This window comes from Coenobita brevimanus, chromosome 62, assembly GCF_032717465.1.
Source record: "Coenobita brevimanus isolate Jiangsu-jjx chromosome 62, ASM3271746v2, whole genome shotgun sequence".
In the NCBI taxonomy this organism is placed as follows: Eukaryota; Metazoa; Arthropoda; class Malacostraca; order Decapoda; family Coenobitidae; genus Coenobita; species Coenobita brevimanus.
Window position 1 is genome coordinate 5,547,451 of NC_137015.1, and position 107,500 is coordinate 5,654,950.

The 107,500-nt window shown below is 41.6% G+C and overlaps 2 protein-coding genes and 1 long non-coding RNA gene across 3 annotated transcripts; 2 read left to right on the forward strand and 1 right to left on the reverse strand.

Moving 5' to 3' along the window:
- Positions 1-8,443: 8,443 nt before the first annotated feature.
- LOC145404102 (uncharacterized) lies at positions 8,444-36,229 on the forward strand. Its single transcript, XR_013898110.1, has 3 exons — positions 8,444-8,609; positions 19,320-19,532; positions 36,140-36,229. It is a non-coding gene; the product is annotated as an uncharacterized LOC145404102 (long non-coding RNA).
- A 123-nt stretch (positions 36,230-36,352) lies between these two features.
- On the forward strand, positions 36,353-81,288 carry Axn (protein axin). Its single transcript, XM_080275554.1, has 16 exons — positions 36,353-36,402; positions 42,210-42,475; positions 43,458-43,861; positions 46,111-46,415; positions 47,184-47,345; positions 54,347-54,641; positions 60,175-60,301; positions 61,079-61,230; positions 61,834-62,010; positions 63,271-63,400; positions 63,921-64,074; positions 65,875-66,021; positions 67,376-67,648; positions 68,575-68,789; positions 76,426-76,660; positions 76,846-81,288. Exons 1-16 carry the CDS (start codon positions 36,353-36,355, stop codon positions 76,964-76,966), a joined length of 3,213 nt encoding a protein of 1,070 aa, XP_080131680.1. The 3' UTR covers positions 76,967-81,288.
- Positions 81,289-86,979: 5,691 nt separating this feature from the next.
- On the reverse strand, positions 86,980-98,138 carry mtSSB (mitochondrial single stranded DNA-binding protein). The gene is made up of 5 exons (XM_080275716.1): positions 98,119-98,138; positions 95,871-95,974; positions 94,513-94,684; positions 92,706-92,825; positions 86,980-88,556 (listed from the first exon to the last, which is right to left on the reverse strand). The coding sequence occupies exons 2-5, from the start codon at positions 95,883-95,885 to the stop codon at positions 88,336-88,338; spliced, it is 528 nt and encodes a 175-aa protein (XP_080131842.1). The 5' UTR covers positions 95,886-95,974; positions 98,119-98,138; the 3' UTR covers positions 86,980-88,335.
- Positions 98,139-107,500: the final 9,362 nt, after the last annotated feature.

Below are 107,500 nucleotides of genomic sequence, written 5' to 3' on the forward strand. Positions count from 1 at the left end.
CGAATCTTAGTCGCGTCCACACCAAATGCTTGCTGGTGGGGACGGGAGTTCTGAGTCACTGTAACAGTTTCACCCGCACATACCCGCTTCCAGTGGGGCCACTTGTGCAGGTTTCAGTAATGGGAAACCCCCGCCTGCCCGCGACCGCCCGCACCAACAAGCATTCGGTGTGGATGTCGCAGCCCTAGCTACGAGTGAATGAGTATCATAAATTATTCTATACTGCAACAAGGATCAGGCGAGGAGAGTTATGTTCCTGGAGAAAACAACAAACATTATGGGATTAACTGTAACTTTAGCTGTATCACCCTCTCCTATGTTGCCCGCAGGAAACTAAAGACCCAGGGTTAGGCTACTTAGGTCCTTCACTAAAGTTTCTTCCCTAAGTGGCATTATGTGAGCAGTAACTCCAAGCGACCCCCGGATATAAACCCTTATGAGCCACATTCGGTTGGTGCGTCTTAACCTACAAAAACACCAGATCTCGGTTGGGTTATATGCCTACTACCCGACGTAGTGAATCCTTGCCTGTTTTTACAAGAAATCATTTTGCTAGCCACTCAGTGACCGTACCTGTAGAGTAGCCTGAAGGTGGCACTACTTCAGTTGAGTGGGTGGTGGGGCATCCCCACCTGCCACTTATACGAACTGTTCACCAGGCAGAAGTGCTGAAGAGGAACGTCTTCACGGGGTTGCACCGAGGTAGCCCGGCGGTGGAGCTGCCCGGGCTTCGTATCTTCCTGAGAGGAGGGGGATGGAGGATGGGCTGTAGCCCTGTATGTGAGCAGATTCAGTCTGCAGTCCACTGAATTCACATTCACATGAACCTGAGGCTACAACAACAGTATCAGCTACTACTACTGCTGCGGCTGCGGCGGCTGCTACACGCGACAAAATATGTGGGCGAACACTTTTAAGGTATTGAATTATGGCACAACGAACGAAACATGAAAATAAACGGTTTTCATACGAACGAAAACAAAAACTTACGGTGTTTTGGTTGTAAGTAAGGTAACAGCAAGGTCCTATGGGAAGAGTATCTCATTAGACCCTGGGCAACACGGATACCACCAGGATGTGAAGGGATGCACCTCACCCCCACACACCAACCTTGCACACATGACCAAAAGCATACAAGTCATCCACAGATCCACGTATCCGGCTACTTAGATAATATTTTTGCTGAGTGAACACAAGGACCTTCATGGACGAACCACAACCGTTTTACCCTCCACGAGTGACGTACAAGGTTGGTGTACATAAATAACGTACATGGTTGGTGTACGGGAGGAAAGTACATGCTTATGTTCAGAGATGACGCACAGGACTAGTTTGTACAAGTGATGCTCACGAATTGTGCATCCAACTGATGCACACTGCTGGTGCACACAAGTGATGTACAATGCTGATGCACACAATAAAGTGATCCACACTGCTGGTGCACACAAGTGACGCACACTGCTGGTGTACACAAGTGATGCACACTGCTGGTGCACACTGGTGACACATACGGTTAATGTACTTACACAGCTAGTATACACAAGATGTGCATACGGCTGGTGTACACAGGATACGCACACGGCCGGTGTACACAAGATACGCACACGGCTGGAGTTGGTGGCACCTTTGATGTGGCCGACCCGGGTATTATATTTAGCGAGTCAAAAGTTTAGCTAGAGTATTATTAGAGTGTTAATATTAGCGATATGGCTGGCCTCACCGCTAAGGTTACGACTCGTACTGTGATTGTCTGTGGTGGTGCAGCAAGTGTGGTGATAAAGTGGTTGTGGTAGGTCAAGAGAGAGAGAGAGAGAGAGAGAGAGAGAGAGAGGCGCGTTGAAGGGAATCTGTGAGGAATGTTCATACTTGTCTTTGATCCCACCGCCCCATAACCGTCGCCTTACCCACCACCACAATTACACCACCACAACTGTCTCCACTACCGCGGTTATTCCTACCACCACACTTACCACAACTACCACTCTTCCTGTCTTTGCTATCTTCATTACCTTATTACCACAATCGTACCACGGTTATTCATACCCCTAAGTTTAACACATATCACGACTACCATGGTTATTCGTACCACCACGCTTTTCTTTAATGTTTCCGACTCTGGACATAGACTTGACGGCCCGTTCCCTGAGGCCCAGCAGTCCTCCCACACACTGCCATGTTTTACCCTAACATAAGATCGAACTCGCGTCCTTCCAACCAGCAGACCACTTCTCTAACCACCTAAGCATTGTCATTCCTACCACTCTTTCTGCATCACGTGAAAATTTACAGTCAGACCACGTATTGCTCATCTAGAACTAAATTTACTAACATAGATCTTCAGTAACATCAATAAACATAGAACATGAACAATATAACACATGGAGGTATCTGAGAAGTATTATAGAAGAGGCTTCGTAACACCCTTTTCTGATAAATTTATTCGGCATATTACGCCTTAACATTCTGTCAAGTCGTACGTCCTTCCAATGGCGACATAGTTTGCATCACCCACATGCAAGAGAATACTGAGGGGTAAGTGCAGAATAAATCGCTAAGAAAGAGGTGTTACGATATCTCCAGGACCAGTAAGAATTTCGCTGCTGTGGCTTCATGTCAGGGAAATTCAAGCAAGTGTAATTGCAAAATAAATTGCTAAGGAAAAGGTGTTTCAGTAAGCATGGCAAGGATTAACTAAGGACAATTTTCTTCCCTCTGACTACTACTTTTTTATTTTATTTAAAGGCATCGTCTTGGTGGGCCTAAATAAATAAATATGTAAATAAATGAAAATAAAGGGTTCTTGGAAGACGAAGGGGTTAGCTATAATCTTGGTAACCTGCATCAATTTTAGGTAATACTGGACGAAAGTTGAAAGACGTGATAAGAGAACGACTTCTGCTGGCACTGTTGCATCTCTCTCTCTCTCTCTCTCTCTCTCTCTCTCTCACACACACACACACACACACTGCAAAATTGAAAGTGTTATGTCATGCTTGCGAGAACTCCGCTGAAATCTGGCTACATTAAGAAATTTTTCAGATAATATTTTAATGAGAGTTAAAATTCATATTATCACATCATGCTTGTGGCCTCCCCCACTATAAGCAAAACCCTCTAGATTACAGAAGTTAATTTTGTAGCCGTTAGGCACAGAGAAATTGGAAATGTAGATATAATTTTGACTGCTTTGGCGTATATTATTTAAAAATTGTAAGGACTCGTGGGTGAGGAGTTTGGGCGGGTAATTTGGCAGGTGTCATACCGTATTCTTGTCGGGTAAGGAAGCTTCCTGACACCTCTTCGTAATTGATTTATATTGCTTATTGCACCTCTTCTGTGTTAAATAAGTCCTTCTAACATTGCCGTATTCCGGATAAATAACGTACAAGCTGATAGTGACCAGCCATATCAAAAAATAAATCGCCAGGGAACAGGTGGTTGGGAGCCTCCTTAACCGACAAGAATACGTGCCATAGAGTGTGGTGTGACGGTTTCAAGGGATGAAATTCAGAAACTTTCATTCAGTTTCAGCTGTAAGTAGGATTTTTTTTTCTTTTTTTTTTGGCAGAAGAAAACTTGTGAAGGTTCTACTGTCCCCCGTCTTTATCCTGCCCGTGAAACAGATCTCATAGTTGTTGTTGTTACTCCAGACTTATCTTAACGTGAACCCAGTCGACTGCACGCGGAGACTGCCCTTTCCCTGCCGCCCACCAACCTCACCTTTCGGGTAACAGGGAGAGAGTTGAGGAATATTTGTATGGCCGGGCAGCAGGATCGCCCGGGTATATCAGTGCCACCACATGAAGGTTTAACTCCACTGATTCATGTCTTTATCAAGACACGTTCAGCTTCGGATAGTGACCCATCTGATCCACAGGCCTTACACGCACCTCTTTACTAAAACAACTATCAATCAAGCCAGACGATTATTTACCGCTGTGAGTGAACCTGGGAGTGTTAATACTGGTATCAGCCTCTCATGATCGGATCAGTATTCTCACTAAACGCCAGACAATTGTATTCATCTGAGAGTGTGTTATGGGAGGATGGTAGGGACAGTTCTGCATGGTATTCCTCTTTTCATGGTAGGGACAATTCTAGTCTTCTTCCTCTCATGGTAGGGACAATTCTGGTATTCTTTTCCGCGATTTTATTCATCTGAAAGTGAGTCACGGGAGGCTCCTGGTGTGAAGGGTGTCGTGGAGTCAGGCAGTGCACCATTAACCTAATAGCAAATGTAAAATGATACGGGCCCCGCGCTTTGAGGGGACCCGCCACCAGCATTCCAGTAGTAGTAGTAGTAGTAGTAGTAGTAGTAGTCGTAAGAGTAATAGTAGTAGTAGTAGTAGTAGTAGTAAGAGTAATAGTAGTAGTAGTAGTCGTAAGAGTAATAGTAGTAGTAGTGGAAGTAGTAAAAATTGTAACTCTCAGGCCCATATGATTCGCTTTCGACTGAATGAAATTGTTTTGCGTAAGATGGGATAAAATACAAGAGGCGTTCCGTTCCGTAAGAAGGTTATAGCATTTCAAGAGCTGCTATACATTGGTTTCTCTGTCTCTCTGTCTGTCTGTCTGTCTCTCTCTCTCTCTCTCTCTTTCTTATTCAGTTAACTGTGAGTCACGTCCATTAACCTTCTCTTGATCGGGATAACTTTATTGTACTGTATTTTATGACGCTGAGATGAGTCATACAAGCCTGATCGTAAAATCTTGTTTAATGGATATAGTAATACAAAGCATGTCTGTATCAAAAAGTTCTCAAAATACATAACAGATAATGAAGGCATGATTTAGAAAAGATACAAAGGAAGATGTGCTAAAAAGCCTCCAAACGCCGTGAGAATGTGACCCTTATTGAGTTAATAAAGGTAGACGAAGAGGTCAGAACAATAGCTGACTTCCCCACATTGGCTTCATTACAGAGACCCGACTTACTCCCAAAGGCTTGATTACGAGGCGTCTCTCCTCAGCTCAGTAGAATCGTCTGGCGGTAAAGAGAAGAAAGTAAAAAGGGCGCAGTCGTACCGAAAGGATTAAAGAATTAAGCCTGCCCGTAGAACCACCATGCAACCTAAAATTTCAGTACTTCCCCCACTATGTACAGGCTGTGTACAGGTATATTCTCGTACAGTATAAGAGAATTGTAATAATATCAGGTGCTTTCTTCATAAAGAATCGTAGCCAGGTTCTACGATATCAAGCCTCCATGGCAGTCAAGTGTTCTTGATTCATTTTGACAAATGGATAGGAATGTGGGGGAGGGAAAAATAAGGAAGAACGTAAGTTCTTTATTCCTCTAACATTTTGGACTACACAGAATCCATCCTCAGAGAGACTGTACAAATGTGAGGGTATGATAGATATTTCATACACAGGACATGCCTAAGACCTTTGTTGTATTTATTGCTGATTACCTGCCCTCCTCTATTGTGTTGACGTATGATCAGTACGTATACGTACAAAGCAAGTCACTAATCATAGAGATGGCTTTTGTGTTGGTCAGCCACTGCGGCAGGTGTGGCATTGACCTCACCAAATGGGAGGGGAAGGGGGAGAGATTAACCATAGGGACGAGCTGAGGTCAGGTCACGATAAGGCCACCAGGTCAGGTCAACACAATAGAGGAGGGCAGCTAATCAGCAGTAAGTACAACAAAGGTCCTACGTCCCGTGTATAAATGTCTGATTTCCTCACTTTTGTAGTCTCTCTGAGGTGGACTAGAGAACTAAGCTCTTTCTTGTTTTTCCCTCCCACACATTCAGCAGTCAGGTGTGATGTGGATTTTAGTCGTCTTTTTCACGTTATTCTTCCACCTGGTTTGGCTCCGAAGTGTTTCGGTGGCCGCATAAGTTACGGAAGAATTATATACAAACGTTGTCCTATCTGAAGAAAGTTTACCAATAAGTTTCCTGCTGGGCAAATCTTGAGAAGACATATTGTTGACATGTTTGCTGAATTTGTATACTTTTCAAACATTTAACTCCACTGACGTTGTGAAGTGTTGAAGAAGCACAATACAGTGTCACCTGGAATGCCTCGATCAGATATGGAGAACCGTCCACTTGAGGTAGTTTTCTTTTTACTCCAGTGACCTTGACCTTTGACTTCGGACAGGGTACAGACCGACGAATAGCCAGGCACCGATAGAGACCTACAAATAGCCAGGCACCGACAGAGACCGACGAATAGTCAGGCACCGACAGAGACCGACGAACAGACAGACAGACAGACAGACAGACAGAAAGGCAGCCAAAAAAACAACAACAACCAACATACAGGCACACAGATGGACAGACGCCGAGGAACAGACAGGCACACAGATAGACGGACGGACGGAAGGGGGAAACAGACAGACAGACCGATCAAGAAACACAGACAGAAAGACAACGGTGGCGATGTTATTATTATTATTATTTTTTTCACGAGTATACCATAAATCTTTGTGAAGCTGTTATCAGTTATGGCCCCACTGTTGCTATGTAGTACCACTGACTGCACGATTACTACAGTCATTGCGAAAGTGGTGGCTATGGTGTGTGTGTGTGTGTGTGTGTGTGTGTGTGTGTGTGTGTGTGTGTGTGTGTGCATAAAGATCTGACACTGGTAAGAACTGAGGTGGGCGGTGAGGGGGAGGGTTATGGGCGAGCGAGACCCCCCCCCCATAGCAGTGCTGGATACGCCCTCTTCCCCTCACCCTAACCCCTTTACTACGAGAGGTGTCCCCAAAGGCAGTATGTTCGTTCTTTTTTTGTTTGTTTGCTCATGTTACTGAACTTGGGGTTAAAGAAGATTACGCCTAACAGGAGATAGATAAACATATAGATAGATAAACAGATAGTTGGATAGAAACAGATGTTCTGTATGTGTGTATGCATGTAGGTACGGATGGATGGATGGATGGATGAGTGGGCAGACAGATAAACAGATAGATAGACAGGTGGATAGTGAGATACGGATGTATGCATGTAAGTATGTATGTATTGATGGATGGATGGATGAATGGATGGATGAATGGATGGATGGATGGATTGATGAATGGATGGAGAGAAAAATAGATAGCTAGGTAAATAGATAAATGGTGGATAGACAGCACAGATAGACATGATGGATAGACAGCACAAATAGATAGATGATGAATAGGCAGCACAGATAGATGGTGGATAGACAGACAAGTAGATAGACTGGTGCATGATAAATAAAGACAAATGCATGGATACATACATACAGAGAGAGAGAGAGAGAGAGAGAGAGAGAGAGAGAGAGAGAGAGAGGGAGAGAGAGTATTTTATGCAGTACTTTTTACTCTTCTCATTGTTGGTCTACTGTATTGGAAGAGATATTATTCTTCTTTAACTAATACGTCTTATTTAATATCTTTTTTGTATTATTATTTCGTGATTTTTCTTAACATCTTTTTTATATTATTCCAATTTTAGCTCCTGCAGAACACCGATGTCACAGTTTGATTCTACTGTAGTTACCGCCAGGCGAATTAACCCAGCTTAGCAAAGATTTCTCGGATATCTAGGGGTCCACCGTAACTTTGCTAGGTAATCCTCTTTCTCTTTCTCTTAGACCCACCTAGCATCCTTCCCCTCCCTTCCTCCCTCCCTGTGTGTGTGTGTGTGTGTGTGTGTGTGTGTGTGTGTGTGTGTGTGTGTGTGCGCGCGCGCGCGCGCGCTCTTCTGCACTGAGGTCTTGCTTGTTCATTGGAGTATCAATATATAGGATAGGCCTAACACAGGAACAGGAATTAAGAACAAACAAAATATGAAGTAAATATTAGTTATATTTTTCTCAATAAATTTTGCTCGTAATGTTCCATGCCCATTCAGGTAGCTCATTCTGGTTGACGCCGAATTATAATTAGATTTCGGAATCAAGCACCTGACAGCTGGAATCTCAAATAAGCACACATTCATCATTGTTAACAACTTGGAATGAAATTAAGAAAAAATGAGACTTCCCCATTCCTAAGCTTCAGTACAACCGACGTATTATGTATATTAGTTATGTTTTATGTACAAAGAAATCCTGGCAGAAAATTGCTCGAAACTCCGTGAAACCGCCATACAAAAGCGCGAACATAAATAATAGTACAATGCAGTCAAGAAATGCAGATAATAGTTACCGGAGGATGGCAGGTGAATACGCCCTTTAAATTCAGCGGGTCTCCAAAGAGCCACCTCGCGGGCAAAATTGGAACTCCCGGAATGCTCGCCATCCCAACCTCGGACATACATCTTGCCAAAAACGTTATTAAGTTTCGCAGTTTTGACATCGTTCGAGTGGATATTTAACCTAGTGACCCGCTAGATGTTTGCAGAACATGACTTGATACTTAATGTAGGTGAGATGATCCTCCATTGGGAATTTAAAGGCAGTTATTGTTGTTTATTTGGAGGTTTTGTGAAGGTGTTGTGGTTGGTTGTTGAGAGTGAATGCCTGTGGACCCAGTGAAGGACGGGGCTATTTTCCCACTAATCGTGCCTGGAATTTACCATTAAACCATCTGGTTTGCGTTGAAAGGTGACGGAAGTGTTATGGCTGTAGTGAAAGTGCACGCTTGTCCATAGATAGCGAGGAAAGTTGCTAATTAAGAAGTTAAGGTGAGAGCCTGCTGAGTTTGTTTACAGATTATTGCAGATTAATTTAGCCCTACCTTTAATATTTACAGGTGAAATGAATGAGCTCCTTCCTTGTGATATAGGTGGTAATTACATTAGAATCAGTTATTAGTATTGTTTCACAATTATTGCATGTTTCTTATTGCTGATTATGATCATACAAATTGTTATTTGTAAGGTTGAATAAACCAGTACCGAATTTTCTGCAGATTCATTATTAGATGTCAGATTAAAGTGGGTACTTCGTATTAAATGCATGACAGATTGTTGGTTAGAAGGTTGAATAGAACAGTTTATATTTTCAGTCACAGAGTGCCATGAAACATGGGATGATATTCATGGATGTCTTCAGTAGAACATCCACTGACTGAATTTTGTGTTGCTTGTCCTGGTGCAGTGCACTGATGCATTAGAATCCTCAGTTTAGAAAATATGTATGTATAGACTTCAGGTTTACATTCATTGTGTTGTTGGAAGGGTATCAATAGATATTATTTACTGGTATACTGTACTTGGCTTAGTTAGGAGGTTACCCTACAGGTCAGTTACATTTTAGGACCCAGAAACCCAATCTCAAACGGGTATAGGCCAAGGGACAGTGGCTTACTAAGAGTCAGTTATAGCTATATGTCTCTATAATTCATTCATTCATTAATCTCAGATCAGTATCAATAAGCCCCGCCCACTTTCTTAGCACTGGAGCCTGTGGTTGCTTCACTGATAATTAACATAGAGTTAAACTACGGTACTATCATCCCCATTTTAGTTTAAACGACACGGGTGTGGTTCTGGTTCGTAACAGACATTACAAGTACCAAAAACAACCTAGTTTTTACTTCAACTTGATGAATCATGTATAACTTTTAAGTGAAGAATAGAAGTTAATTCATCAGCAGTTTAATAATGCAATAACTCGGAAGTAACTTTAAAAAAGAACAAACTGTATTGTACTTCATATTTCAGATTATGAGTATATACAGTATACTTCAGCAATAACAACAGTAGCCTTAAGTTTGCAGAAAGGGTGCACATAATGAAATGTATTAAACGTACCAGCTGTATTAGTATACAGTAATGTGATATATATATATATATATAGGGTGGTCCATAAATAGTGCTCCACTGGAAAGGTTTCTTTGGTACTGTATGTTACATGTGGGGACAGTGCAATCTACCGGTGTGTGTATGACAGTGGGAGTAGGAATGAATGAATAAATGATGCAGGGTAGACATTGATAATGCTGACTGAGCTATTTATGCAACACACAAGAAATTTCCCAGCAGAGTAGAAGTGCTAATATTTGAGGTGTCCCTTGAAACAAGGACGTATCAGCCAAAGTTATGAAATTGAGCTTCAGGCACCAATGTGTTCCCTTGGCATAGATCTCACTTTTTAGCTTCCAAATAAATGCTTTCTTGGATTACCGGTACAGTTGAAGCTCCATTGTTCAACTCTTCAGCATTCACTCTTATGTTGTTGTGTAAGCCTAATGGGCTGTGCCTTAAAACGGTAGTGGTTTGGGTGTATGATCCCCCGCCTCACAGCTGATAAGGTGCGTTTATTTGGCCAAGCCCTTGGCCTTGACCAGTCAGTGCACGCACCTCCCCCTGCTCCCTTACCACCTCAGTAAGCTGGGATTTATTGAGGCATACACATTGTTTGTCATTCCTTTGGATTTTTTTTTACATTGCTCTGATGTAGGATTCAGTTACATCATCCTCCTGCTCTGAGAGGCCCTCACATGTAAGGAAATGATCTCATGATTCATGTAAGTGAAAAAGAGAAAAATAGAGGCAAAGAGTATGTTAGTGAAAAGACTGGTAATGCTGTGGAGGCCTGGACTATGGGCTGTATGACATCTCATCCTTTAAACTTACCATAATTCAGTATAATACTGTTAACAACTGTAGTGATGCATCAACATCTTCAGTTTGGGGAGAAGAAATATTGATATGTACTGTGAAGCCTGGATATGTTCGGCTGGCAACACTGTTAATGACTATTTTCCATATTATCACATTGAAACCTTTTTTAGTCAAGGTATTTGTTTCACTAAGAAAATAGGCAATCATGGTCACACAACCCCTCATTTAACCCAGTTTATGGTAATATTATAGTATTTAACATGATTTATTTTATGTAAACCATTAATAGTTTGAAAATCAATGAACTTGCCCATTTTGGAGGTGGGGTTACAAACAAAATTGACACAGGCATTGTGGAATTATTAATGTTCAGACCTTGAAATGCGTTTATTGCAAAATTGTCATGGTTGATACCAGTACCGGTACTTCTTTGTTCCATGGGATACCTCATATGGATCACCTAGTACAGTAAGATACCTTTATATTGTATCATTTTTACCTACTGGCAAATGGCTGTATTCAGCTATGAAAGAGTGTCTTTGTAAAGAAATCAGAAACCATTAATTACATCAGTACACTGACATCACATATCTTCTCTTGGGGCAAAGTTTTACTCTTTTTTGAGTGTGGTAGGGAAGGTATATGGAAGAATTATTGTAAAGAAAGTAAGAGAGATATCAGAAGTCCTAGTGAGTGATGAACAGGGTGGCTTTAGGAGTGGCAGAGGATGTGTGGATCAACTATTTGCAGTTAGACAGCAGAGAAGGCTTGTGAGAAGGACCATAAGGTGTTTATGGCATTCATGGATCTGGAAAAACCTTTCGACAAAGTAGACAGAGAGGGATTGTGGAAAGTTTTGCACATGTAAGGTGTAGATGGTAAGCTGCTAGGTGCTGTCAAGAGTTTTTATGATGGTAGCGAAGCATATGTAAGGATTAATGGGCATCTAAATGAATGGTTCACGATCGGTGTGGGCGTGCGACAAGGTTGTGTGATGTCCTCGTGGTTGTTCAATATATATATGGATGGGGTGATGAGAGAAGTGAAAACACAAGTAATGGAGAGAGGGATGTCATTGGTAATGAATGGTGATGGGTGGAACATTCAAATTTGTTGTATGCTGATGATGCAGTACTGCTTGCAAATACGGGACAGGAACTTGGTAGGCTTGTGCAGAGTTTTGTTGATGTATGTGAGCATCATGCCTTCAGAGTAAATGTAGAGAAGAGTAAAGTGATGGTTATTGAGAGAGAAGGTGACTCCCAGTATGATGTCATAGTGAATGGAGAGGGACTAGAATTGGTGAGAGAGTTCAAATACTTGGGTACAGTGATAGAAAAGAGAGAAAAATGTGCATAAGAAGTTGAAAGTAGAGTGACACAAGGAAGAAAAGTAGCTGGTGCAATGAAGGCCTTGATAAGAAACAGAGGCTTGAGTGTTGCAGCTGCATGAGGCTTACATGAAGGAGTGTTAGTGCCAGCTCTAACTTATGGGTGTGAGACTATGGTGTGGCATGAAAATGAAAAGTCAAGAGTAAGAGCAGTGGAGATGGGACTGTTGAGGAATGTATGTGGAGTACAGAGGGTGGATAGGATACGAAATAGTGTAATTCGTGAAAGGTATGGAGTGAGGAAGTTGGTGGACACCAGAATCGAAGAGAGTGTCCTGAGATGGTATGATCATGTGGAAAGAATGGATAACAATAGAGTGGTGAAAAAGGTCTACCTGAGCGAATTTGAAGGAAGGAGGAGACGAGGTAGGCCAAGAAGGTGGAGAGATATGAGGCATGAATGTGTGAGGAAGAGAGGTTTGGAAGTTGGTGAGGCTAGGGAGCTGACAAGACATCGAGCTGGCTGGATGCATGTTTTGAGGAGAAATGCATGATCAGGGATTTTGGCACCCCTTGTGAGCATGGCAGCGTCCGGATTGACTCAATCAGATACTTTTGTGTGAAGTTGCAGAATGTGGTGAATGTTTTTTGGCGTATCCAGTAGAGCCAGGATTACGGGGGCTTGAATGATGCGTGAATGGAAGTGTGGCCTATTTGGATTGAGCAAGTTTGTGCTGTCTGGACATTGCTACTCCTCACCCTGCCCTTGGGTGGGAAAGGAGGTCCGGATGATGATGATGATGATGATGAAAGAATATACCAGTATCTTGGGATTTTGAAACCATTTCCAGTAACCAGTTCAGTACAAGATGCCTATTTAATTCTTTCTATTTAGGCAGTATTATTACACTTAGGAAGGACTATAGAAATCATCTCCATTAATCCTATTAGGGTGAAACTGCATTACCATTTTGGGTGATTTTAACATACACAATGTTGAATGGTTATTGCATTCTGCCCGGACTGACGACGCTGGTCTAGAATGCGAGCTGTTTGCAGAATCGTTTAATCTCACCCAGTTGGTAAAGCAACCAACCAGAATACCTGATAATCCTGACCATAATGCCCATCTCTTGGATTTATTCTTGACAAATAATCCAGATCAATACAGGATAGAGGTACTGTCACCACTTGGATCCTCTGACCACAATCTCATCAAAGCCTCATTAGTTAACCCTCCTACACCTCCCCATTCCGAACCTGTCAGGGTGACCCGATGGCACTTTGACAGGGCAGACTGGGATGGATTTAGAAATTATCTTGCTGATGTTCCATGGCAGTCTTTCTTCTCTAGTGATCCCAATTCTACCCAGTCCCACATTTGTGACATAATACTAGCTGGTATGGATTTATTCATACCAAGTCAACAATTCACTAAAAGATCAAACTCTCCAAAATGGTTTGATGGCAATTGTGCCAGAGCAACAGCCCAAAAGTCATTAGCATATAACTCTTACTTAAAATCAAAAACACCTGAATCACTCTCCCAATTTAAAATTGCTAGAAATCATGCAAAAGCTGTATTAAATCTATCTAAATCAAACTTTCTTCAAAAGCAAGCATCAAAACTACTTAACAACCCTAATGACAATCGAATATTCTGGTCAACTCTTCATTCTTTCAATAATAACTTTAACAAGTCATCTTCCATTCCCCCACTAAAATCTTCTGATGGCAATATTACAAATGACCCACGTGGGAAAGCAGATATCTTTGCTCGTACCTTTGCAAGAAACTCTACCATAGATGATACCAGCCAGAATGTCTCAGTACTGGAACTTGATTCTCCCGAAATTGCCCCACTTAAAATACAGACAAGATTTGTAAAATCCATCCTAGACAATTTACCTACCAACAAAGCTCCAGGTCCAGATGGAATTCCGCCAATTGTTTTGAAAAAGTGTTCCCCTGAACTTGCCTCTGTCCTTGCTAAATTATTCAGACTATGCATACGTACTTCTTTATTCCCAAATTCACGGAAAGAAGCCAATATCCACCCAGTTCCGAAGAAAGGAAGTTCGTCTGACCCCTCCAATTACAGACCAATAGCTATCACATCTTCTCTTGGTAAGGTATTTGAAACTTTAGTTAATAAGCATATTGTTAAACATCTTGAATCCAACAACTTAATTAATGATAGACAATACGGTTTTCGCCACAAAAGATCCACCATTGACATACTCAATCTCTTAACTCATACCATCCATCAATCAATTGATCTTTTTGGAGAAACTCATGCAGTAGCTCTTGATATCTCTAAAGCTTTCGACAGAGTATGGCACCGTTCCCTGCTGTCCAAACTCCCTTCCTATGGACTAACGTCTTTTGTTCCTTTGATTTCTTCTTATCTTAATGACAGGAAAATAAGAGTAAAAGTAGATGATGTATATTCGAATTTCCACTCAATCAACGCCGGCGTGCCGCAGGGATCAGTTCTGGCGCCAACCCTATTTCTGGTTCATATTAATGATCTCTTATCTGTCACTCACAATCCCATTCACTCATATGCAGATGACTCAACACTACATAGTTCATTCACACTCAGACATCCATTTACAAAGTCTAATATCTCTACCTCTCAACTCAATACAGCCATCTCCATAAATCAAGATCTATCTACAATCAGTGAATGGGGACAAAACAACCTTGTCTCTTTTAATGCTAGTAAAACTAAATATATACAGTTTACTAATAGACAGATATTGCCAGATTCGTACATTACCTTCAGTGCTACTAGTATTCCCATCTCCAAAAGTATTGAAATTCTTGGTGTCTCACTTAACAGTGCCCTCAGCTGGACCTCTCATGTCAGATCACTTGCTAAAACCGCCTCAAAGAAACTTGGATTATTGTACAGAGTCCGTAACTTCTTCGCCGATGAGCAGTTAGCTATAATTTATAAGAGTCATGTACGCTCTCAGCTTGAATATTGCTCACCCTTGTGGAATGGTTGTGGAGAGGTTGCATTAAGACAACTAGACAAAATTCAGAATAAAGCTGTTAGAATCATTAACAACCCTGCCATTACATATAAACTACCTCCCCTGCAAGTAAGAAGGAATGTTGCCTCCCTTGCATTATTTTACAGATATTTTTTTGGCAAATGCTCAGACGAAGTTGCGTCCATGGTGCCACCTCTCCATGCCTTCCCTCGTGCTACACGGGCATCTGGTAGCGCTCATGACTGGAATGTCACTCAACCATATTGCAGAACTTCTGCCTGTCAGAATTCTTTCATTCCCCGAACTGCATCTCTCTGGAACTTGCTTCCCCAGAGTTGTTTTCCTCCAAATTTTAACCTACAACTGTTCAAGTCTAACTGTCACAGATATTTTATGAACAGAGGACACCAGTAATCTGGTGTATGGATTATTTTTTTTCTCCATTTGTTTTTCCTTCCTCCGTTCTGTTATTAAAAAAAAAAAAAAAAAATTAGGGCCCCCATGCATAAAGTTTACAATTGTATTATTTTTTTTTTTAATGAACTAATGTAATCTCATTGTGAGAGCTTTAAAAAGTGTGGAAGTTTGTAATTTTGGAGATATCATTTATAAATCCGCCAGTTTTACACACAAACCATAGCAAGTGGCCACCTGCCATGTCAGACTTTTTGTTGTTGCAGCTCTAAAGTCAATCCGATACTAATCGTTCGTCCCTACTAACCTAACCAAATAGCTACAGTACGATGTAATTGAATTTAACCTATTCTAACCCAATGAAACGAGACCCAACTTAATTTAACCTAGTCTAACAAACCTGAATGATTTGGAGACAAATGAGTTTTGTGTCCATATCAGTACAGTACACTTCCCTCTGTCGGATGCAACTACCGATATCAGCAAGCTTAACTTCGTGCCCTTGAGTAACATGTTATTTTCACAGAATTTGAGTGTCATGAATGACATATACAGTCGTCTGTAACAGAAATGATATTTCTGCAGGGTTCAAGTGTCATAAGTGAATTTACACTCAGGAAAGATAGTCGCTGTCGTAAAATTCTCATCATTTGTTAATGTGAGCTCTCCTGCATTTTATATCCCTTCAGTAAGGGATATTTGTTGTTATTTAATTCTGGCCGTGATCAGTATATTTGGCTGTTTTTAGGAAGAATCTCATATAATGAGTATGAAACGATTCTTTAAGGTTTTGGATTTGTTAGTTAACTGTAGTTTTATGTAGCTACTTTGTTTTTTTCAGTTTGATTTTGCAGCAGTTCAGTAAAATGATTGACTGTGTCGTACGGTACATAAAATTAGATTAGGATAGCATATAGTGACTGCTTATGATGCAGTACCAGTAGTTTTTTTATAATGAATCGAGACAAATTGCAGTACCAGTAGTTTTTTATAATGAATAGAGACAATCTGAAATATCAGCTGTATTGGAAGATCTTCTGCTAATGCTACTGTAATAGTCATGAGAAGTATTCAAGAGATGACTGGAAACTCGGTAGACTTGTCATTATGATTTAAAATGTACGGTAGGTTACTGGACTTCAGTTACATTGTCTTAGGATTTACACCTGATATGGAATATTTTGTGATTGGCTCATATAATTTTACCGTAATTATATTCTGTATAGGAAGATCTATCTGTAAGCAACTTCAGTTGTTAACATTGTTATATGAAATCAAAAATTTAAACTACTATACTGTAGTTAACATCTTTGGCTCTTAACCCCTGGGTTGTGCCTTCAGCCCTTTACCCCTATTGGTCATGCATTGCCAGTTTGTGATGTTGGAGAATTGGGATAAATTGATCTTTTTCACTTCAAGATTATTCATAGAAATGCTTACTGTTAATAAAAATAAATTTCATACACAGTAAAATTTGTCTTTCAACTTAGAATTGAAGCAGCCTAGAAGACTATAGGTACCACAATTCACATATACAGTAGTGACAAACTAAAGACACTTTGTTTTTGACTATTAGAGCATGATTTTTTTGCCAACTAGCTCCCAGATGGATGGGAAGTAGCCACCACAGACCATCACCTCAGACAAGGTTGTGTCACCCAGTGTCTGGCCATTCATCAAGTGTACTGTATACATGTGCTTTATGTCATAAGGAAACTGGAAAATTAGGCAAGATTCTAAAAGGCACACTACAGGCAACTGGAAGTGCCATTGGAAGAGCATGTCACAGCCAAGGGGTTAAGGTTTTCTTCTAAGCTGAGTAGAATTATCTGGGATGGACCAGAATAAAGGAAAAAATATCTTTTGGTGGAAAGAGTGAAAGTGCCAGGCATTTACCTTGTACTATATCAGAATCAGATTTGAATTTTACTAAAGTTTAATATGATGCACTAATTTGTAGTTTGTAATGTTTATTCTTCATGTTTTATTTTCAACCTAAAGGATCTCTTCAGAGCTAGTATAGATAATCTGTCATCAGCCAAACCTACAGGTTATGGTAACGCACCACCATTCCAGCCCATCCCACCTACTTCATTTCCCATCCCACCATTTTCTGCTACTCTTTCATCAAACTTCCAAGAGAAGACCAAGATGTCGTCATCTGAAAAAGCAAATATAAAATGAAACATGCCATTGAATTGATGAGGTTAAGTAAGCACAAAAAAAATTTAATGTTTATTACAGTGCCACCAAGTGATTGAGCTGTGAAAGTACAGTATTTGACAAAAGGGGGGGAGAAAACATAAATGATATTGATAGATTGGCAAGAGGTTTAGAAAATATAAAAGAGAAAAGGAAGATGTGATAAAAGTGTTGGAAGAGAGAGAAACAAGAACAAAATACAAAGAAGGACTGTTTGGGAGGAAAAAAGGAAGAGGAAATGAAAGGAAAAGCAGGAATGGCATTAACAGGAAGTACTGTAAAGGTAAGAATAAAATGGGAAAGTGATGATATAATGTCAGAGAGAAGAGAGATGGGATTGAAAGTAAGGCAAGAGAGATGCTGGAAAGTATTAGGTTATTAAAAGGAAGAAGGGAATGGTAAAATAAATGTAAATGAATGGGAGGAAAAAGGAGAAAGAAGGAAGAAAACATGAGTGATCAAGGAGGATAGGAAAGATGCTTCCTAAGAAAGAAAAAGAGAGAGAGAGAGAGAGAGAGAGAGAGAGAGAGGTAAGATGGTGAGGAGGATGTACCCAGGATGAATGGTTGTCATGTCTATCATAAAACTTACCTGGGGATTTTACCCTCCACTGCACCTTTGGGAAACATCCAGTTATCTTCTTTAATGAGCTTAGGGGAGAGTACATTATTTTTTCAGTGTAGCTGTTCTTTCTCTGGTGTTACTTGACTTTTTTAACATTTTAGTCTTTTTTGAAGTAGCATGTGCAGCTTTTGAAATGTGTGGTTTTTTCAAGAACTTTGAGAGGAAAAGCTGTGATGGTTAAGATTAATTATATTGAAGGGTATGTATTTTATGTTGTTTGAACAGTGTCAGATGATGTATGGAACTTTCCATATAATTAAGCCCAAACACTGGAAGGGAAATACTGTATTGTTCTGAAGCTCTGAATGGGTTTAACATGCAGTGTGTGATGTGCAGGAACTACTAGGACAGTTAATGTGCTCGTCAACCCTTTGGTCAGAGGATTGCTTTATTTTATTTTATTTTTATTTTTCTGTACTAGAAACCAGATTAATTTATGGTATTCAGCATAGAAAGCATCTCTGATGGAGGAGGGTGTAATAATAATGCAGCACGTAGTGCAGCGTGTATTGCAGTATGGGATATAGCCTTTGAGCAGTATTGCAGTGGAAGGTGCAGTCTTATGTTAAGTTTAATGGTCGCGTGGGTATTATATGCTCGTCACGCCAGTAATGCACCAGTTTTCGCTTGGCCCCGGGAGTTATAATGGACGTGTTGAGTGGGGACGCCATGAAAGACCTTCTCTGAATGGAGCGACAAAACTCACTCGGGTTTGAAGGGTGGTGGCCTGCCCATCTGGTGGGCGTAAGGCTCACCCGCAGGCACAGAGACCTCGGTTTTGATCTTTAAGGTCTATGAGGCCCCTGGGGAGAACAGCTGCTGACTTGAACAGGGTCTGATGGTTTGCCACACTTGAGGCTCAGGTTTGTTTATATTCAAAGTGTTTATGTACTGGAAGGTTTATGATGCCTAGTAGGAGAATTGTTCTTATCAGTTTTCTTGATCAGGCAGTGTATAGTGAGAGGTTTATGGTGCTAAGCAGGAGAAATTATAAATCATCATCAGTTATATTAATTAAGCAAGATATGTTGACAGTATTGTATAAAAAAACAAGAAATGTTGACAGTATTGTATAAAAACACTAAGTTCAAATGAACCTTCATTTTTTGTAATGATGTGTCCTTGCAAGGTAAACACAGTATTACAGTATTTTAATTTTGTACCTGGTAATTAACTAGTACTGTAGGCTATTAAGTACAGTACTGTATATGAAACCTTTCTGTTTCTCGTTTAATTCTGGCTTTTCATTTTCAGATGTAAATTTAGTGCATGTGAGGGTGAAAATCCAAGGCAGCTGAACAACTGTGATTGATCGAGCCCAAGCTGCCTGGGGTGTGAGGGTGGAATCAGCTGCCTCCATCAGCCACCACAGACCTGGAACAATGGACAAGGGAGAGATTGGGACTGACAGCACCTTGATCCCGTTGTGATCGGTGGAACTCAGTGCATCAGGAGCAGCAGGCTCTTGTGAGTTTTTATGCTTTGCTTCATGATTAAACAGTAACTGTATAGTGTACAGTATTTGCCATTCTACTCTAACTACAGTATTCTGTCCATCATCTTGGGTCTTACATTCCCTCATAAACTTCATGTTCTTTATTCCTGATGTGTATTCCGTAGGAGCAGCAGAGCTTAGTTTTTATGCAGCCTCTCTCTTAGTTCTTATACAGCCCCCCCCCCCCATCTCTCTCTCTCTCTCTCTCTATCTCTATCTCTATCTCTGTCTAATACTGTTCCCACCATTTCATAATCCTTCTTCACTTTCTCGTTCAACAGGAGCAGCAGACCTTGCGAGTATTGGTACTTTGTTTCATCATTATTTTTGTCGTTTTGCTTTTACTGTTCTCACCATTGCATATGACACATCCTCTCTTCACCCTTGTTTTTCTGTCTCTGCCATTACTCTTGGCATAATCCTTCTTCTTCCTCATAGCGTAACAGGACTTCTGAATCTTGCTGCATTTCACTGCATGTTTCTCTTCCCTATGTGTAGAGTGTGCAATAATTGATTGTTACTTTGAGTGAAATGGCTTGAATAATTGCTAATTTCTGACTTCAGAGCAACCTTATTGCGAATCTTGAATATCTTAAGTGAAAGTAGGTGCTTATTCATTGGCAGCTTTATAGCAAAAATAAATGTAAATTAAGAATACTTAAAGATAATTGTTTTGTTACTCATCTCTCACTGTCTTCAGTATTATTCCAGAAAAGTCCCCTTTCATTTCCTTGCTTTTAGTTACACAACCATTCCCATTGTCCTCATACTCACACTACTTTAAAATTGCTTCCCCTCCTTGGTCTGCCATACCTCCTCTTTCTTCTGCCAACTCCACTGTTGTTTAACCTTTGTGGACCAGTCTGTCACGTATTTCATACTTTGTTTTCCTAATCTTCTGTTATCTCCCTCTTTGTCTGTCTTGCATCCTCTCCTCCCTTACTATATTGTGGCTTCTCCCTCCCTTGTCAGTTTGGCAACTCACCTCCATGGAACAATAGAGTAGCTCAGTTCTCCCTTTCTTCACAAATTTTATACTTACACTTTTTTTTTCTTGTACTTTATGTATCCCACCCACTCACTTGATATAGTGCCGCTCTCAGGTGTCAGCCCTTTCTTCTCTTCCTTCCATCCTCTTCCTTCATTCTTTCCTTCATTCTTTCCTCTTCCATCGGCCTGTGGGTGACTTTACACTCCCTATTCTTTTTTTTCTTTCTTTCATTCTTACCTCTTCCTTCTGCCTATGGATGACTGTACACTGAGTGACAAGCCAAATGGTTTCCTGTACACCAGGAAACCATTTACTGTGCTGGGTGGTAACCATATAACCAAATTATGGTGCCTGGTGGTTTTGTGGGTAATTAAGACGCTGCAGTCGGATTGAGTCTGTGTAGATTTATATCCAAGGGGTGGTTGGGATTTATTGCTCACGTAATGCCACTCAGGGATGAGCGAGGCTGGTCACTCCCATCTTGAATGTTAGGACCAACTTGCCTAGTCCCGGGCTTCTATGCTCCTCATGGGGCAACATAGGATTGGATGATGGATGGATGAATTATTATTATTATTATTATAAAGGAGCGTTGTGGTGTGGATATGGATGTGATAGGAAGCGTTATGAGGAACACACTGAGGTGGTTTGGGCATGTGGAGAGGATGGAGGGTGAAAGACTGACGAAGAGAGTGTATGTGAGTGAGGTGGAGGGGGGAAGAGGGAGGGGGAGGCCGAGGATGAGATGGAGGGATGGGGTGGAGAGGTATATGAGAGAGGGGGGTGTGAGTTGGGAGCAGGGCAGTGAAATGGCGGGGGACAGGGCGACTTGGAGGCGATTTGTTTGTGGCCACCCCAGACGGGATTGAGGCGTCTGGCAATAGATAGATAGATTATTATTATTATTATTATTATTGTTATTATTGTTATTATTATTATTTACTATTATTATTATTATTGCTGTTATTATTATTATTATTATTATTATTATTATTATTATTATTATTCCTCTTCCCTGCCAGCCTTCCAGGCCAAGGATATTTCATCGTTCTTCCTCCAAGCGTTAAAACGCTGCTACTATCCATCTCCTCACTTCTGCCACCCCCTCCCTCCACTCACCCTCGTCTCCCGCTGTGTCATTCCCCTGCCTCCACCCTTCCCATGGCACTCCCCCTCCAACAGTGTCATTCCTCCTCCCTTCTACCCACTATATCCCTCCTTCTCCTTCCTATCAGTATGCACCCTTGCTTTTCCTTCTGCTATGTCACTTCATCTTACTATGCACCTCTCCCTTCTCCTTCCTTCCACTATGCCTCCCATCCACCTTCCACCTTCCCACCTTCTGCATCTCATATCACCCTCTCATAGAATATCCCACCTATCCTGTCCCACTTCCTACCTCTCCCTGCCCCTGTACACCTCTTCCTCCATCTCCCGCAATACTCAGTTCTTTCTTTCCTACCTTGCCTCCTACCATAAGGCTACACTAACCTCACATCCCAGTTCTCTTCTTGTATGCCCCACTGCACCCCCACCCCCACCAAGTATACCCCTCCCCTCTGTCTCTCCCCACCTTCCCCTGGGCCCTCATATTTGTATACTTGCATTTATCCCTGTTATCCCCCCCTCCCTCTGTCCACCCTCTCTCCTCCCACATTCGTTCACTCCTCTCCCTCCCTCTGAGAGTCACTCCTCGAGCAATATCATTTTTGAATTGGACTTGGCTTCCCCCTCATTTCCACCCCTCCTTCCCTCCCTCTTATGTGCTCTTTCCTTCTCTCTCTCTCTCTCCCTTCGTTCGTCCTTTTCATGTGCTCCCTCCATCTCTTCTACTTCCCTTAGTTGTATGTGTTGCTTGCATCTCTCCTTTCCCTTTCTTTGCTCCCTCCATGTGGCTATCCTTGCCTCCCACCTATGTGCCTCCTCCATCTCTCCCTCCTTCCCTCTCCACTGTGTGTTTTCTCCATGTCTTCCTCCTTCCCTTATTATGTGCATCCTTCATCTGTCCCTCATTCATATGTGCTCCCTCCATCTCACCCTCCTTCCCTCACTCTTATATGCTCCCTCCATTTCTCTCCTTTCTTCCCTTTTCTTTGCTCTCTCTCTCTCTCTCTCTCTCTCTCTCTCGCTGGCGGGCTGGTTGCTCCCCTCCCAACTTCTTTTCTTTCCTTCACTACCCCCTCCCCCCATCTTACCTTCATTTTCCTTTTAATTTTGTGATGAATTAATGCTTATTTCCATATATATTCTGTCAAATACACAAATTGGTATCATATATACATGTTCATCTATGGCTCCATCCATCCATCCATCCATCCTTCCTACCTTTTTATGTTGTACATTCAGTTATTTACATATTTAATTTCTCATTCAGCAATGTATCTTATATCAGTATCTCCCCATTAATTAATGAAAAGTGCTAATTAGTTTTTATGTACATAGAATTTGAAAAATATTAACAGGGGAAAACCAGTAACTGGAGCCAGGAATGAACAGAGGAGGAGGAAAAAACAGAGGGAAGTGAAGGAAGATAAAACTCAAGAGAGATGCAAAAAGGTTGCGAGATGCTACAATGGAGAAAGAAAGAAATGATAGGACAGGGAAAGGGTAGAAATCAATGAAATGGAAGAAGGAAGGGAGGGGAAGGAAAAGCTCATGAGAGTGAGAAGAAAGTTGTTAGAGATGAGCTCATAAGAGTGAGAGGAAAGTTGTTAGAGATGAACAAAGAATATAGGGAAGAATGATGAGAAAACTGAGTAGGAGAGAGCAAGTTTGTGGGTAAAATAATGGAGGGAAGGGAGGTAGTAGGTAAAAAAGATGGACTTGTAGGCATGGAGGAAAGTATGAAGGAAAGAAAAGAGAGGAAGAAGGGGGAGGGGCAGGTAGGCCTAGTGGGGTAGGGGGTCAAAATATGGACCTATTGTCATGGTTAATAACAGGTAAGAGTAGGGGGTTGGGGGTAAGGGGAGGGGGTGAGGGGAAGGTAGTCTTTTTAGCAGTGTTTACAAATTTGTTGTCCTTTGTTATCCTGTTTATCCTGGGCTGGGTATGTTTGGCCCCTCTGATACCCAGCATAAAAGAGGAGGGTAGGACTGAGGTCCATATTCTCATCAGCCAAGATTCCCTAGAACTGTTCCTTTTCAGTAGCATATTTTGGATGTTACATGTTAATACTTTTCTGTGTGTAATTTGTTGCTTTTTAATTTGAACATAGAGTGCTTAAGTAGCGCAGGAGTTTTCTAACAGTGTTCTGAAATAAGCTGTTTAGAAAGAGGTGCAAGAAAGCCTCCTAAAGTGACAAGAATACGATTCTGAGATGCAAGGACCCAGGGAGGGGAGAGGGGGAGAGAGAGAGAGAGATGGGTGAGGGGTTTTGGGGGGAGGGAGAAGGCTAGGCTGACAGTGGCACAGGTGCATTATCCACTTGGGCACACTCCAGCCAGCCCCATTGTTGTCATAATAACCTGAAAAATGAAAGTACTATGTGTGTGCTGAGAGAGGGCATAAATAATTAATCTGCTTCAGTCATTCCAAGCACGGAGGCTTGTTTGTGCTTGAGTGAGTGGACTCGGTGTTACCTGTTGCTCCTCTTTTAGAACCATGTGAGCCTGCCAGTCTGTTTATTTTCTTCATAATTATCCGGCTTGTGCTACCTCATTACCCAGGTCCTGTTTCCTTAGGATGGATCAAGAGGTGAAAATATTCTGAGCCCAACAATGGTCACACCCTCTTCCCTCCCTTACCTATGCCTTGTCGTACCAAAGTAGCTATGGCCTTGGTGTTTTGTGGTTAAATGTCCTCAAGTTTAAAGGTTAATGGTAGATAATTGGAGGGTGAGAGAAGAGGCTGCGTACTGTCACACGCTCACTCTCGCTTTCAGCATCCCAGGAACTATTGTGCTGGGGCGCACCCTCTTGTGTCCCCCTAACCTTCCACCACTCCCTCCTGCTGTTGCCATATTTAAAAACTTTGGTACTGGTTATTCTTCGGAAACATTGTTGTTCAGATATAATAATTTCTGTACTGGTCATTGGTTGAGTCTGTTAAAGGTGAAACTTTGATTCTCTTGAATAGTAGGAGGCAGGAGCTACAGCAGCTGCGGCAGCAGTGGGATCGATATGCCATATGTCCGGAGCCGCCGCAGGAAGCTGGGGGGAGACGCTCTCTGACCACCGCTGATACTGGCCGCATCGATCGGGGGTTTACATGCGCACTTAGATGCGGGGGGGATTGGGAGGAGGGGCAAGGGAAAAGCGTTTGTTGTTGTTAGGAGAAGGAGGGGATGGGGGGTGAAAGGGGGCTGGGCTGCTGCTCCCCTCAGCCGGGCGTCCACAGTGCTAGGGTGACGCACACAAGTGACGCACATAGGGTGTCCCCGGACCAGACAGGATCACTGCTGTGCTGGAGGAAGGTAAACAAGGGAGTCTGGAAAGAGGAGGCTGAACCTGGCTGGCAGGTTGACCACTCTACCATCACCCTTCCTGCCCCTGGCCCCTACATTGTTATTGTACAGGCCCAACCAAGCTTGACCACAGCAGCTGCTCTATAATGGGTAAGAGGATGGGTTACGCATTGTTCCGCCCTTTCTGCTCAAACTGCCTGGCCTCGCCCAGTTGCCCATCGATCGCCCGGCCATCGCAGAATGGCGTAGCTTCCCTCGCCCGCCCCACCCGATCATCAGCTTTGACCCTTTCTTTGTCCGTTCCATAGAAGGGTTAAAAAAAAAAAAAATGCCTTTTTACAGTGAATATATGATGGTGTTGTAAGGTTTTTTAGCACTGAACCTCCCATAATGTTTATCATCAGGTGCGAATCAAAAGGGAACGGCCGAATGGTTTGCGAGATACCAGTAGGGAGGTGTGGCGTGTGTGGCGTCATAGCTGTATCTTGCTTGTATTCGAATTGTTACGATACATATAAATATCTAAATACGATGGTCAGTTTAAGCAATTGTGAATTGAGTCATATGTCCAGCGTTTAACTGTATTGTGATAAACTTTCCAATACACAGTTAAAAAAGGTTTTACTGAAAGTGTCTGGATTTGTAGGTAAGAGGTTTTTGAGAATTTTGCATTCTGATGAACTATATTAGTTTGATTTGCAAGCATTTTCTTTTTTTCTTTTTTTTTTAATATTTAATTAAAAAAAGGCGACTAAAAGGGGCGGGGTGAGGGGACTAGGGACCCCCTCCTCTGTTTTTTAGTTCCTAAAAAGAGACAGGCCAGAGAAAGGGATGGGGGATGGAGTTATCCCCGTACCCTGAAGATTGGGTCTATGAATGTGCGTGGATGTAGTACAATTGAGGCTAAAAGGGAGGAGATTGGGAGAATGTTTGTGAGAAGAAAGTTGGATGTGTTAGCTTTGAGTGAAACGAAGATGAAAGGGAAGGGGGAATCTATGTTTGGAAGTGTGAATGGAAGATTGTCAGGTGTTGATAGAGGAAGGGCAAGAGAAGGTGTGGCCTTGTTAGTGAGTCCGGAAGTACAGCAGTGTGTGATTGAATGGAAGGAGGTGTCATCGAGACTGATGTGGGTGAAAGCGAAATTTGAACGTGAGTTGTGGGTGTTTGTGAGTGCATATGGGCCTGGTAGTGAAAGGGATGAACAAGAGGGAGTCTTTCTGGAATGATGTTGATGAGTGTCTGCAGAGTTTTGGAGCGAATGTGAATGTGGTAATGATGGGAGATCTGAATGCTAGAGTGGGAAATGTAGCAGTTGAAGGCGTAGTTGGTATGCATGGTGTGCCTGGAAGAAATGAAAATGGGGAACGAATGATAGCGATGTGTGTTGAGCGAGAGATGGTGATTGGGAATACGCTGTTTGAGAAGAAAGATATTTATAAGTATACATGGGTGAGACAGGAGGGTGGAAGGGTTGTTGATAGAGCCTTGATGGACTATGTGGTTGTGTCTAGGAATGTAATAGGAAGATTGTTGGATGTGAGAGTTCTGAGGGGAGGGTGGAGGTATGTCTGACCACTACTTGGTGGAGGGAAAGTTAAGAGTAGGTAAGAGATGGGTGAGAGCTAGGAGGGTTAGGTGTGGCAGGGAGGTTTTGAAAGTGAGTGAGTTGGATAAAAGAGAGAAAAAGATAGAGTATCAGGAGAAATTGAAAGATGAGTGGAACGCAGTGAAAGATCGGGAAAATGGCAGCGTGGAGGAGGAATGGCAGTTGTTTAAGAGTGCTGTGGTGGGGCATGCAGAAGAGGTGTGTGGTGTGAGACGTGTGGGTGGTGGTGTAAGAAAAGGAAGTGAATGGTGGTGCGAGGAAGTAAGTATGGCTGTGGCTGAGAAGAGACGGGCATATGAAGTGTGGCTGCAGAGAAAGGATGAGATGTCATATGAAAGGTATAAGGAAAAGAGGAATAGAGCGAGAAGGGCTGTGCGTGATGCTAAAGTGGCAGCAGATGAGAGGTGGGGTAGGCGGCTGACAGAGAATTTTCAACAGAATAAGAAAATGTTTTGGAAGGAGGTGAAAAGGGTGCGAAAGGGAGAATCTGGGAAGGAAGAACGAGTAAAAGCAGAGGATGGAAGGATGTTAATTGAGATGGATGCAGTAAGGAAGAGATGGGCAGAGTATTTTGAAAGATTGTTAAATGTAGAGGAGGAAAGGGTGGCTGAGATTGTGGCGGATGGAAGGGTGCAAGGAATAAATGTGTTGGGAGAGTTGAATGATTCTTTGATCACGAAGGAAGAAGTGGAGAAGGCAGTAAAGGATATGAAAACAGGGAAAGCTGCAGGTATGGATGGGTGTGCTGTGGAATGCCTGAAGGGTGGTGGAGTGACTATTGTTGACTGGTTATTAAGATTGTTGAATGTGTGCTTTGAGAAAGGTATGGTGCCAATTGACTGGGCAAGTGCTTGTGTGGTCCCGTTGTATAAAGGCAAGGGTGATAAGTATGAATGTACTAGCTTTAGGGGTATAAGTCTGTTGAGTGTTGTAGGTAAAGTGTATGGTAGAGTGTTAATTATGAGAGTTAGAGAGGGTACAGAGGGAGTAATTAGTGATGAGCAGTGTGGCTTTAGGAGAGGGAGGGGATGCGTTGATCAGGTGTTTGCTGTGAGACAAGTGTGTGAAAAGTATTTAGCGAAAGGCAAGGATGTGTTCTGGGCATTTATGGATTTAGAGAAAGCGTATGATAGAATTGATAGGGAGGCTTTGTGGACTGTTTTAAGATTGTATGGACTTGATGGTAGGTTACTAAAAGGGGTGAAAAGTTTTTATATAAATAGTAGAGCGTGTGTAAGAGTGGGAAATGCTGTGAGTGATTGGTTTCCCGTGAGAGTGGGGCTGCGACAGGGATGTGTGATGTCGCCTTGGTTGTTTAATATTTACATGGATGGTGTTGTAAGGGAGGTGAATGCAAGAGTTTTAGGTGGTCTGAGTCTGGTAAATGTTGATGGAGAAGAGTGGAATCTGAAGCAGCTGCTGTTTGCAGATGATACTGCACTGGTGACTGATTCAGAGGAGAGATTGAGACAGTTGGTAGAGGAGTTTGGAAGGGTGTGTGAAAGAAGGAAATTGAAAGTAAATGAGAATAAGAGTAAAGTGATGAAGTGTACGAGGTTGATAGATGGTAGGGGGATGAATATAGTTTTGAATGGTGAGTTGCTTGAGGAGGTAGATTGTTTTAAATATCTAGGGTCACATGTTGCTGTGGATGGAAGAATAGATGCAGAAGTGAAGTTTAGAATAAATGAAGTAGGAAAGGTGCTGGGAGGAATGAAAAAAGTGTTTAAATGTCGTTCGCTTAGAATGGATGTAAAAGAGAAGGCTGTATGAGGGTGTTGTGGTACCGACTGCGTTATATGGGGCTGAAACATGGAATGTGGGTGTAGCAGAGAGGAAAAGTTTGAATGTAATGGAGATGAGATGTCTGAGGAGTATGTGTGGAGTGACGCGTATGGATCGAGTGCGAAATGATGAAGTGCGAAGGAGAACTGGAGTTGTTCGGGAGATGGCTGGTAGAGTTGAGCAGAGGGTGTTGCAATGGTTTGGGCATATGGAGAGAATGGATAATGAACGATTGGTGAAAAAGATAACGAGATCTGATGTGAGAGGAGTAAGGCTGAGAGGAGACCACGAATAGGATGGATGGACAGTGTGAAGAGAGCGCTGGATGCGAGAGGGATGTCTGTTGAGCAAGGAAGAGTGGCTGTGCGTGACAGAAATAAATGGAGAGAAATTGTGAATGAATAAGTGATGACGCAGCCCTGAGGGGATATTCTCCCGCATTTGGTCTGATCAGCTAGTCAGGTCAGGTGCGGGTAAGGGGATGGGTCTGTTATGATGTGGCAGGGGTAAACCAGTTCTGCTGTCGGGCCCTGCTGCGGATGTCACTGATTGCATTGCGCAGTTGACCCTTGTGCGGTGTGATGCGGTGAGGATCTGTCCGTTCTCCCCTTTGGGGCTAAGATGCGAATGAATGTGTTTGAATGGATGAGTAAATGGAGAGTGAGTCGTCCTGTCTCGGCTACCTCCCTTTCCTTGGGGGAAGCAGCCTAGGTATATAGATAGATAGATAGAGATTTTTCCGACTCTTGGCAAAGGCATCTTAGCCTATCACAAGGCTCATTAGTCCTTGTACACACACCTCCACATTTCACCACTTTGGGTCTAACACCCATTGTCCATATTGAGTACATGCTGGGGCTGTCTCGTACAGGACTGGTGTGCTGGTATTAGCAGGGGTATTTTTACAACATGTCGGCGGGTCTTCTGGTAGATCACTAAAGTCTGCTTTTATGAAATTCAGATCCTTAAACTGTTCCCTGCCTTAGCCGGGATTCAATCCTGGATCCATTAAGACTGCAGGCCGCCTCTCTCCTGATTCAGCTACCACCTCTGCTGGCAAAAATCTTCAGATATTAGTTTATTATTGGAAAACATTGTCAGTTTTTTCATCATTCTAACCCACTTTTACAAGAATTATATTTTTTGGATAGGATCCAGAAATAAGAAAAGGAAAGCCTAATGTAAAACAATACATAATTTTTTGTGAGCAGTGTGACACAGCATTGTTTCTTTAGCTATGTACAGTATTAACAAATAAGAATAGATGTTGGTACTGTCATTTCTTTTTGTAAATACGGTGGACTTGGCTATTTAAATGTTTCCATAAACATTCTATCCTCCTGAGTAGATTATGCAGGAGCCAGAGAAAAATAATTGTCATTTATTCAGGAAAGTTGAAATTCATTTTATAATCGTGTTTCATGAAAAAAAAAAGGAAAGAAAGAAGAGAAAACGAAAGTAAAAAGTCCATAGCAGGGTGTTCAAAAGGTTATGGTTTAATCCTGTGGCTGAAGTATATTAATTTTACATTTGTTTTTGTTTACTGTCCAGTGATTTCTGCCCAGATATGAAAAAAAAAAAAAAAAAAAAAAAAAAAAATTGGGTTCAGTTTTTGACAATATTCATGCATGCATCAGCCATGGTCACCTAATGGCAGCTGTCCACACTGCTTGATCTCTGGTAGCCTTCCTATGCAGTCCTTTATCTGAGGTCACACTGTATGACCTCATTTGAGGTCTTTTTTTTTGGTCTGCCTTCCACAATCCTACCATTGACATTCACACTTTTCACTTTCCGCAGCCAGTTGTCTCTCCACCCCCCCCCCCTTTTTTTTTCTGTGTCTGACTCTGGACATGACTTCACTGCCTGTTCTCAAGGCCCAGTATTCCTACTACATACCATATACATCCACATGTCACCACTTTGGCATTAACACCCACTGTGCAGATTGAGTATATGCCAGGGCTGTCTCATACAGGACTGATTTATTGGTATCGGTGGGGGTATTTTTACAACATGGCAGGTCTTCTGGTTGATCAGTAAAGTCAGCTTTATGAAATTCAAATCCTTAAACTGTTCCCTGTCCCAGCCATTGGAATCAGCCCCTCCTCATCACAACACCAGTACACTCTAGTCTTATCCTGCCTCAACTCTTCAGTTATAAACCTATCATAGGGTTAAATAATTTTTGGTCATGTGCTGGTTGGTTGGCTTTACATAAGTATTTCATGTGATTTTTAATATGTAATTATAAGTTGGCTTCAGGATGTATTAGCGGCTACCATTGATTTTGTTAGAGTATTTTCACATTATTATTTTTTTTTTATGCACTTCTTTTCTCGAGAAATTTCCAGCCTGATTTCATGGTTAGTAGTTTATGTTGGGATTGCATCCTACAAAGATTTCTGAGTAGAAGAGGTGACATCTCATTACTGTCACTCAGTCCCAGGAGAGAGAGAGAGAGACTTACTGCAGTAGCACTTCGATATGCTGTGTAGTTCATTGACTAAAAAGGGTGTGAATGAGTGACAATCCATTCCTGCATCATACAGTTTTTTCAGAATACTGTGCTGTACTGTATAAATGTAGGAAGCCTTTTGAATGATGAATGCTTGATGACAGTGTTGGAGGCACAGCAAGTATGGATATACAATGCTGTACAGTATATATATTTTTTTAAGCTGTTGTCTTCTTTTGGTAATGACTGAGGCGATGCCCCTGGGTAGAGGACTTAGGTTTGGAGCATGTAGCACTTTATGACTGGGTCCCCTTCCTGATGTCCACCAATGACCCTTACAGTGGACTCAAACCTCCGACCCTTCAGTCAGAGCAAAAGGCTGTAATCCACTGGGCCGCGACTCAGGTATTAATAGTGTCATTTTTGAAGAAAAAGGTCATCTTGTAGCAAATAAAAATCCAGCAGTTGTTTAAATGTATGGTACCCACCATGTTCATGTGAAATATAAATAGTAGACCCTCGCTTTGTCAAACCTGATATATATAGTGGATTTCAGATTTATCAAACACCTCTGAGCCCACTGAACTTGTTTTGGCTATAATGAACTTAGGTTGATCAGTGGGGTGGATTACACGGGTCTTCTGAACTGCTGGCAATGTGGGGTGGCTCACAATACAGTTGTTAATGCAGTTTTTCCCACCGAATTTGGCTAGGATGGAGATCTCCAGGTATCAGGGGGCTACTTCTGATAATGCTGGGCAGGACCTGGATCTAGGGATGCACTGTATAACGTGTGATCTGCCTCAGTCTAGCCGCTGCTTTCGGTATGTTCTGACTATTATGTTTGCATCTCAGGTCTCTCAGCTTTGCTGAGTGTTTTCCATTTTCTGGTAAGAAGTCTCCCACCACCTCTCCTGGGAAAGCCAAAGGGAGAAAACTTTACTGAGAAGCTCGAGGTGATTGAGGTCCACAAGAAACATAATCAGGACCGAAGCACCTCAGGACTCTCTATAGCAGATGTGACACTTTAGCCACCAGAAGTCATCTTTGCCCAGAGTGACGATGAGTTAAGTTCACTCATTGTACAGCCAACAAGATGAGTGACAGTGTAGGCAGTGTACAGCCATCTATACGGGTGCAGTGTATAATGTACCGGTATGTGTTTCCTTCCCTTTTTACTCCTACGTGGCCAGAAATTGTCCTTTCTCCATTGTGGTTGCTGAGTTGTAATAACAGATTATTGTAATATTGTAGTCATGAAGAAGTGCTATGACAAGGATGTGAAATAGGTGCAAAAGGGTGAAATTATGAACTAAACATAAAATAGGTATAGTTTTCATGTACAGCACTAGAATATGATAATGTAAGTCATTTATTTTCAATCATGTATTTAAAATCCCACTTAGGGGTTTTCCGTGGATATCAAACTTTTGGGATTATTGAACCAGGCTTCCCCCCAATTAGTTTGATATAGCGAGGGAACTAATCGGGGGAGAGCCAAGTTCAGTAAACCTGAAAGTTTGATAAATCCAAGGGAAACCCACATATGGGATTTCAAACTCATGATTGAAGATCAATTATTATCCATCCATCCATCATCCAATCCTACATTGCCCCACGAGGAACGTAGGAGCCCGGGGCTAAGGCAGTTGGTCTCAACATTTAAGATGAGAGTGACCAGCCTCACTTATCCCTGAGTGGCATTACATGAGCAATAAACCCCAACCATCCCTTGGATATAAACCTTCACTGGCTCAATCCGACTGGAGTGCAATAATAACCCACTTAATCACCAAGTGCCAAAATTTGGCTATATGGTTACCACCCAGCATAATAAATGGTTTCCTGGTGTACAGGAAACCATTTGGCTTGTCACTCAGTGTAGAGTCACCCACAGGCAGAAAGAAAAGGAAAGAATGAAGGAAAGAAAGACAGAAGAGGATGGAAGAGAGGAAAGGGCAGACACCTGAGATCATATATTCTAGTGCTGTAAATGAAAACTATACCGTACCCATTTTATTCTTAGTATATGCTGTACACTGTATTCATCATGTTGACCTTTTTTCTCACCTTAGGTTGAAGTAAAGTAGAATCCAGAAAAATAGAAAGGGAAAGTACTGGTATGAAAGTGGGAGGACAGTCAAGAACATGTACAGTGAAATGGGCCAGATACTCATGCACACATCATTCAGGACCTTGGAATCATGCTTCTACTAAACTATCTGTGTATGTTTTTATGTACTGTATTTTTCTCCATAGACATGCTTCACTTAGTAAGTTTGCTGACCATCGCATAAAAAATTTGAAAAACGAATGCCAGACCCTTGTCATTTGATTCTTCCTTCATAATGTATCTAATCAACAACCAGCGTAGTCCTATAATTTCCTTAGCCCCTTCAGTTTTCATATGTTTCTGTTACTCATTTACTAATATCCAACCACCTTTTTCTTGACCTGTCACACCTCTTCCAACTTTTAAACTCATTCACATGTACATCGGAATCCCCCAAATCCAAAATGGCCGCATCAAGAGAGGTTTGGAAAATTTATATATATATATATATATATATATTTGAAAACTAGGGCTGTATCATTACCATCAATTTTGTATACACCCAACTAAATGGTGTTCCCATTATCATTTTTTTGTATCCATGCTCAAATATAATATCCCACAATAATGGTTTTTATGGTTCAGGTGTGAAAACTCAGCAGAAAACAGTTTTTTGAAAATTACTTAAGTATTATTTATTTATTTATTTTATTTTGTCCATGGGGACAGAATCACAGAGCAAAATATTATGAAATCAGTCTTGTGGTTCGAGTCAGCCTTCAGCTAGTTTGGGTTACTATAGCATAATACAGTATGGCACTTTTTGAAGGTAACAGTGAGCCAGGAAACCAAACCAGTTGTTTGTTGGTACAAATTTTCTTTGTTTATTTTATTTATTTGTTTATTTTTTAGTTAGCTGACTTTCAATATTCTTTTGGATTTTTAAAAATCTGAAATTCAAACTTTGGGGGCTTTAGTATGCAGTAAAGTCCCAAGTTTCGCGCCTGATTGATTCAGTGGAAAGTTCCGCAGACCATGAAACTGCTAAAGTTGGGGCATTGATACCATTGGAAATAGGCTAATTGGTTCCAGGCCCCATGCCAACTCCCCCTAAAACTCATTTATGCAATGTAAAATTTACTGATTACACTTGAAAAGAAACTGGTAATTATATAAAATAGATAACAGACAAGGAAGCTCACTTTGCAGGCTGAAGTGAGATGCTTAGTGGAGGCGATGGGGGTGTAATTTCCAAGGCAGGTGGCAAGGCTACTGCTCTCTGCTGCCTCTGGCACCTCAACCCTCCTCTGCCTCTGCTGCCTCCATCTTTCCATGCAACACATCCATCCTTTGCTGCATCTTTTCTGTGGCATTGGCAACTAACAAATGACGATTGGTTTCCATGCACGCGGTTTGTGTACATTTTCTCACTGCTAATGGAGGGGTTTTCATGCAAAACCTGGTGTTTGGGAATATTCGCAGGCCTCTGCTAACCACGAAATCGCGAATTAAGATTTCGAAAACTTGGGGCTTTACTGTACTCTTTTCACCACTATATCAGAACTTCTTCTATCTCCAGTCATTCCATCTAATCACACACTTCTTTTCTATTATCTTCACTTTTTTTTTTTTTTTTTAAATTACCAGTGAAAATATTTAAGAATTACAGTACAGGATTTACAAATTGTTATTGGGAGGTTTAAATTGTTGCCAGTTAGTAGTGTTTTCAATCCTTATGAAATTATAATTTTGCTTGTTACTATTGTGTCTTCATATATGTATACTGTAGTATGTTTGATTATTTTCAATATCGTATTGTTCGTATACCTTAGTTTACAGTCAGCCCCCGCTATTCGCAGGATCGTTATTTGCGAGTTCCTTTATTCACAGATTTTTCTACAAAATTATTTCAAGGTATTTCCCACTTTTCCTGCAGCATCAGCTGTTCCAAATGGTTCATAAGTGTGTGTATGTGTGTGTTTTTTTTTTACATGTTTTCTGTGAGAAATACTGTTCTGTACAGTGAAACTGTGCAGTTACCCTGTACGGTATAGGTATGTGCTGTTCAGCACACTGCAAACTCCTGTTATTATTGTTGCATTGTGAGAACAGTATACAGTAATATACTCAGGAGGGTTTGTGTATCATCGTGTACCGTCAATTTTGGAAGTATTAATGTGTGATAAAATGCATTTACAGGTGTTGTAGTGGGTTTCTAGGTAATAGGAAGACTAAACCATTGATATCAATAACTTTTCAGGTAGGTTTGGTCTATTTGTGAAATTCAGCATTTGCAGGGTGTTCTGGTACATAACCCCTACAGATAAGAGGACTCAACGATAAAGGCTCCAATGTGTTTGCATGTGTCAGCCTTCGTCACTTAATGGTGGCCCTTTACGCGCTTGGTCTCTGGCAGCCTCCTTATTGAGTTCCTTATCCCTGAAGTCACACTCCATGACCTTGTCCCAGGTCTTTTTTGGTCTTTCTCTCACAACCCTGCCCCTGACCTTCACACTTCTCACCTTTTTCTCCCAGTTGTCATCCTCCATCCTCTCCACATGCTTAAGCCATCTCAATCTACCCCGTCTTATCACAACACCAACACACTCCAGTCCCATCCTTCCTCTCAATTCATCAATCGTAAACCTAGACCCCCCGGGCCAGGTTGATATTACTGTATTGTACATCTACATGAGCTGTAATTGTTTTTAAGAAAAGTTACTTCACATTCATTTTCATTCATTCATTCATCATCTAACTCTGTGTTGCCCCATGAGGAGCATAGGAACCTTGGGCTAGGCAAGTTGGTTCTGACATTTAAGTTACGTTACATGAGTTAGAATTCACCTGGAGGTGAGTAACTGGTAACTCTTCCCATAAATGTCAGCACGAGTAGCCTAACTCTGGCCTCCTATACTTTTGGTGTGGCACTCAGTGATTGGACAATGAGACTGGGTGATAAATGTGCAAGGGCCTAGGTTTACCATGGTGTTGTGTTGTGTACAGGTGTGTGGAGTCAGAATGAAGTGTTGGTGGTGTGAAGTGGTTACTTTTATCATGGTGCTGTACGCAGGTGTGTGGTGTCAGAATGATGTACTGATGAAGTGATTATGTTTACTGTGGTGATGTGTTGTGTGCAGATGTATGGCACCAGGATGGTGTGGTGGTAGTGTGAAGTGGTTGCATTAACCATGGTGATGTGTGGTGTGCAGTTATGTGGCATTGGGACAGTGTACTGGTGATGTGAAGTGGTTACATTTACCAGGACGATGTGTTGTATGCAGGTGTGTGGCGTCGGGATGGTGTGCTGGTGGTGTGACCTGGGGTGCAGCAGCAGTAGCAGCAGCACTCAGGTGGCAGCTAGATGAGCAGTGCCACAGCAGAACCCCCCCCAGGACCACACCCGGGGGGGCAGCACACACAGTCCCCCACACCGGACCCTCAGCCCCCAGACCCACACAGGTACTGGGACTCATGCAGGTACTCTTATTTTAATCATGTGGGTGCACATGCCTGCTGGGATACACATTGCTGCCACTGGTTACTGGTGCTGAACTAGGATGCACACAGGTAATGGTACACTAGTTACAGGTATTTCACTGGGATGGACAGAGATAAGGGAAAACTGCTTACTGATGCACTTGCAGGTGCTTTACTGGGATGCACACAGGTAACAACACCTTTTTATGGGTGCTGTAATAACTTCCAACATGCACATGAATATTGATGAGCAGACTGATACACATAAACTTCTGATGTTGGACAGACAGTGAAAATTACAGATGCCAGTGTACACACACACACACACACACACACATATACAATATATATATATCTATCTATCCCCTGCCTGCTGGACTGGTACTTAAGGACTCTAACCCAGCCTAACTTTGAAAGCCGCCTAAATTACTCCCTACCGGACATGCATAACACCTATTTAAACCTATTTAACGCCCTATTCACACCAATACTAGACATAAAGCATGAAATAAATGAAAAGGAACTAGAGAATGAGGAATTAGAAGTGGTTATGGAAAATATTTAACAGTGTACAGGGTACTTACAGCACGTCTGTGGCCGCCTTCTCTAAGGCTTTGGCAGTAGTGAAAATGCTCTTGAAGCATGTACAGTAATTCTTTGCACTGTGAGTTATAATTGTTTAACACCACATTTTGTTCTTAATTGCACCATGCCATTTTCAACCGCCAGTTTGCACTCCACAGTTAATCCTTTGCACTCTAAATTCTGATTTTTTAACACTGCACAACACTGTAAATTCCCATGTGGTATTGTGGCGAGGTATTGCAGTTTATGCACTGTTTATTCACAAAAACGAGCACATGCGGCATCCATTGCGAGAAGCATCTACTCGTGATGACAGTTAGGTGGTAACTGGTGGTGAGGGAGGAGCAGGGTTGCCAGATCGGAACTCGGCCACATTACCAAACTCCTCAACTTTCATTACCAAATTCATAAAGCAAGCATTTATTCTTGACTGACTATATATACAAGTGGAAATAATCACTCTCCTTATAATTAACAGCATGTTGATTATTTTCACGCTATGTACGCTAGCAAATTAACCCCTTAACCGCGGGGCATCACTTTCGTGACGCTCAGGCACAATGGATCATACTGCAGGACGTCACTTTTGTGATTCTGTGTTATTTTGAATTCGCCCGGGCTTTCAAGTGGTGGCTTGTATCATCTGTCAGTACTGCCGATGTCCAGCAATAGTCAGCGCTGCTAATGTCATTTGTACTCCCATCCATTGTTGACAATTTAGCTATTTATCCCCATTTTTGACTCCCCTCCCTACCTCCCCTTCATTACCCTCTCCTCTCGCCTGCCCGGGTGTGCTGCGTTAAGCAAATCTTCCCCGGAATTTTCCACTGATTTCATCCATTGAAATCAGCCATATGCCCTATTCTTAAACAAAATAATATAGACCCCCCAAAAATAAGGTAACTGATGGTACCATACACCTGGAGTTGGCTAATTATCATCGGGCAATTTGTTCGCTAATTTTCCCTGGTAATTTCCCCTTGAAATATGCCGTATAATGTATTCTCATAATAAAAATATATATAAGGAAGGAAGGGAGAAGCCTAAGTGATATTTACATTCACCTGGAACTACCTAATTTCCTGCCAATCATTTCACAGCATATAAATTAGCAGCTGTCACCTCGCTGACGTTGTCAACCCTTGGCGTCCCCATATCCTCCTCGTCATTTAGTTCAGTGTTGTTTCTTGAGATGAAAGCACGTAGCACTCGCGCCTTTCCATTTCTGCCACTTCTAAAGGGCCCTGTGACCTCTACCCCTACTAAACCTCATGTGGGAAGGGGTAAAGGACTAAATGACTGCTGTGGAGCATGAACTGGCTAATTTATCCATGATAATGATGGACAGTGACTACAAATTTTCTGGTGAATCGTGTGATGAGCCAGTGGAGGAAATGGTGATAAACTACTAGTGCTTCAGTGTCCCAAGTTCATCCTGGCTCCAAGGGAAAGGAGCCCTTATATACTGGAAGTGACAGTGTATAACATAGTGTAAATAAAATAGAGATGTAAATAATTACTAATATAAGAATATGAGTACAAGTACTTGGAGTAATGACAGTCAAAGCTCTGCTCTCTAGCTAGTTTACTGAACGAGAAAGTTGCCTGGAGTGAAAATAAACTACTATTACTGAAGGAAACTTATGGATAAATACTGTATATATATATAAGTATAATAAAGTAATAGGAATATAAAGTGTGAGTGTGTTTATGAATAATAAATGACAGAATGCCAGCGGGGAACGAGCGCAAGTGGGAAGCTCGTATGCGCTCGTAATTTTCATTGCTTTCACAGTGTTTTTTTTTTTGGTGTATGGATTCCAAACTACTTGAAAATCATAGAATAGTGTTTCTAGTGATAATATCAGGCTGTGGTAATCATATTACGGGGTGTCGGGAAGTGTAAAGTGGAGAATTCATTACCCAACTTCAGAAGTCTCCACAAGTCGTACGGTACTCGACGAAGGCTCAACAAACATCCCAGGAGAAAGCTCAAGGTATGTGCCATATGCACATGTAATTATAATATTCTAGGACTAATAACTGATTTTTGGCAAATATTTTTAAAAAGTCAGTCGGAGCGCAAATATCCATGCGGGACACACAAGGAGAGCAAAAACACGACCGTGGTGTAGGGGTTAATCAGAGAGAGCAGACAATCCACCATCTCCATCCTGTGTATCGTCATACATGTAAAAATCCATTTGGTAATGCATTACAGTACAATCCCAGTTAACCGGGTGGCTTGGGGAATTTACCTTCCCGGTTACAGATTTTTCCCGTATTTCTGATTTTCAAGTCAAATCTTTACAAAGGCTATCACAGCAGTAAATACAGTTCAGGTACTCACTAGTCACATTAGGGGTTACACTAAGAGATTCCGCCTGAAAAACTGCCTTGTAAACACACACCATGGTCATAACGCACGAGTGCATTGTCTAGCAACTAGCAGTACTGCAAATTACACCAGTCCATTGTTTACTGAATTACTGTATTCATTATACAGTATGTACTGTACTCATAAAAATTGAAAAATAAAATATAGAAATAAAAGCTTGAACATTTATTAGTGAACTGATGATGTGTTAAGACTGCACTGTAGAATTATCACAACACCTGTGCCCCCACGTGAGTTTGTTTACGTTTCCGACTGTTCTTCTTCTTCCCTACCTGACCTCCATCACTCCACCCCTCACCCGCCACTCAGCTGTTTTGCAGAAAATAAAATAAATGATGTACGTATGAAATGCAGGCATATTACCTGTATTTATTTATTTTTCTTCCAACAAAGTAAACTTTTATTCCTATTAACATTTATATTCAGCCATTAGTGTTTTATAATGTTCGCCTTTTTCAAGTCTGTTGCATATGTCCAGCTTCTGTTTCAAGGTAAGCACGATACACTTACGTTTAGTTTGCACTTTAGGCATTTTGGAGTGTACAAATTACCGTCTATCAGAGGAACACAATAGCAAGAGACCTTGTTTACTGTCTGGTGGCAAAATGCAGACTGGTGATTTTTGGAAGGTGTGGAGGATGACTGAATTCAAGTAGGGGAAAGAGGGGGAGAGGAGGGGTGGTTAAGAGGATTTGCTAGGGATTTACATCAGCCGGAAATGCCTTCACCTCGCTTTGTCTGACTTCCCCCAGCCTCGTGTGACACAATCAAACGGCGGTTTGGCGGTCCATTCAAATTGGCGCACAGTTATAACTTACTGACATTTTTACCAGCCCTTGAATTTTCCCGTTGTTCTGAGTATTCCGTTTGTCTGGATACCGGATTGCTGGGATTGTACTGTATTGTGATTCATTACCAAACGAATTTTTCATTACCAAATTGGCTCACATTTGGTAATGAAAAATACCAAATGGCAACCCTGGGGGGGAGGAAGGAAGGGGTGAAAGGGCCGTGGTGTAAACAGCTGTTTGGCACCATGTGGCAATTTCAAATTACGGGTGGGGGAAAATTTGGATTTGGGGGGTTCCGAAGGTCCAGGCCCACAATGTCCGGTAAGTGGGGAGTCCGGATAGTGGGCATCCAGATAGTATAGGGATTACTTTATATATATATATATATATATATATATACAGTATATATATACATATACACATACATATATATATATACATATATATATCTCTCTTTCCAGTAAGACCTCACTATGGCGGACTAATTGGGGCCCAGGCCATTCCGAAAAATGCGAGATTCCGATAAAAGCAACATCCGGACTTCCCCCTGCTAACCCGGACTTTTTCCGATGTATCAGACATTAGTTCGGATTGCGTGAAAGGCTAAACTGTATTGACTACCTATGTGGTACTGTACTGTGTTACAACTTCATTACAGTAATCAAATGGTATAATATATATAATAATACTGTACTGTACACTGATAAACATGTCATTTATTTACCTTATTGTGGTGAATGTAGCTGAAGTGGTCAGGCAGTCCGGACTGCTTCTGGCTTTATCGGACTTTTTCTGACATACAGGAATTTAGTCCAGTAGCTCCTCGAGTCCGATAAAAGTGAATTCCCATATATATATATATATATACACACACACACACACACACACACACACACACACACACACACAACACCGCTCGCTGGTGCAGTGGTAACGTTCTCGTTTACCAACTGGTGGACGGGAGTTCGCGCCTCGCTCAGGTTGCGAAAAGTTTCACTGACGAAGTGGGTGGTTACTGTCCCCCTTGAGCAAGGGGACGGGTGTGTGCGTGTGTGAAGGTCACAGCCTTGCCCTTAGATCGGACTATATGAGCTCTCAGCTCCCTTCCGGGAGGGTAAAAGCTGACGATCACGACCATCAAGTGATCCTGACCGACCCGGTGAATTACACACACACACACACACACAGACACACACACACACACACACACACACCAGTGGCCTATGGTCCATCTTAAATGTCAGGACCAGCTTCTTTCTCATGTTAAATGTCAGGACCAACTTGCTTAGCCCCGGGTTTCTATGCTCCGCTTGGGGCAACACAGGATTAGATGATGGATATATATATATATATATATATATATATATATATATATATATATATTATATAAATATATCATCTAATCCTGTGTTACCCCATGATACACACAGTATATACAAAACAGAATTGAGTTACAGAACACTGACTTGCATGACCAACTTTAGTAGTTAAATTACGTACTAACTGCATGTCTCGCTTGTGTAATTATGCAGTGTAATACCTGCTTTTGTAAAGAAGTACTTTTTAAAAATCTGTTTGTGAGTTGTTCAGGCAGCTTAGTAAAATGTGTCAATTTGTGGTCACTGAGGAGATGGGGATTGGCATCTAGAAATTGCTTATTCTATTCAGCACAAGGATGTTGTATTCATTTTATTCTTATGTCTCCTGACTATTGTTTAACAATATGTAGCTGTAGTGAGATGTGGATGGGAGAAGGCTTGGATCTTCTCATAGCAATCTTCAAGCCAGTCTGAGGTGGCAGAATGAGAAATAGTGTCCATTTACTTTACTATACTTTTGCACTTTAACTTTGCATAAAATTTCCATCTCTTCATCTTGAATGCCAAGCTGTAACAAGAATGATAGAATATGTTGCTAGTCACAGAGTGCTGTGGAAAGGCTGGAAAACCATACTATTATCTCATTCTACCGTTGAGCCAGGGGAAAGCAACTGCAGAATGACAAATATTTTTGCCAGGTTAAGATAGACAAACTGTGGCATTGTAATTCTTGGTTACTGACATTTGACTTTGTCTAATTGTATTTTCCCTTGGTCTTCAGTGAAGGGGATGAGGGTGGTGGGGGTGGAGGAGGGGAAGAGGAGGAGAGGTGTGGAAACAAAGAACAGGGTGATCCAAGACCACCAGTACCAGGTGGAGAGGATACCCATCACCATCCACACCAACACCACCACTACCATCCTCACCACTACCATTACCCCCACCACCACCACCACCACCATTATGATCACCTCGGAGGCAAAGAGTCACCGCTGGGCCTCATGCCTTCTTACCCTCCTTCACATCATCTTTATGCTCATTTTCAAGGTACTACCTTTGACTTTTTTTTTCCCTTCATTTTTTAGGAACACCCTGGTACATAAAGAGGACTGTTTTGAAAACCTGTTTCCTCAGAAATGTTTGTGATAAGTAATAGTAACATTCACACAACTTTGGAAAATTTGATGGGGGGTTATATAAACTAGGATTCTAAAAGTTTTGAGTTTTTAGAAATTTATAATTTATAATTTCTCTGTTAATTTCTGTAGGGATGATCCCACTTTGACATGTACCGGTATTTCATAATCTTGAAATGTTAAAGAATATGGTGTGTAATAACCGTAGGCCGGATTAACAAACAGATTTGTAATTGCTTTTTTTTTTTTTTTTTAAATAACAGAATGGAGGAAGGAAGAACAAATGGGGGAAAAAAAATAACTATGATTTGTTTTCCTAGGAAGACTTAAGGAGAGGAGGATTGAATATTCTTATGTCTCTTGTTCTTCTTACATTAAAATGAATCTAGGTTACAACAGAGAACTGAAGCAAGTTTGTGATTCTGGCATTGATGGTATTGGTATCTGCAGGTGAAAGTGGGTGTGATAGGTCAACACTTGTTTTTGGGGTGACATGGAGTCAGGGTCATTTGGATGATAGAAGATTTGGCCGTATTCTAGTTGATATAGGAGGCTTCATAGCATTGTATCCTTAACAGTTTAATCTGCAAATTACTCCTCAGTATCCTCTTATGTATTATTGATGCAAACATCATCAGTATTAACACAAAAAAATGTGCAAGAGAAATTTGGTATAATATGCATGTTAACTTGTCAAGGAGGAATACTATAAAGCCTTCTATACCACTTAGAATATAACCCATACATAGACTTACAGGAATGTTAAGAATATGGCTTGTAAAAATGAATGGTACTGATATCTGCCAGTGAATGAAGGGGTTCAGAATGCATTGTGGAAATAACCATGGGATGGGAAAGGAGGTCTGGATGATGATGATGTCTGATGTTTCCAGGTGAAGGTGGGGGTGATGGGCCAGCAATGGGCTCCGGGACTGGTGCGGGGTCGGGGTCAGTTGGTTCCCCCTGCTATGGTGGGGGTGAGGGCAGCTCCACCCCACCTCCGGTGCGATGGTCCCAGTCCCTCCAGCACCTGCTTGAGGACCGCCAGGGTGTGCAATTGTTCCAGGATTATCTATTAAAGGAATGCGGTACTTATGAGCCTGTGCTTTTCTGGTTTGCCTGCAATGGACTGCGTGGCGATCAACGGCAGGACCCACACCAGCTTGTACCTATCATTTGGAAGCGCTTCATTAGGAACTATTCAGTCAAGGTCAATGAGGCCACATACAGGATCCTCAGTGAACGTGTCAACAATCGTTCCATCGACCGCAACATCTTTGATGATGCTCAGAGGGAGGTGAGATGTAGGGTTGCATTGTAAGAACGTGAGAGTTTGTAATGACTCCTCCTTTGCAGTTTATATTGCACATTACATGTCAGTATAGTCATGTTATGGTATTGATCCAAATTGTCAGTGCTGAAGTTATGTAAATAACATGAGAGAATTTTAAAATTAATCAAAATAAATCATTATTGAAGAGATGCAGTGAAGCCTCTTGCACCATATAGAACACAGCCCATAGAACCACACTAACTTCATTTACCTCTTATTTTTTCATTTTTATTAGTAGTAGTAGTGGGTGAATGTGCTCACCATCCACTCGATGTAATGCTGCCCTTGGGTTCCCGCCCCTTCCTTTCTTCCTTCCTTCCTCTTCTGTCTTTCTTTCCTTCATTCTTTCCTCTTCCTTCTGTCTACGGGTGACTCTACACTGAGTGACAAAGCAAATGGTTTCCTGTACACCAGGAAACCATATACTCTGCTGGGTGGTAACCACATAACCAAATTATGGCGCCTGGTGGTTTAGTGGGCAATTAAGGCACTCCAATTGGATTGAGCCATTGCCGATTTGTATCCAAGGGGTGGCTGAGGTTTATTGTTCTTGTAATGCCACTCAGGGATGAGTGAGGCTGGTCATTTTCATCTTAAATGTCAGGACCAACTTGCCTAGCCCTGGGCTTCTACTCTCCTCATGGGGCAACACTGAATTAGATGATGAATGAATAAATGATTGAATCTTTTTTTTTTTTAGATACCTTCTTTGGATTTACAGTATTGGGCCTTAGAGCCTCTGCACCTCACAGTAGGTAATATGGGTGAGGCTGTTTTTGGTAATGTTTTAGTATTATTTTCATAATTATAGTGGTAGGTGGGGGTGCTCATCATCCATTCATTCGATGTAGTTCTGCTGTTGGGTGGCGGCCCTTTTCTTTCTTCTTTCCTTCCTTTAATGTCCTTTCCTTCCTTTAATGTCCTTTCCTTCTTTCTTTCCTCTTCCTTCTGTCTATGGGCGACTCTACACTGAGTGACAAGCTAAATTGTTTCCTTCACACCAGGAAACCATTTACTATGCTGGGTGGTAACCATACAACCAAACTGTGGTGCCTGGTGATTTAGTGGGTAATTAAGGCACTCCAACTGGATTTAGCCTGTGCCGGTTTATATCCAGGAGTGGTTGGGGCTTATTGCTCACATAAGGCCACTCAGAGATAAGTGAAGCTGGTCACTCTCATCTTAAATTTCAGGACCAACTTTCCTAGCCCCTGGTTCCTGTGCTTCTCGTGGGGCAGCACAGGATTAGGTGGTGGTGATGATGATGAATAAATTTTCTTCAGTTTATGGATATGATCCTTGTGGGTTTAAGTCCGAATTGTTGTTATTTGATTGGGGTTAGTTGGTTACACAATGCTGCCCGGATGAAAGGAACTCGCCCTTATTGTGAATCTTTGCAGTAAATAAGCTAGACTTGAAGCTCGTCTGTACTTAGTAAGATCAGGATAGGTTCAAGTCCCAGAGATGGCCAGAGGTTTTTCTGTCATGTAAGCAGTATGAGAGGCTTAGGTCCTAGGTTGTCTCCCACTCTGAAGGTTTCTGGATTACAGTAGCTTCGCCTCAGTCCTTGTGCTCTGAAGGGACAAAATAGGATTGGGTGTTGCTGAATTATTTTAAATAGTGGTTTGTGTGGGCACTCACCATCCACTTGCTCGGTGTAGTGCTGCTTTCAGGTGCCTGCCCTTTCCTCTCTTCCCTCCTTATTTCCGTCCTTCTTCTTCTGTCTTGCTCTCCTTCATTCTTTCCTCTTTTTTCAGTCTACGGGTGAATTTACACTGAGTGACAAGCCAAGTGGTTTCCATTACTCCAGGATACCATGCACTATGCTGGGTGGTAACCATATGACCAGATTTTGGCACCTGGTGGTTAAGTGAGTAATTAGGCATTCTGGTCGGATTGAGCAGGTGTAGGTTTATATCCAAGGGGTGATTAGGGTTTATTTGCTCACATAATGCCACTCAAGGATGAGTGAGGCTGGTCACTGTCATCTTGAATGTCAGAACCAACTTGCCTAGCTGGGCTCGTATGCCCCTCATGGGGCAACACTGGATTGATGATGATGATGATGATGATGACGATGACGAGTGCAATCCATCCATCTTATATGGGAAGTAGAGTTGGAGTGATAGGGATTTTTATATGCATGGATTGTAGCTTTAGCATTTCCCAGGTATGTAATTTTTCTGTTGACCCTAAGCATTTGTGCTGTGCAGGTGGAGGAGGAAATAGAGCGCAGCACCTATCCGAGTTTCCTCAAAAGTGAAAACTACTTGGCGTACCTGCGATCGTGTACTCAGCAAGGGGTTGGGGCCGGGGCAGACTCTCCCCGCAGCCCCCAGTCCCCAAGCAGTCCTGGTGGCTTGAGCACAGCAGGGGTTCTCCCCACCTTGCATGAGGATTGTGAGTATGAGGGGAGTGCTGGGGCGCCGCCTCACCTCCGCCTCACGCAGGAAGCCCTTGCTGCAACCGTTAAGCGTCGGGCTGTCCCAGATAGAAGACGACCTGAGGCCTTTGCAGGGTAAGTGTAAAAAAGTAATGTCAACTGTGCTGTCTAGGGAGTGCTCTGACTGGCATTGTTTGAGCAACACTGAGTGGAGGTGATAACTGAAGGCTGGTTTACACGATCAGTTTCTAAGCATGGTGATGAGAGATAGCTCGAAAACTGATCGTGTAGACAGGCAGACTGAGCTACCATCCCTTCTTGAGTGGGATAATCAGTGCGCCAAATAAGGTGGTCTAGTTGTGGGACCATACACATTATGGAGGGATTGGCTGTTAACCATATATTTAAATATGGTAATTCTTGTACCCATCTGCCACATAGAAATATGTTCTTCAGCAGTATGCTTCAAAATTGATTGTGCAAACTAGCCTTTATGGATAAAAAGTGGCCTGATCTGGCACAGTAGAAACTCAAAAGGAGAGAGGAACATATATACCATAAAGTGGATTATTTTTTAATTGGAATGACCTATATATTTATTCTGTATTGTAGATTGTACACAAATCTTCCGCCTGTCACATAGTTAGAACTTATTCCACTCCAGAATGAAGCACCCGACCACATTGTTGTCTCCACTTTGTTTTCACAATTTCCTTGAACTTTTTTTTTATGCTTAATATATATATATATATTTTTTAATCCAGGTTAGCTCTTTTACTGCTTTGTAGTAGCTTGCTTTGCTTATTTTATTTAGTTAAATAATTTAATTTTGGCTTTTTTCTTTTTTTTTTCCATTTAAACACTGCTTGTTTTTCTCGACCTGAGTTTTGTTTTGTGTTCTAGGCAATATTTGCATGGAAGGAGCAGGTACGGGGGAAGTGGGGTAAGCCCATACCATGCAGTGTATGGGACTGCCCACCTCTCAAGCAGGCAGGACTCAGAACTCCAAAGTCTGAGTTCTGGCGCTCTCACCGACGACACAATCTCCTGCACTGACTCTTCTGTGTGAGTACTTGTGCACGACCCCACTAACACTACATCGTTGTAACTCACAACACAGTTAACATATTAGTATCCCTACTAATATTCCCTTTGAAGGTACAGTCAGAGACATTGTTCACCTGCTGTTCTACATGTGCTACACACTAAGGGGCATGTCACTTTCCTCCGTGATAAAGTGAATATCAAAGAGCATCACCTATAGGCACAGAAACTTACCAGGCCTCCTTCAGCTTAGGAATACTGCACTGTATTAGCCAGAAGAGGAAGTGAGAAACAGATGTTATGGACTATTAAGTAAACTTGTGTCCCCAACTCTACCTGAACCCTTTCAGCCCAATAATGTCTTTGTGTTTTGTTGTTACTGGGAAAGACCCTGACAGACTGAAGGGACCAGAAACAGTCTCCACTCACTCACTGTACCCAGCATTTTTTTTTTATTATTTTTATTTTTATTTATTTTTTTTTAAATCTGCTAGACAGTTTTATTCAGCTTGTGAGAGAGTCCCATTGGCTAACAGTGTTCATAAATACATTTGTGGTATTTCAGCATCCATTATATGGTTGTCATTTCACTATTTTATAACCCACCATACAGTATTTTCCTACCACACCAGTGTGAACACAGAGCCACTGAGATGTACTGTTATTGCTTTCACCTATACTGAAGTTATAAATTACAGTACCACACGACCACACAAAAAATATCTGACAGTGATTGTCACATCTGCAGGTACTAACAGGCAAGGTCACAGGATATGATAAATACAGTAATTTCTGGTAGTTGGGGACACCTATCATCCACTCAGTCAATAGAGTGCTGCCTATATGGTTTCCTGAAAACAAGGACCATTACTATGCTGGGTGGTAAGAGAATATTGGGAGAAAGAATAGTGCCCCTTATAATTCCCATTGGTCTTGACAGTGAAAAGGGATAAGGTAGCAGAGATTAGCATTCCTTACCCTGTATTCTTATTTGCTGGCAAAGATAAAGAGAGCCTCAGAACTGAATCCTGCACCAGACGTAAGCAGGTTTGTGTAGCTGCCTGGAACGTAAAGAGCATGACTGAAATTCAAGAAGGAGGGTGAAAGTGGTAAATTTATTCAAGAATGCAAGGTATGCCCAAATTGCACTGTGTGAAACAAAGGTGAAATGGTCTGAATTGGAGTGGGAGGGTCTGAAGTGCCGAAGGTCGGTATGAATGCACATGGATGATGTAAAGGTGGAGTTGCATTGTAGGTGAATGATGAATGGCAGAGGAGAATGAATGGTTATGATTTTGTCAGTTCAAGATGTATGCCAGGTTTCAGTTTGACAATTTGAAAGTGATTGTGGTGATTGTTGCATATGCTGCCAATAATGACAGAAATGAGGAAGGAAATGCAGGATTTAGAGACCAACTGGGTGGAGTGATAAGACAGATTCCTAGAAATTACAGAATGCTAATAATGGGTGACATATGAGAGTTGACAAAGGTCCCCTCAGTGATGTAAAGGGTCAGTATGGAGTACATTTTTTTTTTTTAAATTAGATAATGAATGGAGGAAGGAACAACAAAGGACAAAAAAAAATAAGTCCATGTGCCTAAAGGTATCCTCCTTTCATAAAATATTTATAACAAGTGGATTTAAATTGAAGTGGATTAAACGTTTGTGGGAAACAACTCCCAGGAAGTGAATTCCAGAGAGTAGTAGTTCTGGGGATAAATGAATTTTGATAAGTAGAGGTTCTGCATTGCGGGGGAGAGAGTGTGAGTTCATGGGCACTCCCAGCTGCCCTACTATTTCGGGAGAATATGTGAAGGGGAGGCACAATTGAAACCATTTCGTTAGAGCACTTACGGTAAAAATATCGATAAAATAATGCTAAAGAAGCAACATCTCTACGTACTGATAATGGAGGAAGGTCCTGCGTAATGGCAGGATTATTGATTTATCTAATAGCTATATTTTGAATTTTGTCCAGCTGCCTCAATGCAACTACTTCACATCCACTCCACAGTGGTGAACAGTAATCAATCTGAGAATGCACATGACTTTTGTATATTGTGGCCATCTGCTCGTCAGTGAAGAACTCACAAACTCTGTACATAAGTCCCAATTTTTTGGAAGCATTTTTAGCGAGGGATGTAACATAAGCTCTCCAGCTTAGGTTGGGGTTTAGAGTAACACCTAGGATATCAATTGTAGTGGATATGGGAATATTGACATCATTTATAATTATGTGAGAGTCTGAGGGATTCTTTCTGTTGGAGAAATTAATGTATTTAGTTTTCAGAGCAGTAAATGAGACCAGATTTGTTTGTCTGCATTGATTAATTTTAGAAAGGTCCTGGTTCAGAGAAATTGCTGTGTTTATTTGGGAATTTATAATATCAGATTGTGTAAAGGAGACTGATAGTGGGCAACTGAAGGATATGTGTGGAGAAAGGTTATATGTTGGCAATTCATATAGTTAGCACGACAATGTACACAAATATGCCTGATAGACCTGACTGAACTGAACTGAGCATGCAGGAGAGAGAGAGAGAGAGAGTGACAGAAAGTAGAGAAGCTGAGAAATGTAACACCAGCAAATGGATACCATGTGAAGGTAAAAGAGAAGTTAGAGTCAGTGAATTAGGAGGAAATGGATTAGGAAAACTTGTGAATTGCATAAAGGGAATCTTTGGTTAGGTTGGCTAAAGCGCTTTATTTGGTGTTGTGAGATGAGCAGCTAGTAAGAAAGGTACAGCTTGTTGGCATACAGAGGAGGAAGGGAAGTGGAGGAGAAGAGAAAGAAATGGCTAGAATAGAGGCAAGAGGTGTCCAGTTAAAAAAGATGGGATATAATGCGTGAGAAAAAAAACTGTGTCTAGTAAGAGAGAGAGAGAGAGAGAGAACTGGTGATCTTGAAAGAAAAATGATTGTAAACTACTGTATTCTGAAATTAAGATACTGTTTTGGAAGGGTGCAGAAGTGAAGAAGTGTGGGTGAAAGAAGTATGGAAGTATAACTGATGAAAGTAGTAGTAGTAGTAGCAATAGTAGATGTAGTCCCAGGTTCATCTGAAATGTGAACCTGAAGGACTGTAGGCTTAAGTTGTTCTCCTGCAGTCCACCATTTAGAGGAATAAGGAAGTAGTCAAGGTACGTTTCTGTAACCAGGTAGTTGAGCCATCCAGTTATGTTGGTACCACCCTATGATGGGGTCCTCCAGTACCATGAAAGTGGAAGAATACTAACAAGAGAAAGTGAAGTAAGGAACAGATGGCGAGTATATTTTGAAAGGCTGATGAAATGTGAAAGGTGAGAGAGAAAAGTGAACATGATCCAATTTGTTGGGATGCAGAAAAGGAATGAGATGCTATGAAATGTGACGTTGGCAGAAGTGAAATATGCTGTGAAACAGCAAAAAAATAGGTTGGCGTCAGGTGTTGATGAGGTGTATGTAGAGGTGATCATGTGTAGTAGAGAGATTGGAATGGAGTGTATATTAGAAATATGTAACAAGGCATGGACAAGTTGAACTGCACCAGGAGAGTGGAAGAAGACTGTGATTATGCACTCATACAAATATACAGGTGATCAAGTGTGAAAAAATTGTCTTGAATGTTGTAAGAATGGAATGTGGAAAAATTATCATACAGAAATTAGGGAATATTTCAGAAGACCTGGTGAGAGATGAACAAGGTGGCTTTAGGAGTGGTAGAGGATGTGTGGGTGAAATATTTTTAGTGAGACTGATACTGGGGAAAACCTGTGCAAAGTGTTAATGGCATTTATGGATCTGGAAAAAGGATACAGTTAGATAAACTGAGGGATGTAGGCTCTGTGGATGTGTGATATTGATGGATATTTATCTTATGCTGGTAGGTGGGTGTGTAAACCTGTGTTTTAATATCAGTGTTGACTTGAGGCAAGACTATGTCCCCATGGCTGTTCAACAGATATGTGGATAATGTTATAAGAGTGGTAAAAACTTTGTTCTGGAGAGAGAGACGGCATTGGTTTTATGAATTGCGAAGGGTGGAGTATCTCAAAGTTTGATGGATGCAGATGATGGTTTGCTTCATGCTTATGCACGTGGTGAAGAAGAGCTGTGCAGACTGATGCAGAGTTTTTTCGATGTCTGAAAGTTGTGGGCTGAAAGTAAATTATGAGTTAAGTGCTGTTTGTTGAGAGAGAATGTTTCTTAATGTGATGTTCTGTTGAATAGAGAGAGACTTGAATTGGAGAGGGAGTTAAAAGTACCGTAAGTGGATGTTGTGATAGAAAAGAGGTAAATGCGGAAAGGAAGTGGGAAGTAGATTTGCACGGGAAGGAAAGTGCCTGGTTCTATGAAGGCCATGATACGAAGAGGTTTGAGATTGGCAGTTGCAAAAGGATTGCATGGAGTAATAGTGCCCACATTAATACTGTATATGGATGTGAGTGGTGTGATGTAAAGAAAAAATGAAGACTTAGAGCATTGGAAATGGGGTTATTCAGAAATGTATATGAAGTGTAGAGATTGGGTAGGCTAAGAAATACCTGCAGTGTGATTAGTGAAAGATATAGAGTAAAAAGGTCTGAACAGTAGAGATGAAGAGAGAGTGCTGAGATGGTGTGGTCATATGGAAATCTATCTGTCTATCTATCTATTGCCAGATGCCTTAATCCCTTATATGGGGTGGCCACAAACAAATCACCTCCTTGTCACTCTGTCCCCTGCCATTTCACTTCCCTGCTCCCAATTCACACACCCCTCCCTCATATACCTCTCCACTCCATCCCTTCATCTCATCCTTGGCCTTCCCCTCCCTCTCTCCCCTTCCACCTCACTCACACTCTCCTCGTCAGTCTCTCACTCTTCATCCTCTCCACATGGCCAAACCACCTCAGTGTGTTTCTCCTAATGCTTCCTATCACATCCACATCCACACCACAATGCTCCTTCACATCCTCATTTGTCAGTTTGTGTCTCCATGTGACTCCACACGCTCCTCACAAATAACTCATTTTCACCTCTCTCACTCTTGACTTGTGTCCCTCCAACAACGTCCAAGCTTCACTTCCATATGTTAGAGTTGGTATCACAATACTGTCATGTAATAACTTTTTCACTTCCATGCTCACTTCCCTGTTTCTTATCACTGCCTTCAGCCTTCAAGGAACCAGCAACGTTTCTTCCTTGTTGTACCCTTTCAAGCACTTGACACTCCAAACTTCCATCCTTACTCATCATGCTACCCAAGTACCTAAAATACTCACACTTTCCATATCCTCATCATCCAATCTCACTCTACTGTACATTCATTGACTTCACGCCTCTCACGCCTTGCAGCTCCCCTTCGTCTTCTCTTAACAACACAGTATCATCTGCAAACAACAGTACAGGGAGTTTCCAAACACTGCCCTCTCTCACCAGGGCCACTCCAACATCCGCTAGCCTACCTTGTATCTCTTTTATAACCCCATTCATATACAGATTGAACAACCATGGAGACATGACACATCCCTGTTTCAACCCAACCTTTAAATAGAAAAACTCACTCACTTCACTATCCACACACACTGCAGCCTTAGCACCCTCATACATACTCTTCACAGCATTCAGCAACTTCCCATCTACTCCATATATTCTTGATACTTTCCACAATCCTTGTCTATCCACCCTGTCATATTCTCTCTCCAAATCTATGAAGGCCGCATACAACTTCTTGCCCTTCTCTAGACACTTTTCCACTAAAGAACGAATATCTGATCTACACAACCTCTTTTCTTCCTAAAGCCTCCCTGTTCTTCACCAACCAATTCCTCTGTTATTTCCCTTACTCTGTCAATAAGTATCCTGCTGTATACTTTCCTATTACACTAAGAAGACAAATGCCTATATGATTACCACACACCTCTTTTTCCCCTTTGCCTGTGTACCAGGGATAATAGGTATAAACAGGGTGCTGAAAAAGGTACATATGAGTGAGTTTGAAGGTGGAAGACAGTGTAGGCCATGAAGAATGTGGATAGATATGGTAAATGAGTGTGTGAGAAAGTGAGGCATGGGGGTTGAACGCTAGAGAACTTACAAGGGATCAAGCTTGTTGTATGAATTTCAACAAACGATTGCATGATGGGGTTGGCACCCCTTTTTTATATGATATTCACTGGATTGGCTCAATCACTATGAAGCACAGATATGTGGCTTGTTTAAACTGTGTGTTTGAGTCAGGATTCTGGGGCATGGTTGGGTATGCACTTGATTATTTCCCCCTTTTTCATATTTTGCATTTCCTTTTCTATACCTTACCTTACCCCACCTGTGGGTGGGAAAATAGAGCAAATAGTATCTTATGATGGCCTGTCAGATACAGGTAAGTGTAGTAAAGTAATGGTGGTACAAGTGACAGTATAAGGTGCATGTTTGATTATATAAATGTTTGATAATCATGTATTGCCATAATATGGATTTTGAATGGATTTTTTTCTTTAATAGTTAGTAGATTGCACCTTAATATTGCAGCATATTGATATTTGAGAAATCGACCTGTAACCTGTTGATACAGTATTTCCTGTCCAAGCCCTAAATTTGACAGTTTATAGTTCACTAATACGGTAGATATTAATTGAAGTAGTTAATTATTTGACTACTAAAAAATTTGGTGAATGACATAATTTGTATTGATTGAAAAAAACATTTCTGGCATTAGCTAGAATGTTCAACTTGAAGTGTGACAGTATTAGTGAAAAAATCAAGGCAAATGTATTGATAGTCCCATTCCAGAAGGAACCATAACTACCCATGTTAACCCATTCATTAAGATACTATCCCATTTAGCTACTGTACTCTTGCTATATCCATTTGATTTTACAGTTTTCATTGAAGGGTTTATTATAGATGTAAGTGTATGTACTGCATGTATGTCAATGGTAAATAGGGTAAGGATGATATGATAATGATGTGATGTATGTGCAGTTTGATTTATAAGGTTGCCGTCCCCTTTGAATGCCTACAGTAATGATGTTATAAATTTGCTGTGCAATTTTTAGAGATGCCATCTCCATTGGAAACCCAGTCAACCCCAAGTACCTCAAGATGCAGTACAAGACAATGCGGGAGAATGCTCGCCAGAATTGGGAACTAAGTGGGGGTGCACTAGGTGGGGCTGGTTGTGGAGGCCTGCAATTTATCCCACGTACCCATCGCTTCCGTGCCGAATCTATCCCAAATCGACCTAAAGATCCTAAGGAGTTTGCTGCAGACCTGATAGAACGCTTGGAGAAAGTAAAGAGAGAGAGAGAATCACAGGAAAAGGTTCAGGAGTCCTTCAAACGGATTCAGGAGGTGAGACTATGATTAGTTATACAGAGTACATTGTAGTAGTAGTAGAGGTAATAATAATAATAATAGTAATAATCATCATTGTATATCATCCGGACCTCCTTTCCCACTCTAGGACAGGGTGAGGAGTAGTAATGTCCAGATAATAATTATCATCATCATCTGGACCTCCTTTCCCACCCTAGGGCAGGGTGAGGAGTAGCAATGTCCAGACAGCCCAAGTTTGTCCAGCCCACAGGGCCACGCTTCCATTCACTCACCATTCAAGCCCCTGGAATCCTGGCTTTATCTGATGCGCCAAAAACATTCACTACGTTCTGTAGCATCACATTAACATATCTGATAGTGTCAGTCCGGACGCAGTCACGTTAAAAGGGGGTGCCAAATCCCTGATCATGCGCTTCTGCTCACAATATTCATCCAGCCAGCGCGATCTCTTGTCAGTCCCCTAGCCTCACCAAGTTCCAAGCCTATCTTCCTCACACACTCATCCACCATATCTCTCCACCTTCTCCTTGGCCTACCTCACCTCCTCCTCCTCCAAATTTGCTCAGAAATACCTTTTTCACCACACTGTTGTTATCCATGCTCTCCACATGACCATACCATCTCAGTACACCCTCTTCAATTCTGTTGTCCACAGACTTCCTCACTCCACATCTTTCATGAATCACATTACTTCATATCCTATGCACTCCCTGTACTCCACATACATTCCTCAGCAGTCCCATCTCCACTGCTCTCACTCTGAACTTTTCATTTTCATGCCACACCATAGTCTCACATCCATTGGTTAAAGTTGGCACTAACAGTCATTCATGTAAGCCTCGTGCAGCTGCAACACTCAAGTCTCTGTTTCATATCAAGGCCTTCATTGCACCAACTACTTTCCTTCCTTGTGTCACTCCTTTCCACTTCTTCTGCACATTTTCCTCTCTTCTCTATCACTGTACCCAGGTAGTTGAACTCTCTCACCAGTTCCAGTCTCTTTCCTTTCACTTGAACATCACAGGGAGTCACCTTCTCTCCCTATAACCATCACTTTACTCTTTTCTACATTTACTCTTAAGGCATGACGCTCACAGACTTCCGCAAAACTCTGTACTAGTCTACCAAGTTCATGTCCGGTATTTGCAGATAATAACAATCATCATCATCATCATCATCATCTAGACCTCCTTTCCTACCCTAGAGCAGGGTGAGGAGTAGCATGTCCAGACAGCCCAAATTTGCCCAGTCCAGTGGGCCACTCTTCCATTCACTAATCATTCAAGTCCCTGGAGTCCTGGCATTAGCTGATATGCCAAAAACATTCACCACATTCTGTAGCGTCACAGAATCGTTTCCGATAGGGTCAGTAATAATAATAATAACAGTAATGATGAATGGGAGTAGAGAGAGCAGAGCCGCTGTACACATGATTGGTTTTGGGGGTGTGCAGGAAAGGAATGCAGTGCCAGGAAACATGGCACTTGCACCAGTGAATACGCTTGTGAAGCAGCTGAAAAATGGGAAAGTTGGGGTTGATGAGGCGTATGCAGAGATGATTAAGTGTAGTGGAGAGAGCGGAATGATAAGCTTGTTGGAAATATGTAAGAAGGCTTGGATGAGTGAAACTATGTCAGCAGAGTGGAGATAGCCTGTGATTGTACCCTTGTATAAAAATAAAAGTGAGTGAAGTGAGTACGAGAATTATCGTGGAGTAAGTTTACTGAGTGTGGTAGGGAAGGTATATGGAAGAATTATTATAGAGAAAGAAGAGAGATATCAGAAGTCCTAGTGAGTGATGAACAGGGTGGCTTTAGGAGTGGCAGAGGATGTGTGGATCAAGTGTTTGTAGTAAGACATAGTGGAGAAGGCTTGTGAGAAGGACTGTAAGGTATTTATAGCATTCGTGGATCTGGAAAAACCCTTTGACAAAGTAGACAGAGCAGGATTGTGGAAGGTTCTGCGCATGTACGGTGTAGATGGTAAGCTCTTGAAGAGTTTTTATGATGGTAGTGAAGTATGTATAAGAAATAATGGGCATGTAAGTGAATGGTTCGTGATTGGTGTGGGCATGTGACAAGGTTGTGTGATGTCCCCATAGTTCAGTATACCTGTATACATGGATGGGGTGATGAGAGAAGTAAAAACACAAATAATGGAGAGAGAGATGGTGTTGGTAATGAATGGTTATGGATGGAATATCTCAAATTTGTTGTATGCTGATGATGTGGTACTACTTGCAAATACTGGACAAGAACTTGGTAGACCAGTGCAGAGTTTTGTTGATGTCTGTCAGTGTCGCCTTGAGAGTAAATGCAGAAAGGAGTAAAGTGATGGTTATTAAGAGAGAAGGTGACTCCCAGTGTGATGTTACAGTGAATGAAGGGAGACTGGAATTGGTGAGTGAGTTCAAATACCTGGTTACAGTGATACAAAAGAGAGGACAATTTTGCAACAGAAGAGGAAAGTAGAGTGTCACAAGGAAGGAAAGTAGCTGGAGACTGGAATTGTTGAGAGAGTTCAAATACCTGGGTACAGTGATACAAAAGAGAGGAAAATTTTGCAAAAGACGTGGAAAGTAGAGTGTCACAAGGAAGGAAAGTAGCTGGTACTATGAAGCCTTGATAAGGATCAAAGGCTTGAGTGTTGCAGCTGCACGAGGCTTACATGAAGGAGTGTTAGTGCCAACTTTAACATATGGGTGCGAGACTATGGTGTGGTATGAAAATGAAAAGTTCAGAGTGAGAGCAATGGAGATGGGACTGCTGAGGAATGTATGTGGTGTACAGAGAGTGGATAGGATTCGAAACAATGTGGTTCATGAAGGTTGTGGAGTGAGGAAGTCTGTGGACACCAGAATTGAAAAGAGTGTACCGAGATGGTATGGTCATGTGGAGAGAATGGATAACAGTAGAGTGGTGAAAAAAGTATATCTGAACAAATTTGAAGGAGGAGGAGGTGAGGTAGGCCAAGGAGAAGGTGGAGGAATATTGTGGTTGAGTATGTGAGGAAGAGAGAGATGGAAGTTGGTGAGGCTATGGGACTGACAAGAGATCGAGCTGGCTGGATGAATGTTGTGAGAAGTGCGTGATCAGGGATTTGGCACCCCTTTTAACGTGACAGTGTTCGGATTGACTCAATCGGATTCGTTATGTGAAGCTGCAAAATGTGGTGAGAGTTTTTGGCATATGAGGTTGAGCCAGGATTCCGGGGGATTGAATAGTGAGTGAAAGGAAGCATGGCCCATTGAAGTGGGCAAACTTTGGCTGTCTGGACATTGCTACTCCTCACCCTGCCCTAGGGTGGGAAAGGAGGTCCGGATGATGATGATGATGATGATGATGATTACTGGTAATGATAATATTAATAACGATAATGAAAATAATAGGTGGAACTTAACCCTGGAAGTCTGGGACTGGATAAATGCTTCCAACTCCAATTTTATTTTGTGCTGCACAGTTTTGTGGGGGGGGGTAGGGGGGTCATGTTCCCAGTACCTTCATGCTCTGTGATGGTGGTGTAAGGGAAGTTATCCGTCTTGCCCTCCGTGTATTGGTGTTGCTAATATTATGGATTTAGAACAACATTTTCCAGCCCCAGTGGATTGTGTATGGATGTTGCAGTCATCAACTCGTGGATTATCTACAGTGAAAACCGGATTCAGACCCATACCCAGACTCTTATCAGACGCAAGTACATGTCTGAGTTGGCTCTGGCCCTGATAAAGCCTTGGGCACATAACAGGCTTTGCCACCCTTTCCTGCCTGCCAGCCTGCTAATACGCATTGGGGGCATCGCCCCCTCTGCATTGAGAGAACAGTGTGGAGACCTTTCTGTCAGAACCACCCCCCTGATTGGGAGCTCTGTGGTAGAGCAAGGCATTGTAGATAAGAAACATGCCATTTATAAACACTTATGGCGGTAAACAATAAATCCATAAATTATTTTCCACAAATATACATACTCAAAAATAACTTCCTATTTTTGATTGTCTACCCCGATTGGAAATGGTCCCAAATAGTCCAGGGAGAGTCCAGCTGCTGGTCCAGGAACCCAGGGACGCATTGTGGGCGTTGCCAGGCCAGCTGTTTCTCTCATGTCTACACCATTACATTTTTGGTTAACATGTATAGAATTTTTTTTCTGTTTTTACCTTTTTTCTTTGAGCCCTCCTTGAACCATTAAATTTTCTTCTTGCTTTTTTTCTTAGTACTGTATTAGTTTTGTGGGCTGCAGATTCTAGTTCATCACCATGTCTTTGTTTTCAATAAAAAGAAATATTTAGTATTTTTTTTTATTAATAATATAAAATGGGAAACATATTACCCAGCCCCAGTGGATACAAACTATTATCCAGCCCCAGTGGTCTAGGGTTAAAGCAAGAGAGATTGATATTGAAGTAGAATAAAGTTAAGATTATCAAAACTTGTTTGGAGCATATCACCTGAAGAGTCTTTTCTTTCGTTGTTTTACAACATAAATTAATATACAGTGATTTGTAGTAGCTGTACGATATGTGTTGTTTTGGTAGTTTTAAACCATAGTTTCAGTTGGACATGGTGTAGGGAGGAAATATCTCCCACAGGATCAGCCGTGGGACCCCTGATAACGTATCCCTACTGACCTCGTGTTTAAAAGTGTTTGCTTAATGGTAATTCACTTAATCTCTAAACGCGGGATTTATTTTGAGTCCGTCTCCCTCTCCTTGCGGACATATTTCCCAAAATAGCATTTATTCAGACTTTCATATCTGGGAAAGTATAGCAGTTAGGGAAACAAATTAAGACCATATTACTCATCAACTCTTCTTTTTGTGAATGAAAGCATCCCCAGGTCTGCAGGTGGTTGCATCGATGAGTAACTTATGGCGCTTGAATCGGGAGTCTTTGTGCGTGTGTGTGTGGCCCCGACTTGTGATAACACATACTGTACTTTATTAATTATATTTTGTTGAACCTATTCTACTTGTACTTCGTATTACATTTACAGATTATGACATACTGTATATTGCATGATAATTTCATGGCCAAGAAAAATACAGAAGTTCAGCGCAACACATTTTCTACAGGTGCAACTTAGGTTTTTCATTATTGGTAGGGTGACTTAAGATATTTACAAACTCATCTTCACTTATCAGCTTTGAACATTCATTATCAGTTATAAAATACAGACATACAAACGCATGTCTTGCATATCAAGTATCTTTGGGCAGAGGCTCGGCAAGGGGGATGAGGCGGATACATATGGCATCGCTTTACACCTGGCTGAGGCAGAGAGAAGACTGATAGCGCTTGCATGGGGTGGTGGGACTCTTTCCCTACCCTTTGGTGATAGGATCAAATGGTGGCCAATTCAAACTGTGGTGGGATTGCATTTGCAGTTCCTACTGCCTTCTGGCGGAAACCACCCACCCCTTTAGCGTCGGTCCATGCTGACACCTGGCGCGTAGGGGTTAATACGGTTTGGGACAATACAGCTCCATCGTTAACTGATGGATGCCTGTGGTGTTGAGAGAGGAGTTACTAATAATATATATATGGTACTACAGGGTGACAACGTGTCAGATGAGTGTCGAAGGGTACATGCCTTCAATAGCCTTCCGCCCTCCCTCCTCCTCGACAAGCTTGCTCAGAAGATCCAGCTGGATGATGCCGATCCTTGCCAGTCTATCCTTGGTAAGTTCCTCTGAATATGTACAGGCAGTCCTTGTTAAATTTTTTTTTTATTTTATTTTTTTTTTTTAAGTTGTCAGTAAATTAAACTCAGATCGCTAGTAAAGTTCCATTGCTACCTGTCAAGTTGATTTGCTATTTTCCCCTAATTTACAGTACTAGGTTTATTTGAAAAGGTGGAAAATTTTAGGACACATCCCTGACTATTATAAGGATTGCTTGTATCTGAAGATAGATGCCCTAATCCCAGAGGGGGTGACCATGCCCAAATGACCTCCATGTTGCCCTGTCCTTCTATTGGGTTGCCCATCCTCCATCTCACACCACTCTTACTTTTCCACCTGTCCCTCCACATCATCCTCATTCCTCCTTCCTCCTCCCTCCACGTCATCCTCATTCCCCCCCCCCTACTCCCTACACATCATCCTCATTCCTTCCCCCCCCTCCCTTCACCTCATCCTCAGTCCTCCAATTTCCACCTCATCCTCAGTCCTCCCTTTTCTACCTCATCCTCAGTCCTCCCTTTTCTACCTCATCCTCAGTTCCCCTTCAGTGTTCCTCCTTTGATGCCCACCACTGAGTGCATTCACTACTGTTACCAATTAGCATTGCAGTATGTTATCTGATTTATTTTACAGCTTCTGATCAGTAAGTTTTGAAAATTAATCGTGTGTGTGTGTGTGTGTGTGTGCAGGTGTTATCGTTTCATTTCTCCAACACTGTTTACTGATAAGGAACTGAATGATACTTCAACCACCCCCTCACCCCTCCTCATTTCAGACGAGCATGTTTCACGAGTATGGAAAGACAGCAACAATGACACTCCAGCCCGCTCACCCGGCTCCCCTCATGCCAAGTCCCCTAGCACCGGCAGGAGAGGTGGCTCAGCTCAGGCCTCACGCTCTGCCCTGCCTCCCCAACACCCCACCAAGGTAAATGTACATGCAATCCTTGTTAATATCACTTTTTTAAACAAAGTTTGTAGCACTTAAGAGATAGAATGTCTTATAAAGTTCCATTGCCAACTTGTACAGCTGATTTGCCAGATTCCCCCAGTTTATAGTATCGGTTGTATAAAAATATTTTTCGTTATGTCGAGCACACCACAGACACATAGCAAGGACTTACTCAATATACAACACAACCCTGACCACAGTTGAACATGTTATAGGTGAGAGAGTTGGTAGTGCAAAATGAATGTTTGAGAAAGCAAGAAAGATATATAATGACAAAGCAGCCCCTGGGAGGAGGCAAGGCCACAGTGAGATAAAGTACAAGTAAATGTTTAAGCCAATTTTACTTTGACCATTCCAGTGTCAGAATGTCACCTAATGCTTGTCTTTATGAGATTTGTTTGAGGGTATCAGTGGTGAGGCACTTTTTCACTCTGTATTGTTGGTATCCCCCCCCCCCCCTTTTTTTTTTTTTTTTTTTTTTTTATGTTCTGGATCTTATCCATCTCTTTGAAAGAATGAGATTGAGTTGGGTGATGATGGTGATGAAAATGAAAATAATGGTGATGATGATGTACACAGATTGGGGCTCATCCGTCCATGTATGTCTCTGGCAACTACCCGCTATCTGCCCAGCTGGTTCACCCACTTCACCCGCTTCATCTTCCGTCTGGCCACCCCACCCACCTGCCCCCAGCACACATGCCCCACCCCTACCAGGCCTCGAAAAACTGGGGCCATGTGCGACACCGCGATCGGGTTAGTACATTGCTTGGTTTACTGTTGATGCAGTTTTATTAGCACCCAACATAAAATTTTACAAGAGGAAGAATTTAATGAGAGAGACTTACTGATTAGTGTCTGTTAATATGTGCAGGTCATTGGAACATTGTTCATAGTTTATTGCAAGTGTCTGTGTGCTGTGCCAGGGGAGCACAGTTGCCAAAATAAAGTGTGGAGAAAATGCTAGGAACTTTTGTTAAACTGCAGAACCGTGTTACGTTGGAGCTAATATAGATACAGAAGTGAAAAAGTGTTGAAACATAGACCTCAGTGCTGTAACCCAAGCCTTGATACTAACGAACTACTGAAAACTATATTGTTTCCAGCGAACATTGCAGTTACATTGTAGTGTTTTACTAAGATAACAATTTTAGTGGAGTACTGTTCACAGATTGTGTTTTACATAAAAATAATGATGTAAAAAAAAAAAAGTTTATTGACTTGTTTTCAATTAAACAAGCAAAACTAAGGCACATATTACTGTCAGTGTCCATGATCACGATTTGTGGGTGCTTAGAAGGGATGTTTTCCATGTATCAAGAAAATAAAGAATAAAACATCAGCCATAGTGTGCTTGCATACATATCAAATTATTGGGAAATAAACCTTCCAGTTACCTTTTCAAATGTACATGTGGAAAGAGTAAAGATAAATTCTTTTTACTGAGTATACCTGAAGCTTCATACCATATTTGTGATTTGTGTCCTTTAAATGATTCATTGCTGCAGGTCTTGGATTTCTTTGATCAACCTGGAGATTGAATTAGGATGGTGATGAAGATAGCTAATGTGTTGCAGTTCAACAACACACAAAGAAATTACCATATTACAATTTGCAACTTTGTAGCAGTGCCCTTTTATTGAGTGATTATTTATTTGCAATCAGTGCACTGTAGTGGAGTGCCTGTGTTCTTGTTTTTTGGTCTACTATTTTTCCAGTTGTACCATATTTAAAGAATGTTTAAATTTTGTATATAAGCAATTATCCAAGTTAACTCATTCAATCCAGTGATGTATACAGTATTGTATTTTTTCCAGCTTCTGCCAGATGAATGTATTTAACATTATGAAGGATCTCTGTTAGTGTCGGTGAATTCTAGGTCTAAAACATTCATTTTGGAAAATCTCTCCCAAGCTAAGTAATATTTGGTGGTAACAAGAATAAGCTAAAAGTTATTGTTGAATTTATAGTTAAGAGAACTTTGTATTTGGCTTAACATGTATTATTGTTATGCAGGATGTATACTCCACCTTCTCGTCTGACTCTGGCAACGTGGCTGACTATTATGACAGCAGTGACCGGCCTCCACTCCACCACCCCTTGCCCAAGTCGCGCTCTATGCCTGACTATATGGAGAACTATGCAGGTGAGGTACTATAGGCATCAAACATACTTTATTATATGTTTTGTTTCTCAGTACTGTGATACACTCAGACGAAATTAACCTACTTACTGATAGTGTGTTTTAACCTCACAGACACCGTCTCAGAAGGATGGTAGTATTCATTCTTATTTAGCCTCCATAGATGAATATTTTATTATGCTTAGAATCCTCATATTGAGATTGGCCATGGGACAGCTGATGTTTTCTATGGACTGGAAGCTAAAATATTAGTCAGAATGAACTAATTGTTTCACAGTAATTGCTAGGAGCTCTTGGGGGAAAAAGAAGTCTAGGATGTGTAAAAATCTTGAAAAAATGTCCAAATTTCAGTTTGGACTTTGATGCTATTAATATATGGCTGAATGTTTACTGCTTACAAGTGGTCATGTGGCTGAGTTGGTAGTAGCAAGAAAAAAATTAAAAAGTATGTCGCTGAATTCAAGGGGTGAAAGCTATACAGTATTGAAGGGGCATGGATATACTTTCTTTTTCTTTGTGTCAGGTATGAGCAGTGATGGAGGCAGTTCTGGGCGACGACAGGCTTCTGGTCGACGTTCTAGCTCCCGCCGCCCTCCAGCTGACCTCACAGACTCTGGAGTGTCTGTTGTCTCAGACTCAGGACCCTCACTTACACCTTCTGCCTCTTCCACGGACAGGTGGGTGAGAAAGAAAGAAATAGATAGTCACAGGTAAACAGAGAGAGAGAAAGAGAGTGTGAGAGGGGGGGGAGAGAATACAGTTCAATTCATTATGCCAGATCATTCTTTTATTATGAGAAAACTAGTTATTACAGCTAGCCATTCTTATTAGGCCATTACCACCTGGTTAACATGTAAAAGTAACAAATATGTCCATTGCAACATTAATGAAATTTGAAGTAGAAGTGATTGTAACGCTTGTGTTGGAGAAGGAATGAAAATATTTTATTTTGAGCCATTTTATTCGTTCATGTCATTCCATCGGCCAAACACTGTGAAGTACTCTAATATAGTAATGTACTGTTATTTCTTTTATGCAGTGAAATGCAGTTTTGATTAATACTGGTCATAATAAGATGCAGTTTTAGTGTATTTGTAGTGTGAACATTGTATGATGTCAACCTGAGTTGGCTAGTGTGTTGGGAGTGTGCAGTCTGTGAATATGCTTGCTTTTAAATGTTGCTGCTCATTCTGTTTGTTGGTTGTATACAATGTCAGTCCACTACAGGGAATTGCTAGAACAGGAAAAAGCTTGTTCAGGGAGATTTGTTAGTCATGGTACTTTTTTTTTTTTTTTTTATTTTTAAATAACTAACGGACACTGTACAGCTACTTTGGACTTTATACTACTTATGTATGCTGTACCGTATTTTACACTTCTTCTATTTTTCTTTCTTGACCCTTTGCTACTCTTTTTCTGTTTTGTAAAATATGCACTTATATTGCCTTAAAATCTACTGTACTGTGGGGAAGGACACATCCAGTCATACCTCTTCAGGTACAGAGTGTCTTTCGAGTTTGCAAGGAACTTCATGTATTAGTGCTAGATCTCGTAGCCTTGGGTAGCCATTAATTTCATGAGTCAGGCAAGTAATATTAATGGTAACAGTTTCCCATATTATAGCCCGATAGACCAGTAATTACTGTAATATATTAGTAACTTTGAGAATTGCAGGGTGTTCATTTGATCAAGAGATGTCATGGATACTCTTGACCAACACGTATAATATAAACCCTCTGTAGCAAACCTTCGTGTACTGAATTTCAGTTTAGCAATATCTGTGTACCAACTGAATAGTCTTCTTATATACCAGCTTAACAGTGTTCTTATGTAACAAATAAAGCTTGATACATACGGCGGATGCAAATAGTTATACATACGGCAGATGCAAATACTTGGCTGCCTGGCTAAATTAGTTTAGTTATGCCCACTGCGTCTAAACGCGTCTGCTGCTGCTTCACCACTTACATACCGGGTAGCTGAATTTTTTGTTGTACCATTCTGTGAGTGAGGTGGAGGGGGGGGGAAAGGAAGGGGGAGGCCAAGGATGAGATGGAGGGATGGAGTGGAGAGGTATATGCTAGAGGGGGATGTGAGTTAGGAGCAGGGCAGTGAAATGGCAGGGGACAGGGCAGCATGGAGGCGCTTTGTTTGTGGCCACCCCTTACGGGATTTGGGTGTCTAGCGATAGATAAATAGATAGACCATTCTGTAGATTTTTATTGATCCAGATTTTTTTGTGTGTGTGTATTAGTATACTGTACAGTACTAAAATACAGCATAATGTAATGCTTCCAAAGAACATGGGTAAGTATATAACAAAACCTGATTTTATAAGTTCAGATGATGATCGAACTTAAAAGTTAACTGCTTTTTGGATTTCGTGGCCCATTGTTCTCCCAGTTTGTTATAGTGAGGGTTTACTGTACCATATCTCGTGACATACCACCACCTTTGTGAGGGCGTGACCTTTTCAGAGTGACCTCGTGGCTCCTGGAGAACGATAAGTTTTGTGGGAGTATTAGCACGAGCAGTGTTTACCCTGAGACTGAGTGGGACCCCCGGTGGCCTTCCTCCCGTTCTACTCATACGGCGGCGGGCGCCACCTCTCCTGGCATGCTGAGGTGACTCCCGCCTTTTCTTTCTTTATCTGCATTTTTCCCCTTGCCTTTCCCTCCCCTTCTTTCTCTCTGTCTTTTCTCTTCTCACATTTCCCTACCACATTATTCCTGTGGATAATTTTTTACATCTCTATATTAGTGCATCGCATTTTCTTACCCTCCATCTGTACAGTTTGACTGTAAACTAACCCAAAGACAATTTAAACAATAGGATTCCTTTTACTGAGATTTATGAAACCTTTAATTTAAGGGACTTCACAATTTGTCATGTATGAAAGTCACTGAAGCTTATTGTAACTTATATTGTAAGCTTGAGCATTATTGGGCAGCTTAGTGTTTGGTATGTGATTTGTGACAAGTGTGCAATATTATGTGGAATATTACAGGGTGTCCATATATTCATGCTGGTTTCACAAGAATTTATTGTGTGAATTGCTTAATGTATATAGATGCAGTATTTTTCCATACACTGCTGAAAAAAGCTTTTGAGTTACCCTTTATTGTGAAAAAACAACTGCATCTCAGTATGTACCCAATTTACATGCAGTAAATTTTTGTAAACACAGCAGGAGTTTGTGGATGTCATTTATTTGTGTTGGTGTTACTACCTAACTCTTAAACTTTGAGTCCAGTTGTGTTTTTTCTGTTTTCCAATGAAAACTTTGACTTTATAACTAAACAGAGGCTGCAGAACATAGTAAACCCTCAGTGAATTGGACCATACAATATATGGCTTTTGCCCAGCTGATTTATCAGATATTCTGATCTACCGAGGTACATTCCTTCAAGTTGTCTCCCACCCATTCTGATGTACAGAGGCGTTTTCCTTCAAGTTGCCAACGCACAATACTGTAGCTCTTTGTGTAGGCACGATACGACGGAATTATGAGCAATTTTCATTCACAGACTTAGGCGTCATTGTAGTTTGTCATTTTATGGTCTGGTTTGCACTAGCAGTAATCTACCAACTTACTGATGGTTTACTCTTCTTATATACTAATAAAATTTCATGTGGTATGAAAGCAATATTAATCAAGAAATTCAGCCTAGACAGTATTACACAGCTGTTCCAAAGTTATTACTGTATTTCAGTGATTTGGTGGGAAGCTTCGGCATTTAACCCCCTGTACCTTTGTAATGCCTTTATTGTTCTTGTTGACGTACTAGACAGTGTTGTTACACTTAGGAGAGGCATCTTGTAGTGAAGAGATGTTCATTGGCTTTACCTAACCTCTCCAGTTTGAGAAGTTTATACAAAGATGAATAAAATAATCATCCCTGGCCTCATTGGGTTAATGCCGACAGCTGTTCAAGGGTTTAGATGGTGAGGCATGGGTTTGATAGATGTGTTTTATAGGCGTAGCAGCTGCAGTGGGGGACGACGCAGCGGGAGCGGCATGAGTGCAGGCGGGACAGCCACTAGTGGCAGCAATACCAGCGTGGGGGGCAGCAGTCTGGTAGGGGGGCGGTCAGGGTCACAGGAACGGGGCAGCAGTGGGTGGATAGGAGGAGGGCCGGAGCAGAAGGAGTTGATGGGCAGTCACTCTACCCACAGCCATATGATGCATCCACCCCAGCCCATACCACAGCCTCACCTCCCTCACCAGGATGACCCCAGAAGAAGAAGTCGGTAGGGTTACTGTATCTGCCGTTAGATGCCTTAATCCTATAAGGGATGGCCATAAGCAGATTGTGTCCATGTCCTCCTATCCTCTGCAATCCATATTTCATATTTCATGCATCCATTTTTTTTTTTTTTTCCAGATTTGTAGGTTCCAGTATTTCATATTTCATCCATCCATTTTTACTTCTTGTCAGAATTTTAGCTTCCTCAGCTTCTGTACCTTGTTTTCTCACACACCAATTTTCCATATTCATAACAGCATATGGTACTGTAGTGATGATAATTCATCATCATCATCCCACCTCTTTTTCCTGTCCACAAGTGGGTGTTGTAGGGTCCAGAAAGTAAGCATTAGAAAAAACATGGTAATGGGAGAACTGATCAACAGCATACCCCCCAAAATGGGCCACACACTCATTTACTTAACATTCAAGCCCCAGGAATCGTAACTTTACGTCGTGGGCACACAATCCTCTCAATTGATGTACTGCTACCAACAGGAATGTTACACTGAGTGACAAGCCAACTGATTTCTTGAAACCCAGGAAGTCATTTACTGTTTTGGGTGGTAACCATATACTGTATTTCTGGGGTAGGAGAAAAAGAATATTGCCCTCCATAATTTGCGGAACTGAAGGATGAAAGAGAGTGTAGCAGGGATTAGTGTTCCCTCACCATTACATTCCTTTTTGATGGTTATGGCAGAGAGAGGCTCTGATCTGGATCCTGCACCTAATAATAATAACAATAGTAATAATAACCATACTACAGTAACAATGATGATCTGATGATATCCAGTTTCCCATAACAGTAAAAGAACAGTACCATTATGTGATGGGTTAGTAATAAGATAGTAATGTTAAATAGTACAGTACCAGAATGTGTATGGCTTAGTAATAAGATAGTGATGTTACGTGATCTGTTCTTGTCAGTGGTGGAGGAAGTCATGGATCAGGGAGGTCAGGTGGTCACAGTTCTGGCCATAGCTCGGGCCACAGCCGAGGCCACTCTGAGTCTGGCAGCGGGCGAGGAGTGGGCCATGGGGGTGAGATAACCTCCATCCCACCCCCCACCGGGTCTTCAGGCTCCAATGGCTCCACTCTACGGCGGCAGAGGGCACCTAAGCACTCACAGCCTACACCCACAAGTCAGCAACCCAGGGTTATAACCAGTTATTCCTTCCCTCCTTCCTTGCTTTTCATTCCTTTCCCATCCCTCATTTTTCCCATACATTACTTCCCTTTCTCCTCCCTTCTTTTTCCCCTTCCTTTTTTCCTTCCCCTTCCCCTTCTCCCTCTCCATCTCCATCTCCTCCCCTTCTACTCACCCAGTCCCTCCTTCCAACATCATCCTTTTCAGACATGCTCCATTTAATCCAAACACCCATTTTTACCTTCTCATTCATTACATCCTTCCTTTTCCCATTCCTCCCTCTCATGCTTGGTTGTTATTACTTAGAGCTGTATTTTAAATGGTTTGGGAAATTTTATGACACCATTTCATGTATGATTATTATGCATGTTGCAGCGGGGTATACTTTTTGTATGTTATTGATGTCAGTTATTTTTAGTATTAACCCATTCACTGCATCAGTGTTTGTTTGCGTGTACATCCTCTGTGCGGCAGTTTTCAAATATTCAGAAAAAAAATATTAGAAAAAAATACATTGTCAAAAGATGGAGAAAAAAATCCCGAGTTCAATGGTATATAACACACTATAGCAAAAAAATAAATAAATAACCTCTGAAACAGGTCCGTGAAGTAATAAATATTCCCTGTGTGGTGGTGCCAGGCGAACCATGTGTTATGGGTGCACTGTGTCGACCATTGTTGTCACTCTCATTTATATGTAGTCTGTCAGTTAAATCAGCATCTTAACCATCACTGTCGTCATCTGACAACATATCACTATTGTCACTACACTCATCCAGAGATTTCATCCAATATTTGCTTGGGTTACTACTAGCGTCGGCCTCCTGGAGAAGATTTCATACCAGTACCTTTGGCATGTAGGCAACTGAACTCTCCTCCTCGTAAACATGCATAATCTATGTATGGCGATATTCTATAGGGTGCCATGAGTTGCTAGCTGATTCATTTTGCACCATTTCTGAATTTTTGAAAGCAGGAAATCATATATGATACAGCCACAGTCAGAGCTGTTTGGACTCAGATATATATGATACAGCAGCAGTATAAAGTAGCATACTATTAAAATGTAATATGTAAAATAAGCTGCTAAGGATGATGTTAAGAAATATCCTGTTCCATATACAATACAATATTCAGTGATTTTATATATATAATATATATATATATATATACAGTAATCACTCCAATATCCGGATCAATAGAGCCATCGGTAGGTTCGGATATTGGTTTTGTCCGGATATTGGGCCCCAGCTTATGGACTTGTACTTACGGACCCTAACACAGAGAAACACCTATACAACTCCCTCCGGACATGCATAGCACCTATTTAACACCCAAATCACACCAATAAGGCACATAAATGACTGAAATAAATGCAATAGACACATAAAATGTGGGTTTAGAAGTATGTTCATACATTAATAAACATTCTGGTACTTATGGACTCTAACCGAACCTAACCTAACCGAACCTAACCGAACTCTGAAAAACCCATTCCTACTGCACATGCATGAGGTAAGTTTAGTATGGAAAGAAGTACAGTATGACACTTTCTGGTAAGTATAGTATGGGAAAAAATACAATATGAAACATTCTGGTAAATATAGTATGGAAAATAGTACAACATGAAACATTTTGGCTACTTACAGCAAGTCCCTGGCCACCTCGATGAATACCCGCTCCTCTCGGACTCTGACAGTAAGAACGATTTCCTGAAGCACTTGCACTACACTCTTCCTGAAGTCTTGCACTGAACTTAGTCACTAACACACAGAAGTCCGTTCTTTCACAGTGTTCACTTTAGTCCAAATAATGTTCCATTAAATTTAAGTGTTGCACATTAACTTTTCCCAAGTTTTTTTAAGTTTCCAAAGCCAAAACAAAGAAGGTTAGTTACGTTAAATTTCTTTTCTACTTAGTCTTTTCTCCCAACTTGAAAACCTTAACACAACACACCGTTTTTTTCACTGCACAACACTCAAAATTCCCGTGTGGTCTAGTGGAGAAGTTCTTGCTGTTTATTCACTGTCAGAGCCCGAGAGTATCACTGGCAGGCGTCCAAGGGGTGCATCGGTGGGTAGTGGTGATGGCGTACCGACTACAGAAGACTCTGAAGACAGCCGCAAACTCACGTCGAGCGGTGACTCCACTGTAGCTGATGTGCTGGGCTGTGGCTCGGAGCATGAGGGCCTGTCTTGGGGAGGCAACGGAGTGGAACCAGGGCTTGGCACAGCGGGGGTCACGGGCCTGAAAAACTGTCAATCGTTGACTGACGCAAGGACCGACGATTCTGGCGATTGATGATGCGCTGCCGGAAAGCACGCACTTCCTCCACGAGTCCCAAGGGCCCCATCTCCCTGTCGCAGTCCGGGTGTTCCAGGTAGTCTAGGACGAACTCTAGATGTTCCCGGAGTGCGCTCAGCTTGGGGATGGCTGGAGTAGTGTCCTGCTGGGCGGAGTCTGCATCATCATCGCCCTCGTCGTCGGAATCTTCAAGTTCGGGACTGACACCAGCAACCGAAGACGCGATCTCGATATCAGACAACGTCTGATACCCAGGATCGCCCTCGTCGTGCGTCCAACCACTCACGAACATCGTCCACATCAACATCGTCGCCGTGCAGCGTAGCCGTGCATGGAAGTCATCCACGTCAAACCCTAGGAAATCGTACTCCACATCTGTTCCGAGAAGCAGACGAGACCAACCATTTTCAAGAGTTTTCACAGGGACTTCCTTCCATGCACTAGCCCAGTTGTACAGCGCAGACTTGATGTTGTAGCGGCGAAAGGTTTTCCAAAGTCCGCTTGCCTCGAGTGTCACGTCCTTCCCTGCGCTCGTCCTCGTCCTCGAGAACCACCATCACCTCGTCCAGGAACTTCCGACGGTACAGGCGCTTTGTTGCCACGATCACTCCTTGGTCCATTGGTTGAATGAGAGCAGTCGTATTAGGTGGCAAGAAACATGCACCTAATACGGCCATTCTCAGCAACCAAGTCCTTGTCGCACGGGTGGGCAGGTGCATTGTCGAGGAAGGAGAGCCTTTACCTGGTCGCGAGGAATTCCCAGTGTCTTCGTCTGGTAATGTATGACCTCCTTGGCCAAGTGATGGTGAAACCAGTCTTTGAAAATCACAGCTGTGAACCATGCTTTCAAAGAATGGTACCATACGACAGGAAGGACATCCATCACCCCACGAAGGCACCGAGGCTGCTTTGCACGGCCAACAATAACGGGCTTAAGCCGGTGCATGCCGTTAGCATTGGCACAACACAAAGCAGATATCCGTTCCTTAGAAAGCTTGCGGCCAGGTACACGCTTCTCCGTCTCATCGGCGAGAGTGTTCGTTGGCACCCGAGCGATAGAATAGGCCAGTTTCGTCAGCGTTATAGACTTGACCGAGAGTGAGGCCCTCCCTGTCGATCAAGCCTTTCACCTTGTGCCGAAACTCGTCCACTCCATCCTCGTTAGCGTCCAATGCTTCGCCATGTGCTTTACGGTTAGTAAGGCCATGTCGCAACTTGAACGCGAAGAGCCAACCCTCGGATGCCTTGAAGTCTAGGGCGTCGTGAAGCCTTGCAAACTTCTCAGCAGCAGCCTTCAGCTCCGTTCCACGTACCATCACACCAGCTGCACGTTGCTGTCGATGCAAATCACCGTGGAGCGGTCGATCTCTGCATACTTGGGAGTAAACATAACCTTCCTCTCCACGTTGCGTTTGCTTCTCGACGAGAAGTCAGCCGTGTACTGCATGAGCTTGTCTCGGGAACGCTTGATATCAAACAAAGTCGACCGGGCCAGGTTGAACTCGCGGAGAATGCGAGAGGAAGACCAACCCGCATCAACCTTCTCCAATATCTCCCGTTTCTTCTCCAGAGTCAACACCACTCTCTTCCTTTTCTCAGGAGGCGGGGCCATCATCACACACACTAAGAGTAGGGCAGAGAGCAGCAGGAGGCCTTGCAGCAAGTACGGCACCACCACAAAAGCGAGCACGTGGGCAGCCATGACGAAGAGCGCAGGTCCAGTCGCGGTGAGAGACAGGCGGGAAGTGGGGAGGATGCAGCGGCGCTCTATCGGACGTCGGAGGAATGACGAACCAAAACAATGCTCTCACGCGGCGCGCGCGGCAAGTTCAAATTACGGACGGCAAAAAATCGGTTTTTTTTCCAATTTTTTGGATTTTCGGACCATTTTGGGAATGTTTGATCCCAGGACGATAAGGTTCGGTTAGTGGGGATGTTCGGTTATTGGGCGTCCGGATATTAGAGTGATTACTGTATATATATATATATATATATATATATATCTGTCTCTATTGCCAGACGCCTCAATCCCGTTTGGGGTGGCCACAAACAAATCGCCTCCACGTCGTCCTGTCCCCCACCATTTCACTGCCCTGCTCCCAACTCTCACCCCCCTCTCTCATATACCTCTCCACCCCATCCCTCCATCTCATCCTCGGCCTCCCCCTCCCTCTTCCCCCCTCCACCTCACTCACATGCACTCTCTTCATCAGTCTTTCACCCTCCATCCTCTCCACATGGCCAAACCACCTCAGTGTGTTCCTCATAACACTTCCTATCACATCCGCATCCACACCACAACGCTCCTTTATATCCTCATTCGTCAGCCTGTCTCTCCACGTGACTCCACTGGCTCCTCTTAAATAACTCATTTCCACTGCTCTCACTCCTGACTTGTGTCCTTCCAACAATGTCCAAGCTTCACTTCTATACGTTAGAGTTGGTATCACAATACTGTCATGTAGTAACTTTTTCACTTCCATGCTCACTTCCCTGTTTCTTATCACTGCTTTCAAAGAACCAGCAACCCTTCTTCCCTTCTGCACCCATTTAAGCACTTCACCCTCCAAACCTCCATCCTTACTCATCACACTACCCAAGTACTTAAACATACTCACATTTTCCAATTCCTCACCATCCAACCTCACTGTACATTCACTGACTTCACCTCTTTCAGAGACCATCACTTTACTCTACCCTACATTCACCTTTAGATTCCATTTCCTGCACACTCTCCCAAACTCATCCACCAAGCCTTGCAGCTCCCCTTCGTCTTCACTCAACAACACAGTATCATCTGCAAACAACAGTACAGGGAGTTTCCAAACACTATCTTCTCTCACCAGGGCCACTCCAACATCCATTACCCTACCTTGTACCTCTTTTATTACCCCATCCATGAACAGATTGAACAACCATGGAGACATGACACATCCCTGTTTCAACCCAACCTCCAAAGAGAAAAATTCACTTAGTTCACCATCCACACGCACTACAGCCTTAGCACCATCATACATACTCTTCACAGCATTCAACAACTTTCCACCTACTCCATATATTCTTAATACTTTCCACAATCCTTGTCTATCCACCCTGTCATATGGTTTCTCCAAATCCATGAAAGCTGCATACAACTTCTTTCCCTTCTCTAGAAACTTTTCCACTAAAAATCTAAGAATGAATTTCTGATCTACACAGCCTCTTCCCTTCCTAAAGCCTCCCTGTTCTTCTCCAACTAATTCCTCTGTCTGTTCTCTCTCTAACTCTGTCAATAAGTATCCTACCATACACTTTTCCTATTATGCTAAGAAGACAAATGCCCCTATGATTACCACACACTTCTTTTTCCCCTTTTCCTTTGTTTTCATTTTCATTCATTCATTGCCAGATGCCATGTATCCCAGACGGGGTGGCCAAGGGCTTAGAGTTAATTGTTTTACAAGGAGGGGCACTAATCCTCCACAAACCCCACTTGACACGTAGGGATGCCAACAGCATCTGGTGTTCCTAGGTGGTCACCCATCCAAGTACTAACCAGACCCAACGTTGTTTTCCTTTGTACAAGGGAATAATTATACCCGACTTCCAATCCTCCGGGACTCTACCTTCCTCCCAGGCCAATCTGCACATCTTCCACATCCATTCTACTACTATCTCTCCCCCATGCTTCAGCATTTCACCACACACTCCATCAATTCCTGGGGCTTTCCCCAGTTTAACTTTCTTCATTGCTTCCACAGCTTCTATCCTAGTGATTTCTTCCTGTCTTCTCACCTCCCTCCTTCTCCCAGCCATTCCCCAGCCACTTATACTCTACTTGCATCCTGTCTGTTCAACAATTCCTTAAAGTGTTCTCTCCATCTGCTCACTTTTTCTCCCTTCTCCACTAGTAATCTACCATTTTTATCTTTCACTCCCCTGCTAACTTCACTTCCACCCTGTTTTACTATCTTCACCTCTTTCCAGAACATCTTGCAGTCCCTCCACTTTACACTCAATTTCTTCCAAATTCCTCATCCACTTTCTTCTTACTCTCTCCTACTAACCTTTTCACCTCTCTCTTTCTTTCTACATATAACTCTCTCTTCCGCCTCTCAACTTCTTCCACGCCCCTATTTCTCATCCATTCATTGTATGCTTTCTTCTTTTGTGCCACAGCCTGTCTCACCTCTTCAGTGCACCACGCTGTTCCTTGCACCCCCCTCCATCTTCTCTTCCTCCCACACACCACATCACATGCTGCACATATTTCTTCTGAAAATATCCTGCACACACCTTCCATGTCCCTCATCTGCTCCAATTCATATTTGCCCAATCGTTCCTCCACTTCTCTCGTATACTCTGCCTTTTTCTCATCCTCTTGTAACCTTTCTACCCTCCTTGCAACTACTCCAGCCTCTTGTCTTTCCCTTCTTCTGTTCCTCCATCTTACTTGTATCCTAATTCTGGCCACCACCAAGTATATATATATAATATATATATATATATATATATATATATATATATATTACCTATTTCAGTTATTACTTTTTATGAGGTGGACAGCAAATAATCAGAACAAACTAACACAGACAGAAAGAACCGTGTGGATGTGAAAAGAATGTACTGTAATTTGGTTTGAGTGTCGGTGCACAGGTTGACTCTTGAGCTTATACATGTGTCCCATAGTGTGCAGAAATTGACTGTAACAACTCAGTATCAGGAACAGCTTGTATAATGGAGTTAGAATATAGTGTAATAGAAATTTGTACAAGAAAATGCATTTACCTGTAGAATTTACTGCATGTTTACTCACTTCAAAAAGTATCTGATATCAGGTGATGAATGGTTTCATAATGTAATTTTGTTTTTCATGTTTTTGAGGACAAATAATTCGTAATGAATAGTGTATTTTGTATATTTAGGTTCATTCTTTATGCTATGTTGATAAAAAGAGCGGGCATACACATCCATGAAATTTTATCAGAGATTATTTTCAGATTCTTCTTCCACAGTTTAGTTATTTATTTATTTATCTATTTTTGGCCATCTTCACCAAGCGGATTAGTTTAGCAACATCTATTTATTTTGACATTTTTTGCAGATGGTCCATGGGCACTGTACTTTAGTGTGTTCTCCTTAGCAGAAGTGTTAGTCCTTTTGCAGTTTATTTCATTTGCTCAGTGGAATAGCGCTGTCTTGGCCTTTTGTTGTGACTAGCATCATATTCTAGCTGTAATCTGTAGTTACATCTCTGTACTTGAGATGGGGAGATGGCAGTGTTAGGCCAGGTTAAAGTGAAAATGGTATACAGTAGTATTTGTAGTGAAGATGGGTTCTTTGCTCAGGTGTGGCATGTGAGAGCGGTGGCAGCAGCAGCGGTGGTAGTGGTGGTGGAGGTGGCGGTGGTGGTGGTGGTGGCAGTACAGCAGGCAGCAGTTCCACCACCACAGGCAACACTGACATCACCACCATCGTTTACAATTTTCACGATGATGCCGTTCCGTTCGTCACCAGAGTTCCCACGTTTCCAGTCACTTTAAAGCGCTTCAAACAGCATCTCCCTAAGAAAGGAAATTTCAGGTAGGTGTGTGTTTACAGCATTATTTGACCTATATTAAGCATTTTATCGGTGGCAGGGTGGGTTCACAGTGCAATCTGCAAGGTAAGCACTGAATCATGAAGGATAGAAGTAAAGAATAATTAAAGAAAATTGATGAATATTTGCTTTAAGTGATAAACTGTATTGTCAATTCTTGCCATTTCAGATTTTTCTTCAAGAAGCATTGCGAGGAGTTTGGCTTGATTAACGAGGAGATAACAGAGGATTCAGCTGTTCTGCCACTCTTTGAGGGTAAAATATTTGCACAAGTCAGAAAAGCAGATTGAGAAGTAAGGTGGAATATACTGGTGGAGCTTGTTGATAGTGTGGATTTTGTGGTGATGATGGGCTGGTGTGGTTGGTGGTGGCCCCATAGTGGTGATGGTGGTGTTTCCATCAGCACAACAGACACTTGTGGTGCCGCCCCACCGGTGTGCCAGTGTGGCTGGAACTGTCCAGTACACTAGTGACCCTGGTACTGACCTGACCTGCCATGTTGCTGGCCAGCAGTGATGGAGCCTTGCAGCAGCTTAGGCTTAATTTCTTACCTCAGTTTAGAGATATAACGTGTGAAAGTGTGGCTACGAGCAGTGTGTGAGGCCAGTAGGACGCACCTGTGGGTATCAGTCCTGCAGGCACGGTCGGGGCTGCCTTACAGCTTGACTCCATCCTTTTTCTTTAGTCATTACATCTTTAACATTCACATCTGTAACACTGTTATCCTTAGAAAGATAATACCCGGTCAGGCTAGTCAGAGTCCAAGCCCAAGGTTAGGGCTGGTGCCCCAGCTGCCAGCAGCCCCAGTGACCATCCATAAGGACTACTGCCTTCAGACCCTGGCCCATATTCTCATGAGCTTAGGGGGCTTTCTGATACCTCTTCCTTAATTTTATATTTTGCATCTTGCAGCTAATTATTTGTCTTGATGTTACTGATATCCTTTCAATATCAAAATGGTATGTAATGATAACATACAGGAGATTGTTCATGTACTCGGTGCAGAAGTAAACTACACTAGTAGGAAAAAGGTAACAGGGAGCCTCCATGGCCGATGAGAATATGGCCCCCTGTGTCACACTCACACCTGGCCCATACTGGCAACTCTTTATCTTTGGTGCTACTTTTGTGTAGAGGCTGTGAGGGTAGGAGAATATACAATTCTTTTCCTTCACTGTACAACACTACACCCCACCCTACCTTGTTAAATGGTGCAAGTATACACAAGTCTGCTTGTCATCCTTAGAGCAGCTTACCTTGTTGACATTTTTTTGCCCCATTATACACCACCACACAATACATTGCAGTGTTAAGCAGTGCAAATTTACACGAGTCTGCTTATGATTCTTAGAGCAGCATACCTTGTTGACATTTTTCCCCGTTATACAACACCACACAATACACTTCCATGTTAAACAGTGAAAATATACACGAATCTGCTTGTATTGTTTAGAGCAGCTTATCTTGTTGACAGAGAAACAAACATTAGTGTAGAGAAGCTTCCCCACAGCCTCTACTCACCATCCACTAGTAATGGGACTATAATCACTAATAATTCTTATTGTTATTTGAACCTCATATTATTTGGGGGTCATATTTTCCCTAATTTTAATAATAATTAGTTGTATTAAACTTGTGGAATATTGTACAAAGTGAGGCAGTGGTGTGGGAGCCTCACAACATGCTGTTACCACCGGCCCCCCACACTGTTGTCTTTTTTTTTCTTTTTCTTTTTTTTTTTAATTTTGTTGATGTCTCAGGTATGCCTTCTCTCCTTTTTTGCTAGGATATTTACAAACTTATAATAATGTTATATAATTTTTTTTCAATGTAACTAAGTCTCATAACCACTTCACTCTAATGACATGTTCCCATTTTATACTTGTTACCATCAGATGAGTTTACTCAGCTTTGGAGAGAGTTTTTCAAACTGAAGGGGTTAGATGCAGATGCCACTATCCTATTCAGGACAGAAAATCTTTTGCAAGTTAAACAGTTGTATTTTGAAATTCCTTCAAATTATTTTATTCGTATTTGGAGAAACTTTTTGAACTGTAGGGGTTGGATACAAATTTCATTAATCTTTTCAGTATAAGAAATCATTCCCAAGTTGAATAAAATCTTCTGGAGGTAGCAAGAATACAGTTTAAAATGTCACTGGATTTAAGTGGTTATTATGGAACTGTCATTTGTGTTGTGTCTGCCAGGATGAAGGCAACTGCCAGGGGTGGTTACTTTTCATGGGTAACCATCTTCAGCTGGAATACAAAGTCAGTAATACTCCATCATTGAAATACCTCCATCTAAGACAAAGAAATAGGGCCTCATTCTCTGTGGTAACATGATTTGGTACTGTAAATTCTGGTTTAATATCTTTAGCCAAGGTATGTCGTTTTCATTTTGTTCTTTCTGCCTACAGATGACTCTTCTGCAGTTTAAGGGAGATTTATTACAATGTAGGGGTATGTGATTATGTGTGTGTGTGTGTATATATATATATATATATATATATATATATATATATATATATATAAAACACACACACATACAAATTGCTCTTGGAAAAGCATCCTAAGGTGAATAAAATCCTGGTGATAAAGAAAAAAAAACGTACAGAATATGTCAGTGGATTGAAGGAGTTAATTCTTGAATCATGTTAATGTCCTCTTAGTTTACTCCTGCCGCTACCAAATGATATTATTCAGCTTAGGAAAGGCCACTCATATGCAGAGGCTTCATGAGTTATACCTTTTATCTAACTTCTCTGTTTTAAACCAAATAAAATTTTCAGAAGATAATGAGAAAAAATGAAAAAGATCACCTTGTACTCAGTGTATTAAATAATATCCTTCTGAACTGAGTAAAGAACAGTTTATGGGAATGAGGAAGTGGCATAAAGAGTGCCAGTGGTTTATTTCCTTTGAGAGGTTGACGTACTGTAATTTTTAATTTTTGCTACCATATGGGATTTTACTCAATTAAATAGGGAGAAACTTTTCAAACTGGAGAGGCTGAATGTAGCAGTCACATGCCCTATCAGTATAAAAGATCTCACCTAAGCTGACTTGAACTGTCTGGAGGTAGCAGCAAGAATATACCAATAAAAAATGTCGCCTGATTCAGGGGGTGTCAGTATGATGACACATTTTTATATCTTATTTGTGCTACTGCCAGATGACTTCTTCATTGTAGGAAGGGCCTCTTGTTGTGAAGGGATCAGTGTAGATTGTTTTAATCCATGTCAGTGTGATGGGCCTCTATGGAACTGATTGAAATTACAAATTGTAACAGAGGTGATGATAAGAAATCCATGAAAGTAAAGAAGTCCATTCCCTCACCACTCCTCGTAACGTTTTCTGTATTATAACAAATTTTCCATTTTGTTCCTGTAACTGTTTGCTCTAGATGATAAAAGTCATCTCATTTAGTCCCTTCACTGCAAGCAGTCTCTTGCAAGTTGAATAATAATTTGGTGGTAGTAACAATAAAATGTGAATGTCATTGTACTGAATGTTTTAAGTTTTGCTCTATTGTTTAATTACTTATGCTGTTAATCAGAAGTTATATGAACTGTTAAAATGATTTAATTATATTTTTATTCCCATGTAATTTCCTGGTAAAATTGAGTTTAGTCATTTCAGCCCAAGGAGGTAATTTTCATTATATTATTGATACTTTCAGATGAATTTATTAAGCCAAGGGAGAAACTTAAGGTTGGAAGGGATTTATTGAATATTTCTAACCTGTCACTAAAGATGGTCTCTCCAAAGCTCAACAGAATTATCTGGATGTAACAAGTAAATGATGTCATCAAATGCTGAAAGGATTAAAAGGTTTGGTCCATTAGTAGCTTTACTTTTCAGCTTATTGCTCAGGATGTTCATTTCACATCAGTGTATGAAGCTTTCTGGCAGCTCTTCCTTACCAATTTATTTCTTCATATGGTGCATTAATAATCACACACATGTTATTTACACAGTCTGTGTTGATACTAAGACATTAATTACATATAGGTGAATAATAATGTGCAGTATGCAGAATGAATCCTTTGAAGAAGAGGTGAATAAAATCTTCCTGGACTGACCAGCATATGACTCCTTGAGCTGTATAGTGTTGTTCAGTAACACTAGTTTGCCTAGTCATTCTGTTCTTGGGTTGCTTTTGGAGTCTCCAGCCTGATGGTTGCAGTATGTGTTTGAGCTTAACCTGGTAGCTCATTGGTCACCAGGAACAAGCCTACACTACTCAAAGCATGTTGCTACTAGATTAAATTAAGTTGTTTATTAAAATTTGGTTGTCTTTTCTCTTTGGCAAACTAGTGTCCAAATTCTAATAATATTGTCCAGTTATTTAATACCCTGCTCTTACACCAATTGTCCCAGTGACTATTACAGTGGCAGCCTGGCAGCTAGACTTCAGCCTGGGAGATGCACATTGCCAATCTGTTTATTTTCAAGCTGCCATATTGTTTAAGTAGGGGTGTGTCGTACCCCACTATTCTCCTGATTGTGAAGGGTCTTGCACAAGAGCTTTCACAGTGGCAGGATCATAGCAGTGTGAACTGCCTGGCTGTTTGAGCTACATGGCTACCATCTCACACTTAAAGGATATGCCTATGTACATATGATTTTTTAAATAAATTCATTTTGTAATTGTTTATTTTTCATCCTACACCTTAATAACTTCAATTTCTGTAACATAGAGACATGGGCACGATGAGACCAGCAAGAGAAGAGGTAAAGTAAAGGCTCATGATTGCAGCACAGCATGACAAAAATAAAATGACAGGGTATGCAAAATGAACTAGATTTTGGAGGTGAGTGAAGATCTTTACTGCCAGATACCTTGATCCCACAAGTAGCCATAAATGAATCACCTCCATGTCATCCTGTCCTCCACCATAAGGTTGCCCTCCCCAGTTCATACCCTCCCTCTCATATACTGTATACCTATCCACCGCTTTCCTCATCAGTTGCTCATTCTTAATGATCTTTGCAAATCATCTAAAAAAAAATCTATAAATGCTGTGTAGCACGTCGCCACAATGCTCCTTCGCTTCCTTTGTCTGTCTGTCTCTCCATGTAACTCCATGTTACTTTCAAGAGTAAATGAATAAATGAAACCCAAATGCCATATAGCAAAGATCATATGGCACTATGTTATGATCTGAAGATGTAGTAAGGAGTAGGGAGGGCATGGCAGAGGAAGCTACTCACAAGAGAACTCTCATCCATTGCTTTCACTATTCGTTTCTGTCCTTCCAACAGGGTTCAGGTTTCACTTACATATGTCTGAGTGGTCACACTACTTACATCAGTGACTTTTTTACTTTCGTACTCACTTTCAGTAAACCAGCAACCTGTCTTCCCTGCTGAGTGAAGATTCAATGTTCAAAGAACGTGGAATAACTTTTTAAAAATGGCGACAATGCAGTCTGGTAATGGGTTGTCTGGAGTGAGGCAAAAGCACATGATATCCTATGGTTCTTAACTAGATTTCATTTTGTTTTGAAACGATTTGTACAACTGCATTCACTTATGAGTACTACAGGGGATGGTGTTATACTGATTAATGCAGGACCAGTCTTTTACATCATGTCTGAGTTTGAACAACCCTGTTGAAGTAGTCTGACAGACATGACCCTTATATATAATGGCACTAATATATGACTACTTGGAGGTTAAGTAAAACATACATAATGTCAGTGCCTATAATGTGCTTACTTTGGGGTTGGAGTGGATGTGGGTGTAGTGTGACAGGGCATGGGTATTTAGAGCTAAGTTTTGTTTGCTGCTCCAGGTAGCAGTATGCAGTGTGAAAAAGTAAGGTATAATAGTGTGCTGTGTGATACTGTGAGGTGTGGCAGTGCTAGGTGTGCTGGTGTATGGTGTGGTGGTGTGTGGCATGATTGTGAAATGTAGCAACATGAGGGAAGTGGATGATACGAAACAAATGCTGGTAACAATGACTAAACCATCTCCACAATGCATGTAATATGGGTGAGTAATATAAAGATCATCCTGTATTCCATGGTTTGGGTTCTTTCATTTATCTAGCTTCCAAGGATTTTCATTTCCTTCAAGCAGTCCATTGTTTTTCAGTATGACCAGCTCCCCCCGAGGAAAGATGGTGGGGAAAGAATACTTACCCAGTATCCCTGCTTGTTGTAAGGGACAACTAAAAGCAGCCTTTTGTCTCCAATCTTTCTATCCTTACTGTCCTCCTCATTTCTCTTCATCTCTTCTGTACATATCTCTTCTTGCCCTATCCATATTTCTTCCAGCCTTTCTCTCAACGCCAACCAGACTGAACATTTGGTTTCATGGTATGGATAGTTTACAGATCTCCCATTGATGTCGACCCTCTCTCCCTTCCTGGACGGGTCAAGCCTGCCAACTCAATCAACGTTGACTCTACCAATGCCACCTCTGTCAACGCAAAATCTTAACACCATCTCCATCAATGTCAGCTCTGCCACCGCTATACCAATCAACACAGACCATCAACATGCCTCTGCTGACACTGTGTCCATCAACACTTATTTAGTGCCTTGTAGGCAATTTCTGGCGTGGTGTTAGATCTTTTATTATTCCGTCCTTCAGTAAGACCAACCTACTACAGGTACCCCTCCAAATCCCACGCCCATTGCTATCATGAGGAGGCACTGGAGATGGAGGCTGGGGCGGGAACACTTTATTGGTTCTAACCCGCAGACTCGGCTACTATCTCAACCAGTTATACATGGTCTGCCTCTCTTCCTGTCCTTCTACTTTTCTTTCACTACGAGATAAGGGACAGAGCTAGGAGCTGTATTATTATTGTACACTACAAGACAAAACATTTGTAATGGAAAAGTTATAGTGAAGACCCCCCCCCCCTTTAATTCTGACATAATATCCAGAAACACTAACATTTACGCCAGTTTTTGGATTGAAATTTAGCAGATACAATCCTAGTCAGGGTATAGAGCTCTCAGACATCAAGGCTGGACACAAAATTACACCAGCATCCAAACACAACCTATATACAGTAAAACCTCGATATAACAGACTTCAACAGACCGGAATTCGCTTTTATCGGACTTTGGGAGCTACCGGACTAAATTCCTATACAGTATATCGGAAAAAGTCCGATAATGCCAGTAGCAGTCCGGACTGCCTGACCACTTCAGCTATGTTCACCACAATAAGGTACATAAAAGACATGTTTATCAGTGTACAGTACAGTATGTATTATTATATATATTATACCATTTGATTAATGTAGTGAAGTTATAACACAATACGGTACAGCAATGAAGTTATAACACAATACGGTACCTAAATGGTAGTCAAAACAGTTTAAAAACCGTTCATGCAATCCAGACTAATGTCTGATATATCGTAAAAAGTCCGGATTAGCAGAAGGAAGTCCAGATGTTGCTTTTATTGGAATTTCGCATTGTTCAGAATGGTTTGGGCCCCAATTACCGTAGTCCATTATAGTGAGGTCTTACTGTAATCCTATTTTTAAACTGCACAACCCAGGTACAGCAATTCCCAGTTCTATCCAACAACAACAACTAATAATAATAAATAATAATAATAATCTGGCCTTTTGTTTCTCAAAAGGGCCAGTTCTTCCTTTGGGAATTCACTAGCGTTTGACACACATACATTATTTTTACAATTACAAGAATTGTGCCATTTCTCGTATATAATACAAGCTACATCATATACATATATGAAAGTGGCAATAATTAAACCCTATAATCATCTGTCATAGTACCTCTCTCCAGGTCATAGCATTTTGAAAAAAAAAAAAAAAAAAAAAAAAAAAAAAGAGGCTTTCAGCTGTCTCTTAAAGGATTCAACAGAAGAGAGTTGTCTTACGGACAATGGCAATTTGTTATATAACCTAGGGGCTCTATACACAAAAGAACGATCGAAGAAAGATGACTGGTGAATGGCTCCTGGCTCGTCAAAACGCAAGAAATCATCTTCACTGTGCAACATCACACCTGGGTGTGCCAATGAGAGTTTTAACAATTCAGCAAGATACTTCGGTTCACCAAACTTAAGAACCTTGAATGTAATGACACAGTTCAAATTCCATTCTAGCCTTTACTGGTAACCAATGCAACTCAATAAGAAACAGGCTAGTCGAGGTTCTCAGGGGGAAACCAAAGATAAGCCGTGCTGCCCTGTTCAACACAGACTGAACTTTTGTTAGTATATCATTTGGAAGACCAACCCACAGTGAATTACATTAATCAACACGAGACAAGACCACTGCATGGACCAATGTTAAGAGGCACCGTCTACTCAGGAATTTTCTCAGAGTACAGATTTCTGATAAGCAAGTTACACCCTCTGACAACCTGATTAATGTTCTTTGTAATTTAACTCTGAATTAAAATAAACACCCAGATTTCGAACAGAACTGACTGGATGAAGCTGTGACACGCCAATGTTCAAAGCCAGAGCATTATCAGTGTCATCACCCCTTCTGTGGAAAAGTTTCTAGAGAAGGGAAAAAAGCATGTAGCCTTCATGGATTTGGAGAAAGCATATGACAAGGTGGATATACAAGGATTGTGGAAGTATTAAGAATATATGGAGTAAATGGGAAGTTGGCGAATACCATGAAGTGTATGTATGAGGGTGCTAAGGCTGCAGTGCAGGTGGATAGTGAACTGCGTGAAATTTTCTATCTGAATGTTGGATTGAAACAGGGATGTATCATGTTCCACGGTTGTTCAGCTTGTACTGTATATGGATGGGGTTGTAAAAGAGATACAAAGTAGGGCAGTGGATGCTGGAGCAACCCTAATGAGAGGGCAGTGTTTGGAAACTCCCAGTACTGCTGTTTGCAAAAGATACTATAATGTTAAGTGAACACGAAGGGGAACTGCAAGGCTTGGTGAATGAATGTGGGAAAGTGTGTATGAAACGGAATCTAAAGGTGAATGTAGGGAAGAGTGAAGTTATGGTCTTCAAGAGAAATGAAGTCACTGAATGTGCAGTGAGGCTGGATGATGAGGAAATGGAAAATGTGAATGCATTTAAATACGTGGGTAGTGTGATGAGTAATGATGGAAGATTAGAGGATGAAGTGCTTGAAAGGGTACAACATGGAAGAAAGGTTGCTGGTTCTTTGAAAGCAGTAATAAGGAACAGGGAAGTGTGCATGGAAGTCAAAAAAATAAAAAATAAATAAAAAATAAAAATAAAAAGGTCGCTGCATGACAGTATTGTGATACCAACTCTAACATTTGGAAGTGAAGCTTGGACCTTGTTGGAAGGACACAAGTCAAGAGTATGAGCATTGGAATGAGTTATTTGAGAGAAGCATGTGGAGTTACATGGAGAGACAGACAAATAAGGAAGTGAAGGAGCATTGTGGTGTGGATGTGGATGTGACAGAAAGCATTAGAAATACGCTGAGGCGGTCTGACCATGTGAAGATGATGAAGAGTGAGAGCTTAATGAGGAGAGTGTATGAGTGAGGTGGAGGGGGGGAAAGGGAGGAGGAACACAAGGATGAGATGGAGGGGTGGAGTGGAGAGGTATATGAGAGGGGGAGGGGGGGGGGGAGTGAGCTGGGAGCAAGGAACTGAAATGGCATTGGACAGGGCGACAGAGGTTATTTGTTTGTGGCCACCCCTTACAGGATTGAGGCATCTGGCAATAGATAGAGGGAAAATTGTTCCTAACTGAGTGACAGTGACCTGTTCTTAACAACAGGTAAGGAAGGATATTATCAACAATTATCTTTGAGTACATAATCATGGTAAAATGTATACTTTTATCTCAAAAAGTGACAAAAAGATTTATTGAAATGCCTGTTTTATTTTGCCTTGGCTAGTCTTGTTTATATCACCTGCTGGAAGTACAATTGTTCAGGCACACTGGGGAAAAAGAAGTAGGGAGGTAGAAGCAAAAATATAGGCAGAAGCAGTTTTTGCAGCCTTAGTTAGGCAAAATTTTCCTTCATAAAATCGTTCCTATTTGAGCTACAGAGACCGTTTTTTACCAATATGTGTGAAAGGAAATTATCTCTAACTTTCAATACAGTACTGTGAAGCAAGTATATTTCTATCTCAAAAAGCGAAGAAAAGAGTTTGTGAAATAACTATTCAATTTGCCTTAGCTGGTATGTTTATACCACCGACAGGAAGTGCAACATTCTGGAGTACTTGGGAAAAAGGAGTATGGAGATACAAGCAAAACTGTAGGCAGGAGAATAAACAAACGCAATACAGCCACACCTTCTCCATTTTTCAGCTGACTGAACTCATACAAATAATTATGAGACTTTCTTTATTAAAAATGAACATATTTTTCTTAGTCTAAAAACTAAGTTTGGAGTTACAGCCAACCTTTCAGCTCAACCATCAACTAACTGTCTGTACAAAAATAATCACTATGTCAGCTCACCGGTAACAAGTAAAGTGTACTGGTTTAATCCTTTCAGGTCTTCTGGCCACTATCGTGGCTTTCTTGGTAGGGGTCTCCTTGCCACTCCTGTGGCAGCATATTAAGGCATGAATGAAAACTGTTGCGTGCGGCTGGTGAATGAAATAGGGATACGAGCTGCTTCCCAGACCCCTCTGCTTCTACCAGGCATGCGCAGATCACAATATTTTAGTTTACACAGTTTGGGAAGAGCTAATCATGGGAGGGGGGTTGGGTTGCATGTATTGGTTTTATTATACTGTTGATCTGGCAATATTTTTTACTATTTTGGTATCAGACAGTTATGAAAAAAATTCATTTAGCAAAAGAATATTGTTTGCAATATATTTTTACTGCTCTGAAGGATACATAGCATACCCCTCAATTGGCCCCTCTCTTTCTCTCACCTCCCTCCTCCCTTTCATATCCCCCTTCCTCCACCCCTCTACCTCCCACCGATCCCATCTCAAGAATCATTCACAAATAACGTGAGATATAATGTACATATATTAGTGCGCTGTTTTTTATGGAAAAACATGGAAACAAACAATGCAATCATATCACCTACACACCAAGAAATCACTTACCCACCGAGCCAGCAATACTCACCACACTACCACACACCACTTGCTAGGCAACTTCCCATCATTTTTGCAGCACTTGCATGGTGAGTAAAGCTCTAATATTTTATGCGCAGATGTGTATTACTTCCCTATGCATGAATATGATATTTTTTTCTTTATTTGCAAACCCTAAATTAAAAAAAAAAAAAAAAGGGCTGTCAAACATGACATTGGGACCTATGTGAGACCTGAAAGGGTTAAACAGGTAACTTTACACTCCCTCGTCTGTCTTTCTTTCCTTCCTTCTTTCCTCTTCCTTCTGCCTGTGGGTAACTCTACACTGAGTGACATGCCAAATGGTTTCCTGTACACCAGGAAACCATTTCGTACGCCGGGTGGTAACCATATAACCAAATTTTGGAGCCTGGTGGTTTAGTGAGTAATTACGGCACTCTAATTGGACTGAGCCGGTGAAGGTTTATATCGAAGGGGTGGTTGGGGTTTACTGCTCACATAATGCCACTCAGGGCCGAGTGAGGCTGGTCACTCTCATCTTAAATGTCAGGACCAACATGCCTAGCCCCAGTCTCCTATGCTCCTCATGGGGAGCAACCTGTCTGCTACTACTTATTGTAGGTTGCTCCAGTCCATCACAGTTCGCTAATAATCTGAGGAACTCTTATTAAAGAATATCACATCATCAGCAACAATGGTTGCAGTTTTCATAAGCAGCTGGTTACTCTCAGGGTCACGTCGCTCGAGGTACCCAATCCTGCCCTGCACCATGACCCTTTGCCCACGCCCTAAGTACCGGTACACTGACTCCCTCAGATAGGGTTTGAATACTGCAATGCGGTGCCAGTCAGTTTGTTGGATCAGATCTGCAGGTGAAGTGCAAAAACTTTAGTGGAGTGATGGGGGGGGAAGAGGGGAAAGTAAATAAGTAAATATACTGAGTGGTTGGTGGGGGCACTCACCATCCACTCACTCGATGTAGCGCTGCTCTTGGGTGCCTGCCCTGTCCCTTATTCCTTCCTTCTTTCCATCCTTCTTCTTCTGTCTTTCTTTCCTCCATTCTTACTTCAGTCTATGAGTGACTCTACGCTGAGGGACACGCCAAACGGTTTCCTATACACCTGGAAACCATTTACTATGCTGGGTGGTAACCATATAACCAAATTATGGTGCCTGGTGGTTTAGTGAGTAATTATGGCGCTACAATTGGATTGAGCCAGTGTAGGTTTATATCCATGGGGTGGCTGGGGTTTATTGGTCACATAATGCCACTCATGGATGAGTGAGGCTGGTCACTCTCATCTTAAATGTCAGGACCAACTTGCCTAGCCACAGGCTCCTAAGCTCCTCATGGGGCAACACTGGATTAGATGATGAATGAATGAATGAAATATATATACATACAGTCATCCCTTAATATTAGTGGTTTTAACATTCACGGTTTTGAATATCCGCAGATGGCTACAGAAAAAAAATAATAATAATAATCTCATTGAACTCTGCTGACTCTGCAGCATTATCCCAGGCACAGTTCATGGCTGTTTTAGTACAGTAATGGCATTATCCAGTGAATGAAATATACTGCAACACTCTTCCTTCTGGAGGCAGATGGGATGAGCACAGTTGTCAGAAGAGGCCATGCAGGAGTACACTATTCATTATTTTCAACTTTTAGTGTTCTTCTATTAAATAAAGAGAGAAGTGGAGGAACGATTGGGCAAAAATGAATTGGAGCAGATGGGGGACGTGGAAGGTGTGTGCAGGATATTTTCAGAAATATGTGCAGCATGTGATGTGGTGTGTGGGAGGAAGAGAAGACGGAGGGGGGTGCAAGGAACAGCGTGGTGGACTGAAGAGGTGAGACAGGCTGTGGCACAAAAGAAGAAAGCATACAATGAATGGATGAGAAATAGGGGCGTGGAAGAAGTTGAGAAGCGGAAGAGAGAGTTATATGTAGAAAGAAAGAGAGAGGTGAAAAGATTAGTAAGAGAGAGTATGAAGAGAGTGGATGAGGAATTTGGAAGGAATTTGAGTGTAAAGTGGAGGAAATGTAAGAAAATGTTCTGGAAAGAGGTGAAGAGAGGAAGACAGGGTGGAAGTGAGGTTAGCAGGGGAGTGAAAAATGAAAATGGTAGATTACTAGTAGAGAAGGAAGAAAAAGTGAGCAGATGGAGAGAACACTTTAAGGAATTGTTGAACATACAGGATGGAAGAAATGCGAGTATAAGTGGCTGGGGAATGGCTTCGAGAAGGAGGGAGGTGAGAAGACAGGAAGAAATTAGAAGGGTAGAAGTTGTAGAAGCAATGAAGAAAGTTAAATTGGGGAAAGCCCCAGGAATTGATGGAATGTGTGGTGAAATGCTGAAGCATGGGGGAGAGAGAGTAGTAGAATGGATGTGGAAGATGTGCAGATTGGCCTGGGAGGAAGGTCGAGTCCCGGAGGATTGGAAGTCAGGTATAATTATTCCCTTGTACAAAGGAAAAGGGGAAAAAGAAGTGTGTGGTAATCATAGGGGCATTTGTCTTCTTAGTATAACAGGAAAAGTGTATGGTAGGATACTTATTGACAGAGTTAGAGAAAGAACAGAGGAATTAGTTGGAGAAGAACAGGGAGGCTTTAGGAAGGGAAGAGGTTGTGTAGATCAGATATTCATTCTTAGATCTTTAGTGGAAAAGTTTCTTGAGAAGGGAAAGAAGTTGTATGCGGCTTTCATGGATTTGGAGAAACCATATGACAGGATGGATAGACAAGGATTGTGGAAAGTATTAAGAATATATGGAGTAGATGGAAAGTTGTTGAATGCTGTGAAGAGTATGTATGATGGTGTTAAAGCTGCAGTGCGTCTGGATGGTGAACTAAGTGAATTTTTCTCTTTGGAGGTTGGCTTGAAACAGGGATGTGTCATGTCTCCATGGTTGTTCAATCTGTTCATGGATGGGGTAATAAAAGAGGTACAAGGTAGGGTAGTGGATGTTGGAGTGGCCCTGGTGAGAGAGGGTAGTGTTTGGAAACTCCCTGTACTGTTGTTTGCAGATGATACTGTGTTGTTGAATGAAGACGAAGGGGAGCTGCAAGGCTTGGTGGAGGAGTTTGGGAGAGTGTGCAAGAAACGGAATCTAAAGGTGAAAGTGATGGTCTTTGAGAGAGGTGAAGTCAGTGAATGTACAGCGAGGTTGGATGGTAAGGAATTGGAAAATGTGAGTACGTTTAAGTACTTGGGTAGTGTGATGAGTAAGGATGAAGGTTTGGAGGGTGAAGTGCTTGAAAGGGCACAGCAGGGAAGAGAGGTTGCTGGTTCTTTGAAAGCAGTGATAAGAAACAAGGAAGTGAGCATGGAAGTGAAAAAGTTACTACATGACAGTATTGTGATACCAACTCTAACGTATGGAAGTGAAGCCTGGACGTTGCTGGAAGGACACAAGTCAAGAGTGAGAGCAGTGGAAATGAGTTATTTAAGAGGAGCCTGTGGAGTCACATGGAGAGACAGGCTGATGAATGAGGATATAAAGGAGTGTTGTGGTGTGGATGTGGATGTGATAGGAAGTGTTATGAGGAACACACTGAGGTGGTTTGGCCATGTGGAGAGGATGGAGGGTGAAAGACTGACGAAGAGAGTGTATGTGAGTGAGGTGGAGGGGGAAAGAGGGAGGGGGAGGCCGAGGATGAGACGGAGGGATGGGGTGGAGAGGTATATGAGAGAGGGGGGTGTGAGTTGGGAGCAGGGCAGTGAAATGGCGGGGGACAGGACGACGTGGAGGCGATTTGTTTGTGGCCACCCCAAACGGGATTGAGGCGTCCGGCAATAGACAGATAGATAGATAGTATTAAATAAAGTAGTTGTTTAGTGTTCTTGTATTAAATAAAGTGGTTGTAAACATGCACATAGGGTTTTTCTTTAGTTATATAAGGAAATGGGGGGTCCTGAGGTGTTTTTAAGGGGGGGCAGCAGATATCCGCGGATTTTTTACATTCGTGGGTGTCTCTGTTACCTAACCCCGGCGAATGTTAAGGGATGACTGTATGTATATATGTATGTATATATACATATATATATATATATATGTATACCGGGTATATATATATACACACACACACACACACTTAAGTTCAAAAGAGAGTGCAACCTAAAGCTGTCAGTATCACAAATTCAAAGAGGTGGTAGACCAGGGCATGCATTAAAATGGATCTCGACCAACTTACAGGAAAAGCAAACCTCCATAACAGACGTCTTATTATCAAGGAATATTTTTCTTCATTTTTATTTATTTATTTTTTATTTATTTATTTTATTTTATTTTATTTATTTTTTTTTGCCAATTTATCTGTTAATGGTTCTGAAGAGTGGTGTCTTCCAGTGTGGACCGAATATACTTGGATGATTTAACTGTCCAGTTATACAAATACCCTGCAGCACACTCCTTAATCCCCAAGAGGAGGATAGTAGATGGCAGAAAGGAATCTTTAATATTCAGTCCACTTGGTTATGTCTAGATGAACCTATGCCTACAACAACATTAACATCAACCCCTCCATTTTGCAGCTTGATTAACTTCCAAACAGTACCACACTCCATCATACACTCGTTTACCATAACCACTCACCTTCTTCAAGGCCTACCACACCTCCTGTCACAAGAAATCAACACATTGTTGTTGTTGCTCAACCTCAGTCCATCTGACTGAACAGATTCGTCAACTGCAGGTAAGAAGATGCTTTTATGGGGTTATCTGTTGACTGCAGGTAAGCTGCTACCCCTGCAGGGTTGTCCCATAGATTCCTTACACCACTGATTGGGCCAGCATTTTAGTGTGGGATGTGCTATGCAGTGCTCCATGATGTATGTTATAAACTGTGGGCTTATCTACAAGCTGGGCATGTGTCATTTGTGATTGTAATCAACCTCAACCTGGTAAAATACTCATGTGCCTTCCATTCACTGTCTTGGCTTACCAAGACTCCATGCACCTGAAATTAATGTACATTCTGTCAAAAGTCAAGCAACACTACAACATACCTTCATCCCTGCGATAATTAGTATGTGTGGCAAGGGAGAAGGTAACAACAGGACGCTCCTCTGTTCCACGTTTCTCTGGGTTGCCGCCAACACGGCCTAGAAGCACCACCTGGTTCAGCGCTGACACATGCAAACAAAGTAAGACAATATGTTAGCCAAAAATAACAGCAAGTGCCAAACCTTGCTTTAACAGATCTCAACACATGGGATATCAAATTTAATGGACACTATGGAGGCCACTGAACTTCCGTTGGCTTTAACAAACAACGTCCATTAAATGGGGCACATGGGTCTCAATACACGTTTCCTATCCTTTTTATTCTACCCTGGCCTGAAATTGCCTTCTCCCCATCAGGACTGCTGAGTTGTGATACAGTAACAGACTACAGAAATATTGTACAGTGAACTCTCACATTTGGCTAGTAATAGGTGCGAAAAAAACCTCCCCAAACTAGAATTCGCCAAATCTGAACTGAATAACTAATGGGCAAAAAATAAATTGGTTCTGAGCATGCATGACTGGACTGATTTTCCACCTATATTACACTATTACTGAGTGTAAATCATGTGATAAACACACATAACATGATTCAGTTTAATTTATTTTAGCCAAGAAACAATACAAAACAGAAAAACTCACATAAGAAAATAAAATAATGGGCTTGATGTAAGCGTAGTGTATGGTGCGTGGATGCCTTAGTTGGTGGTCTGCCAAGGTCACCCATCCCACATTTCTGTGTTTCATCAGCCATTATGTGTTCACAAGTCCTCAGCACAGGTAGGAATCACAATAAAACACAGACAAAATGCTGTACACGTGAAGGTGGTTGGCTGAGAAGTGTACTGCACGTGACAGTGGCTGGCAGAAAAGTGTAAACAAAGATATCTTGGAACCAGGGTTCCCAGAGTCTTTTGACCAAAAGAAGCGGAAACAGGCCTCACGAGTAGCGAATTTCAGTATAAAGTTGCCCAACATAATTATGTACAGTATATATCTATCTATCTATCTATACTGTATATATATAGCGAAATTCTAAATTTAGTGGCATAGGCTTCCAAAAGTAGCCCAATTCGCTACCTGTGGCACAATCTGGCTACTTCAAGAGGTTTGAGAAGACAAGACGAATTTCACAATACAAAGTAAATTTTGTTTAAATTAATTCAGATTAATAAAAAAAACTGTTGAAATTAATTGGCACAAAATATATTTTTAGCATATTTTTATTATAAACAACTCGCCAAATGTGAGATTTCTTTCGCCAAATTAGAGTGTTGTGTACGATCCCATTCCATCGCCAAAAGTGAATTCACCAAATAAAAACTCACCAAATCTGAGAGTTCACTGTACTGTACTAGTAGTGAAGAGGTACTCTGACAAGGATGTGAAATAAGCTCCAAAAGGACAAAGTTATGTGCGAAGTTAGTGTAAAATTAGTAAAGCTTTCATTTCTAGTACTAGAATATGCAATTATATTCAATTATTTTCAAACATGCTTGAAATCCCACCTTGAGGGGACCATTGGATATAACAGACTATCGGCTTTAACAAACTGGCTTTCCCCCAGTTAGTCCGTTATATAAATGAAACACCATGAAACACATGTCATTCTACTGAAGCAACTGACGGACACTGTTTCTAACCTTTTCACTACAGATCTACCCAAAACTGAATGAAATAATTTATCATAAAAACAAATAAAAATAAAAATAAAAACAAAAGATATACCCAAAGCTGGATGGATTAAAAAAAAAGAAGAAGAAAAAAAAAAAGACAGTTTAATAAGTGTACAACGATAACCTCATTTACTTTTTTCTAGTCTCTCAACTCGGTGTGTCTGCATGCCATCCTCAATCACACTACTTTCTCCCACGTTGTCTGTCACCTCTCTGGACTGAGTGACAGATGTATGCACTGGCCGCCTCCACATCCTAGCTGGCTGCATGCACACACCCCGCACACACACACCCATACTCTGTACCTGCAAGCACCATACGTAATAACATTCCCATCCAGTACTAATGACCATATATTTAACCCCTTCAACCCAAAGACAGCATTCTTACTTTATTCTTGCCAACACCAGATGATTGTATTCACTTGGCAGACTTTTCAAACTGGAGATGTAAGATACAGCATCAAGAATAAGCACAAAAATATGTTGGATTGAAAGAAACTAACCACTTGGACTCTTACAACCAGAATACATTGTCAAGAGATAGTGGGGGAGGGGGAGGGTGAACACACAAGGGGTTAAAATTATTTGGTAGTGGCATGAAAAAATACCGGTATGTAGGATCTCACTGTAATGAGGGAGATAAATCATGGGGGAGATGGGAGACCTCCAGTTTTTGTATGATAATTTCATAAGCATGAGACAAACACAGAATATGCCTGGTCCTTTTACATCACTGCTGACTGATGCTGTAATGTAAGATGTAAGCTAATCACATCTAATAACCATAAACATTCAGTAATAATGTAAAAAAACAAAAAGGGGGGAGGAAGGATGAGGCTTCCTTTTCCCCCTTGGTTACTTTGTTTTGAGTTCTAAGCATATAACCTTAATTTATACAATCCTTCATAAGCTAGACATCTTGGCAAATCTACTCAAATTACTGAACTGTAACCAGTGCTTTAATAAAACTGCTTTTAAATTAAGTAAACAGACATATCAATTTACTGACACTTCAAACATCTTGATTATAAACATGTACTGTATGGCAGCACTCATATAACAATGCAGCTGTCAGTTATGGTATACAGATATCTGCAAGCTCCTTCCATATCCTCAGAAAAGAGGATGGTGGGTTCCAGGAAAAGGGCATCTTCAACCTGCAGTCCACCAGGTGTACATCACATGAGTCTCGAACCAGAAATACAAGCACTGTAAGATACTGCACACTGTTATTTTATAATCACATACACTGTATCTGAAAATTAGCATACACCTTTGCTTAAGAGAATGCTGCCCTAATATTACTGTATATTATGGTACTTCTGAAGCATTGTACAGTACAGAACATGTAAAACTGCCATATAGTGCATGATTTTAAGATGTGAGATCTTACAAATAAGCTAACTGTTGTGCATCAGTCAGTGTACTATAATGTACAGTACAGGACTTGTGCATTACTAAGACTACTGCTTAGTGTACACATACTTACTGCATTTCTTAACATGACTTTAATCACAGTCTAACAAACTTGACTGATGTTTTTGCTTTTACAGTATTAACCACGCTGCTGCTTCTTGCTGAAACACTGAAATTCTGAAAGAAAAGGACACCATTACTTACAAGGATACTGAGAAAGCAATTAGCATTCCATTTCAGTCCCAGCTGCAGTACAGTATGGTCACAGTCCTAAACTGGTGACCTGGAGCCACAACAACAACTGATTTAGGAGTGTTGTGAGTGTTCCAGTAACTGGTATACCAGTAAATCAGTCTTTACATTCAGAGTTAATCCTTGTTGTTTGAAAAATGTTAATCCTTGTTGTCTGCGAAATGTTAATCCTTGTTGTAAGTAAAATGTTGTAAGGCAAAGATGTCTTCTAAATTATCACTTTCTATATGAAATCAATACTGTGAACTGGAAGATAATGGTAAATCAATCTCAAATGTGGCAATGGAACTTTAATAGACAATTACAGTATAAGTATTCCTTAATCTTCTATAGCCCTCCTAGCAAAAAAGGATGGTTGAAGAGGCTACTTATAACGAGGACTGCCAGTGCTGTAACCAGGGCCATATCCATGACTCATGGTGGGCTCGGTATTAGTTGACAATCAGCCACACCAACGGATCAGCCGTTTTTCCACCAGAGGACATAGGGGATGGGGAGAGGGGAATATAACAACAGTGAGTTATCACACCCTATCTGTCCAATGACATCTTTTATTACTTTATTCTTGCTACTTCTAGACAACCTGATTTACCTTTGGAAGGACCTCTGGTAGTGAGGGGGGTAATGAAGCCCATATTTAATCCCTCTAGTTCCAGGAGTCTCCCCTTACTTAAGTAAAATTGTCTACTTGCAGCAAAAATATACTAAAAAAAATACAACACCAGACTGAAACAGGCTGACATCTTTCTTTCTTTGCAGGTGCTGGCAATGGACAGAGTGGCAGATATGACAGGATGGTGGAGCTGCCTGGTTATAGGAACATTCCTCATTTCCCTCCCTATCCCCCAAGAAAAGATGGTGGTCCGCAGAAGACAGGCAACTTCAATCTACAGTCCAGCAAGTTCACATTTCACATGAATTTGAGGCTACAATTACTACTACCAGTACTCTGGCTGCTGCTGTGACAATATTACTATGCTAAAAAAAAAAAGACTTTCATATTGGAGAGGTTTATCTAGGCTACATCTAACCTCTTCAGTTCAAAAGGTTTATCCTAAGCTGAATAAAAGCATTAGGTGACATCTAAGGCCCACTGGATTCAGTCCTATCCACCCATCCTCTTACATTCAGACCAGTACAGTGTCCAAGCACATAAGTCTAATATTTTATATTACAGGACAAGCCCCTATGAATAATTATGTATAAGGTTGAGGGTCTTATTGAAGAACGGCACATTACTGGCACAAGGAAAAATGCAGTATGGTATAATGATCATATTTTCTGGCAAATTTTCCCAGGCAACATGATAGGCTATTAGTGGCAATTTCAAGGCTGCTGATGGAAAAAAAAAAAAAAAACCTGATGGAAAAGCTTGTTATCCATGATGATGGAGTCCTTCTAAAAGCCACCTGGGAGTGTATACCTACAAAGTATTTTAGGTTAGGTTAAAGACAGTTAAGATGAGGTTTTGTTTTGCAAGGCTAATCTTATTAAGAAGTACATTTCATCCGATTCTGGACAGACCAAGAGATAAAATGGATATCTCTGAGCTAAAACTTTACCAAATTCATCTTGAATCAGGACCTGAAGGACCATCTCCCCAACCTGTCTTAAGGCCTAGACATTGGCCTCTCTGAGCCTACTGGTTATACAATATGTGGAAGTAGTGTAATAGGCCTCCCCAGAATGGGGTTTAGGTCCACCCAGGCCTTTGGAGACCTGGCAACACCTTAAACACTTCCCTCACTTGCACTCAACCATACGAGTACACCCTATAGGGTATCATCTCAAATCATTATAGACCCAATGATGCCTGTGTGTGTAGTTTAGGGCTCAGCACCACACATGACGTAAACACTAAATACATGTAAGCCTACGGTACCGGTAGTAAGAGACCAAATAAAAAAATAATAATAATGTAACGGGTATCATATGTTAACCTTCAATAGTGCCTACAATATACATTCACAGCTGCCATCAGAATGAATATTGTGATTCATGCGATATACTAAGTAAATGATAAAGCAAGCTCCTCATGACAGTTCATAATATAAATATCCTGGGCTCACCTACTTGCACCATGAGTTTAGGCAGCTGGCATAATACGCTAAGTTTGCTCTAAAAATCGCTAGAAAGCCGCTGACGACCTTAAACTCCAAAACATCAATGGAAATGATAAAATATCTAGCGAATCGTTAATACTATAAATCACTGGAGTACTATTAGATTTCTTGTAGCTAAATGCTGAAAAGTACCGGTAAACGAAGATCCACCAATCTTGCAGATAAATGCTAAATTAACAATACTAGCAACTTCCGGAACTCCTTCATTGTAGCTTTCGGGATTACGTCTGTTTCGGTTTTTATTGCATAAACTTGTTATTTGGTTGTGTATCTGCCGATATAACTGGCATTTTTCTACAGAGTAACGCATCCGACCCTCGACCGCTTTTACTTTTTAGATGTGGGACCCTCTGTCTGTCAGTCTCACAGACGACTTCCAGACACGTCAAGCTTCATTCCAGCAGGCTAGCAAATCCACACCACACCACACCACCCTTTAACCTCATACCAAAATCACTTTCCCACCTCCCACACCACAACACAGCACTCCAAGGGCTCAGACACCCCAGGATCTGATACTTTTGTACTTGTTTCCTCTTCCCGCTCCGACTACATAAAATCCTCTGTTGGTGAAATTAATTGAGGCTAGTGGAAATGACATAAAGAACATCATCGGCTGCAGAAATGCAGGTGTTTATGCTCCGATTCCTTACGATTTCAACGAGTCTGTTCCGAGCAAGAGATAAACATGTTCCATGCCATCCGTCCACTGAGCTCTGTAGTACATCTGTCCCAGACTGGCGTTGTGTTGTTGCATGTTATATTTTCAAATGTGCACATGTAATAACAACAACAACAAAAACTTCAGTCCTGGAACCAGTCTGATGAAAAGTAGAATAAACAGGCTGCCCAAATAGGAAGGTAAATACTCGTAATAATATCAAACGCAAACAAGACCGAACTTGCTGAAGAAGCTCACTGCGGAGTCTGCGAAGCACGCGTGGTGGTGCGATGGTGCCTGAATCCCGATTAAACCTCTGAAAAAACTTCCATGGGTGATGTGCAAGGTGGTTAGAAGCCCAGTTCACATTAGCAGTCTTAGCGATGATCCGCTGAATATGCTAACCCATTAAACAGAGGAATTCATTAAATGGGAATGGAGTAATTTATGCTCAAGGTGTGCCATCCACAGGCTACCCGTCTGAGATCCATCTCCACAGGCCTGCTGTCACGTCAATGTTGACTGCATCCCGCCCAAAAGTGTACTGTACCAAGGTATGTATCGTGTTTATTCCCTGGAAAAACTTTGGCTTATGTAACCCGGGTTTTAAACTTTAAACCTCTTGGGGCATATTACGGTACGGTAGTCCTTAAGGAGACATAGGACCGCTTCTTAAAGAAGTTACCTGCCTTTCAACTGATCCAGTGACTTCGCAAAGATGTACGGAAGTGGTAAAATTATCGTTTAAGCCCCTAACCTCACTTTTTTTTTTTTTTTTTAAACCTACCTTAACCAAACCAATCCAACTTAACCTGTATGAGGCTGTGCTGTATTAACTGAAGTAACTGGTACTCAAAATTCTTGTCATTGGGAGAATTCTCCATTGGAGAACAGAAAAATAATGAATTCCGGTAGGGGTTGAAACGATAATAGAACCCATTTTTAGTATGAAGAGGATCCATCAATAAACAAGGAAAATATGATTATGTAAGGGATAGGTTAGGTTAGATAAGTGGTTAGCTTAATATAAAATTGGTTAGGTTAAAATACGTTAGGCTAGAATAGGATAATAAAGTTGGGTTGAGTTACGAAAATTTAGGTTAGGATTGGATAAATAGGCTCTGGTAAAGGTGATTGCGTTAAAAAGTGGCGTTAGATGGCGTCCGTCTGTCTTCGCGCACAAAAAAAAGTTCAGATAGGTTATTGCATTTCCGTCTTTATTTTGGTTAGTCAGATACTTTTCTTCAGCTTGTGGAAGTCTCTGCACTTCTCGATAAACGGCAAGTCAGTTTCAGTCCGCTGAGACCTTTTTGAGGGGCATGGTCACTCCATCAAGGGTTATTGAACAGATTTATCGTATGGTATGTGTGCCCGTCACCCACAAGAACAAGCTTTATGTGCATACACAAAGAAGGTGCGTGAACAATAAATGTACAGTATAGCGAAACTTTTTTTTTTTTTTTTTTTTTAATACGTGACTGATTTGCTAGTTATGCATTATGAGAAATTTCCCCAGTATCCTTCATGTCGTTCAGTGTAGTGGCTGCCAAATTCAGCTTTCTTTTTGTATCTTGGGGACTGATTGTAAGCTGGTGTAGGCACAGCTAGCTGAAAGGTTAGATATCCGTACCTGTATACTGTATAACATGGGATAGGCTTTTAATAATTCTACTCATGACAATTCATGTGTTGGTATAGAAAATCCTCATCCACCAGCATCTAATCCAGTGTTGCCACCATGAGGAGCGTAGGAACCCTGGGCTAGGCATGTTGGTCCTGACATTTAAGGTGAGAGTGACCAGCCTCATTCATCCTTGAGAGGCACTGTGAGCAGTAGACCCCAACCACCCCATGGATATAAACCTGCACAGGGTCAATCCGATTGGAGCCCCCAAATTGCCTGCTAAACCACCAGGCGCCAAAAATACTAGATAATTCAATTGTAAAAAAATAATAATACGGTAATAATAATGGGTTGTACTGAAGCCCTTGTGCGATTAAGTGTCCCCCACTCCCTACCCTCCTCTCCTGGGCTTAAATTGGAACCGACCTGAGTTAATGTTATCGGCAATCAGTTTAAAAACCAAAGCATTAAAACATTGCCTTACTCAGAATGGGAATTTAAAATTTTTGGCCGAAACTGAACTTTAATTAAAAAACCCTGCATTTAAAAAGGTAGCATTCAAGAAAATGCTTCATGTACCTTTTGTTACTGTTGTTGATGGATGTTTATGAGGGAAGACAGTCAGATAATAGCGACAGTATTAGGTGTGAAAGTTTCGTTTGTTAAATAAATACTACATCCTTCCATCCAAATAAAGTTAAAATGCTGAGAAACAGTGATTACAGCAGAGTAAGTAGGAGTAAACTTTCGGGGTGGGAAGCGGAGAGTTGTGATTATTGTAAGGTAAGTAATAGTCATAACTCAGGGGGTGACGAGAGGGGAACTGAGGCTGGGACCGTATTCTCGTCGGCTGAGGCGGCATCTCTTCATTGCGTGTTCATTATTGTCTATGGCACGTAAAATATCATTTGAATGTTATTTATGCAGTCTGGCGGTATTGCAAAAGCATAAATAACACACAGGAGTGCATTAAAGCGAAATACACAAGATAAATCCTTAAAAAAAACTCCATATTCAAAAAGAATACAACCTTCGGACTCGGGACTGACTCCGAGACGAGAGACTGTGAGAAGGCCAGGGTTGCCAGGTGCGCGCGTTTCGCGCCAGATTGGGCGACTTTGGAAGATGATTTGCGCTTAAATTTGAACGGCTGCGCGTTGCGCTTTTTGGGGCGCTTTTTGAAATGACTGAGAGAGTATTGGGCGATTTTGTGTTATGGATACGATGTTCATCAAAATAAGAAAAAAAGTAAGAAGACACAACGTATGCCTGATGTACTAATACTCGTATGACTCAGTACTCCTTGCCCTCCTCTCCCCAAACGCATTGTGAAGCCCCAGCCAATTAGCATCTCTACCTGACCTGCCTTTCCATGACCCCAAGTGTGTGTGTGTGTGTGTGTGTGTGTGTGTGTGTGTGTGTGTGTGTGTGTGTGTGTGTTAGCCTTTTGTTTTAATCCTGAATCCTCAAGACTCAAGGCGTGAGTGTAAATTTAGTCTTCTTAGTCTCTCTTTATATGAAAAGTTCTGAATATCAATGTATATTTTTTGTCATTCTTCACTGTGTATTTTCGAACGAATATAAGTCCATCCCTATACGTTGCTACTACAGCGCTAATGTCCATCACTTACTGTATGTGTTGTACAATTAGCACCAGAGTCATAATGACCACCCTGTACCTCCCCGACATCTACCTCTTTGTCTGAACGCCTCACACCCTTTACCAAGCCTGCCCATCCAGCCCTGCTCCCATAATTACTGACGACGCAAAGCTCTCCCTCTCCCCCTCCATACCTTCTGTATTATCCTTCTCTCTCTCTCTCTCTCTCTCATCCAGATTAAAGTCCACTGTCTTCACTCATCCTGTTATCCCCCTACCCCTCCCCGGAGAGCAATTACCACCTCCTTGTAAATGTTTCACAGGCGCAGCCGTCTGACCCTCTCTCACCTGTCCCCACTCCTCTGGTCTGACTTTTCGACCGCCACCTACTACAACTACTACTACCAACACACACACACACACACACACACACACACACACACACACACACACACACACCGGGTTAATAATAGAGAAGAATGACAATAACTGCCTCTCACCACTCCCAAGACTGATGGAGGAGAGGTGTGTGTGTCTGTGTGTGTCATTTGCTGTCTGCGCTTTTTGGGCGCGTTTTCGGGATGGATTGGGCGCCAACAGCACCCACCGACCTGGCAACACTGGAGAAGGCCGCCAGTGTGGCCCAGGCCGTGGAAGGGAGTGAAGGTGTATGTGTCGTCGCTCCCCGCATCCCTTCACATTTCTTTTTTGACTTTACCACCACATAACTTCGTGCTCTGCTTCCTTGCCTCCTGTTAATGTAAGTAACTTACAGCTTCCGGTGTACCTTGTAGTTTCCAATGCCTTTCCTGTACTTAAAAGCGTATTACACAAACTTTTTACTATTCTTAGGTGTTGTCAACAAACTTCCTGATATCAAGAAAAAACATGCACGAAAGGGAAGGCATCATCACCCTCAGCTAATAGTTTAAAATTCTGTCATGTTGCTATAACTGTCATAATGCCCCATCACTACGGGGGGGTGTATTCAGTGTGGAAGAGAATAACCCGTGTGTTGTAAGAATGAAATTTAAAGGCCACCGGAATGGAGGATTAAATGTTGATTGTTGCGATTTAAAAGTATCGCCGGAGTGGGTGATTTAAGGGTAATTTTTACAATATGAAGCTACCATCGGAATGAAGGATTTATTGGTGATTGGTAAAATTTGAAGAGGTAGCTTGATTTGCCCATAACTCATTTATCACTAGGTCTAAGCGGAATGAGATCGTCCGGGAAAATTAAAGTCCTGTTACAAGGGCACGCATTCTTGTTGGTTAAGGAAGCTCCCGAACGCACCTTCCACAGCGATTTATTTTGCATATTGCACCTTGCCGTCCTCTTTTGTGTTACTTATGCCATTCTAGTATCGCTATAATCTGCGTGAATAACGTACAAAACTGTTTTACCCAGCTGTATTCTAAAATCAGTCGGTAAGGAAGAGGTGTTAGGGAGCTTCCTTAACCGTCAAGAAGCCCTGGAGGCCTAGATACTCTTGTTTGCCATTTATATCGTAATATCGACATAGTTAATTGGGATCATGCAAGGGGATACGGAGCTGTGAAGTGCAGAGTAAGTCGCCAAGGGAGATGTGTTACGAAATCTTCAAAGCCACTTCACTCTGATGGCCAGGGGAAAAAAAAAAAAAGTGAATATCTGTAAATGAAGGGTAGTTGGAATCTGAAGATGCCTGGGAGGGACATGAGTGTGCATTCGATTTTTTTTTTTTTTTTTTAGCAGAATGTACTCTCAGAAATAGGATGTATAGACAGAATATAAAAAGTTCGTGGCACGTCACTCCCAGGTCGTATTTTCCTTTTTATTCTCGTTAACATCAGACGGTTTTACTCAGCTTTGGGATCAGATATTGGCTTTTATGAAACCGTCCGGAAATTGAGGCCTTGCCAAAAAACTAATCTATCGTCTGGTGACAACAAGAACTAGAAGCCACCGCACGATGGGATCTCACCACCCGCGGAACCGGAAAGTTTTTCCTCGGCACGTAATTTTGCACTTCCATTTCTGATTTGACGCAAATTCAGGATGAAAAACACTCACTAAAACAGCCAGCCAACCTCACAATTGAAAACATTACCACTCCGCTCGCTTCGCAACGCGGGTGGTAAGCGAGCGGAGTGGTAATGTTTCAGTTGTGAGGTTGGCTGGCTGGCTTGTGTGTGGGTAAACAATATATCTCATGATCGGCTTGAATTATCACAATGAAACAGGGTATCAAGATATGGCCAGACTCTTGAACGACTTCGAAAATGGGCATTCGGAGTTAAGGTCAAGGTCACCAAAGGTCAACCAGTTGACCATTGGCAGCCATTTTCGTAAAGAAATTAAGAAAGAAAAAGATAACAGATGGGAAGAAGTAAAGTAGAAAGAAAGAAAAGAAGATAAGAAAAAAATAATTTATGGCAAGAACTAAAGAAAAAAAAAAGATAATAGGTGGCAAGAATTAAAGAATAAAGAAAAAAAAGAAAAAAAAATAATAGGTGGCAAAAGTAAAGAGAGAAGGAAAAAAAAGAAAAAGATAGTAGTTGGCGAGGAGTAAATGAGACGAAAGAAAGCAAAAGATGTAAAGATGAGAAGATGTAAAGTAAGGAGGAAGAAAAACAAAGAACAAAAAAGAAAAAAGATTATACATGGCAAGAGAGAGAGAGAGAGAGAGAGAAATCCCCTCCTGTCTGACTACACATAACTATCAGGCACCAGGGTTGAGGATGTTTGTTAAGTTAGGACAATATTGATATAGTGCGAAAAAACTCTCATAAACTCATTAAAATTGTCTTGAGGTGCAGTAATGTAGTAGTTGTAGTAGTAGTAGTAGTAGGCTAGCAGTTGTTGTTGTTGTTGTTGTTGTAGGTTCATCTGAAATGTGATCCCAGTGGACTGCAGGTTTAAGTTGCCCCCTCCTGCAGTCCACCATCTTCTTTATGGATGGTAGGGAGGGAGTTGAAGGAAGTTTGTATAATCAGGCAGTTCCACCACCCCGTTATAACAGTGCCACCACATGAAGGCTTTGCTCTCCAGCACCAGCACGAATGATTGAGCAGTATTATAGGTGGGACTGATAGAGGCTTCATAGCACGTCTCTCTCAGCTATTTATTTTCGCCAGTAGCTCTTCAGTATTTTTGTTGTTTCTGCTGCTCCAGAATCATCTATAGCTGTGAACCCAGTGGACTGCAGGCTTAAATTGTGTTTCTGTAGTTGACCATCGTTCTTTTGGATCGGAAAGTAGTTGAGGGACATTTTGCATAACCAGGCAGTGGAGCCGTCTGGTCATATTGGTGCCATCACACGAAGGCGTCCCTCTCCAGCACCTTTTGTATGTAGCTAACTGATGTAAATTATGTCAGTATTAATATGATTTAAATAACATGCAAGAAAATATAAACGTATCATTGGCGTAATACAACGCAAACGGAAAGATGCTACGAAGTCTCCTGTACACCACCTTGAACCCGACCCGAAGAATACGTTATCAAACAGTAGTAGTAGTAGTAGTACTGCTAATAATAGTAGTAGGTGGTGGTGATGATTGTAGTAGTAGTAGTAATAATAATAATAATAATAATAATAATAAAGTATATGAGAGAGGGGTGTGTGACCTGGGAACAGGGCAGTGAAATTGCAGGGGACAGGGCGACATGGAGGCGATTTGTTTGTGGCCACTCCTTGCGGGATTAAGGCGTCTGGCAATAGATAGATAGATGATAATAGTATTAATAGAAATAGTAGTAGTAGTAGTAGTAGCAGCAGTTAAATGTGAACCCAGTCGACTGCAAAATGGAGTTGCCTTTCTCCTGCAGTCCACCGTATTGCTGCTGGGGGATTGTGAAGGAGTTGAGGGACGTTTGTATAACCGGGCACTCTGTCACCCGGCTATATCGGTGCCATCACGTGAAGGCGCCCACTACGTCATCGGACTGAAGAGGTTAATAGCATACTAAAGTTCGACGGGATTTTACGAGAAGAGTTTCCGTTTGTTATTCTTGTTTCTTCATGCGGGGGGGGGGGGAATCTATAAAGTTTATTAGGCGGAAGATGTATTGCAGTTTGTTTGTGTGTGTGCTTGTATATGTGTGTGTGTGTGTGTGTGTGTGTGTGTGTGTGTGTGTGTGTGTGTTGGCAAGCTATTTGTGTGTATGTACAGGAAGTTTATTTGTAGATTATTTGCAGTGTTTCCTTGTAGACCATTGCATATATATATGTTTGTAGCATAGGCGGGTTATGTTTGCAGTTCATGTGTTTTGTTGTCGAAGGAGAGTTTATGTCGGGAAGTTTCTCAGGCTGCAGGTGTGTGTGTGTGTGTGTGTGTGTGTGTGTGTGTGTGTGTGTTCAGCAACTTTCCTACTTCATAGCACCCTTTTTTAGTTCAGTCCGGGCAGTACACCAAGTCAGATTTGAGTAATGAAATATTATAAACTGTTATATAATGTTACCGTATATACAACATTTAGTTACTTAAACCTATGGCAGAAAAAAATTGAGTTTGTATAGATGTAATTCGCACATGTCAGACAAAATGTTTATACGGAATTTGTGGGGCTTCTGTGCCTTTCTTCATGCACAAAAGCGCTTGATGTATTGTTGTGGAGAGAGAGAGAGAGAGAGAGAGAGAGAGAGAGAGAGAGAGATTCCTTTTTGTCAGCTTCTGTTCTTTTTCTATCCTCCTTTTTAAATTTCTCTTCTGTACATTTTTTTTTAATACCTTTAACCTCACTTCTTTGCTTTCTCATTCTCTTAAGCCTTTCTCTTGTGCCTTTTCTAGCTCTAACCTGCCTTCTGTGCTTTTTCTGTCTCTTTAACCCCTATTTTAACCTCTCGTATGTGCATTTTCTTTGTATTTCACTTCCATTCTTTTCCTTTTCTGTCTCTCATCTCATTTCTTTGCTGCTTTTTCTGTCTCTTTCACCTCTTCTGTGTCTTTCTATCACTTTAACTTCCGGTTCTTCTGTGCATTTTTTCTCTTTACCCTTCGTCAGCGTCTGTAATATCTTGAAATTCAGTAATACGACATCTTTATAAGCTTATTACTTGCCATCATATTTTTTTTTTTTTAGGCTCAAAATTTTGGAACTGGAGGAGTTGAAATATCCTTCATAAACCCCCATTCGTGTATATTGAGAGTCAGTGAAAACGCATCACCAAAAACAGCTGCAATAATTTGTGTACCATTGCTTGTTTCCATCACTGACCTGATTTGCTAAGATCATGTACTCATGCAACACCCATCTGAACCAGAAGATTCGCCTTGTTCACTAAACAGTGTCTCAGAGATAAGATGAATCTATTCAACTCATTCCATTCGCTGGCTATTGGTGAAAATGGAACACGTGGCTGTTTTACGTCGAGGACGAAGAGTAGGCATTATGTTAGTAAAATACAGTCTGTTCTTGAAAGACTGCCACCATGCCACATTTGTCCTTCCTTGAACG

Coding starts and splice junctions, on each gene's coding strand:
- Axn (XM_080275554.1), top strand. CDS start 36,353: ATGTGGGTGCACATGCCTGCTGGGATACACATTGCTGCCACTGGTTAC. Junction 54,642..60,174: donor CCTTCAAACGGATTCAGGAG/GTGAGACTATGA, acceptor ATGGTACTACAG/GGTGACAACGTGTCAGATGA. Junction 64,075..65,874: donor TCTGCCTCTTCCACGGACAG/GTGGGTGAGAAA, acceptor TGACCTTTTCAG/AGTGACCTCGTGGCTCCTGG.
- mtSSB (XM_080275716.1), bottom strand. Junction 92,826..94,512: donor AGTTGAGAGACTAGAAAAAA/GTAAATGAGGTT, acceptor TGCATGTGTCAG/CGCTGAACCAGGTGGTGCTT. Junction 88,557..92,705: donor TAATTATCGCAGGGATGAAG/GTATGTTGTAGT, acceptor CTTCACCTGCAG/ATCTGATCCAACAAACTGAC.